The following is a 121,266-nucleotide window of genomic DNA, read 5'->3' as shown; positions in this document are numbered from 1 at the left end:
CGGAAACGCACAATCAGCGTGAATCTAACCCCAATCGAAAGAAAACTCAAGATTCTAAGCCTAAATCATCGCGGACAACCAAATAACACCACGAACAGCTCATAAAGATAGAATCGAGAAATCAAACCGAAGAACAGCCTTAGAACAGGCTGAATCACAACCACGGGGGACGAATCTCAAGCTTCGATGGCCATTCTCGCCGGAAAGACCAAGCACAGATCAATCGCGATGCATCGGGATGTTAGGGCTTCAGAGAGTATCGTGAGGTGACGGATGAGAGAATGAATCACGCTATCAACCGAACCGGGGAAACAATCATTTATATGAAGACTCCAAACCGATTCGGGGCAGTCCAGGGCGGTTCAAGCCAAATGAACCCATCATCCAATTCATCACTCAATCGGGTTGAACCGCGGACATAGGATCCGGGTTTCGATAGGTTGGGTCGGGTCGAAGTGTAATATGCACAAAACATCACAAATATAATATTTTTATTTATAAGTTAATGTCTAATTTTATTTTAAAAAAGAAGTTTGAATAATTATAGTTTGATATTTCAGTAACTATAAACACTAATTATTAAATTACATTATTTTTTTCTTATTTATTAATTGATAATAAAAAATTAAGATGAATGATTATATATTAATTTTTTTTTAAAAAAAATTAAAAATTAGTTTTTAAAACAAATTATCAATTTTACTTTAGTAGTTGTGCTAATTTGTATAAAATAATTTAATTATGTCATATATTTTTTATGTAATAATTATACTAAAAATTGTTACATAATTATTGTACAATATATACTAACTTTATAATTAATTTTTTCAACTTATAATTTTATTTATTTTTTATTTTTATATGAATATTAAGTTTTTTCGTATTATTGGATGAATCGACCATATTGATGTTCAAAATATGCGAAGTGAAACTAATTTTACAAAGATTGTTTGTTTATGTAACTCTAAATACATCGTAATTTTAGTTATATTTTATATACAATCTTTAGTGTAGATATAAGACTAATTAGACAATAAAATACGATACCGTAAGTATGAATTAAAAATTATCACACAAACAAATTTATCTTTCGATGTCAACTATTTTATTAAAAAATTTACAAAATAAGACATATTTTACACGTATAAATATATATATATTATTTCATTGTTAATTATTTTAGCATACTAATATACTTTTAAAATATATAACAGGAAATGATATATAATTAGTACCAGAGTTTATTAACATATTTATAGATTGTGTTTATATATGTATACTACTAATTATATCTTGAATTCGTCACATGGTAAATTTAGTATGAATTGTTGAAGGCTTAAAAATATTTGTATCATTTTATAAAATATTTGCCAATATAATTAATTATTTGTTTAATATTATTTTAACAATTTCTATGAACCGTGCATAGCACGGATTTACACGCTAGTATATTATAAACTAAAATAATATTTTTATTAATAAAAAATTATTTTATTTATTATACTATAATTATTATCTATCAAATTACTATCCATCAAAACCACTCAAACTCCAACAAAACCTACTAAATCAAAGAAACACAATTTTCTAAAACTACAAAAAAATTCAAATTAAAACAAAATCCAAACCAAATCTTCCCACACTAACTCCACCCGTAATCTCTATTATGATGCCATCTCTGTTACGTTCTTCCACGTCACATCAATAAACCCTCGCCTTCCCAAGTGGCCAATTCTGTGAGAAAACTGGTCTCTTTTTTTTTTTGTTCTTTCTCTCATTCTTCTCCCTAGGCCAATTCGGTGAGAGACCATGTTCTCTTTCTCTTGTTTATCTTCTTCTCCCAATGTGGCTAATTAGATCAAAGCCCTATTCTCTCAAAATCGTTTTGTATCTATCCCTCTCCTCGACCGCAATTGATAACAAACTAAAAAATGAGAAACAAACACTTCTATTATGAGGAATAAGGAACACCTATACTCCAAATCTCAAATCTCATTTATAGAGTAAAAGTCTGGTGAACAAAAAAGGCGTTCCATAGAAAATGTACGCCACGATCTCAAAGGATCAAAGTCATAACAATCAACACATGAATCAACAGTTGAAGAAAGCACCGTGTTCACACCGGAACACTTACAAACCTTAACAGTTGAATAAGAGAGAAGAACAAACTGAAGGTTTAACAATACAACCAATATATGTAGCAATCCAGTAGTATCGATTTCCTCTTTGGTGCTTTTCTTTTATTCTCGTTCACCAGAATCACACAGCCTTAAGCCATTCCAAATTGAACCAACAACCTGCGGAGAGAGAAGAAGTGATAGAAAACTAGCAAAACAATGTGAGAGTAGTCAAGCAAGACGAATGAAGAGCAAATCGATACGGAGATCGATTCTAGTGCGAATGAGATGAGGCGGAGTGAAGCGATTCAAATAACCGCGTGTAAAAGTGCACAAGTGAACGAATAGTGTATGGAAGAGTGAGTTATGAAGATGAAGTAGTTCTTTGTGCACTGTGTGTGGATGCGAGTGAATGAATGAAGTCGAAGATGATGGTGAATAGTGCACTGTGTGTGAGAGGCGAAAGTGTATGGCAGAGAAGTGAATATGGATTCGTACTAGGGCACAGCGAGGAAGATGTGAAGTGAGAGTGAAAGTGTGTGTATGTATTAAAGATATAGATATAGATATACATATATATATATGGATCAGATCCAGAAATTTGGGCCAAGCCCATCACCTGTGCGGCCCAAGAGGAGTAGCTTGTTAACACCCCCCTTCACTCGTAGGGCCGTCATTAACAACCTGAAAAAGATCAAACATGTTATTAAGATTACAGAGATAAGAAAGTGACTTACTGTCGAGACTCTTTGTGAGCAAATCAGCACGCTGTTCATTGGCAGGAACAAAGTGAGTCGAGATGATCCCCTTGGTTATATAGTCCCTTACCATGTGACAGTCAACCTCGATGTGTTTAGTTCTCTCATGGAACACCGGGTTAGCGGCAATTTGCAAGGCAGCTGTGTTATCACAGAATAACTCAACAGTTGTTTTATGAGAAACATGTAAATCACGAAGTATACCAAGAATCCACGTTAAAAGACAGTGTTTATCTTCAAACAGTTCTGGATACCCCTCTGGGGGTGTCATGTAAACTGTTTCTAAGAGATCCCCAGGCAAGAAAGCATTATTCACATCCAGTTGAAATATTTCCCAACCTCGATTGACAGCAATAGATAAAACACAACGAACAGTGGGCATCTTGACTTCCGGAGAAAAGGTTTCATGAAAATCTAGTCCCTCTTTTTGACTGAACCCTTTTGCAACCAACCTAGCTTTGTATCTCTCAATCGTACCATCAGAATTGTACTTAACTTTAAATACCCACTTACATCCCACTGGTTTTCTATCCTTGGGTAACTCAGACAAAACCCATGTTTTATTATCAATAAGCGCTTTCATTTCAAGATCCATAGCCTCTTTCCACTTTGGATCAAGGATTGCTTCCTTGACATTTTGGGGTTCGACAACTTTATCTAAATTTGCCAGCAAACAAAGACTTTCTCTAGACAAATCATCTGGGAGATGACAGACATCACTTAAAGGATACTTGACAGTGGCACTTCCTATGGAAAGTTGATAATCATGAAGATAAGATGGTAAATGATGCTTTCTGCTCGACTGGCGTGTATTGGGATAGGCCTCAGAAGTTAAATCACAATTTTATGTCACAACATTTGGTTCAGGAGGGTGATTTATGTTGCCATCAAGAGTAACAACTGGTTGTTGATCCAGAAATATATCTTGGATCTCATCCAAAGGTGTGTCCTGAAGATTGCCTTCACAAACCTCAAGGAAATCATCACAGGCACCAATGGGATGCACAACTTTATGAGCAGAAGTGTGAGACTTACTTGTTTTCTTAACAGCAGCTTGAAAGGGAAACATTGATTCATGAAAGACAATATCACATGAGACTGATATTGTATAAGTTTCAAGATCAAGAACTTTATACCCTTTTTTATTCTCAGCATAACCAATGAAGCAACACCGAGATGCCCTTGGTTGGAATTTATCTGAAGGATTCAGATTTGTAATATAGCACAGACACCCGAACACCTTCATGATGTTCAGATCTGGCTTTCTTCCATGGATTACTTGGTAAGGACCTTTCCTACCAAGGAGAGGAGTGAGAAGCCTATTTATTATATGCACAGCAGCAAGCACGTTGTCCCCCCAGAAGTTGGGAGGACAATTGCTTTGAAACATGAGGGCCCTAGCAACGTTAAGAATATGCATATGTTTACGCTCAACAACTCCATTTTGTTGAGGACTATAAACACAAGATGTTTGATGAACTATCCCAGATCTTTTAAAGATGTCAGTAACATAGGAATTCACAAATTCAGTTCCATTATCAGATCTAAAGATTTTTACTGTTTTATCAAACTGATTTTTTATTAACACAAAGAATTCCTTCAAGCAAGTAAACACTTCAGATTTACTTTTTAACATGAAAACCCAAGTAGCACGCGATAAATCATCAACAAGGGTAAGGAAGTATTTGAAACCATTTCTGGTTTCAACATGATAGGGTCCCCATACATCACCATGGATAAGCTCAAACACAGCTTTTGATTTGTGAGTACTAAGAGGAAATGGAGTTTTGGTCTGTTTTGCTCTATGACAAACATCACAAATGAAGCCAGGAACACTTGACAGACCAAGTTCAAATCTAAGAAGATTTGACACTTCAACTGAAGGATGTCCTAGACGGGAATGCCACAAGACATGATTATCACTTGCTCCAACATTAAAGCAGAACAATTCAGAATGAAAGTGAGGACTGTCAAACCTATACAACCCCCCAGACATCTTAGCATAACCTAGAACACTACCATCCACAGTATTTTGGATTACACAAGCATGTTTTAAAAAATTCACAGTCATATCTCTCATGGAGGTAAGTCTGCTGACAGAAAGAAGGTTTAAAGTAAACTCAGGAACAACCAACACATTCTCTAGAGTAATCCTTTCACTCAAGTGCACCTTACCTGACTCAGCTACAAAAGCAGTCTTACCAGTAGGTAAGACGACATGTATAGGTCCATTTTTAACAAGTTCAACATAAAAAAGAAGACCTCTATTTGCTACCATATGATCTGTTGCACCAGAGTCAACAATCCAACCACTAGACATAACTTAATTGCACAGTTGAATAGAGGACATACCTGCCATGTTGAACCGAGGAGAATCAGTCCCCTTTTTTTCTTCCAAAAGCCTGATTAATTCATCACAAACATCAGAAGTTAGAGACAATTTTGTAGAGGTTAAGCAAGTATCACCATCCACATTTTCAACAGATGAACTGTTGACAAATGCAGTGGCAGATTTGTTAATCTTAAAGCCTTGTTTCTTATCTGGATAGCCAATGAGCTGATAGCATCTTTCAATCAAGTGACCAGTTCTTCCACAATGTGAGCATTTGAGGTTTGGATTCTTTGCATTAGATTTTATAGATCTTTTTGCAATGAATGTACCAGTGTTTTTAGACAAAGTAGTATCACCACAGATTTTTTTGTGAGACTCCTCTTGACTTACTATATTAAAAGCTTCTTTGACTGATGGAGGTGGACTCATAGCAAGTATTGTACTTCTAACGACATAGAATCTATCACTTAGTCCCATGAGAAACTGTACTAAATGTTGAGTTTGCTCATACCTATCAAAAGAAGCTTTAGCACTACACACACAACGATCTACAGCTTTAATAGATGTTGCATGATCCCACAACTGTTTCAGATTGGTGTAATATGTGTTTACATTGTCATTTCCTTGTTTGCAATTAGCAATTTCTTTCAAAACTGCATATATAGTAGCTCCACTACTACTTTCATAGGTATTCTTGATGTCATTCCACATTTAAGAAGTTGTCTCGTAAAAAACAAGAGTTCTATAGATTGATTTATCAACAGAATTCAATAACCAGGACATGATTAGAGCATTGCACATACTCCATTTTTCAGCTATTCGGGATATGAAGGCATAGGAACCTTGCCTTCAACAAACTTAAGTTTATTCTTACTTTTTAGAGCAATTGTCATAGCTTTGTTCCAAATCACAAAATTTTCACAACCAATAACCACACATGAGATTAAAGAGGCATTTGCATAGTCTAAAGGATGAACATACATTGGATCATAGTGATTAGTAAGAACCAGCGGAAGGTTATTAGACATACCAGATGTAACTCTGTTGTGTTCACCCATCGAGAACAAACAAAGAAGAGCAACTTACTGATTCTTCTTCTAACTTCAAGTAGTAACACAGTAATTCCTGCAAACACAGAGAGATATAATAGGAGTTAACCTTTCTCTGATACCATGATAACAAACTAAAAAATGAGAAACAAACACTTCTATTATGAGGAGTAAGGAACACCTATACTCCAAATCTCAAATCTCATTTATAGAGTAAAAGTCTGGTGAACAAAAAAGGCGTTCCATAGAAAATGTACGCCACGATCTCAAAGGATCAAAGTCATAACAATCAACACATGAATCAACAGTTGAAGAAAGCACCATGTTCACACCGGAACACTTACAAACCTCAACAGTTGAATAAGAGAGAAGAAAAAACTGAAGGTTTAACAATACAACCAATATATGTAGCAATCTAGTAGTATCGATTGCCTCTTTGGTGCTTTTCTTTTATTCTCGTTCACCAGAATCACACAGCCTTAAGCCATTCCAAATTGAACCAACAACCTGCAGAGAGAGAAGAAGTGATAGAAAACTAGCAAAACAATGTGAGAGTAGTCAAGCAAGACGAATGAAGAGCAAATCGATACGGAGATCGATTCTAGTGCGAATGAGATGAGGCGGAGTGAAGCGTTTCAAATAACCGCGTGTAAAAGTGCACAAGTGAACGAACAGTGTATGGAAGAGTGAGTTATGAAGATAAAGTAGTTCGCTGTGCACTGTGTGTGGATGCAAGTGAATGAATGAAGTCGAAGATGATGGTGAATAGTGCACTGTGTGTGAGAGACGAAAGTGTATGATAGAGAAGTGAATATGGATTCGTACTAGGGCACAACGAGGAAGATGTGAAGTGAGAGTGAAAGTGTGTGTATATATTAAAGATATAGATATAGATATATATATATATGGATGAGATCCAAAAATTTGGGCCAAGCCCATCACCTGTGCGGCCCAAGAGGGGTAGCTTGTTAACAGCAATCGGTGGGATTTTGATCTCATCTACAACATTTCTGTTTGTTTCTCTTTCCTCTCCAATGACCTATTCGGACAACCCCTTCTCTCCTTTACTCTCCTGCTCGCCGCTACGGCTGAATTGCTCTGCCCAACATAATCTCTGCAAAATCTTCAAAAGAGAAATTCGTGATTTGCAGTTCCAATAGTGTGTGTATGATTTGAGCTTTCTCTTCCATTTGAAGGAGAGGAAGGAAGAAACTGGGAACAAAAGTATTTGTGCTGCGTTGTCCTCCAAAAATGATGGCTTCTTGCGATGATCAGGTTATTATTCGTTGAAATTTTATCCTGGGGCTTTTCTTTTCCGGTTGAACTTATGAGGTATAGGTACATTGATCATGAACCTCTTTTCTCAATTTCTGATTTTTATTAGATGTAATTTCTTTTTTGAAGAATTAGTAACTGCGCTCGTTGGTTTGATGGTATTTTCGTCGCTTTTTTCATTTGTGCAATATAGAAACTTTTAGGGTTTTTTATTTCAGAAAGCCAATAATGTGTGGTATATTTTTATTAATTTATTTTTGGCAAGGCTCTACATGGCTACACAAGTGCAGTGCATTTATATAAATATAGTGAAAGGTTTATAGTTTACTCTTAATCATGTTTACAGTAGGCTTACTGTGTGATTTGATATCTAAGACAAGACTTGTTCATTGATGACAAATGCAAGTTCCCTCGAATCTCATTCGACCTTGTTGCAGCAAGTGTTGAACCTGACCCCACCCCGAAGCAACTGAATTCCCTGCTGTCAGAGTCAGACCAACAACACTAAGTGATTCAACTTCAGCAGATGCTTGCCCGATCAAAACAAAAATCTTTCTCTTTTTCTTTTTCTTTATCCCAGTATAGTCAATTCTGACAAAACTTCAAAAATTTGTTTCAAAAATTCATTCTTTTTTTTTTGCTTTACTTTATCTCTCTCGATATAATCAATTCGGTCACAACTGCAAAAATTTATTTTCAAATATATTTATATTTATATCCATATAATTTAATTTAAAAAATAAATCACAAATAAAAAAATATATCAATATGTAGATATCATTTTGTATAGAATAAATTCTTTTATAATTTCAAAAAACTAAAAATAAAAAAATTTTAAATAGTTACTTGCACAGCAACAAAAAAAAAAAAAAATTTATTCAATTTTTGCCGCTTCCTTCACAAAAAAATTTATTTTCATATATATTTCTATTGTCCGATTTTTGCCCTTTTTTATTATTTGATTTTTGCTCCTTCCTCCCCACAAAATTTATTTTCATATATATATATATATATTTATATTTATATTTACTTTCATATAATTTTATTCCAAAAATAAATTACAAATAAAAAAAATCTATCAATATGTATATCATATTTTAGATATTAATTTTTTTATTGTACAAAAACTTAGAAACTAAAAAAAAAATTATAATTAAAAAGATATTTTAAACAAATCAAAAAATAAAATTTTGGATTGATTGTTTGCACAGCAATCTAAAAAACTTTTGTCCGATTTTTTTGCTCTTTCCTTCATGACGAGTTAATTTGTTGACACGGCTCCGGATCACCCGAATCCGAACTTAGACGGACCGATTGTAACCCGAACCCGGTCAAAGCTACTTGTTTGCTTAGAGGTTGTAATCGTTTGATCTTAATCAAAATGTGTGGTTTAGATTTGCTTGCCACTTAAGATGTGTGACTTAGATTAATTTTGTCATTTATTATATATACCCTTGTTTATTTTCTTGATGGACACACAACTTAGATGAGAACATTTTTGTGAGAGGGTTTACCTAGCTTTGGAGTGATTCCATCCGCCGAGAGGGCAAATCGATTCTTTGAGCTTCGAATGCAATTGCATGAGAGACAGAAGATGCATCGGTAGCCTCGGACAGTCCGTGGATTCTCGAAAGTGCTTGCTCGAGAGGAGTGATTACTTTTTTGGAATTCGACTTATCCTATTTATATTTCGATTTTGATTCGTCATTTGTAAGTTCCCGTATATATTAGATACTTGTCTTTCAAGTTTGATTCATGGAGACGATGCTAATCCATGTCATAAATTGGTATCAGAGCGGTTGTTGATTTGACCATAAGATTTCGTAGCTATCTTGTTCACAACATGTTCGATAATATGTCTCTATGTCCTGTTTGATCAAATTTGTGTTAGAACATAGGTTTAGTTAATGTTATTTGGAGATAGTTCATAGTTTCTGGAAATAGCCATTTCGTTATTGCAAAAATTTCCTCTCTAGTGGAAATGATAACTAGTTCCAATCCATTGTTAGTTGTCAAACATAAGTTGTGTTGTTGAATTTGTCTCTTAAGAAACACAAGTTGTAGTGATTTTTGGCCGGCACTAACAAGCTTTATTCGTAGTTTTCTAAGTGTTCTTAGACCTTGATTGAGTAATATGGTTGGTTTTGAGCTTAAACACATCAAATGATCATGGAATTAAGTGAATTGAGGGCTTAGAAGTGTTTTTTTGTGAGTTTTGTCGGTAAATCGTATTTTGGCCGTAACTTTTGCATACGAACTCCGATTTACTGTTGTGAGGTGGTTTCGAAATCGGCATCGAGTCCTCTATACAGTGAGCACCGCCTTGCTGTGTTGTGATCTCAAAATCTTCAAAAAAATCTTGGGTCCAACATTCTATTTTCTGTTTTGAGCAGTCGAATTGTTCGATTTACTGCTCTCAATTGGCTGGGAATTATTGAGTGATTCTTTTCTTTCATGTTAGATAAATCCTTGAAGTTGATTTTAATTTTTGGAATCGTGAGATTTGGTTTCGAATAGCTCTCCAAAATAGCGTTTGAATTTGGTTATAGTGCATTGCGTACTGTTTTTGAGGAGTGTGGCAAAAGTGCAATAAAAGAGCCAAGATGGTATTATAAATTAGAAAAAAGGCGCACTCTAAATATTAAGTAAAAACCTAGAGTATTAAAAAAAAAAAAAGAAAACAAAAAAACAAAAGAAAACAAAAAAAAAAAAAAAATTAGCAGCACATTATCTCTTCTTGTTATAGTGAATTGTCGATCATTTGGATAATCATACTTGAGAGTCACTAAACCAGTTTTGATGAAGTAGTTCTCTCCTTCTGTGGGGGTTCTTTTGAGTTAGGAGAGATTGTCATGATCAAATGATGTGCTAGGGATTTCGATTTTAGCTTGTTGCTTAATTGTGGAATAAGAACTTGTGTCAAATTTTCTTTACATTCTGCGATTATAGTTTAGTGTCGAATCCTCTAGTTTGTTTCCTAGTTGATGCGTCTTGTTTTTGTTCAAAATTACTTCTCCTTGAGTATTGCATTTGAAGGAAACTGTTTGAGGTATTTGCAAAACACTTCTTCTGTTTTGATTGTGGTTGTTTCTGATTTTCCTTTATGAGAGTTGTGAGAGAGAGTGAGAGCACTTACCTTTCGATATACATATATATAGTTTGTCATTGTTTGCAGGATGACCACTTTCGAACAATTGAAGGAGCTGTTGGAAGTGAGTATGCAACAATTGGAGGCCAAAATGGAAAAAACTTTATCCATGCAACAAAGGGCAACTTGGAATCATGTAGAGTACGCCGTGAATAAGAAAATAGAGGACCTCAATCACAGGTTGACATCTTTGGAGACGGCACAAACTGAGGTTCCTTCTGGAGTAGCTGATATTCGGAGTAGATATGATGCAGTTGAGGCTTCTCGTCATCGTGATGTGAGTCCTTCAATGTGGTCAGATGCACACAATAGTCGTAACTCAGAGCACTCATTCTATGAATGAGACCGAACTTATCATCGACGTGGTGAAGTGGATGACAATCTTTGTACCATTAGGATTACCCTTCCCACCTTAGGAGGATTAAGAGGAATTTTTGGATTGGACGATGAAGTGCGATATGGCATTTGACTACCATAATTACTCGGATGGCAAGAAATTCCGAATGGCGATTTGTGAATTCAGGGATTATGCATTGACTTGGTGGGAGAATGAGAGACGTATAGAGAACGGCATCAACGAAATCCGATTGATACTTGGCCCCGGTTGAAGGAAATCATGAGGAAGCGTTTTGTGCCACAAAGTTATGAACGAGATATGAATATCAAGTTGCAGTCATTGGTGCAAGGTTCGAAATCGGTGGAGGAATATTTTAAAGAATTAGAGATTTTGATGATGCAATTGGATATTGATGAGAGCGAGTCATTGACAGAAGCTCGGTTCATTAAGGGTTGAGGCGTGAAATAGCTGATACGGTTGAGCTGCACCGTTTTCGTTCTCTTCGGGAAGCTGTGGATTTGGCTATCAAACGCGATGAGCAGTTCAAGAGACCAACCTCAACCAGATTGTCATCTCAAAGAAGTTCCCAACCATTTATGTAGCTCTGGTTGTATCTTCTATCGGATCTAAAGGAATTGTTTTCGCTAAGCCTTTCGATTAAAATTTGGATAAAGACAAGTATAAAATAATTAATAAGAAGGATGAGGCTACGAAGTTCAAAGGAAAGGATTTTGGACATCAAAAACAAAAGATTGTAACGTGCTATAAGTGTCATGGACAAGGGCACTATGCAGGTCAATCCCCCAATAAACGAACCGTTATGATTTTGGAGAATGGCGAATGGGGATATGTCGATGATGGTGACAGCGATGAGGTAGTAGAGGCTGAAGCAGAGGCTGGAAGTGATGATGATGTTGAAGAAGTGTGCGATGAGGATCCATTAAGTTTAGTAGTCATGCGTGCCTTGACCTCTTTACCGCACGAAAATAAGGATGCGGAACAACGAGAAAATCTATTCCATTGTCATTGCAAGGTAGTGGGACATACTATATCCATGATAGTGGATTTTGGTAGTTGCACCAATGTTATTAGTTCCTATGTGGTCGAGAAGCTGAGTTTGAATACCACCCCTCACCCGAAACCATATAACCTGCATTGGATAGGCGATGAAGGAGCTGTCCGTGCCGATAGATGAACGATTGTTACCTTTTCGATTTGTGGTTTCAGTGATGATGTCCTTTGTGATGTGTGTCTCATGTGTCCCGTGAATGCATGCCACCTCCTTTTGGGACGATTATGGCAATTTGATAAATTTGTTCTGTACGACATATATAAGAATCAAATATCAAAAAATGAGATGAATAGTAAAAGTTAAATTCAATCCCCCGAACAAATACACCCTTAAGCGATATAGTAACAATACAAACTTAGATTAATATCCATTATTGGGTTTCAGAGAATTCATTACTACAGTACAACTCGGCCAATCATTTCTTTTTGACATCTTCATTATAAAATTATTTTCAAATTAATCATTAAAATACTTGCATAACATCAATCAATATCAAAATTTTTACATTTGAAATTGCTGGGGGTGACTTTACATTTGAGTCGTATTTTCTGGTAGCCAAAGCGGATTATCACGTCATTTTTTTTAAAAAAACCTTGAGTGAGTCGAAGTCATGTAATATTGACGACCTTTTACCGCCCCCACCCACAGTCAATCCAAAACAAAGTTCCCAAAACCATAGCCACGCTCGCAGCAGCTGACGGATCTCTCCATCTGCTACCCAACAATGGCGATTTCGAGGCCATCCGCAGCTCTGCTCTTTGCGATCTTAACCGCAACTGCGTTGGTGGAATCCAGCAGCGACAATAACCACGTGTTCTCGCCGTGCGGCGACGCCTCAGTGCAGAGATCCGATGGTTTCACTTTCGGGATCGCGTTCGCTGGGAGAGGATTCTTCTTCGCCAACAACTCAGTTCAGTTGTCTCCTTGCGATCGCCGCCTCTCGCTCTCCTCCAACAACGCTCAGGTCGCCGTTTTCCGCCCTAAGGTCGACGAGATCTCCCTGCTCACCATCAATACCTCCAATTTCTTCCCGGTAATGTTCAATCTACGATATTATGTAGTTGGGTTGTTAATTGGTGGAATGATGATTCGGAGCTTATCTGAAATTTCCTTTGGATTTTCGCCAATGGTAAATCAATTGGATTTTATTCATTTATTATTATTATTATTGTTGTTGTTGTTGTTTTTGTTTTTTCCCAACTTTCGGTTGCTTTACCGTTTAGGAGAGGAGGTTGTTAAGTGAGTTGTCATATGTAGAAAATTGGTGAATGAACTTACAACTGGTTATACTTTTGAATTTAGTTTAGTTACCAAATAGAACTTGGATGATAATGGAATCTTTTCGCATTCAATGTTGATTCTCCAGTTTAAAATAGAATTCAAGTGGTAGGAACTATGAACTAGAGTTTCATTGCGGAATCCTCTTACGTTCTTTATCAAAACCCTCGTATGAGACCGGCCAGGCTATATATGTTTTCAAATTGAATTCCTGCTTAACATTTTCCCCCTATGGGTCCTGTCCAGTTTTTCCTTTCTAAGCTTTCGGTCATGGTATGGAGGTTGGTGCTGCTAGCATTTAGCATTTGATAAGTTGTTGGCACCATGACACAGTCATGGTGATGTATGCTGGCTGGCTATATTGTCACTTTGTTCGTGTTCAGTCTGACCTATGCATAATTTGTATGCTTCTTTCCTGCTTAATTTTAGCCTGAAATATCAGATTCTGAGGTTAAATTGCTTGTAGAATGGAAAAGAAAATGTTCAACCAGGGTAAGATAATCGTTTATGTCCATTTTAATCATAGTAGAACCTCTTCAAATTGATACTTGTAAATTCATGACTTCTTTAAGATAATACTCATCTCCAGTTCTGACTTCAGCTAGTTGAAACATTAACAAATTTTGTTACGATAATAAGATTATATATTTTCATAAAAATGGAGTCCCATAATATAATTACTAATAAACGTAAACAAGCACAACTAAGAGAATTTAGTGCAATATGTCTCAATCTAGTTGGAGCTCATTTCGAACTTTTCTTTGCTCATTTGATCCGCCATTGTTTAATTGTCTATCACCATCATACATTGAATAGTTTTAGTAAAAGTACAATGAATAATCTTAATTATTAATTAGGAACACTGACATTATTCAATAGCTTTCATTAATATGATGTATAAAGAACATAAATTTTATATTAATTCAATTGATATGATGCGTGAATTTTTCCAAGAAAAAAGTACAATGCTTTTAATTTTTTTTATATATAATCAAACTTTAACCTTATTTACTTACATAAGGTGGGAAAGTTATGCTGTTGATATAGACCAAGATTAGCAGTCTTCAACTTCATTATTTGCATCTACACGTGGTAAAGAAGAGTAAGATCTTTCGCTATTAACATCTTAGTGTTGCAGGCAATTATTGATGGATTTATTTTATCTGGAACTTATAAATAGACCACTGTAGGATGAACTAGTTAATATTGTCGATCAATCAAGTGAATTCCAAGATCTAGGTGAGTCCACATTTTTCTTGACCAGCTCAACTGGCCAAGATTAATTTGGCTCAGTTGATATATATGGCAACAAGCTATCTATTAATTCTTGTGGAACCCTTCAAGCATGTCTTTTGAACATTAGCAATTAAAAATATTAGAGGTTGATGTGATGTTTTGAATGTAATATAAATTTGTAGTATGATATAAAAAAAGAAAAGTAATTTTTTGATGTGATATGTTTGGAGGGAAAAATGAATCTTAATAGTAAAAACCTATAGTAAAATCCACAAAAGAACACAACTTAGATGGTAATGCGACGGCCCAATTTTTCTGACCTGACTGTTTTGTTTTGTGCATGTGAGATTGTTTGAGGGTTCATATCCTTGCAAGCTTGCCCCTTGACTGATTTAAACGAGAAGCTGTGCATTGGGTATAAGGGTTGTGTTCATCATAATTATCTAAACGCTCTTGTTGGACCTGTCTTCGAGGTCCATTTCATTCGAGAAGCTTACATTTAATTTAGAGTTAACTTCAACACAAACAGGCTACCACAGGAAATTTAAACTTGCATTTTGATGGGTTGTGAGATTGATTGTTTGTATGATAATTAATGAGAAGCTCTTTGGTGATTTTAAGGGAACTGCACTAGTAGTACGATTGTAGATTCCGTGCTTACATATATGTTCACATGTTAAATAAACTTATTAACGAAACAAACTTGGTGCTGATAAATTGAATGTTGAATTTACTTCCAAGACTGTTGTTAGGATGAACGTGTACTGCTAATCGACTATAAATATTATGAAGACACTGACGGAACAACATTGCTGTTGTATAACTTGCTACTTCATTATATATAAGAAATTAACACCACAGCAAATTGTTGTTGTGTTAAATCCATTCCAGATGTTTTGATCCCTGTAAATAATATATTATATTTGGTGTAATGTTTGCAGGACTCCTATGGAGGTTATATGGTTGCATTTGCTGGGCGAAAATATGCTGCAAGATCGATCCCTGCTTTTGTTGCCAACAGTACTTACATTGTAACAAGTTTTACTCTGGTAAGGGTTTGTTTAGTCGACCCTTTAATTATTGTATTTACACAGTAATCAATATATATATATATGTATTTCCAGGTTCACGAGTTCAAGAAAGGAAGGCTTCAAAACTTGTACTGGAAAAGAGATGGGTGTGCCTCATGCTCGGGAAAATCAAACTTTGTGTGTCTTAACAAGCAAGATTGCGCAATTAGGACAAACAACTGCAAAAACCGAGGGGGGTCTGTGGATTGCAGCCTCGGAATCCAGCTGGCATTTTCGGGCACGGACAAGCATGAGTCGGTGTTCAATTCATGGTATGAGGTGCAGAACCTCCGGCAGTATTCTCTCTACGGCCTTTATGCCAGCCTCCGGGACTCCCTTACCTCTCAGTATAGCAGATTCCTCTAATATTCTCGGATATCCGTTTCTTCTTCTCCTGCACACCGGTAAGTATTTTGTGTTGCTCTCTTTCTCTCATTCTGTGCTCCATTGTGCATTAAATATAAGTTCTCGCGCTGAGTGTGTTTTCCAAAGTTCTTATTTGTTTATGTGTATTTAAACTTCTTCAGCTGATTGAGTTAGTGTGGTGTGGCATTTTTCCTCTGAAGTCATTTTTTTAATATTTATTTGGCAAGTTTTTACTTAATTTTTTTTTATTTTTCTTTGCATAAGATATTTGTGACCTTATTTGACTAAATGAAACACCAGCCGACTTAAAGAGTAACATTTTTTTTTTCTTTTAAAAGATCATTATAGATTGATGAACACGATTCAAGAGACAAGAAACCTCCATGAGGAAATTACCTAATGTTTTTATTCCAACTCTTTGATGGCAAGTTAAGAAGGCAGGCTACGTGTATGAAAGGCCAAATCCCCGTAACGGTAGAGCTGACAATTGATCGATTCGTGTTGGATTCGTGTAGGGTTGAATACTTTAAATCGGTTATAAAATTCAACTTTAATCCAATTCGTTTATTATTATAGCGGGTTTGTGATGATTCCTATACATAATTAGATCAAAATTCTTAATTCAAATTCAATTATTTTTTGTCTTGTTTTCGTATTATGTTAGTTTTTTGCTAGTTTAGTGTTATGTGCACAATAAATTAGGTTGAATTATTCAAAGTTGAACTTAGTTTAAATTAATATGTTGGTTAATTATTAAATTATAATTATTTTACATATATAATAAATGTATTAATTAATATTAATATATTATAATTGGATTGTCGTGACAAATTCGAGTTGAGAATCTCAATCATAACTGAGTTCGTGTCAACCGTATACATAATCGGGTTGAAACATTTGATCCAAATTCAATTATTTTATGTGGGGATCGTGTCATATTGTTGTGTCATGTCAGGTTTTGCCAGCTTTATATAGAGGTAGGGGCGAGCATTCGGTAGGTTCGATTCAAAGAGAACCAAACTTTCAATTTTTATTGGTTTTTGGTTTGTAAAAATTGAAATCGAAATTAAACCAAAGTTTTTGAAAATTGAATTGAAATGAACAGAATTAGTTCAGTTCAGTTCAGTTTAAAACCGAACAAACCGATTTTTTTTTTTTTTTTTTTTTTTTTTTTTTTTATAGATTGAACTCATTCAATTCCTTCACTATATCTATGTGTATTCTAGTCCCTAGAGACATTTGGCCATCTGAATAATTCACGAGTTTAAAAATGATAACAATTCATAATAAGCCAAGAAAATTAAAAATAACCACAACTCAAGCCTAATACAAAACAAAGAACAAATTAAACTGCATTCCGATAAAAAAAAAGTCAATAACATCAAATGCAATTTTCTACAATTCACTCATTCATCCCTGCATAAAAAGACAACATTAATAGGAGGTTATTTTACCTTAATATTAACTTTGAGAAGATTATATTATACTACTAAATAATAAAATAAAAAAGGTGATTCAATTTTTTTTAAAAAAAAAAACTAAAAATAAATATAATTTACCAGACCGGTTAGTTTTCTTAAAAGAAATGATCTTCACTTCTTTACATAATCATAAACTAGAAATGGTAGAAGCTAAAAAGAATGAATATACAATTTATGAAAATTAATTATATTTAAATGAGAATTAAAAGAAACGCTGATATCATATCATATTGATATTAATAATGAAACAACAATATAAATGAGAGGATTACCTTCTTCAATAGTTGCTACCACGTTGAGTATTTTAATATTTCTCAACCAATCTTCACTACAAACAAGGGCTTTAACTGTTTTAGGAGTTAATGAATTCCAAAAAAGGTCAATAACACCCCACACAAATTAAATATAGATTTGGAAACCACTGTAGAGATGGGGATAACTAAAATATCACGAGCTATTGAACTAAGAATATAAAATCTTTGAAAGTTCAACTTCCACCAACTTAACCCATCAAAATCAAGAAAAACAGCTTCCCTTGGCTCACTCAAATATTTTTTCTAGTTTAGATTTATTCTCAACACTTCCAACTACAAGTTCAAACTTTTTCAACCTTACCTCTGTGACAAGTATCGTTTCTTCCTTTACTCTTTCAAATCATGAGTTTCCATTGATATCAAACTTGATTCTCAAGATTGAGATTTGGGTTGAATAATTTTGTTATACTCATCAAACAAGTCATAAAAGATATCTCTGACTTTTTTCTTGAGTTGTAATCCACTGACTTCTTTATACATGTCTCATATGCGAATTTGATGACTCCAAATATGAGCATATTCTTAACTTGACAAAATTGTGTATTACTCAAATTTCTGTATAAAAACCATCATAATAACCCATTAATGGCATACATTATTGATCTATATCGCTTGGCATGATCCAAATTTCGTTGTTGAGATTATTAACGACTTTTGCCCTTTTTAAGCGGTAGTCTGGTGCCAGAAAAGCTAAGGCATACGCCACAAACGACAACCACCTCCGCTCACAAGCACCCATAATACCTCCTGGAAAAGACTAAGGCATGAGAGGCAAGCGGTAGCTTTCACCGCCCGCAAGCGACAGCCTCTCCCGCTTGTAAGCGACAGTCCAGACACCCACCGCTGCAGATTATCACTAGATTCCAACTAAGTGTTCCAACTGCAGCGGTACAGCCATTTCATTTCCAGCCAGCACAAGCGAGCCTAGCTGCGTTGATGCCCTCTAGCTTTCCGGCAAACGAGGAAGATTTAAGCCCTTGAAATTCAATGCAATCAAAGCGAGCGCCCTGAGAGTTATGGCCAGCAACTGCTTCAACAGAATAACTACTAGTAACCGCCTAACTGCCCAGCGGTTGGAACCGCCCATCAACTTATTGCAACTGTCCCGTTTCACCTGCTATAAATAGGGCCAGATATCTTTATGTATAGAGGATCGATACTTCAATTTTAGAGTACTTCTAGGAATTACTGCATTCCAGTTGTCTTCCTGTCTCCGAGAGCTCCAACCTTGTAAAGGAGTTCTCCACAGGAATGGCCAAGGGAGTAGGGATTCTCCCTTCTCCCTTGGCCAAGTCTTTACCGTTTTCTTAGATTAGATTACTGTTTTCTTTTACAGCTTTGTAGTTCTAGTCTTTCCAGCTTTAGTAGTAATTAATGAAATATCATTCATTTTTTAATACTCATTTCCTCCACACTTTATCCACACTTATATAAAGTTTGAATTTAAAGAATTTCATTTCACTGGTTTAGAGCATGAGAAGAATTGATTAATCTAAGTCTTGCTATGCGCCAGAAGCGGTTTCAAGGTAGTTCAATGTAGTTAAGTACGGGGGAGCCTTGTCAACCTGCTTAACTACTGTTCTGAATTCAATTTTGATTAAGAAAAGGAGGTAACAGAAGGGTAAAGCCATTAATGAGGCAAAAATTGGGGAAATTAATGGGGCATGGGTGGTGGTCTATTAGGTCACAGAGATTCCTAGTGACAGTAGAGTTTCTTTCTTATAATGTCTCGATTCTGGGTGTCATTGAAGTCTTGTTGTAAATCCCTTAAGGTCAAAATTTCAGTGTTATGAAGTCTTTATATTTCAATTTATATAATTACATCATCCCCTTCTAACCGTTTCCGTAATATACATATATTTTCGATAACACACTTGCATCGCTCGCTCATTACATCCAAGGAAATCTATCCATTTAGTAACGTACAAGTCAAACATAACACCTCTCTTTCACTCTATGTCGCTCATCTACATATATAATGTGACATCCGCTCATGTCACGTTCATTCGGTAACCGTTATTCATCTATGTCCCGTTCACTCGATTTCCGCTTCGCTCACGTCCCGATCCTCTGGTTACCGCTGGCACTTCATACTTCACCCTCATTTCGCTCGCTTCCGCTCATTCACTTTTACCGCTTTATTCACTGCTTTCAATATATTAGAAATTTTGGATCCGCTGCAAACGGATCCATTCCTGCATTTTTTGCCGTTTTTTCAAAATCTTCACCTGTGAAATTTATGACTTAAAATCCTTGTGTTCGACCTAAAAACTCACTAGTAAAAAGAGTATAAATAATTGTGATAACTACTCAGGGTCTACAACCACATGATTTACTATATTTGATCACTTTTCTATAAACATCACTCACTGATTTTCGAATATAAATTCCCTGTGGATTTGTAACAAACTACGAAATAACAAATTTTAGTTATCAAAATTCAAGATAAGCTAACTTGTATTGTGGATCAAGAACGACTACAATGATAAATCAGAACATTGATTTTATCTGGATTGCCCCAATATTTATTATATTTGGCCTTCATTTTTATAGGCATAGCAACAAAATTATGATTTTAATGTGATTTCCATTGTTGCAACATTCCTTCAACCTTACATATCTCAAGGAAAAGCTTGTTGGAAGTCACATAAAGAGATTCAGACACCCTACAAGTAAGCTTATAAAAGTACTCAAGAAATTCTACCAATGGTCTCACATTATTAGATTTAAGCTCAACCAAATAAACTCGATCTTGCCTAACAAATCGCTCAAATGCATTTTGGAACTTTTGGGCAGTTTGTAACATCAAATATGTGGAGTTCCATCTAGTACAAACATCAAGGCATAACAATGTCTTGCTTTCAATCCGTTCAACTTCAACACATCTTTTAAACTTCTCCAATCTTGTTGGTGATTGGCGATGAACCTCACTGCATCTCGAACACAAACCATACATTGATTGAACTCTTTCAAACCATCATTAACAATCAATGTTAGCAACACATCGCATGTGAAGAAACTTACCTTTAACTATTCCACCCTTCTAATTCAAAATTTGTCTTTTCAAGTACTTAACAACAACATCATTGGATACATTATCCACGGTGTTATAAATTGTTTTTATACAATTCCCAATCGCTTAAACAAGTTTCTATAAGCATCTTAATATCATCACCCTTCTGACTTGTAATAGAACAAAAAATTAAAATAAAAAAAATTCTCAGGATCCAATTTTCATCAACATAGTGTTTTGTTACAACTATATAATTACATTGTTGAATAAAATTCCACGTATCCGTTGTTAGAGCAACCCTTATACATGTCCTTTTAAACAAGTTTTTCAACTTAGATTTTTCAACATAAAAAAAAAGAAAACAATCTCTATTTACTGTAAAGCGGGTAAGGATACGAAATCTAGGACATACAATATACATGAAATGTTTAAACCTTTCATTCTCTATGAATTCAAAAGGCAATTCATCCACAATCACCATAAAAGTCAATGTTTTTCTTTTCACTTATTCATCAAATTTCCAAGAACTAAGTTTGTCCTCTTCATCAGTATTTCCTACAAGAAGAGATTGGTTTGATTTTATCCTAGGATTTTTCTTATCATATTTTCGGATATAAGCTTTCGATGAGCTTATCCCATTGCCTTTTGAATTTGAAGCATATTGTTTACCACAATATTTGCACCTGCATCTTTCCTCCCTATTATTTGTCTTGAATTTAATGAAATGGTTCCACATATCAGACAGTGAAGCAATTGTTTTCCTTTTTAATGATTGCATTTCATTTGATGATTGTAGTGGAACACGCTTCGAAGAAGAACTAATAGACCTACCAATGTTTGTTCTTGGGCAAGTTGAGGTATTGTTGACCATTAGATTTGGGGATCCAACATTCTCGCATAGTTCTTCTGAAGTTCCATTTTAGATGAACTCATAATATGAAAATAGAAATAAAATAATAAATAATAGTTTGTTTAGTTAAAAATTATAAAAATAAAATAAAATTAAAATAATAAAAACATGAATGAATTCAAGATTAAAGAACATGGCTATCGGCAAAAAAAAATAAAGTAGTAATTGTGCATTTGTGTTGTTAATTAAATTAAATAACTTAAAAGATGCCTCTTTTCGGTTTCGAAACAATATTGGCAACTAGAAGTCTGGAACCAACTCTAGACGTCGTCTTGCTTTCCTTCAGAGGAAAGAGAAGTAGATAACACCGCCGATTCGTGAAGAATTCCACCGACCCGTCGATCTCCTCTGCCTCCACTTTGTGCAGAAGTTTTCTCTTCCTCCACTTTGTGCGGAAGTTTGAGAATTAGAGAAGAGCTGCTAGAAAAAGGGATAATTCAATGAATTTAGGGCGAGGTTCCGAGGGAAGTAGTCGATGAATCAAATGTGAGAAGCGAGATTAAGAATAGCGGGTGCGAGCAGAGAGGCTGAAAAAAAGTTGTTTGTTGTTGATGATTGAGAAAATTAGGGTTCCAATTTCCAAATTGGTGAGGACGTGAGGTTCAAATACAATTATACAAATAATCAAAATTCAAACATTATAATTATAATATATATAATATTTAAATTTTATTTTATTTAAAGTTCTGTTTTTCCGGTTTGTTCGGTTTGAAAATTGAAAATCATAACAAAACCGAAACCAAAATTTATAAATTCAATTTTGGACCGAACCAAATCAATTAATCAAACAGACCAAACCGAACAGTCTAAACCGAAAAAAAAAATTCGGTTTTTTCGGTTTGGACCGGCCAATGCTCACCCCTGCATAGAGGCACTGGCCAAAGCATTAAAAAAATTATTAACACAATTTTTTACAGATGAGAGAATATTGTACACTTTATGTTTGCTTATTTTACTCAATTTGCTTGGGAAGTGATTGTAAAGTGTTAACAATCTCGATTGATCTTGGAACGAACGTAATAGGGTCGGTTGCCATGCGAATCCCATGTAACAAGGTTGGAAAAACACCTTTGAACCATTTAAGTATGAATATCATCTACTTACCCAACTCGCAAATATTTAAATCAAGATCCAATGATGAACTTAAAGATTTGCATCTCTCTTTTTAATGAAAGTTCTAGTCTTGATGTATGTCTAGATTATGAGAGAATGAAGGAGTTGATTCAAAGATCATTTCACATACAAGGAGTAGTGGAAAAATGCTGCAATGTAGTTCCTAGATTATGCTTTAATTGATGGAAACAACTATGCATGAAATGAAGCTGAGAAGATATACGTGGATCAGGACTTGGGATGATCTCAAAAGGTTATATAAAACAACACAAGCTTGAGGACCGAACAATACAAGTGATCCACACAAAAGGGTATAGAAAACAACGCAAGCTCGAGGGCCGAACAACACAAGTGATCACAATGTGGATCACTTGGCACACTCTTATGACTCACCTACCATCCAGAATTTCATATTATTCCTAGTACCAAAGTTGAAAATATTCAAAAACTTGACAATAGAAAAGATGTTGTGCAAGTTAATACTATCAAAAGCCCGTAAAAGCAATATGTGCTACGAAAGAATCGTCGAAATAGGGAAACTAACAACTTTTTTTTGTGTCAAGGTAAATGATACTATGCCTTCGAGTGTCCAAATAATAGAGCCATGATTTTGACTAATCCGGGGAAGTTGTCACCAATGATGAAAGAGGCAAGGAAGGTGAACAAATGACTGAATTGGAAAAAAGCTTGACATTGAGGAGTAAGGATAGTGAACCTTACAAGATCATAGTGGTAACTTTGCGATCACTCAGCATATTTTTAGAAGGAAGAACCAACCCATATGCAAAGATGAAATATTTTCCAAAGTTGTTGATTAAACGACAATATTTACAACATGTTAATTAACAGTGGGAGTTTCACGAATGTGGTTAGATATTATTGGTGAAAAAGTTGAATTATGACAACTGTGACTTTTCCGATATTAGTGGCTGACCAATAATGAAATATTACATATGAATAAGCAAATGGGCCTTTCAAATTTATCGTTGTTTTGAGTAGATAGTATATGATGTGGCGTCAATGTTGACCTATCACATATTCTTATAAGGCCTTGAAATTTCAATCATGAGGTCATATACTTTTGGAGGGAAAATATCTTTATCTTTGTACATGTTAGGCAGAAAGGTCACTTTGACTTATCTTATTCCACAAGTCCTAAGGAATCAAAAATTGACACAAATGAGTATGCTAAATAAATGATGACTAGGAAAAATCTTACAAATTTAGCGATAATTTAATCACTATTGATTGACAAATGTTTTGTGGCAACATCATCTACAACTACATTGGTGCAACACCAATGAGCGACGCTCTTTAAAAAAATAAATAAATAAAAGAGAAGGGTAAGTACCTACTGGATATACTCTTTTATGATTAGACTTATTGGGGGTGATAGAGTTTATATATTGTTATATAAGTTTCATTCTACACATTTTGATTTACAATCTAACTTGCCTCTAGAACTTTATATTTTTTCTTTGAATCACCAAGTAAGTTATCCCTATTTCATGGTGTTGAACCTCACATGGATTGTATATCCGACATTCAATTACCTATTGGCGAACATATAAGCCAATCCTAATCAAATAAATGAAAGACAAAAACAAGTTCAAGACCTATAAGATAAAGATTTGGTGCGCGATACCTAGTCTCTATTTTATGCCCATACTTAAGTGGGGCATGTTTGTAGATTGTAGGGAAATAAATAGAATTACCATTAAGTGGAATATACATCATCTTCCTAGAATAAGTGATATGCTTGACAAACTTTATGAAACTACAATAGTTTATCATAAAAGTACCATCTCATAAGATTGTGTGAGGTAATTAATGAAAATTTACTTTCAAAATCCAGTTAAATTGGGATGGGTGGACCATTATACCTTTTTATTTAACTAATGCTCTTGGTACAAGAATGGTGAGCCATTTTCTTAGATCTAAACAAGTTAATATGACTTACTTCGTCAACATCTTGAACAATAGAAAGAATTAAAACACAAATATTGAGCGACCTAAGGAATTATTGATTATAATAATAATAATAATAATAATAATAATAATAATAATAATAATAATAATAAAAATAATAATACACTAACGTTGATTGATAGTCATGTCATGCAGTGCAATTATAGTTGGAAAAATTGGACTATCCTAGTATTTTGTGTAGGGCCAGACTGATACAATTTTGAAAATGGGCTAGGTTGGTTAGAATGGTTCAAACTAGAGACCGAATCCTAGACTAATCATGGCAAAGTTCAAAACCGGGTTGGACCTAGTTCGGCTGATATTTTTTTTACTCTTTTTAAAGGATATTTTGAGCTTTTAATTTTTTTAAACACATGAAAAGATGACAACAAGACTGGGACAATGGAGTGAATGAATGTTGAATAATGGGCAAAATTACAGTTACGAAAGCATTTTCACATGGCCATCTGATCACAGAGTTGTGTCATGTAGCGGGAATGGAGATCCCGACGGAGCAACCTCTAATAGAACTTGCGCCTCAGTCGCCACTTCCATCTCACTGACGATGGCTGGCATCAATGAAATTCCCGCCTATGCCAAAAAAAAAAAAAAAAACATCAGCCACCGGTCAAGTTGGGCAGCCAAGGAAGACGAAGGCTAGAAAAGCTGAATCCCCCGCTTGATTTTCCTTTCTCTTGGCAACGGAGTCCGATGAAGTAGCCATGATATCACAACCATCTACAGCCTCCGTGAAGGGAAAAAAAAATAAAAAAAAAAACATCAGAAAAGGACAACGCGAGCAAAATTGTAGAGCTAGCCACCCGCGAGACAAAATGAATTGTTTTGACGGAATCATCACCCCAGTCATCTCCTCCATCTCTATCACTTCAACCACCACCGCAGCCAAACCCTTAGTTTGAGCAAATGGGATTTGGAGAAAAGGATCTCCAATCGCCACCGCAGAAAGAAGGATCCCAATAACTAACCAACGAACTTTACCTAGCACTACTGCAAGCCAGCCTGAAAAAGAGATTTAATCCAGCATCCGAGGAAAACATTCAGTCATCAATAACGCAAGACGATTCATCCGATAATCCAGAGGTTGAATCTAGAAGACTGGAGGCAAAGTCCAAATGCCGGAAGAAGAGTAGAAGGTAACGAACCTAGCAGAAATCAAGAGGAAACCTGAATTGGAGGCAAAGGAGAAATTGATAATGCAAAGAAAGCTAGAGGCAAAGGAGAAAAGAAAATGCAATGAGAAAGAAATGAAGAAGGCATAAAAAAAGGAGAAAAAGGGAAATTGAGGAGAGACGTCAACAGGTTGAAGTTGAGTTAGCATCCAACCTGGCGAGGCTCGAAGAGGTTAGTGTCTTGTTGGCCAAAGAATAGAGATTGGCCGAGGCTTATGACAAAGTCATCCAACAGCAACAAGAAGAAGATGAAGCTACCACATTTATCTCATGCCCATCACAACCTCTACAACTTATGGAACACAACAGACTCCAACCACCATTGCCACCTCATCGCAACCCACTCAAGAGACTAATATCAACGTATATATCACTAGCTTCTATGAAACCTACAAAATGACACCGATTCTACGATGTTCCAACATATGTCAAAAATATTAATACATATATACTCCCCCGACAACCATGTCAAGTACACACCAAACAACTACATAAAATATCCAACAACAAAACTAAACATGTAATACACAAAAGTATAAATCCAATACCATGGAATTCGCTTATCAATCCAGGTACAAATAGATCCATGGACAAACATGCTCATTCTTCCAAGAAACTACGGGGAGGCACTCATGGGCTGCAAATAAACTGCAATGAGATACGAAGTTATATAAGAATTCAGTTTCCAAATGAATTATCACTACAAGAAAATAATATTTTTGTAATGAAAAATGTTCATCTCTAAAATCACTTTGTCAGTTACTAATGACAATAGGGATGAGATTTATTAAATTTCATCCATAAATTTCTCGTAGCTAATGTCACCCGTCCCTAATTTTCGTTATAAATATGTTATTTTTTTGTAGTGTATATTAGAGATCCCAAAAAGATATAACATAAAGGAAACTTATGTACTTTCTTGTACGTCCACTTGATGGGATCAACGTGGATTACTTTAGGGAAAGTCCATGATCCAACATTTTTCAGTAGAATAAGTGGAGTATTCGGGTCTATAACAGCAGTGGTAAATACCTTTCATATGATGAGCTTGCAACCTATATACATATCATAAAATTTGTACTTTTGAAGAAAATAATCAACAATATCACAGAATAATTAACGAATAAAAATGCAAAATTAGTGGAGTAGTCATAGCCTCAATCATTGGTAACAGATAACCAGTGGCGGATGTAGCGAGCCAACGAACAAAACCCTATGAGCAGACATCATACTTCAAATTTTAGCGTTTAGCCCCCCCGAATTCTGGGGCTTTTTTTTAAAAAAAAAGGCCTAAGTCAAACTCACATTTAAAATTCTAGCCCCCAAAGAAGTTTTCAAAATTACTATATTTATATATTGTACTCCCTCCGTCCCAAACACCCTGCAATATTTTCTTTTTGGTATGTTCCAAACACCCTACAACATTTCTAAAATAGAAAATAATTAATTATACTTAATCTCTACCCCATACTTTATCCCCTCACATCATCCAAATAAAAAAATAAAATATATTTCTCTCTCAATCACATCACCTAATTTCTAAATTATCATACTTAATACTACCCACCTAAAAATCCGTGCCAAAAGCAAATATTGCACCTTATTTAGGACGGAGGGAGTAGTAGTTTTCAAAACTCTTAAACTTTTAAGTTTAGAAGTTTTTAAAACTTTTAAATTATTAAATATAGTATTTTTAAAAACTACTACAAATATTTTTATTAAAAATAAAAACAAATATCATTCAAGCCCTAAATCTCCCTCGACGGTTTCTTCTACAATTCTTTAGGGTTTTCTTCTGCGATTTTCTTTCTGCGATTCTCTACCACTGCCGTTGGTGCCGCTCCTCAATGGTAATTGATTTTCAAAATTTTCTTCCCTTCGTTCTATTTTGTTTGATTGTTGGTTTGGAAAATACATTGGTGAGTTTGGTTGGCGGAGATATTAACGTAGAAATTAATAAAATTATTATTGTAATTTTTGTGTTTTGTTCCCTTCATCATATGCAATGGCCCATTTGCTCTTGTCAATTCTGTTAAGCCAATCATAAGCTGCTTGATTTAGAAGTTGAATGGCCGCCATTGTTTCATTAAACTCCAATGGATCAATGGATGCCCCTGCCCTCCAACATATATCCTTCAGTCTTACATCTTTAACGTATTGGTTGAAGTTAGAACATACATATTTTAGGCAAAATCGATGTCGGCCACGAATTTCTCTTTGTCACAATATATTCCCTACCAACCACACGAATTGAATAATCCTTAACGGTCATTTGCATATGTTTTTTATCTTTGAATACCATCTCAGAAATAAGAGCACCGTTAATTTTTGTGTAAACATCTCATCTACGATTAAGAGTGCCATATGTATCTTATTGAAACTCCTCATCGGGAAACTTCTAAAAATATTCGATCGATTGATATTCATTTTGACTACCTGAATGTAGAATTGTACCTGTCTTAGGAGATCCCGATGGCCCTGACTCTTTCCATAATGCAATAGCATCCACAACCCCTTTTTTCACAGTTTCCATATATCTCCATTTCATCATTTGAGCATGAAATTGATTCTGATTCACTAGATTTATCTTCTCCAACTCCTTGACAATCTGCATCTAATACATGTATATCATCGTCTGTTTGCTCAAGCTTTGTGTTGGGATTCACATATGTTGTCTCTACAACCGCACTTGTTTCATTCAGTTGAAATTCAACAAACAACTCCAAACATTGATAACTATTTTCTGGATTTAAGAAATGCTGCATATTGAAGCCATTCATAGTAATAAGCCTCATTCCCTGATTATGTTGTCCATTCGTCTAATTATAAGACATTTTCAAAATCAGAGAATATTGCATCCGACTTTTTCCAGTCAAATTGTTAATCAAACTTTCTAAATCTTCAAATGTACTATCTCGCCGAACAACGGTCATACACTGTGGATCACAATCATATTCTATTGTATCCGACTTTCGTATAATGTTACCATCCCGATATAGCAGAATATCAATATTGCTCTGGCCACTACTCGTCATCTGTTTTTGTAAAAAAATATATATTAAATAAATACTAATAAGAATAAAATTAATATATTATAAAAATAAGCCATATATTTCATCCGCCTCATTGAAATGTTGCCATTTTCCATTTTTGTCCGTCCCAAAACAAGGTTACCATTTCCTAATTTAGTAATTGTACTACCTACCTAATATAATAAATACCCTTCCAACTTACACTATATTACACAAATATCATTACTTTTAGATTACACAATACTAATAGGGGTATTTTCATCCTTTTTCACTAGAATTCATTATAATACTAATATTCAAAAATCTACGTGCAAAAAACAAACGCCACCCTTGTTTCGGGACGGAGGGAGTATAAAAATATTAAGATAAGAAATAGACATAAATACATTATGCATTTAAATAATATATATAAACCTTACAAATAATACAAATAAACACCTAAGATGTTATAAAATTACAAACAAAAACATAATCACTAAACAATTAAGTTATTAAAAATAATGCAAAAATAAATATCATATAAAAATAAATTTGTAATCCAACAATAAATACAATGCAAGACAGAATATTGCCTACGAACAATATAAAACAAAATATTATATGAAAACTATAAAATAATTTAGTCAAACAAATAATACCTGAAATAGACCTTTTTAGCAAAATTTTTGCTTCAGGAATTAACATGAACGAACTTAGCATACAGAAAGTTTGGAATGCAAAAAAATCGTGGGAGGGGGAGAAAATTGAGATTAAAAGTATAGAAGTTCTTAAAACTCCTATAATAAAAATATATAAGAGTTTTTATACTACTTTTTCATAAAAAAAATAAAATAAAATAAAATTTCAAACCTCTTACATTACCAATTAGTTTTGAGAACTCCTATAATTTCCTTATACTAATTGCGGCTCCAGAGACGGTACAAGGTAGTTGACAGACAAAATAAGAATTCTTGAGATATATCATTTTAGATATAAAAAGTTTTGAAAACTATTATAATATATAAATATAATAGTTTTGAAAACTATTTTGGGGTTTAAAATTTTAAATACCACTTTGACTTAGTCCATTTTTTTTAAAAAGTCCCGATTCTGCCTCGCAGAACCCCGAACCGACATTGATAATTGCAGAGTTTTAATCACAGAGAAAGAACCGGTTTGCGGACGAATTGCGGATTGAAGAAGGTAAAATGGGCCAAGAGTGAATAAATTAGGATTTATTAATATATTGTGGGTTTAAATTTTTTTGGGCCTGTAATAATATTTTAATTTGGCCCAATTGATAATTGAATTGAATAAAACTTATAATAAAAGGTAAAATTAAGGCAAAGGATGGCGATTCTTCTCTCGACTCCGGGTTAGTATCTGTGTCTGTCTTGCCTGCTCCTCGCTGCCGTTTTTCGCCCGCCTTCGCTGCCGGCACTGAGCTCGTCATCGCCACTCGCCCGTCGCCGGCCATTGCTGCGCAGCCTGCTCTTGTTTTCATTGGAGTGGATTTGGGGCCGATTGACTGACTGCGATTGGGTATGTATATATCAGTATATTCAAGTTTTCATTTTTTTTTTATTTTTAATTTTTAATTGCTATTATATTTATCTTGTTCCGTCGTACATGGATTTTTGTTTTTATTTTAGAATTTATAAATGTATTTTAAATTAATTTAATCAGGTATTTATTTGTTCTGTAGTGATTGAAATAGTTTGTTTTTATAAGTATACTAAAGTTTTCTCTTGTATTTTGTTTGTATATAAAAAAATTTGTTTGTCATTTGTTTTTTTGGTAAATTTCTATATTTTCTAATATATATTCAGCTTTTTTTAAAAAATCTATTTTAATTATTCTATTTTTTAATTTTTAGATTAAAATTTTTATACTAACCATTTTTTTTTTTTTTTAGTCTTCTGCCCTTCCGATCTAATAGTTTTGGCATCGTGACTGCAGAAAACCGATGGTAACAAGTTTCTCGACCAGATAATTCAAAAAAATTAGTTAATGGCTTAATGCTTATAAAGGAATAAAAATCACAATCTTTTAGGTAACATTATGCTTTTATAAACTATCTAATTTAAAAAACTATACAAAGAGTTATCAATATGTAGATTCCCTTTATTCAATCATACAAAGCCTACTTAGATCACTTGTCACACATGGTTAGCCTAGTGTGACTATATTTTGATTCATAAACAAAGGGTGCGGTCCTGAATATTTGGTTTGATTTTGATTTGAATTTGATTTTTTTTTTTTTTTGTAAAAATTTATATTTGATTTTATTTAAATTTAAAGAGTTTTGATATATAATGATTTGATAGGTAATGATTGACTTGATATGAATTTATAATTTAATAAAAAATAATTTAAATTAAATAAAAAATAAAAATATTGATGTATTAAATAATAATAATATAATTACAAAAAATAAATATGAATAAAAAAGTAGTACTATAATATTATTATTTAGTACTCCCTCCGTTCGTCCTATGTAATATGGGTATATTACCGTTTACACGGAAATTTAGGTAAAGTATAATTAGTAAATAATTAAAAAGTGTATTAGTAAAAATAATTATTATTTTGTAAAAATAATTATAGACTAAGATAACTAAATAGTTTAATTAAAATTAAGAAAATTATAAAATTTAAAATTTAAAATGCGAAAGTATATAATTATATTTTCAAAATAGAAAAGACAAAGTGGAACGGACGAAAATAGGAAATATGGCAAATTATGTGGGACGGAGGGAGTATATTATTAGTAATTATTTATTAATATTAGTATTATTAATTTTCATAAATATATGATATTTTTAATTATATATTATTATAAAATATTTATTTTACTTCCAATTTGTGCCCTACAACATGCACGATTACAACGCCGGCGTAAGTTCTTCCCTCTTCCTCTCGCTATCTCTCTCTTTTGCTCTGTTTTTTTGTTTTTTTTGTTTTTTTTCCTCCTTTTTCTTCTTCTTCTGCGTCTCCATCCAATTTCCTGCGCCACCGCCCGGTGAAGTATGCCGTTCAATAACGACATCTTGCCGCCGACCTTTGGTTCCCAGTCGACGAGCAAGATTCCCCTGCTCTATCGGTAAGCTTGAGAAAGGAGGTTTTGTGTTGGTGTAGAGGCGAAAATTGTGGAATTGGAATGGAACGAGATTAACTAAGGAATGAAAGCAAGAGTCAAATGCCACTTACCCTCCGCCCTGTGACGTTGGTGAGTAGATTTCGGGAGGTTTTGTTTGGTAAGTGAAATAGGAAAGGGAAAAAGGGGAAAAAAAAAAGAAAAGAAGCCTACAAATTAGGTGTCAGACGTTGTCCCTATGGGAGTGGCTTCGCGCCCAAAGGACCGTCTACAGTAAATTTACAGGGAAGTTTGGAAAACATAAGCCAAAGGAACACAAGATGTTTTGAGAATTTTAAATTGCTTAGACTGTGATATATGATTTATGTTTTTGCATGTGGCCATTTAAAGTTGTTTCTATACTCAAAGAGAATTTTTTGATTTAGGTTTTAGTAGCTATTGAGACAAATAATCATGGGGAGAAAGGGAGGAAAGTACAAGAAGACGGAAGGAAATAATAGTCTTGTGAAGAACAAGTCTACCCAATTTGGCGCGGATGGTGACATGATGAATGACGAAATTGATGCCTGTATGTGTATATTTACTTTGAAGTATACATCCTTTATGAAATTATAAAGTTCTAATCTCGTTTTCTGCATTCCCTGTCCATTTCTAATCCATTATCATGTCCAATTCTGAGTCAATTTCCTTATAGTTCACAAGAATAGAGATGTTGTTCCCCTGAACATGAATGAAGGCATGGAAGACTCTGATGATGATAATGAACAGCCAGTGCTTGACTTCGAGGTTGTATTACCTTCTATATTCTTTGCCCCATTTTCTCTGTTGAGTGTAGACATAGATTATTTCTCTAAATCATTTGACGGCAGCAATTCATTCATTTGAGTTGTTGTACCCTATAGTTTAATTATCTCTGGAAACTGAGGTTTTTTTTTTCCCCCTCAGTGTATCTGTTTTGGGAACTATATTAGAGAAGAAAATGCCAAATAAAGAGAAATTCCTATTTAATCTTAAAATTCATTTTTAAGTGGGAACCCTGGTTATGAACAAGCATGGATTAGTTTTATTCTTCTTATCATTTTTATCTGATGAAATACTAGTTGATGTTTTGTTTCTTTCCATTCTTGGGTTTCCTGTTGCCTAGGATGATAAAGATGAAGATGACGATGTGGATGATGAAGATGAGGGCATTGACGATGATGAGCCACCAAAGGGCCTGGCTGCCAAAAGTATGAGAAACGTATGTTACTTTTTGAATATTCTCTGATACTTTCTATTGTTAAGAGTTTAGGAAATGTTAATTTAACATTGTATATTGCTTTATCAAGTTTCATTTCTTTGTCATTCCATTTTTCTTGTTATCATGTTCTTGTAGGAGGAAGATAGATTTATGGCTGAAAAGTAAGCGGATTGAATTTTCTAGTTTGGATTGGATAGTAAAATGATATTGCTCCTTATCTTTACATTAACTTGGACTGCAATGCATAAGAGGTGCACTATATGGGGCTACAACAATGTAGAGGTGTTAAGTTTATAAGTTTTAGTTCATTTTCATGATGATAATAGGTTTAAATGACTCTTTAACAGCTGGGTGGGGATGCTTATCATTTAATGTAATGTATTTTCATATGTGATTCTACTTATTAAAGGCCTTGTAGCAGGAATATCCTTAGACTTACAGCGCACTTTCTTGGTTTCTCATCCAACTGAACTATGTTTGATGTAGTTACAAGGACACAAAAGTATCTGCAAGCCAAATTTGGTGGGCCCGAGGATGAAATGCTTGACGATGCTGAAGAAGAGGAGCAAGAAAGGGTTGTTTGGGGCAGAAAAAAAGATATGTATGGTGCTGATGTCGATTATGAGGTAAGGTTTTGGAGAATAATGCATTTTCAAGGCCAAGTGGCCTTTTTGTATAAGGCACGACCTAAATTGCATATACTTTAATCTCGGTGGAGTATATTTATTTGATGAAATAGTACTGTCATTTCCTATAAGCACTTAAGTGAATTTGGAAGGTGTTCAATGCTTCAATATGTGCAACACCCTACCAATTATTGAAGGCCATGGGTTACTCGTATGAGGTAAAGGGAATATTGTTAAGTATTGAGCTCACAGAAACTATTCAATTACCATTAGACCAAGGTTTATTTTGCATAATCTTCAAACCATAGGTACCTGAAGCTAGGCTTGTAGCTTTGGTCAAGAACAAAATAGCTTATGATTTTAATACCTAGCTTTTTGTTGCATGGAGACCAAATAGATTACTCTGTAAAATTGCTCATTCATTTTCAGTATCAGTTATTGCATCATCTTGCTATTTTTGTACCTTCTTATATATATGTATATATGACAGAACTTTTCTCAAGCATTTTCATACTTTTACACAGTTAATTCTGATTTTATATATATATATATATAAATTGTTGGAGAACTGAACATAATGGCAATACCGTTCTATTGGATTTACTATATAATTGATGGTACTGATGTTGCCCTTAACAAACTTATCTAACCACTTAGCCGAGGCTTCAAATGCATTTTGATTTTTTTTTGTTTGGATTTCAAATTTATTATTGGACTTGCTTTAAAATATATTATTTATTCTGATGTAAGCCACAATCTAGCGATGATGAGGACGCAGCTGAGGAGGAGGCAGAGGTGTTGAAATTGCAAAGTGAAAAAGCAAAAGTTTTATCCATGGAAGACTTTGGTCTTGACGATAACAGTCAAGACGAGGCTGATCAGGAACCCACAATTGAGGTTAAATATATATTCTATAAAGTGACTCATCTTATCAAAAATAGTGCTTTCATAATGGAGATTCTTGGAATTTGAAAAGACATGTCTCTAATTGCTCTTCTTAACATTTCTTATGGCATAATACAGGAACTTTTGGATCGTGGAAAGCTCACATCAAAAGTATCATTTGAAAAGGGAAATAAAGACGAAGATGCAATGGCATATGAGAGGGTTGAGAAAGATTTAAATGCTTTAACTAAAGAAGAGCAAATGGATGTGGTTTACAGGTCAGTTTCCCTTTTATTATCTTGATATTCATTTCATTGTTTGTTGCATCATTTATGTGAATTAAGAGAGATCTAACTTATATTTGTGTGAGGCATGTGCTGCAATGCTGGACCTTTTTTAGTGCACTTTTGGCATACTCCTTGATCCAAGCACACATCATGACACTGCCCACCTTTTATTTTATTTTATTTTTTGATACTGATAATTTTTCATCTAATAATCATCGTTTTTTAATAGTGTAGCAAAGTATAGAAATCTTGACTGTAAACCATCTTTTTTTTTTTTTTTTTTTAATCTTTGTAAAGTTTATTTGTTTTCTTCCTAAGGTTTCCTTATATTCCCCATTCTTGTTTTCATTGCTAGGCAAGTATCTATTTTTTCTTCCCTTTCTATTTTTTTCTTGCCTTATAAGAAATTCATTGTCCATTTTTTTTTCCTATATTAGATAAATATCTTTAGGATAATAATGAAAATTATACCACTAGCTAGTATGCATTTACTGTATTTGATACAGAGTCGTGTTGTGCCATGCCATGCAACAGGGGGAACATTAGCACCCATATATCTGACTTAAGTTGCTATTTGAAACTGTATATTTCGATGAGCTTTTGTGTGAGTTATTATCATTTTGTTCACTTGTTTTTTTACTAAGAATTGTGAAAAGAGATGTGATTTTTATAATGTAAATAATGATGTGGATTCATATGAACTTCTGACAAATATGTTGAGTAAGAAGACATTTCCAAACCCAAACTTGTATTTCTCATAAATGTATGGGTTCTATTATGCACTGGATTTGGACTGGTATAATTTGGTTGCACAAATAATTTTACACTCAATTATGAACAGGTATAACATTGAGACACCATTGTTTGAAAATTTTCTGTGCAGGTATTATTTTGTTGAGTTAACACTTCTTTTCTGTCTAACTTGATATTTACTACCTTTTACTTTTTATTGTTTGTTATATTAAACTGAAAATGGCATAAATGTGGTTAGTATCTGATAATTGGCGTGTGGCTGTGTGATGGCATCTTGTTTTAGTTTGCGATGATTATTATTTTTCTTTTGATTTATACATCTTCCTGCCTCCATCAATTTTCTTTACTGCTTCTCAACAGTTGTATCGTGGTTTTATGTACAGTTCTGCTCCGGAATTAATTGGCCTTTTGTGGGAGCTGAGTGATGCACTTGAGCAACTTGAAAACAAGGTTAACCCATTTGTGGATAAGGTAGTTTTCCATAAGTTTATATAATGCGTTCTTTGCTTCTTGCTTTTGTAATGTAACAGATTAAGTAACAACTATTTCATTAATAACATCTACTTCAAGATAATTTAGAATTATTAATATTGTGTTTTGTTTTCTAAGTTTATTTGATCATTATCTGTCTGTTTCTAAAATTGATGTATCTGCCTTTCTTCAAGTTTGTTGTTGCACAGTGCGATTGATATTATTGGCCCTTTCTACTTTATCGATTACAAATGGTGATGATTCCTTATTGGGCATATTTTTTCAAGATTTTTAATTGAATAAACAAGTCAGCCATATTAAATGTTTGTCACCAACTCACCATGCAACTAAGTTAGAATTTTGTTGTGTAGTTCCCCACCTCTGGGTAAAGTACTAATAGCTGTCATAGTTGATCTTTTTTACTTTTTGTTGTGCCTTGAAGTTGAATTGTATACTAAGAAGCAATTTCTTCAGGGGGTACTTTTATTTGACAGATATTGTGACCTAACACACATTTGAAACAAGCTCAAGTATTTGGATATCTTATTTTGCAAACAGAAAAAGAAAATCCAATTGCTGCATAGGTGTATGTTTGGTTGGGTTGGGTTGCCATCTCTTTTATAAAGTGAAAGTGTTGCATTAACTTTCATTTACATTGCCAGTTAAACAATATTTGCTGAAACCTCAGTTACCCCAATTGACTGTGATTAAGAATTAGCAGTATGTTAGTTATAACCTCAATGTTCCGTATCCATTTGACTTATGGATTGAGAAAATTATATGCTTATTAGTTCATTGAATCTTGTTTTGTTAACCATCCTTGTGGAATACATTCTAATAATAGCTATCACTTTCTCTAAAGGTTAGGGAAAAAAAAGATGCGAAGGGAGGGATGCACTATATGGAGGTAAAGCAACTTCTGTTGGAATCCTTGTGCCAGGCCATAACCTTCTATCTTCTTCTTAAGTCTGAAGGGCAGCCAGTACGTGATCATCCAGTTGTTTCACGACTAGTGGAGATAAAGAGCCTACTGGATAAGGTTATTGTTTTAATTTCATTGTGTTGTGTTGTTTTACAACTGCAATATTACAGAACATAGCAATCAAACCTTTTGTCTTCTCACTGTCTTTTCATTCTTCTTCTATGATTCTTTTATTCAGACTTATATGCCCTCATGATGAAGATTTTCCCAAAATGTTATTTTAGACATTAGTAGGATATGCAACTTATTGTTTCATCATGGGATTTGTTGTTTGCTTGTAGTTAGATACCATGAATTTCAATTGCCAATGACTTGTTAGTTGCCAGGGTTTGCTGGAAATAGCAGTTAATGTCTGGGATGTGGAAAAGTTGAAACTGGACAGCTTAGGTCTTTCTATATCAGTCTTTTCATTAACAACATTCATTCTTGAAGATCTGATCTTTTGCCATTGACAGTAAGATTCCATCAAAAATCTTTGACAACTGTTTCCTGTTCTTTTGTGGTGTAGGTGAAAGAAATGGACAAGAATCTTCCTATCCACCTGGAAGATATTTTGAAACAGGATGTGGATAATGTTGCTGATAGTAACTTAGTTGAAGAGACTGCTAGAATTGGGCCCATGTCCTTGACCAATGATCATTTATTCTTCACAGCCTCTTCTGAAAAACAGCCCGCTCTTGAGGTACTAGCACATTGCTTTTGTTTTTTGTGTTATTATAACCTCATCTTAAAATATTGTATGCATATTCATTAGTCCTCCAAAGCGGCTGAGCTGAATACGATAAAGGATTCAAGTATCGAATTGAAGCACAAGAATGAAGTACGTTTGAATTCCCACCTTTTCCCCCCTATGTGTGCCCCTGTTCCTGTTGTTTCCTTTCCTCTAGCAGTGTCATGTTTAAAGACTTACTTTGATTGGTTACATTATTTTATGGCAGGATAAACAAATAGGATCACAGAGCAAGGAAATGTTAAAAATAAGAGAATCCCTAGAGGAGAAACTGCAGCTGAAGGGTGTTTTTAGTTCATTTGTAAGAAAGACTGCTAAATCTAGAGACCAACAAATTGCAAACAGGTGTCTATTACCTATACAATTGTCATATTCTCAGATATTTTGTGTACATGTCATCATCAAATGCTTCTCTTAAATCTAAATTGCATTCCCAGACAACATGAGACATTCGATGATTTTGTTGATGAGCCCATGGAAATAGATACAAAATCGTCACATTCAAGCAAAATTTCCCAGCAACGGGCTCTTCAAACAAAGAAACGCAAGGTATTGTGCTTCAAAAGAACTTTACTTTGTAAGATATGGTTTTGTTTAATTTGATCTTCAAAGCAACTCAATAATCATATATGGTAAGGCCATATTCAATTTATTTTCTGTTTGTGATATGCTTTTCATCTCAACTTGATATATGCTACGCCTGTCGGTGTATTAAAAATATTGGATGATTGTGGTCATTTTAGCAAATAAAAGCCGAACAACAGAATATGGATGATGTTGAACTTATGAAACTAACAGCAATTTACATGTAATGATGCACCTTCCCAGTATCTCTGATTCCCTTATGTTTAAGTAATTGTTTGCACGCCTAAAGTTTTTGGGTCATCTAGTTCTAGGAAGTGAATCTTACCAGCTGTCTTATATAATATTTGCTGTCTTACATAATATGTGAAGGTTATATCGGGTGATGATGATATACCGAAACGAGATGATATTTGAGAAAGGCGGAGAAAGCATGAGCTGCGAGTTTTGGCAAGAGCTGGGATTGGATCTGCTGGGGATGAGGGAAATGATGAGAGTGCTGACCTCTCCAGCGATGGGGCTGGTGACGTCAATGATGGAAATGAGGATGATGATGATTCTGATCTGGAATTCTACAAACAAGTGGAGCAACAGCATGCCGCAAAGCTCACTGCAAAATCTAACAAGTATTCAAGGTATATACAAATGGAATGTTAAACACTTGGCTTGCTAAACACTGACCGCACATTCATGTTGTGTAGTGTGTATGAAAGTTGTTCACTTATAATTATTTTTTGCATCAACTATTCTTTACTTGCCCTTAGTAGTCCTTTCTATTTGAAGTATAAATCATGCGCTCACCCATATGTTTGTTAATTTGAACAGAACTCCGGAAGTTCCATCATTGCCAGAAACAGTTGATGGGAAGCGGCTGATCACACATCAGGTATGGTCATGTTTGGAAGAGGATATATATATATATATGTATGTATATATTACCTGTGCGATCTACTTATCCTTGTCTTCGGTTGTAAATTTGTCCAGATTGAGAAGAATAGGGGCTTAACTCGCGCCCGCAAGAAGCTGACCAAGAATCCTAGGAAGAAATACAAGGTACCATCTCCCTGCCCCTGTATAGATGCATTTGTGTGCATGTATGTACGTATGTATGTATGCATGTATCTAGGATATGGTTCAGAACCTCATTGCTGCCAAATTCCTATATAACATGAACTGAACTCTCTCTCTCTCACACACTCAGTTGAAGCACAAGAAAGCAGAAGTGCGCAGGAAAGGACAGGATCGCGAGGTACGGAAGCCCGCAGGTCCTTACGGGGGAGAAACAACGGGCATCAACACAAGAATAAGCCGCAGCATCAGATTCAACAGCTAGCCCAGGTGGCTGCCTGGTTTGTTTCCATGACACCACACCACACCACCTATCTATCGACCTATTTATATTTAACCAGTTCATGCGAAGCAGGCTTATTTCGAGTGATGTGCTTTGGTCGTTGGTTTCTAGAGTGTATTTTGAGGGGGGAGGCATACAACTGAATATTATTATTAATTACAACCATTTTGATTTGTAGTGTCTAATTATAGGCAATTTTGGGACACATTGGAAGAGGAGTTTGTTGTTTAATCAACTTTGGATTATACAAGTACACTATTATTTAGGAAAAAAAAGATTATTTCATTCATCTCGTCTGCTTGATTTCTAAATGCTTTTGATCGTCATTTTCTAGCATCACTCAATTGTTGTTTAATGGCTTCGTTCACTTCACTTCACTCTTGGAAAAGCAATTCAAAATTGTCGGTGAGTCATACTGAAAATTGTAGTATATCGTCAATGAATACTATGGAATGGAGATAATTGCAGTGATATGGCTTATTTATTAAATGTAATATTTTGCGAAAAAAATAAATAAATGAAATATTGAAAATAAAATAAAATTTAGTAGAAAAATACATGTCGTTTTGTTCCTTTGACTATATTTTTAAACTTTTCTATTCTTCCTCATATCTTTATAAAAATAAGCTTTATATATATAATTATTATACTAAATCATAATTTAAATAAATAAAATTTTAAAAATTAAAAAAATCCCTGTATAAACATATCGAAATTTCACTTATTAAGTTGAAGTCTGCTTGCTCACCCTCACAAGTGGTAAGAGGGATTTTAAGAAAATAATTTCAACTCCGTGGGTCGGGTCATGAGTTGATGGGTTAGCCCAGCTTAACTTTTAAATCTAGCCCCAAATCCAATTTCATTCACTCCTAATCCTAATTGTTCGTTTTGTTTTCACAAGCTCTCTCTTTCTCGCCGCTCCATCGGCTTCTCTCCTTTCTCTCTCTCGTTGTCTTCTTCGTCGGATAGCTTTTGTAAGTTCAATCCTTTTTGTTATCAGTTTCAACGTTAGTGCTGCTATGTACCTCATGTTATCTATTTTTTCATTATATGGATATATAATATTAGTTAACGTTTCTTAGTATGTTTTTTTATGTTATTTTAACATTAAATTCATCGGCAATTTCCAAGTGTTTTCTGTTGTGTCTATTCATTTGGTTTTGGAAGCTATAACCGAACTGGTTACTTGATTGCCAACAGCTGCTTACTTAGAGTAGGAACTATTATTTTACTGAAGCTTCAAGCCTTTTGATTTGCTATTCAGCTTACCTTCGTCATGGATGTATTTATTTTTGAGTGCTGGCTGTTTTTTCATTTCAGTTTCAATTAAAGTTTTTGTCTTGCTAAGTGATTATACTTCAATTTCGTGTGCAATGTGGAATATATCTTGTTGCTTCTTTGCCTAAACAAATCTTTGAAGTGTTTATAATTATTTCAATTTCAATTACAATTACAATCAAAACCTGAAAGAGACCTTGTTGCTGTTTTCAGTGCGTTTTGCTGCTTTATCCAAACTTTTTGTATTGTTTATATATATATATATATTTTTTATGTGCTTGTTGTACTTGAATTAGGTTGTATTCTAACCTTTAATTGCTTGTTATCTTGACTTCTGATTAACATCCAATTGTTATCTTGTTGAGTATTGTATTTATATAAGCATTTTCTGTTTTATGTGCAGGTTGGAAAAGAATATATATATATATATGGCATATAGTGATTGAAATCAAAATATTAGTATAGACATGTCATATATTATTAGTATATAGTTGAAAATTTTTCTTTTATAAAAGATGGGGTTTGCATATGTAGGTTGGCTCAGGACCAATAGCTTGTCACAATAGTCATATATATTTATTGTTGACTTATTATCTAATAATCATATATATTTATTGTTGACTTATTATCTAATAGTCATATATATATAACTATGTAAGTAATTAAATAGATTGCTACAATATAAAAATAATTAAAATAATAATTTAGTAAATAATTAAATAACATTTTAAATTTAAAAATAAATTATAGAAATATTGATGTATTAAATAATAAGATAATTTAAATTAAATAGGATTAATAAATTTAGTAAATAATTAAATAATATTTTAAATTTAAAAATAAATTATAAAAATATTGATGTATTAAATAATAAGATAATTTAAATTAAATATGATTATATAATAAAAAATTGTAAAATTTAAAATATAATTAAAAAATAATATAGCATTGTTCATTTTCAATATAATTGTTCATTAATAATTCTTCATTTATATTACTATTATTGTTATTTTTATAAAAATTTGATAATATATATAAAAAATTAATTAGAAATATATAATTCTTTATTTATATTAATTATTAATAATTCTTTGTCTAAATATCGTATGGTTTAGTATTTTTATTATTTGATTTAATTTAATAAAGGGATTGAGTTTAAAAATCAGCATTAGTTGAGAGATCAATACAAATATATGATTTGATTTGATTTGATTATGTCGGTTAGAAATAAGGGCATGTTTGGCTTGGTTTGATTTGGTTTGTGTGTATTTATTTGTTAAATATGAGTGTTATTCGGAATGTAAAGATCGATTCTGCCTTGGACGCGTGAGAAACACGTACAAGTTAGCTCCAGAGGGGGTTTTTTTAAAACGGATCAGCTCTCAACTAACTTTTCTCTATCATTTTCTATACAGAGAGAAGAGAAGAGATTCCATACAAAGATGAAAAAAAAAATATATGCACACACATAATTTGGGGGAGAGAGACTGATATAAAAATATACCCACATTAATAGAAGTTTTTCGTAATTTCTTTTTATAGATAATTGACAACAAGAATTTTGAGCAAAGATTGATATCAAATGTCGGTTTGGAAAATTTGAAGGAGAGAATTTTTATTTCTTTCAATACTTTATAATGTAGTTTTTTTTTTATTATATTAGAAAAAATAAATTGTGTTATGCTTTATGAATAAATTAATCAAATTTTATTTAATATTTTGTTTTTATTTGTTTATATAGTATAAGGATTTTTCCCTTGTCTAATCAAATATAAAAATATTATTTTTCTTCTTCACTCTTCGTCCCTTTTTTTATATAGAGCAAACATAATATTACAATTTTAATATTTTCTTTCTTTCCTCTAGCTTTTTTTTTTTTTTTTTTTTTTTTTTTTTTTTTTTTTTTCCCTCCCATCCCTTTATTTAAACCAAACATGCCACAAACATCCCTTGGAATAAAATTGGAATCCAAATTGACTTTTCTGGAACAATGTTAAAAAAATTAAGAAATTGATATATATATATATATATATTAAAAAATGAATAAATGTAATTCGACTTCATTTTAGAAGGCTTCGGCGGACCTTTTGAAGAAAAAAGTGATCCGCAAAAGCGGTGTTTTCGAGCGCGGAATCTGACAACCACTTCGTGCCCGTCGACTTCGAGGTATCTTCTTTCTGCTTTCTTCTTTTACTTCCCTCTTCTCTTCTTCTCTCCATTTTGTTTTTTCTTTCTCTTCCTTATATGTGAAATCACGTTACTTCGTCTTCCAGGAAAGAATCCCTACTATCGAGGAACGAATTGCTTGCATTGAAGGGTCTATCTGATCTGTGTTCAGGTAAGAAGTTGGGGAGAAATTGCAATTAATCTATCTGTGTGTGGTAGAAAAGATTTCATATATGCGGTTTGTTGTTCAACAGCGGTTCTGCAATTGGAATTGGGAAGTGGTTTGCATTCCTGGTGTGGTTAGGGTTATTGATTTTGTGGGTAAAAGTTAGTTAGGGAGGGACATTCAGAACTAGTACGAATTCGCATGAAAACAAGGGAAGGGAAGAAATGAAAAAATAAAATAAAATAAAAATAAAAAATCGAGTGGGAGAGAATGGTTGGTTGGTTATTCAGAGTCAAGAGGACAGGTCGTTTGAGGGAAATTTGAGTGTTGTGTGACAATTCTCTCTTTAAAAGTGGGCCGTGGCCCAAGTTTGAGGGCTTTTTTTGATAGGTTAGTTTGGCCCACTCACCAACCACTTTTTTAGCCTAAGCCCAAATTTATATAACCAAAGCCTAATCCAATTACTTAAGGGTTTTGTTATATAGATAAATTTGAGGTTGAGCAGAACCGATTGGACGATAGCAGAGAGTGTGAGAAGAGAAGAGAAGAGAAGAGAAGAGAAGAGAGGGAGTGAACCGGGTGCTCCAGCCGACCTCCGACCTGCTTGCGCCGAATTATTATCTATTTTTTTAAATATATTTTTAAGACCCTAGTACCATTATTAGGCCATTGAACTATATATTAATCAAATTTATAAACTCTATATTATTATTATTATTATTATTATTATTATTTACTCAAACACCCTGCTCTATCGGTAAGCTTGAGAAAGGAGGTTTTGTGTTGGTGTAGAGGCGAAAATTGTGGAATTAGAATAGAACGAGATTAACTAAGGAAAAAAAAAGCAAGAGTCAAATGCCAGTTACCCTCCGCCCCGTGAAAAGAAGCCTACAAATTAGGTGTCAGACGTTGTCCCTATGGGAGTGGCTTCGCGCCCAAATGGCCGTCTACAATAAATCTACAGGGAAGTTTGGGAAACATAAGCCAAAGGAATACACAAATGTTTTGGGATTGGATTTTAAATTCACTATTTATTTTATTTTTTTATTTAAAAAAATCAAATTAAAAATATATTTTTTATTTTTTATATTATACTAAAAATTAATTTTACATTCAAAATATCACATTAACATATTTTTATATCACATTATACAACTATTCAAATTCAAAATTTTTACTATTCAAATTCCAACTCAAAATCCAAATCCCCAAACAAACACATTGGCAGCAAATATCTAAGACCCGGTAAAACAAACTATTTAGGTCCATTCACAATGTTCAGCAAAACACTAAGTCAAACATTATATCCAATTACATAATCAAGATTCAGATGCAGAAAAATTATATACATTGCAATTTGTGTTTCTGAAATTAAATAACACCTAAAACTCATCATTCAATTGACGCTAAAAAACAAGGACAAAAAAAAAAAAAAAAAAAAAAAAACATGAAAATTTGTAGCCATACATAACACCAAGGTCTTTTGTTTGTTTTAACAAACAACTCAAAAAGGATTTTCAATTTCTATTTTCATAAATAAATAAAATAATAATTAATAAATATATATATTAAAATTTTATTATTTTATATTTAACATTATTTTCAATAAAAAAAAATATTAATATATTTTTAATAAAAATATAGTACTCCCTCTATCCCAAATCAAATTGCCCTTTGGAGTTTTATATTAGATTAAAAAGTAATAGTATTTTTTTATTTAGTGGATGTGTGTATGAGTTTTTGACATTTTTGTCATTTGATTTTATGTACAAAACAATTGTATGTGTAATGATATATTTGTAATTTAAGTAAAAATTAAAGGTATTTTAGTTATTTAAGTAAAAATTAAGAGTATTTTAGTATTAGTGTAGAATTATTTTTTCTAAAATAAAAAATGAATACTTTGAATTGAGACAGATAAAATATTATTTTTCTTAAATCTAAAAATAATCAAAATAAATATTTTATAATATTTTCACAATTTCAATTAACTAATAACAAAATATTTTTAATTTTTAAATCTAAAAGAACACAATTGAATATTTTAAAAAATAAAATATAAATATCTTCGATTGTCATTTTACGTAAAAACTGTTAGACCGTTGTTTTACCAAATAATATAATATAAATAATTGATTGAATAAAAAATGAAACTAACTGATTGAATAGGTTAACAACTAATAAATAAGATAACTAACTAAAAACTATTATCTAATTTACTAACATACCATTAGTCTAATCTTACAATACAATTTCAAACCAGAAAAATGAATGTTCTAAATGTTAAGTTCATACTTTTCTTGTGGGACATTTTTTACCAATCTAAAGCTTCAATAGAAAATTCAAAAAACTAAGAATTTGTTATATAATAATAATATAATAATAAGTGTAATATATATATATATATGTACGGGTGTAGTTATATAAATATATATATAATGCTAAGTGTGTATAGGTGTATATATATTTATGTATATATGTATAATTATAGAGAGAGATGGAATTATTATAATTATATTATATTTTATATTAGAATGTATGTATATGAAGTATGGAGTTGTGCAGACAGAGAGCAGCTAATGCAGAGAGGGGAAAGGATTTGTGTGATTTCTTGTATATGATCATTCCAGCATTCAACGTCTATTTATAGGTGTTGAGACCTTGATAGGAAGGAAAAGAAAAAGCATACAAAAGTGTCACGCAGTCACTTCGTCTGTACTACGTACATATTACATAACACTCCCCATTGGATGCTTTTATACAAATAATGTGCCTCGTTAAAACTTTATTATGAAAAAACTCTGTGGGAAAAAATCATAGTGAAGGAAAAAGAGTACATCATTCTTGTATTAATGCGCTCCCCTTGTTTTGGACTTTATTTGATATCTTTCATCCTACGCATTCCAATTTCTTGCACCAGTTTGTTGAATGTTGCAGTAAGTAGCGCCTTCGTAAATAAATCTGCAAAATTTTCAGACGATCGAATTTGTTGCACATTAATTTAACCACTTTTTTGAAGATCATGAGTGAAAAAGAACTTCGGAGATATGTGCTTTGTCTGATCGCCTTTAATATACTCTCATTTTAATTGAGCTATACAAGCTGCATTATCTTCAAATAATATTGTAGGAGGTAATTTATCATCGGTAATCAAGCCACAATTTTTCTGAATATGGTGAGTCATGGACCTCAACCAAACGCATTCACGACTAGCTTCGTGAATCGCTAAAACCTCAGCATGGTTTGAAGAAGTAGCTATTATCGTCTGTTTAGCAGATCTCCAAGAGATCGCAGTTCCACCACATGTAAATAAATAGCCAGTTTGAGATTTTGCTTTGTGCGGATCAGACAAATAACCAACATCAGCATAACCAGTTAATTCATTTCGAGATTCACTTGAATTAAATAAACAGAGGTCATGAGTTCCCTGAAGATAACGAAAAATGTGCTTGATACCATTTCAATAGCGCTTTGTGGGGGATGCGCTAAATCTGGCCAGTAGATTTACTGAAAAAGATATATCTGGCCTGGTACAATTTGCAAGGTACATTAATGCGCCACTAGCGCTGAGATATGGTACCTCGGGGCCAAGTATTTCTTCATTTTCTTCTCTTGGCCTAAATGGATCTTTACTGGGATCAAGTGATCTAACCACCATTGGTGTACTCAGAGAGTGAGATTTATCCATATAAAATTGCTTTAATACCTTATGGGTATATGTGGATTGATGGATAAATATTCCATTGTTCGCATGATCCACTTGTAAACCCAGACAATATTTTGTCTTTCCAAAATCTTTGATCTCAAATTCTTTTTTTAAATATTCAACTGCAATTTGGATTTCTTCTGGAGTTTCAATTAAATTGAGATCATCAACATATATCGCAATTGATCCATTTTTCTTGATAAAGACGCATGGGCATATTGGATCATTAGTATAACCTTCTTTTATTAAGCAGTCACTGAGACGGTTATACCACATTCACCCTGATTGTTTAAGTCCATACAATGACTTTTTCAATTTGATGGAATATGATTCCATTGGGTTTAATTTGTATGCTTCGGGCATATTGAATCCCTCAGAAACTTTCATATAAATATCAGTATCCAATGAGCCATAAAGATATGCAGTAACTACGTCTAGAAGACAAATGTCGAGCTTTTTTCGCACTGCTAGGCTCACAAGGTATCTAAATGTTATTCCATCGACAACTGGAGAGTATGTTTCATCAAAATCTACTCCAGGTCTTTGTGAGAATCCCTGAGCTACAAGACGGGCTTTATATCTCACAATTTCATTATGCTCATTTCTTTTTCGTACAAACACCCATTTGTACCCAACTGGTTTTATACCATCTGGTGTTTGAACAATTGGTTCGAAGACCTCTCTTTTGTTTAATTAATCAAGCTCTGATTGAATCGCATGCTCCCATTTTGGCCAGTCATTTCTTTGCCGACATTCATGAACCGATTTTGACTCTGGATCCTCATTATCTTCCATTATATCAAGTGCTAAACTGTATGCGAAGACATTATCAATAATTGCCTCTTTACGGTTCCAACATTTTCTTGAAGTAACATAGTTAATTGAGTTTTCAATAATCTTATCATGTTCTTCAAGATCGTGCTCTTCTGGAGCAATTATTTCAGGGTTGACTTCCTCGTTAGATTGAAGTTTATCAATGTCATTCCTGATATTTTCATAATTATCATCATTAATTCCTCTTTTCTTTCGAGGATGTTTATCTTTGGAACCAAGTGGTCTACTACGCTTTAAGCGTGTCGCTGATTCATTAGCACTTGCAATTTGTCCATCAGGGACAATTATTTTAGCCGGAGCATTAGCAGCTTGGATATATGATCGAGTGACTTTGCTCGAGTCATTGAATGCATCCGGTAACTGATTTGAAATATTTTGCAAATGTATAATGCGCTGAACTTCTAGTTCATATTGCTTTGTACGAGGATCACAAAAATTCAAAGGGATTTTCCAATTAATATCCCTTTTCGGTTCGTTTTTGTCTCCCCCTAATGTCGGAAAATATGATTCGTCAAAATGACAATATGCAAATCTTGCAGTGAATAAATCACTCGTCATAGGCTCAAGATATTTTACAATTGATGGCGATTCATATCCGAAATAAATGTCCAATCTACGTTGAGGACCCATTTTTGTACGTTTAGGGGGTGGAATAGGAACATAAACAGCACACCCAAAAATACATAGATGAGATATATTTGGTTCGTGACCAAATACTAACTGCATTGGAGAATAGCTATGATAGCTTGTCGGTCTCATTCTTATAAGTGTTCATGCATGTAAGATTGCATGCCCCCAAGCTGAAACTGGCAACATAGACCTCATCAGTAATGGTCTAGAAATCAATTGCAATCTTTTAATAAGCGATTCTGCCAGGCCATTTTGTGTATGAACATGAGCAACTGGGTGCTCTACATTAATTCCAATCGACATGCAGTAACCATCAAATGCATTCGATGTATATTCACCAGCATTATCCAGACGTATAGTCTTAATTGGATTATCGGGGAATTGTGCCCGTAATTTAATAATTTGGGCAAGCAATCTCGCGAATGTCATATTGCGAGTAGATAATAAACAGACATGTGACCATCTGGTAGATGCATTAATAAGCACCATAAAATATTTAAATGGCCCACACGGTGGGTCTATTGGTCCACATATATCCCCGTGTATTCTTTCCAAAAATGTAGGTGGTTCAATACCTACTTTAGCTGGCGATGGCCTTGTTATCAATTTTCCCTGAGTGCAGACAACACATGTTAACTCATTTGAGTTTAAAACTTTTTGATCTTTTAATGAATGACCATGCGAATTCTCAATTATTCGCCTCATCATTATACTGCCAGGATGCTCAAGGCGATCATGCCATATTTGAAAATCGGTAGTCTTTTGATCTACCGTGAGGTGTGTTTTAGCAACACCTAATCTGGTATAATATAAGCCAGTAGAGAGTGAGGGTAATCTCTCAATGATGCATTTCCTTTTATCAATGGTATTGGTGATCAATAAAAATTCACCATCGGTATCACTCATAGTTTCAATGTGATAACCATTTTTCCGAATGTCATGAAAGCTCAGTAGATTTCTTCGAGCTTTAGTGGCAACCAATGCATACTGTATCACAATTTTCGTCCCCGCGGGGAGAAATATGATGGCTTCTTCAAAGCCTTCAATTAATTTCGCACTGCCACTTATTGTATTGACATTCATTCTTTCCCTTTTCAAATGGGAGAAATATTTTTCGTGTTTCAATATAATATATGTCGTTGCACTGTAAATGAAACACATATTTGCATCATTTTGTTCGGCATCCATTTAACCTTCAAATATAAATAAACACAATATTAATAAAGGCATATATAAGTATTACAAAAAGGTAGTATGCGATAATTTAAATATTACAAAACATAATGTAAAATGACATAATATGTCTATCACTGGGGGTTTGCTGGATCTATGACAAAATCTGTTATATCAAGATGCGTTGTGTCGTAATCCAAAAGATCATCATCGGGGTCGTCATCATTATCAACGTGATTAGTCTCGACCTCCTTCCCCAATGGCCTTCAATGTCACACCGATTACAACTGCCGATTTGTCTCTTTTCCTGTTTAGCCTTTTCGGCTATATCCCCATGTTGGGGTTTACTCTGCATCCTGTTAATGTCAAAACTACGGCAATTGTAAGGGGTATATCGACCGCGTTGACTTTCACGACCGCGACCACGTCCACGGCCTCTACCACGTCCTCGGCCTCGTTCAGAAAATGTCACGTTCGCTTCAAGGAACAGACTGGAACCAGTGGGCCGGGACTGATGATTTTTCATCAATAACTCATTATTTTGCTCAGCTAATAAAAGACATGCAATGAGCTGTGAGTACTTTTGAAAGTTTTTCTCACGATACTGCTGTTGCAGCACAACATTCGAAGCATGAAAGGTAGAGAGAGTCTTCTCCAATTTATTATTTTCAGTAACATTTTCTCCGCAGAGTTTCAACTGAGATGTAATATGATGGATAGCAGAGTTGTACTCTGTAACAGTTTTAAAATCCTGCAATCGCAGGTTAAGCCAATCATGTCGGGCTTTGGGGAGAGTGATATATTTCAAGTGCCCAAATCTCTCCCTCAATTCATTCCACAAATCAAGTGGATCTTTCACCGTCAAATATTCAGACTATAGAGGAATGTCCAAATGATGACGGATGAAAATAATAGCCTTAGCCCGATCTTGGCTTGTAGCCTTATTTTCACTGGCAATTGTATGAATAAGGCCCATTGAAACCAGATGCATTTCTACATCCATGGACCAAGTCAGAAAATTGTTGCCGGTGAGAGATAGAGGTTTAAAAGAAAATTTTGCAAGATTTTCCATAGTGTAGAAAATAGATAATATAAATAGTATAAAAATAAAACTTACCAAAAATAAAATAGGCAAAAGCCCTCGTGCTGATAACGTGTTATATAATAATAATAATATAATAGTAAGTGTAATATATATGTATATGTGTACGGGTGTACTTTTATATATATATAATGGTAAGTGTGTGTATAGGTGTATATATATTTATGTATATATGTATAATTATAGAGAGAGATGAAATTATTATAATTATATTATATTCTATATTATAATGTATGTATATGAAGTATGGAGTTAATGTAGAGAGAGAGAGAGCAGCTAATGCAAAGAGGAGAGAAAGGGGAAAGGATTTGTGTGATTTCTTGTATATGATCATTCCAGCATTCAACGTCTATTTATAGGTGTTGAGACCTTGATAGGAAGGAAAAGAAAAAGCATACAAAAGTGTCACGTAGTCACTTCGTCTGTACTACGTACATATTACATAACATAATTGAAAAAAAAAATCTATATTTTAGGGGTGTTCGTCTCATATTTTTGGATGATGTATATTTTACGTTGAATATGAAAAATCATGTGTGAATAATATAAAAAATAACATTATATGTTAAATTGTTAATTTTTTGTACATGCATAAAATATATTCCATGTACTACCTCCGGCCCATAAGAAGATTATCATTTGCGTTTTGCATTATTGTATTTAATATTAAAAATATTCTTATATTTGTACAATTTACTCCACAAATGTTATTGTATTTATATTATAAGAGACTAATAAAGATATTTTTTTTTCTTAATTTATACTACATATTAATATAATAATCAATATTCGAAGATCAACCTGCAAAAACTCATAGTACTCTTCTTATGAAACGAGGTAGTATTATACTACCTTCGTCCCAGCTTATTTGTCCACTTTAGTTGCAGCAGAGTTTTAGATATTATGTAATTAGTAAGTAATTATAAAGTGTATAATAACAAAATTATAATATAATAAAAATAATTATACATTAAGATTACTTTAAAAAATTATAAATTATGAATTTTAAAATGCGATTAAAGTGTATAATTATATTTCAAAAAAGAAAGAGAAAGTTATAAAGTATGTGAGACAGACCGAAATAGAAATAATAGACAAATTATATGAGACGAATGAAGTATATAATATTAAGGTGTGTATATATTACTCATTCATTCCCACATAATTTGTTCTTATTTTCTATTTTTGTTTGTCCACATCATTTGTCATTCTTTTTTTGTTTTTAATATGATTATATACTTTAATCATATTTTTAATTTTAAATTTATAATTTTTTTAATCTTAATTAAACTATTTAATTGTTGAGATATGTTAGAGATATTTTAAATATTCGGTTTTAGATTTAGTAGATTTATATTTAGATTTGGTCTTATCCATATATTAGATTACTTAGATTTGAGTTTATCGAGTCTGTTTTGTCTTGCATATATATACAGGCCCCTTATTTTGATAACTAATAAGACAATTTTCATTATTTTTCCCCCAAAATTATAACATGGTATCAGAGCCTATTTTTCTCATGTCATAGATATAGCTTACCGAACTGCGTTTCTCCGGGTACATTTAACCTGGGATGTACCGGGAGGTCTCTAAATTATGAAATTCTTTTCTATAGTTTCTAGCCCTTTTTTTTTTCTAATTTTGATTTTGTCTTGAGTCCTGATTTTGTCTACGATTGAAGTCATGTCTGCGTATCTGTCTATGATTCTGTGATCCGTCTGCTGCGTTTCTCCAGAGCCATATTTCTGATTGCAATGAGAGTCCCGTTATTTTTTACTTTGTGGAGAGTATTCCCGTCGTTTTTCGGCTCCAGTAGAGAGTAATGTCGTTTTCGATTCCAGTAGAGAGTCATGTCGTTTTCGACTCTAATACAGTTGAGAGCATTGTTTCTGGATTTGACACGGTAGAGCGGCAGAGACAACGGCAAACAAGAAACTATTATATTTTATTTGCATTTTTTTTGTGCGTTTATATTCAACTTTCCAAAACCAAAACCCTAGCCGCCGCCGCTGCCGCTATTCGCCGTCCATCACCGCTCTCTGGTCGATAACGTCCATACCGTTGGAACCACCGTCGTTTGGCGACCTTGCCACCGAAAAATCAAATCACAGAGGAAAACAGTTTCGCCGCCGCCGTCGTTTTTCGGCCGTCGCCTCCTGCTTTGGTTCCCTACGTTATGGTGTGGTTGGTTTTGTCATCAGAGTTGATTTTGTTTTGCAATTGTTACCGGTTAGATTGTTCGATTTGATTCCTTGATTTATACCGGCGTGATTGGTTTTGTCATCAGAGTTGATTTGTCATGGCTTCCTCAGTTCAAAATCTTGTGACTCTCTTGCATCAAGTTCTTGCTTCTAATTCCTCTTATGTTATGAAAAATCTGTGGTATTGATTCTGGTTGTTGCCATCATATGACACCTACATGTGGCATCTTGACTGATGTGCATCATGTTTCTCTTTCATTGCCTATACATACTGCTAATGGAAGTCGCATGGATATCACTCATTGAGGATCTGTATCTCTACCATTTATATCTCTTCCTGATACTTATTGTATTCCTCAATTGACTTTAAATCTTATATCAGTTGGTCAACTAGTTGAACAATAACTTACTGTTACCTTTTCTTCTTCTGGTGTGCAGGTCCAAGATCCATGTACAGGTCAAATTCTTAGGACAAGTCGAAAAGTGGGGTACAATCTTTGAAAATTCCTCAAAGTAATTTCTTTGCTGCTACTATTCATACCCCTCTTAATACATTTTCTTCCCCTAGTCTTCAATGACACCTTCGTCTTGGTCATGCGTCTTCATCTAAAATTCAGTCTCTCGTTAGTAAGGATCATTTAGGTCCTATTCATTTTTGAGTCATTTGATTGCTTACATTGTCATTTGAGAAAACAACTAGCCTTATCTTTTTAAGAAAATATGTCGGTCGCAAGTAAATCATTTTCCTTAGTTCTTGGGGTCCTTCCCCTGTTCTCTTTGTGGGTGGGTATCGTTATTATGTCATTTTCATAGATGATTACTTCCGTTTTACATGGATATATTTTTTGAAACACCGTTTAGAATTACCTCAAACATACATTCAATTTGCTCAAATGGTTCGAACTCAATTTTCTTGTTCTATACAAACTCTCCGTACTGATAACGCCCTTGAGTATAGAGATTTTACCTTATTAAGTTTTCTCTCTACTCAACGTACATTGATTCAGTGTTCTTGTTCGTACACCTCTCAACAAAATGGTCGCGTTGAGCGCAAACATCGTCACATTCTAAATACTGTTTGTGCATCCCTTTTGTTTATTTCTTATCCTGATAGTTCTGGGGAGAAGCCGCCCTCACTGCTTTCTATACCAAAAATTGTATTCCATCATCTGTCCTCCATAATCGCACCCATTTTGAGCGTCTATATGGTCAGCCACCCAATTATAGTACCCTTCGTCCTTTTGATTGTGTCGGTTTTGTCGCTATTTCTCTGCATGAACGTTCCAAACTGGAACCCCGTGCGCATGTATGTTGTCTTCTTGGTTATGGGTTAGAGTATAAAGGTTATAGACTTTGAGATTCAGTTTCTAAACGGTTCCATATATCTCATCATGTGTTACCTTTTGGGAAAGTGTCATGTTTTTCACCATGTCTAAATTTCATGTCCCATCTATTCCTGGTTCACCTTCCTTCCTGTCGGCACGTCCTCCCTTGTTTCATGATCCTGATCCTACGGCTCCATCACCGCCTCCGGATTCTGTTCCAGTTGAGGCTTCTGATCCACCTCCAGTTGAAGCTTCAGATCCACCTCCGACCTTGTCTCTAGATGATGATCCGTCTGTGGTCCCTACACCTGTCATACCTCGTCGATCACATAGAGTTAGTCACCCTCCTCCTCATTTGCATGATTATCATTGTTATTCTGACATATTATCTCATCATGAGCCTAGGTCATTTCGTGAGGCGAGTGCTAATCCATTTTGGCAGCAAGCGATGACTGAGGAATAGGAGCTCTGGAAAAAATTCACACATGGGTTTTAGTAGATTTGCCTTCAGGCAAGACACCTATTGGGTGCAAGTGGGTTTTCAAAATCAAGACTAATTCTGATGGTTCCATTGAGCACTACAAGACTCATCTGGTGGCCAAAGGTTATTCCCAGGAGTATGAAGTTGACTATGAGGAGACTTTTGCTCCCGTTGCTCATCTCACTACTGTTCGTTGTTTTCTTGCCGTTGTTGCTGCTCGTCAGTGGTCTCTTCTTCAGTTAGATGTCAAGAATGCATTCTTACATGGCTTATTTTCTGAAGAAGTTTATATGACTCTCCCTCTAGGTTTCTCGTCCTTTGGAAAGGTTTGTCTCTTACGTCACTGATAACTCTTGATTTTGCCATATTTTATAGCTTATATTTATTTATTTAATTGTTTATTTATTTATGTCGAATTTTGGTATTATTTATGTTAATTTATTCTAATAATTGTATTCATTTCATCTTATTTGTATAATATTAATTTATTAGTTTTTAGGTGTAATTTATAATTATTTTGGTGTATAAATTAAATTAATTGGTGTATTTCTTAAATTATATTTTTAGACATTATTTATGTGCTATTTAAGTATTTAATTTTGGCTGAATTAATTTTATTTATTATTTATTTAAATAAATATTTACAAGGTGTTTATTATTTATACAGGTGAAATAATGTTTGAAAACTGGTTTTAAAAAGCGAAAAAATGGTTTCATGAGCGAAAAAACAGTCACCGTCGCGAAAGTCAACAAAAGTCAACGGTCAACACGGAAAAGTCAATGCGTGAAAGTCAAAGTCAAGCGCTGCGTGGAATTCAAGCGGCGGCCGCGCGGAAAGCAATTGAGCGTAGAATCTAAGCGGCGGCTAACGCGAAAAGTGAGCGGCGGTTGCACAAAAGCGAGCGAACAGGGAAAGCGATAACGTCCGCGCGGAAAACGATGACGATCGTACGGAAAAAGATGGAGACTGCACGGAAAGCAATAACGGCTGCACGGAAAGCGATGGTGGCTGCACGGAAATTTGAGCGACGGCGGCTGCACGGAAATGTGAGCTGAGCGGAAGACTATGCATGGAAGTGAGCGAAGCAATGGCTGGCGCATCGAAATTGAAGCGGCGGCCGCGCGGAAAGCGATGACGGCTGTGCATAATCTATGAGCGGCAGTTGCATTTATGAGCACGGAAAACGACGGAGGCTGCGCGAAAAACAAGCGACGGCTGCGCGGAAACTTTGACGTTTAAGTGAGCGAAGTGACGCCGACGGCGCGGAAAGCGAGCGGCGGCTGCGCGGAATCCGTGAGTGGCGGCTGCATTAATTCTTGTTGCAGTTATTGCCGCTGGGTCAGTGGTTGCATTTAATGCCCAGGCTCCCTCAGCTCTGCAGTTATTGTACTCTCTTAGCTCTGCATTTATTTTTGTATTCTTACAGCTCTTATATTAAATTCATGAACTACTTTTTAGCTAATTTTTGTCTATTTTTGTGTAATTTTTATTCTAGAATCTTCTATAAAATAAGTAGTTATTAGTAGTTATATTAGTAGCTATTTTTAGAGTTAATTATTTATGGTTCTTTTTAGTGGTAGTTAGTAACTATTTTTTAAAGTAGTTATTTATTGGCGGTTGTAACCGCCAAGCTTTCCCCCTATAAATATCCCTTCTAATTGTACCATATATACACCTATATACACCATATATACACAATAATATACATTCCAAACAATCCATTTTCTCAATTTCTTTTCTCTCATATTTTTATCTAGTTTAATAATACGATATATTCGGTTTTGTGTCGCGAGCAAACTGATTTTCTCCTCCATTTCTTTTAATTACTGCATATTATTTTAGCTAGTAAAATTCCTATCATATTTCTCCACCTCACCTTCACCCAAAAATTCCATTTCGATTTTAATTGTTCAAGTTGGATTTCGACAAGGTTGCGGAAGGGCGATAGAAGAATCGACTATTTCAACCCTGTTTCGTGTCACAAACAGATTTCCGGATAGTTCATCGTAGCTAAGTACATGGGAGTCTTGTCGACCTGCTTAGTTGCTGTTCTGAATTCGATTCCGATTAAAGAGAGATATCAAAGGGGTAGAGCCACTAGCGGAATGGTTGGAAGAATAATTCATGGGGGCATAGGCGGTGGTCTATTGGATCACAGAAATTTCTAGTAACAGTAGAGTTTCTTGCTTATAATGGTCTTCGTCGGGTGTCGCTGAAGCCTCGTTGTAAATCCCCTATGGTCGAGTACCAACCGAGTCGAGAATCGGCTTAAGCGAGCAAATGCGGTCACGTTCATTCCTCTGAGCCGCCCAACAATTATACATATATTTTTCGCTCTCACGCCATCGTCATCCCGCTCATTTCATCCATGGAAATCTAGCCATTAAAGAACGCAAAAATCAGACACAAACGTCTCGCTTCATTCTTTTCGAGATACGTATATTTTATCATCTTTTAGTTAGATTTAATTTCTGCAATTTATCTTTTCAGTTTCTTCGATTGCATTAACTCATTGCACTTTTTCTAATTAAATATAGGATATTTGCATATTCTCTGAGTTCAACCCGGATACTCACCGGTTAAAGAGATTTTTTATTTTTGACGAACTTTTTGGAGTTACTACACGAACACGCACGACACTATTTTCATATTATATATATATATCATATTTTTGTATATTAAAAGATATTTTTAAATCTCTCCAAAAATATTCGATCAGTCACACTTTATATGAGTTGAAGCAGGCCCCTCGGACTTGGTATGCCATATTTAGTGTTGCGCTAACGACTCTGGCCTATTCCTTCGTCGTTTTTCATCTGGGATAATTATACTCTTGTTTTATGTTGTGATATGATTATCACGGGAGATGATGTATCTGGTATTTATGATCTACAGACATATCTTAGCTAGCAGTTTGAGATGAAGAGCTTGGGTCCCCTTCGTTACTTCTTGGGGCTTGAAGTCTCTGATTTTTCCGATGGTCTCTTTCTCTCTCAGGCTAAGTATGTCTCCGATCTCCTTGCTCGAGCTGGTCTCACAGACTATCAGGTAGCTTCTACACCAATTGCCTACAACGTTCGACTTACTGCGCATGATGGCTCTTTTCTTGATGACCTATCCTCTATTGTCAACTTGTTGGAAGCTTGATCTACTGGACTGCCACTCAACCAGATATCGCTCATGTTGTTCATATTGTGAGTCAGTTCATGGTTGCTCTGAGAACCTCTCACCACTCTGCCGTCTTTCATATTCTTCGTTATGTGAAAGGTACTCTCCTGCATGGTTTACACTTTTCCTCTCACTCATCTTTGACTCTCAGCGGTTACTCTGATGCTTATTGGGCTGGTGATCCTACTGATCGTCGTTCAACTACTGGTTTTTGTTTCTTTCTGGGTGATTTTGTTGTCTCTTGGCGCAACAAGAAGCAGACTTTAGTTTCTCAATCGAATGCCGAGTCGGAGTATCGTGCCCTTGCTGACTCTACGTCAGAACTTTTATGGCTTCGTCAATTAGTCAATGATCTTGGTGTTCCTTAGTCATCTTCTACAGCTCTTCACTACAACAATCAAGAGTGCTATAAAGATGGCCCACAATGGTACCTTTCACGAGCGCACCAAGCATATTGAGTTTGACTATCACTTCATTCGACAACATGTCGTCGTCGGTGGTGCTGTCCATCTCATTTCAGTCTCCTCCGCAGATCAGATAGAAGATATTTTCACCAAGTCTCTTCTTCCTAGCCGCTTCTGATTACTTTTGGACAAACTGAAGTTGGTTTCTACGGCCAGGTCCGTTCCTGACATATTGAAGGCTTGGGGCAAAACTTAAAACGGAGGCCCCTACCAAATAATTTTTTTTAAAAAATAAAAAATTATTATTATTAAAAAATTAAAAATAGCAATATTTTAGTTTTATAAAATATGCTTAATGCAAAACAAATTAAATATTAAACAATACAACACAAAAGGGTTTAAACCAACTATTAATATTTTGGATTATTTCACCAACTTCATACATGTTGCCGCCGCCATGTTATCATATTTTATTTGCTATTTTGTGGGAGCTATTTTAACTGTATGTCTACAGAATATAAATAAAAATACATAAGTATTACATAAAATTACTTCTCCTAGCATTTTTTGATGCAAAATCATTAATAATATTATCAACATCAATGGTTTCTAGCATTTCTTTTTCAATAGATAACATAGCTAAACCATTCAATCTTTCTTGCGACATAAATGATCTCAAATAAGTTTTCAATAACTTTAATTTAGAAAAATTTCTTTTAGCAGATGCTACTGTTACAGGAACTGTTAATAAAATTCGATAAACAATTGAAACATTTAGATAACAATCAGTAGCTCTATATATTCAAGAATTTCAATAGGCGAATTTAAGTTATCCGGTATAGTAACTTGTAAAACTTTTAATTCAGTAATAAGATTTTCTAAATCAATATCACATAAATCATTATGAGATAAACTATTTAAAAAAACAACACTCCATTTTCTAAGTTCATCATCATTCAAAGATTTAAGCTTTTTAGAATTAAACAAAAACCCAAAAATACTATTAAATCTACTTAATTATTCAAATCATTCATTTAAGGATGTAATAGCCATATCAACAATAACCCGAAAATAATTAATCTTAAATTGTTCTTCATCAGATTGTATTCCATCTTCATTTTCATTTTCATCAAACTGTTTTTTTCTATAAATATGTTGTTTTTTTTTTGAAAATTTATATTCAACATCCATATTAAAAGCAACTTCTTTAACTTTCTCTAAACTAGAGTCAAATCCAACATTTCTATCATTTTTAAAATATTTTATAACATCTTCTATTTGTTTGACAGCAGTATCAACACAAACTGATTTAGATTGCAATGTTTTATTTAAAATATTAATTACAGATAAAATATCATAGCAAATTACCATACCAAGTAAAAATTCATAGGACTCGAGAGCATTTAATAAACTTTCAACTTCGCTTTTTGACTTGACATCACTACATGAATTATATAAATCCATTAATGCTAATCGAATTTGAGGAGTTTGAAATTTAATAGCTCTAACACTTTTAATTCTACTTTCCCATCGAGTATTTGACAAGGATTTTACCGTTAAACCAGATATATTGTTAAGCAAAAAATTTCATCTTTTTGTAGAACTTGAAAATAGTATATATATGCGTTGTACAACTCCAAAAAATGATATAGCTTTCACACAAAAGTTTGTCGTATCACAAAGAGTAAGATTTAGACTATGACAAACACATGACATATAAAAAGCCCTATGATTGATATCAAGTAATTGTTTTTGAACACCTTGGTGCTTACCTTTCATATTAGAACTATTATCATAACTTTGTTTGCCTCTAATATTAGCAATATCAAGATCAAGAGATTTAAGCGTATTTACTAATTCATTAAAAAGCTCTAACCCACTTGTATCATCTACTTTTAAGAACTCTAAAATATGTTCTTCAATTTTTATCATACTATTTGACATATTTACACAACATATAATCAAAGTCATTTGCTACTGATGACTCGCATCTGGGGTACAATCAAGAATAATAGAAAAATATTTTGATTCTTTAATAGTTTTTATAATTGAATTTTTAATACCAATAGCCAACAATAAAATTAACTCATTTTGAATTTTAAGACCGAGATAATGATAATAAACGTCTTGATCTTAAATTCGTCTAACGTGATCTTGCATTACTAAATCAAATTCAGAAATCATTTCAATCAATCCTAAAAAATTGTCATTGCTATTTTGATAAAGTTTTGTATTTGATCCTCAAAAAAGCTAAATTATATTTAGCTAGACAACATAAATAACTATTATCAAAACATGTCTCTAACGTTCTTTTTCTTTCCCAATTTTTTGTTGCAAATCTTTATCAATTGTTTGATTATTGACAAATCTTATTTTTACTTCATTCTAAGTTTTCATATTAGTAATATGTTCAAAACTATTCTCATATGTTCTAAATCTATCTCCAAGATGTTTCGGTCATTTAATCCATCACCTGCTAAATAACATTTATTATTATTGGATTTAAATAACTTGCAACAAAAACAATATACTTCATCTTCATATTTAAAATAAACTAACCAGGTCTAAAATCTCACCATTTTTTAATTTTCTAGTGTAATGAATATTTGAAAAATATCGAGAAGTACTATCGAAGGGAAAAGTAAGATTTAAGTCTCTTCTCGGTCTATTTTCAATTAAAATATCTTTTTTTATTATCAAGATTATTCCAATACCTAGGGTCATAAATAAATAAACTGTCATCTAAACTATCATCATCAACTATATTTACATCATTATCATATTCATCCAAATTATTATCATTAAATTCGTCAATATTATTTTTATTTTCAGTATTTAATTCATCGTTGGATTCCAACTGATCAATATCATCTATATTCAAATTAGCACCGGAAGAACCTATATTTCTAAAAAAAAAATTTATCAAAAGATCTTTTTTGCGATTCTACCAATTGCTCAATCTGTTTTCTTTTTTTTTTTTTTTAAATATTTTATTGACAACATTGCTATAGAAATATATTAAATAATAACAAAATATATTTAACAAATTTTATTCACAATTCTTTCCTTGTCCTTGTTCAGTTATTTGTATTATCTGCAAAATATATATATATATATATAAAACCTTAACCTATAACACTAAAAAAAAAATCAATTAAAAAAATTAATTGCAAATATTTTTCAAATAAAAATTGCATCTATTATCTATATCATTGTAATATTATATATAAACTTAAAAAAAAATCTAAAATTGAACAAATCAATTCAATTAAAATATTGTAAAATTAAGCAAATAAATTCAAATAAGTGAAAAGTATTGCATAACCATCAACCACCAAAATTAAAAAAATAAAATAAAAAAAAAAGAAACTATACAAAACATAAAATGAAGTATAATTTTATTTGAAGAGCAAGTAAAAATGGAACGCCGAGAGCATACTAAATATGGCAGAGAGTACGGAGAGATTCATGGCGGCCATGTATGGTATGGTATAAGCATAGGGGTAAGTTGGAGCATCTGAGGACCCGTGTTTGTCCTCGTCCTCGTCCTCCTCCTAGCTACATCTCCACGACGCCCTCTCTGCGCACGCAGTTTGGCCGTGGATGATGATCGCCCCACCGCTTGCCTGAAGAGGCATGCGCGCAGGTGTTGATCAATTGAATTTAATTAATTTGAATTGATCCGCGCTCCACGTTGACCCCCTTCTCCCGTCAAAATTCCCTCAATTTTTTCACCACTTGCGTTGTTTGTTGTCCTCTGATTGTCGGAACTTCTAATTCCTTCTTTTACGTGTATGATGGTGCTGTGCTATATTCGAATTGTTTATTTATGTTTAATGGCGGATTTTGATAATTAATGTCCTGCTGCATTCTAATATTATAATTGTTGTTATTTCCTTCCGGCTGGCTGGCTTCATTACTGCATTCCATTCCCTCGGGTTTGGCTTTTGCAATTGCCGTTTATACTTGATCCATAAATTAATAAGTGTTGTGGAGTCTGAAGCTTGCTGCAATAAATTGTTGTTTGAGGAGGGGGAGGAAGTTAGGTTGCAATACAGGTGAGTGACTGAGGCAGTCAGTCACATGGGGAACAACTGCTCGGGCTCTAAGTCGGAGAACAACAATGGATTCTGTCATTCTGTGACGGTTGCAATATGGAAACATCGATCATCATCACCAGCAGCAGCAGATTCAAGCAAAGAGAAAGGGGCCAGCAGCAATGGCATCGAGAATAACAACAATAACATTAGCGGCAAGTCGTTTGATGTGCAAAACACTCCGCCTACACCGATCAAAATTTCAAGTAATGAGCTCACCAAATCAACAGTAAAGGCTGAAGAAAACAACAACAATGGCAATAGTCAAAAGGAGGCGGCAGCAGCAGTAGCAGCAGAGCCAAAGCACAAAAAGTCGATCAAATTTAAGAGAGTAGCCAGTGCAGGGCTGCAAGTGGAATCAGTTTTGAAGCGGAGGACCGAAAATTTGAAGGATAAATATCACGTGGGGAAGAAATTAGGGCAGGGGCAGTTTGGCACTACCTATTTATGTTTGGAGAAGGGCACCAACCGAGAGTTTGCCTGCAAAACAATTGCAAAGAGGAAGTTGACGACATCGGCGGATGTGGAGGATGTCAGGAAAGAAATTCAGATAATGCATCACCTGGCGGGACACACGAATATCATAAACATTGTGGGAGCTTATGAGGATGCGGTCGCAGTTCATCTTGTGATGGAACTCTGTGCAGGAGGAGAACTTTTCGACAGAATCATACAAAGGGGGCATTACTCGGAGAGAAAGGCTGCTGAGCTGGGCAGGGTAATAGTTGGTGTCATAGAGGCCTGTCATTCCATGGGAGTTATGCATAGAGACTTGAAACCAGAGAACTTCCTGTTTGTCGACGAGCACGAGGATTCGCTGCTTAAGACCATCGATTTTGGGCTTTCTGTGTTCTTTAAGCCAGGTAGGTCAGGTGAATAATAATCATAATAATAGTTAGCTTTTGAACGCACGCAGTCACCGTTGTTTTGTACGTTTGTTCAGGTGAAACATTCAGTGATGTTGTGGGTAGCCCGTATTATGTAGCCCCGGAGGTGCTGAAGAAACATTATGGTCCTGAATGTGATATATGGAGCGCTGGGGTTATCATTTATATTCTGTTGTGTGGAGTTCCGCCATTTTGGGACGGTAATTAGCACAAACAAGCTAAACATACTCATATATTCATTCATTCCATAATATTTTTGTTTCTTTTCTTGGTTTGTTACATCTGATCTGATTTGACATTTGCACATATGCTTGCTTGATGATTTTGATCAGAAACGGAGCAGGGCATTTTTGAGCAAGTTTTAAAAGGGGAACTTGACTTCGCTTCTGAACCTTGGCCCAGCGTCTCGGAGGGTGCAAAAGATTTAGTCAGAAGAATGCTTGAATGCGACCCCAGAAAACGGCTCACAGCCCATGAAGTTCTATGTGAGGATGACGACATTACATATCTCGGTGGCTAATTGCTCTGCTCTCTACAATTAATTCTTAACTAATTAACCGTGGTGCAGGCCATCCATGGATACAAGTTGATGGATTAGCACCTGATAAGCCTCTTGATCCTGCGGTCCTCTCTCGTCTCAAGCAATTTTCTGCCATGAACAAACTCAAAAAGATTGCCATCAGAGTAAGTGTTCCTGTTCCTGTTCCTGAACTTAACCTCAAATTTGTACAAGTGATGGAGGCAGAGGCACAATTCATAATGTATGAATGATGGATCATCTGGGTTGTCCGGCACAACAAACATAAACATGCAGGTCATCGCTGAAAGACTCTCGGAAGAAGAAATCGCAGGGCTGAAGGAAATGTTCAAAATGATAGATGTGGACGGCAGCGGACATATTACCCTGGAAGAACTCAAAACAGGTTTGGAAAGAGTTGGCGCCAATCTCAACCAGTCTGAAATAGTTGGCCTCATGCAAGCTGTAAGCATCCACTCTATACAATTTACTATACTATACTAGCTTAACACACACACAGACAGATCGATTTTGAGTAGTCGTTGTTCTTAATTCCTTACTTCATTGTATGTATACATTCCAGGCGGATGTTGACAACAGTGGCACATTGGACTACGGGGAGTTCTTGGCAGCAATGGTACATATGAACAAAATCCAGAGAGAGGACCATATGATGGCAGCTTTCTCATACTTGGACAAAGACGGCAGCGGCTACATCACACGGGATGAGCTCCAGCAGGCTTGCCAGCAATTCGGCCTCCAAGACCACCACATCGATGAAATCCTCCGCGAAGTTGACAAGGATAATGTACACAAATCCACTATCCCATCCTCTATCCGATCCGATCCTATAACATGACATAGTATTACAAATGTAATGACTACTTACCACTTGTTGGTTTTATTGCAGGACGGCCGGATTGATTACAGTGAGTTCACTGCCATGATGCAAGACAATGGTTTGAGCATTAATTCAAGAATAGAGGGATCATCATCGTCGTCGTCGTCATCATCACCCAACAACAGCCCAGGTTCTCCTTGACTCTGATTTTACTATAATATATTGATTAAGTGTATATTAATATATTCTACGAGTAGCTGGAGTCCATTTTGTTGTAAAGAGAGCAAGGAGCCCTTCTTCATATCTACATTTCCTCTAGATATAAATCCATCCATCCATATCCCTTTTAGTTTTGTCATCATTCAAAATTGTTCTCCATCATTGTTTGGCTGTTGTTATCTATATATCGCTCCTCCTCCGCTCCCTAATATTTTTTATGTTATAATTCGGAAAAGATTGGATATTTGGTACTGTGCTCGCTCGCTCGCTCGTTCTTTATTCTTTTAGAATTCTGAATTTACTTGGGGTGTGTTAGATTGTAGGATTTTGATTTTGATAAAATTCTACTATTCATCCAAAATTTTCCTTTCAAAAATATCAAATCAAACACCTATTTTTTATTTTTTATATTATACTAAAAATTAATTTTACATTCAAAACATCACATCAATACCTATTTATATCACATTGTGCAACTATTAAAATTCAAAATTTTTACTATTCAAATCCCAACTCAAAATCCAAATCTCCAAACAAACACACATTTTAATAGGAGTTGCTAGATTAAAAGTTAAAATGATATTTTGTTTGTGATCCAAAATTAAAGTATTATATCGATCTGGTCTGTCGATCCCCTAAACTTAAAATTGTTTGATTTTTACTGTCTCAGTGAATGCTAATTCAAAATATTATTTTTATCATTTTCATCTAGTTCATTTCAAATATCTCATTTTTATTTTAGAAAATATAATTATATACTCATACTAAAATATCTTTTTAACTTTTACTTAAATTTGAAATATATTATTACACATAAAAATATCAAAATGTTTTACACTAAATCCCTTTAAAATGGACATGAGAGAGTATAATTTATTTATAGCAAAACATTTTGGGTTTCTTTCTTTAACAAAATCTTTTAAACATATTTTTCAAAAAAAAATTAATATAATACACACTCGTTATTTTTATTTCATAACTAGATATCCATTTGCATTTTGCAACTTAATTTTAGAAATATTAGTATTATATTGGGATGTAGTAGAAATAAAGTATAAATGACTAAAATAACCTTATTAATATGTATGATATAAAAGTAATGACATTTGTGTAAGATATTGTAAGTTGTAAGGGTATTTGTAATGATAAGTAGATAGTACTTTGTTATGGGACGAACTAAAATAGAAAAAATTGATACTTTATTATGGGACGGAGAAAGTATATTATTTACATAATTTTTTATATCTCACGTCAAAATACAAAACAAACCCCACCCTTCATTCATTTATAGTTTTATTACTGCTAAGGTGTATTTACTTTGGTTTACTAATCCGATCTAATTATATATTTAAGGTATTATGAATATTAAAGAGACAATTTTATTTTTTTATTAATATTTAATTTATTATTACTTTTATTATATAATTACGATATTTTAGACGAATATTGTATCATTTGATTATAAAAATCTATTAAAATAATAATATATATTATAATTATATTCCATCAAATAAATACATCTTTAATTAATAATTAATAATAATAATTTCACCAGTCCACCTAATGATGTGTAACTTTTCAAGCCGGAGGAAGTAATATAATAAAAAAAATATTATTTTGTTCTCCCGACACCAATTTTCCAAATGCAATTCTAAAATAATAATAATAATATTAAATAAAAAGTATTTTATACAAAAATCATTCTCTCACATAACCTAAAATATTTGAGGTTTTACCTTTACAAATTTTTTTTTCAAATACTCTAAAATCTTTAAAAATCATATATTAATAGAGTATAATTTTATTATATTTTTGTTTCTCAAAAAATGTGTTTGACAAATAATTTTTTCAAAAACTTTCAACTTATTAAATAATTTTTAGTTATTTTTAGTAGTTTGGTAAACTAATTTTTAAAATTAAGTTATTGGATAAAAAAATTAATTTATAAAATACTATATAACTCAACATTTGAAAGTTTTTTTTTCATTTTAATTTTTTTATTCTTTGTTTGTCCTTAAAATTATTATTTATTTCACGCACATACAAATTTATATGGATGTATAGGTATTTGCAGCAATTATTAATTATTTTAATATATTCTATTTATTAATTTATAATTTTATTTTTATATATAAATTAATATATATAATTTATTTTATTTATAAAAATTATAAATTTATTAAAATAAAAATAAAATAGAAAACATAAATATTATCAATAAAGGTCTGTTTCTTCGGACCCGTCTGAGATTTGTTACTACTACATAGCAGTCGACACGAGCTGCAGAGCTTTATAGCTGTTTGCTTGTGTTTATTTAAAAAAATTTAACATAATTTATTTAATATTTATAATAATTATTTGTTAAAAAATATATAATATATATATATCATTAGGTAAAGAGTACATTTTTCTATAATACAAATAAATAAAAAGTTAAAAATATTTATGTTGAATTAATATAAATTTATAATCAAATCATACAATTACTAATTTATCAATTAAATTTAATATATATATTTATATTTGTTGATGTAATTTTTCAACAAAAATAAAGTAAAATTCAAAGATATAGAAAATATCCTTAAACTTGATTAATTAGTGCCTGAGATTAGGAATCTCTAAACACTGTATGGTACAGAAAATAAACTGGAAAATAAAAGACTGAAATTTAAAGTGGTGATCCCCAAATCTGACTTTGCTTTGTTGAAGTTGATTGAAGATGCCTTGCCAAATGATTATCCAAGCCTTTAAATATTCTCTGGGAAACCGTACCGAAAACCGTCACCCGAACGGTTACAATGTCTCCTTCCCAACTGTCTTCCAACCCTTCTCATGCTGACACGCGTCCCCAGCAGACCAAAATTATCCCTATATTTCACTCTTTGAGCCGACCACAGACCTTCCGCTCTTTTGGCCCGACTGCCAATCTACAATAGTATGGGTCCGACTGCCAATCCTCCCGACTTGCGAACCATCTGGCTTGAGGTCTTTCCGCCTTGAGGACTTCCCGACCTGAAAACCTTCCAACTTGAGGTCTTTCCGTCTTGAGGAACTCCCGACCTGAAAACCTTCCGACTTGAGGTCTTTCCGCCTTGAGGACTTCCCGACCTGAAAACCTTCCGACTTGAGGTCTTTCCGTCTTGAGGACCTCCCGACCTGAAAACCTTCCGACTTGAGGTCTTTCCGCCTTGAGGACTTCCCGACCTGAAAACCTTCCGACTTGAGGTCTTTCCGTCTTGAGGACCTCCCGACCTGAAAACCTTCCGACTTGAGGTCTTTCCGCCTTGAGGACTTCCCGACCTGAAAACCTTCCGACTTGAGGTCTTTCCGTCTTGAGGACTTCCCGACCTGAAAACCTTCCGACTTGAGGTCTTTCCGTCTTGAGGACCTACCGACCTGAGGTCCTTCCGTCCTGATGACTTTCCGTCTTGAGGATCTCCCGACCTGAAGACCTTCCGACCTGAGGTCCTTCCGTCTTGAGGACCTACCGACCTGAGGTCCTTCCGTCCTAATGACTTTCCGTTTTGAGGACCTACCGACCTGAAGACCTTCCGACCTGAGGACTTTCCTTAGTAATAAACCTATTTTCCTTGATTTCCTCATGGTGCCCTTCAGTCAGTTCAATCAACTCTATTGCCAGGCCCATTCTTCTTTTTACCTTGGGCTTTTAACCTAATTCTAAATTTCGTACATAACAACTTGCCCGCCGCCAAGGGACTTTCAAACGCCATTTAACAATCAATGTTTGGAAGTTCATAAATCACCACCATCTTGAAAAACTCCCTTAGCAACTGCACCAGTTACTGCAACACAAGCTCTTGTGAATCACAATCTCAAAACACTCTAACCATGGCGAATCAATACATTCCTGCCCTTCCCTTCGACGGAACCTTCCCGGAGGGCACATTTTCAGCCTCGAAAGTACTAACTCCGACGATCCGTCCATATTGCACTACTCTTGAAGATTCAAATCGGATGAGGGAAGTCTTGGAATCCCGAAATTCCTTGGCTATCAACAGCCCTAACTACCAAGCAGTTCGCATTCGAGACAGCATCAAAACCCATCTCACAGACCCAAAAGATCCTTACCGCGCTTGGTATCGACGGGTAGCAGAACACTTCCAGACCCAATGGCGTTCCCAAAAGATCAACCAAGCAATACTACTGTCCACCATGCCTATCAACCTGCATGAGAAGGTGCTGTTGGCCATGTCTGCCTTCTGGAATGCGGAAAATGGGACTTTCCTCTTCCCATCGGGCCCCTTTGGCCCAACTCTTATGGACGTTGCAATGATCGCGCATCTCCCAGTCGTGGGTGAAGACCCTGTAATGGGAGCCCTAGATGGGCAGGAGCCATCAGAAGACCATCCAGGGTGGTCTTTACAAGGTGTGAAGGAATGGGGTTGGACAAAGTTCGCAACCGACCAGCAAGGGGCTCCAGGGACCCCTGTAACCGACCGGGAGCATACTGCCTTTATCCTTTTTTGGCTTTGTAGGTACGTCATTGTTTCCCCTTCCAAATGTGTTCTTCCTTCTCATCTCGACCTAGCCATTCATATCGCGTCAGGTCGTTTTTTCTCTCTTGGCACCCTGTTTTTAGCCAATCTGTTTGAAGGACTCACTAGAGTTAGCCTTCGTTTAACAGATAATGATAATAGGAAATTAGACACTGCCGCGTCGGGTCCTTTTTGGTTTTTAGAACTTTGGTTCCGGCTCTACTTCCCCAACGCGTTTAACTTAGGATCTCCGCCCACTATGCCAACAGCTGAAAAACATTTGGGATTAGCCCTTAACCGACTCTGCTCAGGACGCAATAACCTCCAATCTTCCGATCCAATAATAATCGCAGTTTTAACAGATACCCGCAGTAACTCTCGATTTTCTATGTATAAAAAATATGCGGGCTATGCTCCCGACCATTTTTGGCCTTTTCCAGTACCAAATCCGCTTCCGACTCCTGAGCCTTGTCCTCATTCCACTTATCCTTTTGCCTGGGACGTTGCCCTCAAACCCAGGTCTCTTTTTAGTAGCAAAAAACTTGATAAAAAGGGGCAGAAAAACTTTTACACTTTTAATTATGAACCTCAATTCATGGCGCGCCAGTTCGGCTGTTGCCAAGGTATCCCTGGACCCGTCGCGTGTCCGCATATAATTTTTCAAAGCCCTGACCGACGAGTCCTACCGAATTCAATCCCTTCTTATATCTCCCAGCTCACCACGTATATAATTTCCAATTCTTATATTCCTTTCCGCTCCAACCCTGAGACTGTAGAATCATTCAATGAATGGTGGTCGGTTGTATGGCCCCTGATCTCCCCTGATGAGGGTCGGTTGCTGAACATACTCCTTCCCCCCCAAGGATTGGTTCTAGGGGCGGCTAGACACACTAGCACTCAACAACAAACAGCCGCCCCGGGGACCGGGTCTAGTGTTCCAACGCGAAAAAGGAAGGCGTCCCGGCTGCCAACACCCCCGACCTCTGGGGCCGACCAGCAAGCACCAGCGGACCTTGGAACTACGAGGACGTCCGCAAGGACCCGATCCCGAATAGGTAATTTTGTCCTTACAACCGTGAACCAATTCACTATATCTTAACTGTGATGTCACTCATTTCATTTCTCAGAACCGACTTTGGTAATACCGACCATACAAGCAACACCAGTCCCAGCCGACCATTCAATCGGGCCTTTGGTCCAGACCAATTTGCCAATGATCAGTCGGGCGGAGGACCCGACGAGGAGGCAAACTCTTCCTCCCGTACCGAGGAGTGGTCGGGCTAGGCACCCGACCAGGAGGCAATCTTTACCAATTGTGCCTATAGAACCAGTAAGTTCTCTCATCAGCAATACTTAGGATTCTAATGATCAACCCTGATATATTTAACAACCAACATTTCCATGATTTTTTCACAGACACCTTCACCCATCGGATCAGCAGCAGGGGTCTCTTCTGACAGCGAGGGAACTACTTCCCAGATGGGTCGACCGCCATACATAGCATCATACTCATCCATGTCAAAGGAAGAACCAGCCGCCCTCGCCGAAGCTGACCCTCAAAACGACATCCCTGATGCTGCTGATCCCAAAATCGAAGGTGCCCCAGAGATCCCGGCTGCAGCGGCACTAGACGCAGCCGCCCAACCAGCAGCGGCGCTACCTCCAGCAATCGAATGGCAGGCAGAAGAACCACCTGTGGCAGCCCAACATCCAAAAATGGAAGAAGTTTCTTCATCCGATTCGGAGACTTCTGTAAATTTGGTAAGATTACACCAATCCATGCCACAATGTTTCCCTCAGAAAACACTAACTGTTTTATATACCACGTTCCATAGGTACCCAGGTCGGCACCTCAGCGACCATTCGCAGCAGCCGACGAGTCGGCTGCTATTATACCAGCTGTCTGCCCTACTCGACCGACCTCATTGCTGCCCCCCTCACTGACAGCAGTCCGCCCAGAGGTAACACATATCTTATCTGAATAAATTTGCACCTCCCTTGGAATACTTATTGACATTGTAGGACTTGCAGGGGCCTTCGGACTTAGCTGTCCTATCGACTGTTCCGGTTCCGGCGGAGGCCCGAACCATATTCACTGAGGCCATTAACCATCCCCTGTCAGAATTGAGATCCGACTTATTGGACAAACTCATTCAGACGGTTGGTGGCCTTCTTTTTTACACTCCAACGGAATCGCCAGCCGTCCCCATTCTGCATCGGCTGATGGAAAGACTTACAGAGCTCAAGACTGAAGTGTTAGTCATTGGACTCCTGTCAACCGAAACCCCCCAGCCCGACTTCGATCAAACAACGCTGGAGAATTCTTTGGCTAAGACCCGAGAATCCCTTCAGCAGACTACTGGAAGGCTGGGTGGTCTCCTTAGCACGAAAGCTCAAATCGATGAAGCTATTCAGAAAAAGGAGGCAGAATTGCGGGAACTAAAGAAAGAACAGTCTACCCTGGATAAGCAAATTATCAATGAACAGCGTCTGCTTGAGAAATATACCAAGAATGAGGCTGAATTAGATCAGGAGTTGAAAACCCAAGCCCGATCCCAATTCATCATAAGATATCAGACGGCTGCCAATACCAGAAGACTATCCAGGGACGAAATCAAATGGACCCATATAAAAACTGCCCTAGGGGCACTGTTGTAATACTTCCCCTTCTGTAACAACATGTGACTTAGTAATATATTTTTCTTTCTTCTCTCAAAACAAGGATCACCTTTCAATTTCCGACTTTGTAGGAGTCGAGACAAACTCCTTCTTTAAAAGAACACTGTTTCTCACATTTTAAGAAACACATTCCAAGGCATATTTTGAAAATCACAACACTTGAAGTTTTAACAAACATGGCGAATGACCGACCTCATGTTCCATCAAGCAACTGGGAAGGTGTTCTTCAACCCTTCTTTGTAGGTAATCACCCTATTGGAGGCCATGCAGAAGACTTGTTACATATACTCAAGCAACTAGACTTCAAATTCCGATTCTCCCAACGAGGAAGAAGAACCATTCATCGCGTCATCCGCCTGATGGAAAAAGTCATTGAGGGGTATGAACCTCTTCGTGACATCCTTAGCCGCATTCCTGATCTCCATCATCACATGGAAATGATAGAAAATCACGCAGCAACTATACTTCCAGATCTTGGTTGGGATAACATCTTTTCCAATCAACGAAAAGTCTTCTCAAGATTACGGACCATTGTTGATCGTGAACATCAAGCCATAACAGACATGCAAGCACGTACCCATCAAGATTTAGATGAAATGCAAAGCCAATGGGAAAGGTACCGACCAGATTTGGAAGATCTTATTGAAGAAGAACCAGAGTTAATATCCACTCACTGGGATGAAAAGTCTGACTCAGAGGCAGAAAATTTCTCACAACTACATGATGACTAACCGAAATGAACCTTTAAATAGGTTCGAACCCCACAAATGGGTTCTGAGAATAATATTTTGCTTCAGGTAGTTTTGTTATCTGAAAAGGCAGGATAATACCTCTTCAGATATTTAGCGTTAATACAATCATGTACTCTCTTACCTTCATGATTTACAATAATGAAAGCACCATTCCCAATATCTTTTTGAACAATGTATGGTCCTTCCCAATTCGGTGACCACTTTCCCAATTGGTCAGTTTTCTTATATGTAGGAAGAATGGTCTTCCAGACTAGGTCTCCTTTTTGGAATGTCCTGTGAAGAACTTTCTTTCCATAACTCCTTGCTCTGATTTCACTCTGTTTCACACTTCGACCTATTGCATGGAGACGGTTAACATCCAAATCTTCTAACTGTTGCATCATAAGTTGCTGGTATTCTTTTGTAAGATCACCATCAGTAAACTCTGTTCGGCCAGATGATACTCGGATTTCGGCTGGTAAAACAGCATCTTGGCCAAACGTGAGTTGGTAAGGTGAGAACCCAGTGGCCGTATTTCTGGTATTTCTATGTGCCCATAAAGCCTGAGACAATAACAAATGCCACTTTCTTGGGTTCCCTTCAACCATCTTCTTTATAATCCCAATAATAATCTTATTTGCTGCTTCCGCTTGCCCATTGGCTTGGGGATAATAAGGTGACGAATGATGTAACCGAACACCGAATTCTGCCAAGAAATTAGAGAACTTTTCCCCTGTAAAAACCAGGCCTTGGTCGGTTGTTATAGACTGAGGAATACCATATCTATAAATAATTTGGTGCAAAACGAAGTCTATCACTTCTTTCTGATCCACGTTTTTCAAAGCAACTGCTTCTACCCATTTGGTAAAGTAGTCAGTCGCGACCAATATGAAACAATGATGTTTCGATGAAGCAGGATGTATTTTACCAATAATATCCATAGCCCATGATTTAAAAGGCCATGGTTTTGCCAAGAATTGCAATTCGGTTACTGGCAAATGGTTTAAATTTCCATGTCTCTGACATTCCTGACACCCTTTGGCAAATTGTATGCAATCTTCGAAAATCTTTGGCCAGAAAAAACCCAAACGATGAATGGCCCATCTCATATTCAGACCTGCCCGATGAGCTCCACATATCCCACCATGTACTTCTGTCATTACCTCTAGAGCTTCTTTAGACCCCAAACACTTCAAAAGTAAACCTTCAAATGATCTTTTATACAAAATTCCATTTATCAATTGAAAACGCAAAGCCTTCAAACGTGTCGCAACTGAAACATTTGCGCCTGGATTCTGTAAATACGTGATAAGCTCTGTTCTCCAATCGGGCACTGTTTCGCTTGTATCTTTGTGTCCGACTATAACCACGCCGTCGGGCTCCTGCCCGACAGTAACTATGCAGTCGGGCTCCTGTCCGACAATAACTTCGCAGTCGGGTTCCTGTCCGACAGTCTCCTGCCCGACCATAACTTTGCAATCAGGCTCCTGTCCGACAATAACTTCGCAGTCGGGCTCCTGTCCGACAGTCTCCTGCCCGACCATAACTTTGCAATCAGGCTCCTGCCCGACAATAACTTCGCAGTCGGGCTCCTGTCCGACAGTCTCCTGCCCGACCATAACTTTGCCATCAGGCTCCTGTCCGACAATAACTTCGCAGTCGGGCTCCTGTCCGACAGTCTCCTGCCCGACCGTTCGGTCACATATTGGGTCTGTCTTTTCTTCTATGCCCGACTTGACCTCCGACCACATATCCTCCAGAATTCCTTTACAGGCCCTTTGAGCCAACTCATCAGCACGTTGGTTTTCTTTTCTCGGAATGAACTCAATTATTACTTCTGAGATTTTCGTCAGTAACCGACCGACAATGTCCCTGTATCTGCGAAGATGAGGGTAATTGCAAACATATTGATTGTTTACCTGGTTGATTACTAATTGAGAATCCCCTCTTATGATTACAGACTGGACCTTCCTGGCTATTAAAGCCTCCAAACCCAAAATTAAAGCTTCATACTCTGCCGAATTATGGGTCATGGCTTCCAATCGTAGTTGTAAGTTGATCTTTTGACCGTCAGGACCTTGCAAAAAGACCCCTGCCCCTGATTTGTTTCCAGAGGTAGAACCATCAAAGAACATCAACCATGTTCTGGTACTTATATAAGGTACACATCCGACCTGTAGATTATCCAAATATGATGAACGACCAAGTGGTCGGACGCTATCACAAAGAGAATACCCGACTTGTGAAAATTCTGCTAAGAAGTCGGCTACTGCTTGTCCCTTGATTGCCCTCAAAGGGGAATGTTGAAGATCAAAAGGAGCCAATTTGATGGCCCACTTCATGAGTCTGCCCTTCATAGTAGGTCTCTGTAAAATCAATTTGATGAGATCCACCTTAGATATGACCTCAATTCTTCTGGGCAGCAAATAATGCTCGAGTTTAGTGCAAGCGAAGACCAATGAATAACACATTTTTTCTGGCATAGTGTAATTCAGTTCTGGTCCTGTAAGGGTTTTACTGAGATAGTAGATTGCCCTTTCCTTCCCGTCATCACCATCCTGTGCCAATAAACAGCTAACCACTTCATATGTATTTGCCAAATAAAGTTTGAGTGGCCGACCTTGTTTAGGAGGCATCAAGACTGGAGGGTGAACCAATGCCTGCTTGATAGCATCTAAAGCCATCTGTTGATCGGGACCCCATTCAAAAGCATTTTTTCCAGCTTTCAACAATTTAGTGATGGGTCTGACCTTGCCAGCAGCATTAGAAATGAAACGCCTCAAATAGTTCACCTTACCCAAAAGACTTTGGATTTCTTTAATCGTCTTGGGTGGCCGACTATCAAGAATGGCTTTAGCCTTGTTGGCATCGATTTCAATTCCTCTCTCATGAACTAAAAATCCTAAAAAGCTCCCGGCTGATATTCCAAAAGCACATTTGGTTGGATTCATCTTCAACTTGTACTTCTTCATTCTTTCGAATGCCTCTTCAAGATTTCTCAAATGTTCGTCAAAACTGGCAGATTTAACAATAACATCATCAATATAAACTTCCATAGATCTGCCAATTAAATCATGAAAGATTGAATTCATGGCTCTTTGGTAAGTTGCCCCTGCATTCTTTAACCCGAATGGCATGACTGTCCATTCATAAATACCTAAAGCCCCTGGGCATCTGAATGCTGTCTTAGGAATGTCTTCTTCTGCAAGAATATTTGGTTATAACCTGCATAACCATCCATCAGACTAAGGATTTTATGCCCTGCTGCTGCATCTATCAACATGTCGGCCATAGGCATCACATATTCGTCCTTAGGGGTAGCTAGATTCAAATCCCTGAAGTCGATGCATATCCTTATCTTACCATTTTTCTTGACCACTGGCACAATGTTAGCCAGCCACTCCGCATAACGGCAAGGCTGAATGAAACCCACTTTGAGAAGTTTTTGGATTTCTTCCTTGATTTGAGGCATTAGATCCGGGCTCATTCGCCTTGGAGGTTGTTTGTAAGGTTTACAACCTTCTTTGATAGGCAATCGATGCTCTATTAGACTTCTTGTCAAACCAGGCATCTCTGAATAATCCCATGCTAAACAATCAATGTTGTTTCTAATAACTTCGAGCATCATTGTCTGTTGCTCTTTAGACAAATAACCACTTAGCCTGATCACTTTTGGAACCAATTCGGTTCCTAAATTAAACTCCAATAATGGGTCTTGTGATGAAGCTGTTGGTTCTGTTTTTTCTAATAAGTCAGGCCAACGAAATTGTTCATCTTCTTGGAGGTGAACATCCAGAATCTCTTTACTATTTTCTGCTTTATGTAATAACTGCTTTAAATAGAACTTATTAATAAGAGAACTACATACTTCTAAGCTTGTATCATCCATAACAAACAAATTATATGGGAATGGGTGTGGCTTTATCATGAGCCATACAATAAAGGTGTTCTTTTAATAGAACATCGAGTTCTGGCCAGTGACTTTATAACCCTTGTATGGGTACTCCCTGGCCATATACAACTGAGACATCGGAGCCAAATGACTGGAATAAAACACTGACTCTTCAACTTGCTCTGATATATCGAATGGGTTGTCATTCGCTTCCATTTTGAGAACCTGATTTCCTTCCCAGAACATTAATTGTTGGTGCAGGGTTGATGGCACACATTGGGAGGCATGAATCCAATCTCTTCCCAGCAAGAGAGAATATGTAGTATCTGCGTCCACAATAAAGAAAACAGTGGAAATCTTCTTTGGTCCGACTTCAATGGTGGCAACCATCATCCCTTCAGGCTTAGTCGGCTGCCCTGTAAAACTTGTCATTTCGAATTCCACAGGAGACAGATCATGAATTCCTTTCCCTAGCTTCTTGAGAGTCTTCAATGGCATAACATTAAAGACTGCTCCATTATCCACGAAAACCTTTGTGATTGGTTTCCCACAAATGTGAGCATTAACATACAGAGGTTTCAAATGGGAGATCGCACCCTCTGGAATAGGAGGAAACACTATCGAAGGTGTTTCTGACTGAGGCTCGGAATCTGAGGACTTTGCCCACTCTGTTTCCTCTAATTCACCATCTGCCAAGAATGCCCATAAAGGTTCGTCCATAGTATCATCTACCAGACTCGCCCACATCGGTTCGTCCCCCATCTGATTAATCTCTGTCATTCGACAAGGGATTCGTGGTCCCAGACGAGATTTAACAGATCTTGAACTTTCCTCTGTAGTTACAACTTCTTCTTTTGTCTTATCCCGAGATTGAATCGCCAAAGATTCTATACGGAATTCTTCAGGAAATGGATTGATGTTAATCCGTTCACAATGTTGGCATCTAAAACCTCTAATTATTTCATCTGCCATTCCTTTACCTTTCCCCTGTCCCGACGAACTCCCTTTGGTATAGTCGGAAGCGCCTAATCCGTCGTTCGGTTGCTTCCCTGAACAGACCCGACTGGACCGACTTTTCAGAGATTGAATGGCTGCTCCCTGTTCGTTGGTCGGTTGTTCTGTGGAGACTCTAACGGACCGATCTCCTGCCAAGTGGTCGGCTGCTTTTTGTTCGTCGGTTAGTTGTTTTGCTGAAGGAACTCGTTTCCCATACTTTGCAGCATACCTTCGTTTGGCATTGCGAATCTGTGTACGATTCATACCTGGGAAACGAGGATCTATATCAACTGGCAAAGGCTTTTTATTTCGAGCCCAATTGTTCCCGACTGACCCTGTTTTTCTGGTCGGGTGGTCACGCACTAACGCCCTTTCTTTCACCTCCACATTAAAAGAACCGTCTGGACGGTCCCATTTTTCAGCGACTGGCCTTTCAACAACTTTGAGTCGTTCTTCAGGTCGGCCCCTGTTTGGCTGATTTCCTCTCTTTGTTCCGGGACTTGCTTGAGTTCGTTCCCCTGTCTGTCCACTATTAGCCGAACTTTTCCCTGTTTCCGAACTTGGTTGGATGTCAACCATTGCCGTTGTTACTTTCGGAAACGGTTGCTGGTCTACACCTAGAGTGATGTATTTGAGCCGACCTGTCCTGATGGCCTTTTGAATTTCCTTCCTGAAATGAGTACACTGACTTGTATTATGTGTGAAAGAATTATGCCACTTACAATATGGTCTCCCTTTGATCTCTTCTTTAGTGGCCAATCTTTGCCCCTTTGGAATACGGATCTGCCCATCCGTCAGTAGGATATCAAAGATTTCATCAGCTTTCGAACTATCAAACGTCGGTTGCTCCTTTCCTTCAGATCCTGGAACTGGCTTCAATTTAGGGCATACATAAGGTTTTCCAGAAAGGATTTCGGCTGCCATCTCTTCTGACTGATTAAAATCAAAGTCACATGTTTCTGTTCCCATACTCGCCATATGTTGGCCTCTATTACGCCTGTTATGCTGATCTTCCTCTCTAAACAAAGATTCTAAACGTCCTGCCTTGGATGCAAGACTTGCCAAATCCTCAACATCCAGGGCAGTGAGCGCCTTTCTTAAGCGAGTATGCATATTCCGGACCACTAAATTGGTCATCTCCTTCTCACTGATTACCGTAGGACATTGTCCCTTCATCAATCGCACCCTTTCTATAAATTGTGAAGCAGATTCTTCTGGATACTGCCTCAATTCCAGTAAATCTGTTAAAGAAACAGTTGGTAAAGGATTGAAGAATCTAGCATGAAATGCCGTCTCCAGTCCTTCCCACGTCTGAATTTGTCCAGGGGGCGACTTGCAAACCACGAAAACGCGGTTCTAGTAAGAGATAAACCAAACAGTTGCAACTTATAAAAAGGGTTATTACCAACTTCTCCCAATTGTGCTGTGAACCGACCAACATGTTCTATGGTGGAAGATCCGTCCTCCCCTGAGAATGCATGAAAATCGGGTGGTCGATAATTCCTTGGGAGAGGGTGTTCATTAATGACCCTTTCTGGGAAAGGTTTCTGATATGCAGGGCGGTTAGCCATCTGAGGAGTTAATCCATACTGATCCCTTAATATATGTGCAAGCTCATCAGGATCTACATGAAAGCGTTGATGATCAGGAACATGGAACGGATCCTGCACAGGAATATGAATAGGATCATGTATATATCCTTCAGGCCTGTCCTCCCTTGTATTGTTCGTCTGCGGATTGGTAACCCTTGGTCCCAGTGGAACAGTGTTGGGAAAAGTCAGAGGAGACTTTCCCCTATCCATTCGGTTGGGATTTGTGGCACTTGGAAATGTACTATCCACGAATGATGGCCCTGCGAAATTTGTCTGTAGTCTGGACGGTGATACTCCTGGTGGCGTTTGAGTGGGTTGAAGACTAACCCTTGACAATGCTTGATCTATCATGTTCTGCATCATGCTCTGTTGCTCACGCAACATGTTCGTTTGTTGCTCACGCAACATTTGTTGAACATAAGACCACCAATCTGTTGGTGGTTGTGGGATTTCCCCGGCATTTGGCACATTAGGTGGTGGAACGGATTCTCCCACCGGTGCCGACGATGATTGAGGTTGTGAACCTGCCATATGGACCCTTCCGATGATACGGCCGGATCTTAGACGTATGTAATTATCGCCGGAATTGGAATGAGCAATTTTGTCTTGCTCCCACTGTGGTCGCCAATTTGTTGATGTAATTTTTCAACAAAAATAAAGTAAAATTCAAAGATATAGAAAATATCCTTAAACTTGATTAATTAGTGCCTGAGATTAGGAATCTCTAAACACTGTATGGTACAGAAAATAAACTGGAAAATAAAAGACTGAAATTTAAAGTGGTGATCCCCAAATCTGACTTTGCTTTGTTGAAGTTGATTGAAGATGCCTTGCCAAATGATTATTCAAGCCTTTAAATATTCTTTGGGAAACCGTACCGAAAACCGTCACCCGAACGGTTACAATGTCTCCTTCCCAACTGTCTTCCAACCCTTCTCATGCTGACACGCGTCCCCAGCAGACCAAAATTATCCCTATATTTCACTTTTTGAGCCGACCACAGACCTTCCGCTCTTTTGGCCCGACTGCCAATCTACAATAGTATGGGTCCGACTGCCAATCCTCCCGACTTGCGAACCATCTGGCTTGAGGTCTTTCCGCCTTGAGGACTTCCCGACCTGAAAACCTTCCAACTTGAGGTCTTTCCGTCTTGAGGAACTCCCGACCTGAAAACCTTCCGACTTGAGGGCTTTCCGCCTTGAGGACTTCCCGACCTGAAAACCTTCCGACTTGAGGTCTTTCCGTCTTGAGGACCTCCCGACCTGAAAACCTTCCGACTTGAGGTCTTTCCACCTTGAGGACTTCCCGACCTGAAAACCTTCCGACTTGAGGTCTTTCCGTCTTGAGGACCTCCCGACCTGAAAACCTTCCGACTTGAGGTCTTTCCGCCTTGAGGACTTCCCGACCTGAAAACCTTCCGACTTGAGGTCTTTCCGTCTTGAGGACTTCCCGACCTGAAAACCTTCCGACTTGAGGTCTTTCCGTCTTGAGGACCTACCGACCTGAGGTCCTTCCGTCCTGATGACTTTCCGTCTTGAGGATCTCCCGACCTGAAGACCTTCCGACCTGAGGTCCTTCCGTCTTGAGGACCTACCGACCTGAGGTCCTTCCGTCCTAATGACTTTCCGTTTTGAGGACCTACCGACCTGAAGACCTTCCGACCTGAGGACTTTCCTTAGTAATAAACCTATTTTCCTTGATTTCCTCATGGTGCCCTTCAGTCAGTTCAATCAACTCTATTGCCAGGCCCATTCTTCTTTTTACCTTGGGCTTTTAACCTAATTCTAAATTTCGTACATAACAATATTATTATATTAATTAGCCTTCAAATCAATATATATCAAAACTCCCAAAACTCAAATCAAACATACACACAAAAGAAGCACAAAAACTCAAAATTTCTTAATATTTAAATAAAAACCAAATAAAACCCAAATTTCCTCAAACTGGCCTAAAGAAACAGACTCTTAGTTTTTATGTACAATTTTATATTTAAAATAAATATAATATAATAAATGTATTGAAAAATTATAAATATAATGAAATAATAAATTAACCAATAGTTAGCAAAATAAATATATATACAAAAGTTTTATATTCTCAATAAAAATATATTAATATTTTTCAATAAAAATGGAAAAGACTCGAACTCAAAAAGTAACTGCATCTCAAACCATCGGTAAAGAATTTTTAAGAAAAGGGCTTAGCACGCAAACGCAGCATATGGATTATCACCCTATATTATTTTTTTTAAAATTTAAAAATAATAAAAAAAAATTTATAATACTTTTAAAATTTAAATAACTAATAACAAAAATTCTAGAAATTACTACATAAAAAGAACATGATTGCATATTTTAAAAAATATATATATAAATGTCTTCCGATTGTCATTTTACATATAAACAACTAAATATCAAATAATTATTTTACCAAATACTTTAATACAGATAATTCACTATATCAACAGGTCAAACCAGCTAATAGCTAATTGAATCACTTAACAACTAAAAATTATCACCTAATTGTCAAACACACCCAACATCATTATTTAATGTGTGTTAGTTTTGATTATCCATATATTTAGTAAAAAAATGTATTTAAAGATGATTAGAATCGTTTCGTTTGATTTTGAGGAGTTCCGAGTTTAATTGATAAATTAAGTCTGACTTATTGTGTTTGCTAATGTTTAGATAGATTTATGCTATGCGCAATTTGTTGGAAAATCGTTTTTCGATAATATGAGATATGGCGAAATTCGAAAACAAAAGATCAAATAGATGCGAAATCAAATCCGAGCCTAGTGTGAAATGCGAATTTCTTGAAGCGAATTCGGCCCTCCACCGATCGCCCCAGGATAGAATGAATTATGAACGGAATAACAGATTCCGCAAATCGAATTATAAAACTTTTAAAAGAAAATTTGCAGAGAATTTTCTAATATTTATAAGGAAGAAGTTTTTCCATAACTCAAAAAATGGAGGAAAATATAATATATATATATATATATTCCCTCCGTCCCATTGAAATGTTGTCATTTTTCATTTTCGTCCGTCCTAAAACAAAGTTATCATTTCCTAATTTAGTAATTGTACTACCTACCTAACATAATAAATATCGTTTCAATTTACTCTATATTACACAAATGTCATTACTTTTATATTTCACAATACTAATAGGGATATTTTCGTCTTTTTCACTACAACCCATTATAATACTAATATTAAAAAATCTACGTACAAAAAAAAACGACAACCTTGCACTGGGACGGAGGGAGTATTTTTTTAGATTATTTTGTATTTAATCACGTGTAGAGGAAAAAAACTGTCCATTTCTGCACGTTGCATTCAGTTGCAACAAACTATTTTATTTGATTATTTATTTATTTATTTATTTTCAAATCAAAATAAAATAATCAAATAAAATAGGTAACAAATAATTTTTCTTCTTTCACCTACTTAATTAAATACCCAACAATCCCCCAAAGAGGAAAACGATGACTCAATGAAGAAATAAAGATGAATTCTACATAGGATAAGTAGTTCATTTGAACTTTCTCTTGAACAATATTTACCAATTGTTTAGTGGACACGTTGTCCTGGAACTGTTCAATTTCCTAATAAGTGGGCTACATACCAACACAGAATTCATGTGTCTAATTTAGTTTTCATTGTTTGATCCGTTTTGGCCATTGAACCCATCCTTGTTTTGCGAGAGTTTCTAAGGAACTGAGCCTGAAGAGTTCTCATTTGAAGCGGCCTCTCTTCTCTCTCATAAAGGTGATCTTTCTAAGTTTTCGATTGATACAATACTTACTTAGTGATCATTAAAGCAATTATTTGCTATCCTTCCTACTTTGTCACTGTTCGTTAACAGGAATAGGTTGAGGCTATTAGCCCTCATAGTGACGCACATAAGTCTTGAACCTAGTTTGGGATCTCCAATCTTTCTGGGTTGAGTTTTCACAGGCTTGAGCCTCATTTCTAAGTCTTGAAGTCAATATCCTTAGTTTTGATCAATTCTCTTATGGAATTGTGTCGACTGTATTGGCTTTGCTGTTGTGCTCTTCAGTTTGGAGACGATTGATAAGTCTCGCCATGTCCATTTTCCTTTTGTTTGTATTTCAAGTAAATCTTGAAATCACCTCAATTAGATGACATTTTTTTTTCAGCATTTGTTGCCACGTTTTAAAATTTTGTCTATTTGTTTTTGGCTTCTCGGTTGCCTTGCAGCAACAGACTGCGTTACATGGTCCGCAACAACAACATACTACAGACCCTCCAAATCATTTCATATGATTTTTTATTTTTTTTCCAGCAACAGACTGGTTGAAAGTCGCAACAACAGGCTAAATTCCCTCCAACGGTGCCTATGCAGCCTTTTCGGCAGTAGCCCTCTTGGCTGCCTCACCATTTGGGAAGAGTGGCTGACATCATGAGATATGAAACAGAGAACGAGAATGTGAGACTTGCTCCTCGTTCTTCTTCCATCTGCACCAATCTGAATATAATCATTTAAATTTATGTCGTTTCACAAAAAACGTGTAAGAGAGACAAACATCACAAGACATGTTGTGAAACCGCTGGAACCGGATTGCTGTCAAGAATGAATCTAACGACACATTATATTCTCCATGTTTCTCCCCCACATTTACATATTTTCCACAACTATAAATTTCAGCATCTCTCAAGGATAGATTACAAAAGGTATAATAATTCTAGATAATTGAAACCAATTGCCAGCCTACCTTATCGAAATCAACGCCACATTCAATGGCTGATTTCCTCAAACCTGACCCAAAGATAATCAATCTATCGATCGAATCCATCGGTATTCTCCACCCATTTCTGCTGCATCATGACGGCGAAGGCGCTGCTCGTCCGGCCAAACATGGCGGCTCTGTGTTTCATCGGCAGCCGTTTCCCTGTTCGTTCATTTCTACCAGGGGCGTGTTGAAGGCGAAAACACACTGCAACCTCTCGATTGCTGCTCCGTCATTGCCAACAGAGAACCTTCGTTTCACGAGTTTTTCATGGCCTATTAGTCGGAGTTTCTGCATCTGAGCATCGACTGAACCTTACAATTTGGCCTCCTCCGCTGTCTCTGCGTTCACTGAATCAATGAAGAAGAAGATTCGCCCATACATTATTCAACAATCTGCCGATGAATCATCCGCAACCGCAAGAATCAAATCACCACCAGAATCAACAAATTCTGGTAATGATGCCACGTTGATGGAACCGCCAAACAGATCGATTTTCGGGGCAAAGAGAACAACGGCATAGTACAAATACTGTTCTTATCTCTGCAAGGCGAGCTTGAGAGCTTGAAATCGAGGTCAAATCCTCTGGACTCCAATGATTTGAAGAAAATAGAATGCGAGCAGTACCAAAACCCGTCGATCTGAGGGGTTTACTTCCGAGAACAACGCGCGGAAATTCACAAACAGCGCAGAACAAATCAACAGTAGAGCGCCCAAGTACCTCGACATGGAGTCCGACCTCGCAGGTGAGGGTTTGGCAATGGCGGAGGGTTTGCTCTGGCGGAACAACTGCAGGAGATTAGAATGGTGCAGGTTTTCCCGACTACTACTGAAGTCGATGTTCCAAAACGCGATAATGTGATTACGTGTAGGAAGCGTTCGAAATCGACATCGCGAAACCGCTGCTCCAAGTAACAGAGCTAACAGCGCAGGATCTAACGTCACAGCCTTGCCGGCGAGCATTTTCTAGAGACTAAATAAGATTCAAACATATGGATCGTTCCACGAATTCGGGAATTAACTCCAATAAAACTTCTGCAACGTGCAGTCCAGACCAGATTTATCAACCAATTGATAATGGAAACCAAAAGGCATTGATTCACTAGCCGATTGCAACAGACCAGACAAAAGCTACCATTTACGAAAGGAATCGGTGTTGGGACTGGTCAACTATGATATTGTCCGCTTTGGGCTGAGCCTGCACGGATTTATTTTTCGATATTCTTCAAAAACACCTAGTACTAGTGGAGTTAGACTTGGAATTTATAAGGTGTAGAATTTTGTTTACAACTTCTGATGTAGAACTTGGGTTTGCACCCAACAATTATATGAGTATGATCGCGATACTATAAACCTTAGAGCAGGCAGCGATTGATGGAATCATAAAGTTGCGGTCGGATCTGTGTCTTTTTTTTTTTTTTTTTCAAGAATTCGCTCAAAAGATTGTTGGAAAATCATTTTTGGATAAATCTGAGATATAGAGAAATACGAAAATAAAAAAATCAAATAGATGCGAAATCAAATCCGACCCTCAAATGTGGAACGTTTTGAAAGAAAAGTCGCTGAGAATTTTCTAAGATTTAGAAGAAAAAAGTTTTTTCTATATAAAAAATAAAGAAAAATATAATATATCTATATATTTTTTAGATTATTTTGTAAAAAACTGTGATTAAATACCCAACACAATTTAAAAAAGATAAATTCATTTTATTTAAACACAAATTTTAATATGATATGTAAAAAAATCATACTATATGAAGATTTTTATTCAACTAAATTTGCATCAATTGATGAGCTTTTTGGCTATCCTCAAATGATCTTGTTACAAGTGTGTGATCCCGCAAATTTGAAGTAATCAAACTATGATGAATTTACGACTCACCAATGAACAAATTTATAAATAGGCTTTTGGCTTATGCTTTTTTTTTTAAAAAAAAATACACACATTTGATATGTCAGTTTACATTGACTTCTGTCTAAAATTAGAATTCGTTTTTAAAATTAAAAAGTATTATTTTCATGAGCACCTTAGGGCATGTTTGGATTAATTTTAAAAGTAAACAGAAACCAAAGATAGAGAAGTTTGATTTTATATTTATAGAAAAATAAAATAGATGTAATAGAATTAAAGGTATTTTTTTAACTATTAAAAAGTATTCAAAAAGAACATACCTTAATATAATTGAATTTTTCTAAACATATTTTATAATTTATTTTTAAATTTTATTAATTATATTTAAAGATTTTAAATTATAGAATAAAAATATATATATATTTTAAAAAAAGGTTATTTATATTTTAAAATTATAATTTAAGGATGATATATAAATTAAAAATAAAATTATAATCCAATGTTAAATTATTTGTTTTTTAAATTTTATAAATTATATTTAATAATTTTAGTATAATTAAAAATATAAATTTTTATTTGGTATCTCAATTGTAATTATAAATTTTAATTCAAGTATAATACTCCCTCTGTCCAATTTGAAAGGGGTCATTTAGGTTTTGTAGTAAATTAAAAAATAATAATTTTTTATTAGTTAGCAGAAGTTGTAAGATATTTTAATATTTTTATCATTTGACTTTTTGTATAAAGTAATTATATGTGTAATTGTATGTTTGTAATTTAAGTAAAAGTACAGAAAATGAAATTACAAGAAAGAAATGAGAGTAATAATAGAATTGGAGATAAATAAAATTGAGTAGGGAATGAGAATGATAATTAATTTTCTTGTCTAGTAAAATAGAAAATTCAGTTAAAAAATTTTAAAAAATTGCAGCTACATGAATAGATCAAACAAAAATAAATTATTAATCGGATAAAAACAAAAAAGTTTTAACTAATGAGAATTCATGAAAAATAGTTTTTGTAATTTTTTTTTAAAAAATATAAATTATATACTATGTTCATAAGATTATATTTTAGTACAATTTCTTAAAAAATCTTAAAAATTAAATACTTTAACAATAAATTAAATTTGATTTTTGTAAAATTGAACTAATATAATCTTTAAAAATTATAAAAATTAAATAGTAAAAAAAAATAAGAAAAAAAAATATATATATATATACTGCAAGATCATTTCTATCAATTTCTCTGCATATGAGACAGAAATAAAAATAAAGAAAAGGAAATGATTTATTTATCAAATTCCACTTCTCTGACTCAAATAAACAAGAGAAATAGAGAAATGAGACTATTTCTATTTCTCTACCTCATTTCTCTGTACCAAACACAACCTAAGGGGTATTTTGATATTAATGTAGGATTATTTTTTCTAAATAGGAATAAAATACTTTGAAATGAGACAAATATAGATGGTAAAGATGGTACTTTGAATTGAGACGAATAAACTATATAAATTAAAAATAATAATACAATTATATTTTTAAATTTTCATAAAATATAATATATAAATTATTATTTTAATACTCCCTCCGTCCGCCAAATTTATTCACTTTCCTTTTTAGTCCGTCCATTAAATTTATCACATTACTAATTTTGACAAAGTCAACAAATAACATTTAATCATTATTCTTCATTCAACATTTATTTACAACAAATACACTAACTTTATTACATTTTCTCATAATTTACTTTACTTTTTAACTAAATTTCCAAAAATACTAAGTACCTATCACTTTTTTAATAAAATATTTATTTTTCTTAATTTCTGTGCCGAGCCCAAATGGACTAATGTTAATTGATGGAGGGAGTATTATATTATAGTATTATACTCCCTCCGTCAAATGAAATTGGTTCAATTTCTTTTGACATGGAGTTTTAAAACAAAAAATTATATTAGATAGTTAATTAATTTAATTAATTTATGTAATATTTATAATATATTTTTATTTTAATTATTTTTATTAGTAAATTAATATTAAAATAAAAATTGAAATTGAAATATTAGTTTAATATTTTAAACTCTTTTAGAAGAAATTGTCTTAATTTTTGTAAAAGGGCAAAAGATTGATGCTAACCTCATGTGGAATCACAAATTCGCGACAATTTTTAGTCTAAAACTTGAGTTGTCTAAAGAGAGCACGTGAGATAGCCTTATGATGATTCTGTTGATAATCTTCAAAATGTTTTCTCCCACGCACTAATCATCAACAATAAGGGCATTTTTAACCCAGCTTAATATCCTGCACCATTTTTTTGGGTGTTTGCCTTCTTTTTTATTTTCTTTTTTCTTTTTAATTTTTAATTTTTACTTTTAAATTTATTTTTCTAAATTTTAAAAAATATTATTTTAAATTATAAAATAAAGAGTTGTTTAAAATAATAGGAAAAATTGAATATTTAAAAAATAATAATTAAATATAGAGTTACGGTTGAAATATAAATACTGTAGCAATTGTATAAATAAAGTTATGGTTTGGAGATGGCCTAAGAGACTAGCTTGGAAATATATTAAAGAGGTTTACAGAACTTGATAAAATGGATCGCATATAAATTTACTATATTTCTCACTTGGCGGAGATTATAGTGCAATACCTTTATACAGTTGCAGAAATCTTAAGGAACACCCAACTTAACCTCTTAGAGATTGATTCGAAATTTAAACTGTATAAATAACCCTAAACCCTAAACCCCACTAGCGCTTACTATTCAAAGTCTAACTAATCTTGTGCGCGAAAGGTTCACCAACATCAGTGCAGGCTTCAATGTGAGGATACATGCCCTAGAGGAGAATCTGAAAAATCAAATCAATATCCTCGAGTAAAGAGTATACCGCATCGCCAAACACTTTAGAAGAATTTGACTAAAAGTGTTGTATTTCACTAATGGGTATTTATGTGGATGTGTGAGCTTATGTGTTTATGTGTAAATTATATGGTTCAATAGCTTAATAGCTCCCTTATTTATCTGGCGATATCTATCTTTCTCTTGTCAAGTCTGTTTAAAAATACCTAATATTATTTTGATGATTGTTTGGTGAACATGCAATCCTTCTACTTAGAAAATCTTTTAATGCCGACTAAGTTATTTGAATTTAGCCTTAGCCAATAACTAGGATGATTCATAACTCAAGTAATGGCTCGAGTGGTGAGGCAAGTGTCCGTATCGTTTCATTTGTTCCATATTCTCTGAGTCTCACGAATATTTTTATTTGCTGAATTAGTTTGTGACAGTGAATAATTGATGTTCTCTAAGAATGAGTCTGATGAATAAAGAAAGCAAAATACCACTCGCAAGCTCCATTTGATAATAAGAGATAGACAATAAGAAAATCGACGATGAATTATTCAAGTAGCAAAGCAAAATTTACATTTGAAAGTGTTGAGTTGTATTGAATTGTAATTGCAATATCTATAAGGTGAAGTCTGAAGATGTAGAAAGTAGGAGTTGTAATAGATGGCAAAGTTCAAAAACAAAGTCAAAAGTAAAAAAAATTTGCCAAGGAAAAAAAAAAAAAAACACTGGATCAAATGTACTCTCCTTAAAACCTAATGATTTGTATTTTGCCGTTTGATTAGTTTAGAAAATTTAGATGTGTCTAGTCAAATTTCATTAACTTTCTTCTTGAGAGCCATTACGATACTTTTTGAAGAAAATATTTATTGACATGAACTTTTTGTTAGTTATACATTTTATTGAATGTGTTCGAAAAATAAAAAATAAAAAATTAATGTGGGGAGGTTTGATAATATTTATTTTGAGCATGTTCTCGTAGTTATTTTTTCGAAAATATAGAGCAATTTTAAATGACTTTTTGTCTGAATCTGCTAATATGCCTAGGCATTAGCTGTTATTACTCAAATGTTATATTGATATACTTTGATATCTTTTAATAATTTCAGTCACAATTTAGAGTCAAAATGCCATATTTTGGAAACGGGGTAGAAAAGGTAAAATTTTATTCGAGAGTTGGGAGTCTAGTTCTCAAGGAAGCCATGTCCGCAATTCGCCAATCAGTCAAAATCGGCTACTACTGCAAAGAAATCAATTTAGTTATGGTTTGACTTACCCTTTGAAGCCCATGGAACCTCAATCCAACATTGGAAGAAGATTGACCCTTCGTTTTTACATCTTTTCGATTGGACTGCTACAATTTAACTTCCAATTAGTTCTTAGTTGTCAATAACCGTCCAACTTCTATTGGTGCCTATAAGTAGGGGTTCATGCTAGCCATTTGTAACACTTGACAACACTCCACACACATCAAACACTATCAATTTAGATTTCATTTCTACAGTTGGGAGTTGAAGTGTCACTTCAAGTTCTATTTTTCGGACGGCTAGCATTACTCTTGACAGGAGTTGCATGCCCAACGACCCATCGCTTTATATTATGCACTTAGATAAGTTTATTGTTTTCTTAGTAATTAATAAAATATCATTATTGATCATTTTACCAATACTTTACAATGATATTTATATAATATGACTGCTTCACAAAGTACTTTATGAGAATCTTGAAAGAGAAAATATAAGTCATCTAATCAAATATGGTTTGAAAAGCTCCAAAAGGATTCTATGGTGCTATGTGGACCCAGGACTGCAAAATTATTAATTTGATATAAAACTAGTCTACTTTTTTTAATATAATAATTAAAATTAAAACTTTAAATTACATTTAATTAAATTATTGATATTTCTAATTTTATTGTATGTTTGATTGTAAATTTAAAAGTTGAATTATAATTTTGAATAATAAGAATTAAAATAAATATTTAACATAATATTATAAATAGATATTTTTGTAATGTTTAAAATTTTAAATTAGTTTTTTTAATGTAATATAAAATATTTTAATGTTTGATCTGGTATTATATGATTAAAAAATGAGTTACTAGTGAAATTTGATTTCAAATTTATTTTATCCATAAATTTGAATTATTGATATGGTATCGGGATGATAAAATATCAAACACGAACAATTCCTATCAATAACCAATTTCGAAAAAATAATATTAGAATATTTAATTTATTATTTTGTAAATATTTTGTAAGAGAAAATAATATATTACTCCATCCGTCGGGTAAATTTAGCTCAATTCCTTTGTATATTTACAAAAAAAAAAAATTAAATTTGACAGACAAAGAAAATATTATTAGAAACTATGATTAGTATTTTAAAAAGGAGAACAAATGTATAAACCGTTTAATAACATTATCACTGTAAATAACTAAATTCAATTTATGGTTTATCCTTCATATTTATTTTTGGATGAATTTTATTTAAAATATTATTCAAATTACAAATTTTATAGTTACATCATGTTTTTATCGTTTAATTATGTTTAGACTATTAAAAGTAGTTTAATATATTTTTCTTTTATATATATAACTATTGTTCTACAATTGATACAATAATTTTTTTTTTTAAACTTAATTTCAAAATATAAAATATTCATCACTAAAAGAATATAAAATAAATTATTTCAATTTTTTATTTTAATATTTCACTAATAAAAATTATTAAAATAATAATATATTATGAATATTACATAAATTAATAAAATGAATTAACTATCTCATACTACTTTTCCTGGCCAAGATAAAATTTATGAAGAGAGTATTATCATAATATTTATCAATAATAATAATAATAATAATAATAATAATAATATATTTTTAAGAATTCATCCGAATCTCTGTTTATCATGAGATATTTTATATTATACAAAATTTTCATAATTTTTTATTAAAATTTAATAATATTCATAAACTTTTAAAGCTTATAAATTATTGAATACAATGAAATTTTAAAATTTGAATTGAATGTCTTCTTTTTTTTGAAAAAAAAGTAAAATTAATATCTAAATTGAATACATCAAATTTTAAAAATCCAACTTAATCTTTAAGAAATGATAATAATTAAATATACCCTAAAGGTGCAATAAATTTTTAATTAAAAATATTTTTAATACTCCTTCTTTCAGTTCCATTACAAAGTATTATTTTTTTTATTTACAAAATATTTATTTTTTTTAACTGTACTATCTATCTAATATTACAAATACCCTTACAACTTACAATATATTACACAAATGTCATTACCTTTATATCATAAATTATTTTAATCAATATTAATATTTCTAAAATTACGTGATAGATATTTAATTATGGGAAGGAGAGAGTATATTCTTTGCAAATTTACCTTTTCCCTTTTTTTTTTTTTTTTTTTTTTGTTTTTTTTCCTTTGGGCTTAGAAATAAATAAATAAATATTTTAGAATTACCTTTCCCTTTTTGTCCTCCTTCAATCAAACAGACCCTAAACGAAGAGGCTTCTAATGGAGTATTTATTTATTCCTCCCTAGCTTTCTGCCGCCCTCCCACCCCAGATCTGAAATTTCGGATCTCCTTTCCTTTTGTGTACCGAACCACTCGCTGTTTCTGCTGTGCGTATTGAATTTTCTCCATTTACAATTTACGTTTCCGTTCATTCTGTTGGATCAATGGCTCTGAGACTCGTCTACGGCCTCCTCTTCGTCTCCGTTTCCACCTCCTGTTTCCTCTGCCTCCATCTCCTTCTCCAGCCGCTCTTCTTCTTCACATCTCTCTAAGTACTCCAGTTCTTCTCTGTCTCTATGCCATCGTCTTCCTATATTCTTAGTTATGTATCAGAATATTCCAGCTTTCATTGCCGTCGGTTCTCAATCCGGGTGAGTAATTGAATCATTTTCCATGGGTTGGAGTTGGAGGATGGCTCTGATCTGCCGCTTGCTTTTGTAAAAATTGTAATACCAACTCAATACTAATATTTGTATTACGATTTTTATATATAGATAGATAAATGGGGACAATTTTAATATTACGTTTTTATTTATTTATTTAGTTCTCTTTTTTCAGTTAGTTTTTTTTAGCGTTTCTCAATTGTAGTTAATTCGTTTGCTAGGGGAATTTCCCCCACGCTATACTAGTGATTCAATTTTTTTTCTTCTAAAACATCAAATTAAAAGTTTATTTTTTATTTTATATATTATATTAAAAATTTAATTTTATATTCAAAACATTACATAATATCTGTTTATATCAAATTATACAACTATTCACGTTCAAAATTTTTACTATTCAAATTTCAATAAAAAAATCCAAACACCTGAACAAATTTGGCTGCATGCGATCATATGTTTTTTATTCACTTTAATTTCTTCAAATTTCTTTTTTATAAACCAGCCGATGAAGCAATGGAACCACACGACAATATACATAAATTTTTAACTCGAAGGCTAATGTAATAGGACACAATTTCTGAATTTCACTTACAAATTTGAACCTAGAAATTTAAGATAAAACAAAAAGCACCGAACTTCCCGACAGAGACCGGAGGCGTGACAGCTCTGCTCTTTAATCCGAGGCGAAATTCAAATTATGGGCTCCAATGAAAAAATATATCATAATATTTTTTTGTATTATAGAAATGTAAATAATTAAATAAAATAATTTCTTTTAATATTTTTAGATGCAAATTCATCGATAATAGTATCAATATTAATTTTTTTAACATTTTTTTTCAATACACAATATAGTCAATCAATTTAATCGTTTTTGAGACATACACGATCTTAAATAAATTTTTAATAATTTTAATTTTGAAAATTTTTTTTTAGCTGATGCTACTGTTATTTACTGGTACTGGTAATAAAATATGATAGACTATAGAAACATTAGGATAACAGTCAGCCGCATTAATAAATTCAAGAATTTCAATCAGTGACAATAAGTTATAAGTAAAATCATTTATAGAACTTTTAGTTTAGTAATCATTTCTTTTAGGTCAATATCAGAAATATTATTATGAAAAAAAATAGTTGATAAAACAGTACAATATTCTCTTAACTCTTTATTATCTAACCTTACAACATTTCTTTAACTCTTTATTGTCTAAAGATTTTAATTTTTGTAAATTAAATAAAAAATCAAATATTCTATTAAACATTTTCAATTGCATAAATCCATCATTTAACGAAGTAATTGTCATATCTACTACAAGTAAAAAAATAATTAATTTTAAAATTTTCTTCTTCTGATTGTATTTTTCATTTTGATCACTATCATCAAATTTTTGTTTTCAAAAACTACGACGTTTAGTTAAAAATACGCATTCGATATCCATAATTAAAGCAATTTCTTTTGCAATATGCATAATATTAAAAAATCATTCATTTCTATATTTTTCAAAAAATAATAAAGTATATTCTATTTGTTTCATAGCCATAGTATCAATACTTACAAATTCAGTTTGTAATTTTTTACTCACACTATTAATAACAAATAAAATATCATACCAAGTAAAAATTCATAGGATTCAAGGGTAATCAAACTTTCAGCTTCACTTTTTGATTTAGCATCATCACATGAATTGATTAAATCTAACAAGATTAATCTAATTTGGGGAGTTTAAAATCTAATAGCTTTAACAATTTTAATTCTACTTTCCGAACGAGTGTTTGACAAAAATTTTAAAGTAAAATTTAAAATATTATCGAGCAAAAATTTCCATCTTTTTGTCGAGCTTGAAAATAATGTATATATACGTTGCACAATTCCAAAAAATGATACTACTTTTGTACAATAATGTGTCATATCACAAAGTGTAAGATTAAAATTATGACAAACATATTCCGATAAAAAAAAAAAAAAAAGATTATGACAAACACATCACATATATAACGCTCTAGATTTATATCAAGTAATTTTTTTTGAACTGTTTGTTGTTTACCTTTCATATTAGATCCATTATCATAACATTGACTCATTATATTATTAATATTAAGATCATTGTAAAAAATAATTTTCGATTTTAATTTTACTACTTGACATATCTATATAACGCACAATTAAAGTCATTTGTTCTTGGTGACTAATATCCGCGATACAATTTAGAATTATTGAAAAATATTTTGACTCTTTAATAATTTTTATAATTGAACTTCTAACACTATGAGCCAATAAATAAATTAATTCATTTTAAATTTTGTGACCAAGATAATGATAATGAATTTTATTATTTTGAATACGTCTAATATGATCTTGCATAACTATATTAAATTCGACAATCATTTCAATTATTCCTAAGAAATTACCATTACTGTCTAGATAAAAAATTTTATTCGAACCTCGAAAAGCTAAATTATATTTAGAAAAATATTTTACAACGGAAATTATTCTAATTAAAATTTGTCTTCAACATTCTTTTTCTTTTGTAATTTCTTTTGAATATCTTTATCAATTGTTTGATTTTTATTTAATCTTATTTTTAATTCATTCCAAGTATTCATATATGTTATATGTTGAATACTATTTTCATATTATTTAAGTCTTTCGGCTAAATGTTTCCAATATTTAAATCCATCGTTTGCCAATAAACATTTACTGTTATTTTTTTTAAACATTTTACAACAAAAATAATATATTTTATCTACATGTTTAAAATAACTAACTATTTTTTATCATTAATTTTTTCATTATTTAATTTTCTAGAGTAATGGATATAAGAAAAATGTCGGGAAGTCTTATGTAATAGAAAAGTAAGACCTAATTCTCTTCTCTGTCCATTTTCAATTAAAATATTTTTGTATATTATCAAGATTATCTCATAAATATCTAGATAAGAAATATCACTATCATCAATTTCTAATCTTGTTTAATTATTATTATTATTATTATTATTATTATTATTATTGATAATATTACTATTGACAATATTTTCGCTATTTAAATTTTTAATAGATTTAGAATGTTCAATACAATTATCACTTAATTCGTCAAAACTCTTAATGACCTATATTCTTACTAAAAAATTTATCTAAAGCTCATTTTTATGATTTTATTAATTGTACCTTTTCTTTTTCACTTCCTGAAAAATATTTTTTAGATAGTATTTTAAAAAATTTATAAATATAAATAAAATAATAAAAGAACAATATCACTTCACAATAACTGAATTTTCCTCCTTTTTGCTTTACTGCCAATTTTTTTTTTTTTTTTTTTTTTTTTTTGTGTCTGTACCTTGCTACATGTATTGAACCTTGTTAATTGAATTTGAATTTTTTTCTTCTTTTTTCCTTTTTTTTTTTTTTATTTGTACTTGCAATAGAAAAAATAGCATATAATAATATTAAAAAATCAAATAATAAACATTAACAAAGATATACACTTTTACAAATTTAAGGCTAAATTGCACAAAAGAAAACCTACACGTGGTTTTATGAAATTGCGTCAAATCTCTAATATTCTAAAACTGCGTCAAACTTTTTTGTAGTTTCATAAACTTTGCGTCTAATCCCCTCGGCGGTCTTTATTCAACGGTATTTGACCTAAATAAGCCCAAACTGCAAATAAATTTTAGAATCTCAATTTCTAAATCCCTAAAATTACAAATATATTCATTTTTCTTATATTTTTTAATTTTAATTATATATATCTTTTATATTTTTATTTTTATTTTTATTTTGATATATTTTATATATTTGATTTTATTATTTTATTATTTTTTATTATAAAAATAAAAATTATCCACATGACCGACACGTGTCACATGTGGCGCTAATCTGGACTATACGTGTCCGCCAGCCTGCCACGCAGGTGCCACATAGACATTGAAAACTAAATTGATAAAATTTTTCAATTACGAGACTATTGTAAAACACTCTCCAGTTAGGAGACTAAAACGATAAAGTGGTCCAATTAGGGACTAAAAAACAGTTTATCCTATTGCTAAATATTTAATATTTTAGTTAATTTTAATTTATATCATTAATGAATACCATTAATATAAATATATATAATTAATTATAGTTATTCATTCAAATATTTTATTACCAATATATACAAAAGTTAAAAAAAAGTTGGAAAGTAGTCAACTTACCGTACAAATGTAACATTACAATATTTAAATTTAAACAATTTAATTATTATTGTTATTATGGTCTTATCATTATATTGTATATTAAGGTATTATTATTACCATTGTATTATATTCTATTCATAATCTTACCATAATCTTGTAGTATAATGTTATTTAGGTGTATAATGTATATAATAGGTTCAATAGATAATCCTTATCCCAATCCCCTTTATATAGCTTACTATATATGCATTATTATTTTTATTTTTATCTCCTATATATATATATACATACATACACATATTTATATCAATCAATTCCTAATAGAAGAAGAAATAACAAAAATAAAATTCTTTCGATGGCAATTGCAATGGAAAAATGTGTGTCGAAGTGGTCTGATGTTGAATACGTGCCAGAAAGTCACATTTGCCCAATTGAAGCCAGACCAGGAAATGATCCAATCCCAACATGTAACAAAATCCCAATTATCGATCTCCAAAGCCCTCAGGCACTTCACCAAATCATCCAGGCCAGCCAAGAATATGGAATTTTTCTGGTAATTGAATAATTAATTAATTTTTTTCTTTCTTTCTTTCTTCATTTTTTTTTTTTTTTTTTCGATATGATGCATAAATTCCATAATTAGGTGACCAATCACGGCGTGTCCGAGGATGTAATAGAAGAGACAGTGAAGGTGTTGGAGGAGCTCTTCAGCCTCCCGCCGGAGGACTTAACGAAGGACGCGAAAGCCAACAGTTGGGTCTACGTCGACAGCAACAAATTTGTAGCTGCCGGGACTCATCTATGGCGCGACAACATTAAACATTTGTGCTATCCTTTAGAGGATTCCATGCCACATTGGCCTCAACAACCCATTCGCTACAGGTTCTTACAATATCTATATATATATATATATATATATATATGCATCAATTGGTCATCGTTATTAATTAATTTAATACGCACTGAAATTCTTGTTTGGATATGATTCAGAGAAGTTATGGCGAAATATATAATGGGAATAGAGAGGGTGAGTTTGAGGATACTAGAGATTATCTCTGAAGGATTGGGGTTAGAAAAGGACCACCTAGTAAGTATGAGCGAAACAAAATTCTTGTCAGCGAATAACTGCCCGCCGTGCCCCAACCCGAGCATAGCCTTGGGAGTGCCCAAGCATCTTGATCACAACCTCATAACAATTTTGTACCAAGGGAATGTCGAAGGGCTTCAGATCTTGAAAGATGGCGAGTGGTTTGGCGTTGAAGCTCCACAGAATACCTTTGCCGTCAATATCGGCACCCAACTCCAGGTATGTCATATGCGCCTAAACAAGCTCGCGCGCTACCGCAATATGATTTAAAAATTACGTCAAACTTATATCTATATATATTTTTAAAACTCTACATATAGAATTTTCAATGAGAAAAAAATTGATGTCACTCAATTTTAACCGATGAAAAAGTATTATTATAAAGTCTAACAAAAACATTGCTAATTGTTATTTTTTAGGTTCACTTGGATTGGTTTTTGCCAAAAACTTTGAACTTTTGCTTCTGAAAGAAATACTTTATACGTGTTTGTATTGGGTTTTGTTCAAAAGTAATTTGAGTTTCTTTAACTGTGGTTTGATATAATATTTTATAAAATAAAATTATATATAAAAATTTTCATCAAGAATAATAAAAATTTTAAATCAAATATAATTTGTGTATAGATTATCAGCAATGGGAAGCTAAAAAGTCCGGAGCATAGGGTAGTGCCAAATTTGAATCAAAAAAGGATTTCTATTGCAACCTTCGTTAATCCAAAGCCAGAAAGTGTGATCGAACCGGCAAAAATATTAGTGAATGAAGACAGTCCTGCTCAATATTCTGCGACAACCTTCAAGGACTTTGTCGAGAAAACCAATGCTTACGGCCCTTTCACTAATGCGCTTCAAACTGTCGGGAAAGATTGATGGATTTAGAGATTTGTTTCCCATCTTTGAAATAATTATATGATTCGAAGTTATTTGGATCAACTTATGTTTTTAATCTATCTAGTATGATTTGTAGTTGTTATGATATTATATGCTATCTTCGTTTCAAATATTTCACTATTATTTTTAATTTAGTAAATCCAAAATATTTGCAACAAACAAAAATAAAAAATGAATATTAATTATTAAATAAGAAAATGACAATATTGTTTTGTAACATACAAAAATAAAAAATAACAACCTTTTTAGAGATGGAAGAAGTATAAAAATTAATTTTAATTACTTTACATGTATAAAAGTAAATTCATAAGTTATTAGAACAAATTATATTAAAATAATTAATAAATACTTAATAAAAATATATTAATATGTGTAAAATAAATGTTTAATGGTTAAAGATAAAAATAAATAAAAACTAATAAATTGAAAAAGTTGTTCCCATTATATATCCGCAAACGGATAGGAGTCCCAACACACTCCTCAGGTGCAAATGGAGGTATGCGAAATGCATATACGTGCAAATGGGGACCGTAGGACTTGAACTCACCTAGTCGGACTCTTACACCATTTTTTAAGTTTGAATTTTAGTTTTGATGTAAAAAATAAAATTGATAAATAAATTATCAGGATATAAATAAATAGATAAAAAATAATATTATCTAAAATTGCAGATTGCAGAAACAAAAAGATCACGGTGTGTGGACGAAGACGAAGAACAAAGAAAGAAGAAAGAAATTTACGTAAAATAAGAATGAAGAAAATTAAGATAAAAGAAATTTATAAAATAAAAGAGATTAAAAACAATTTGAAAAAATAAAAAATAAACACCTTCAATGCAGAGCATTTTGCAACTTCATTGTAAAGTTCCCATGAAAAATTACAATATATATCTACAAGTTATGACCCTTCTCACTTTGAGCCCTGGGCGAGGGCCCCCTTCGCCCTGGCCCAGGCCTGGCCACCGGGTGTCAAGATGGCGATATTGTTCCCATTGAGCAAAATCTGATCAAGCTTTGTAATCCGGCATCCTTCGGAAGTTATCTCCTATTCGTTACATCCTCCAACATCATCTTCACATACACAACAAATCCATGGAGTGTGTGGATGAGCTCATTGTCTCCCTTCATTGTAACTCATATTTTGGACCAAATGCAACGATCAGGACTGGTCTGGTCCTGATAAGAGAAACGCCTGCCAATACTCAATATAAATAGGGGCTATTATATATATATACTAGTGGAAAATCTGTGCTCGATACACGACTTTTTTTATATCTTATTTTTTTATTCATAAAATATTTTATATATTTTTTTTATGTTTCCGTTAAATTTTTATTAAAAGAATACATCTATAATTTTTTTCATAAAAGTTAAAAATTAGAATTTATATAATCATTAGTTTTGTAATTAATATATATGTATAATAGAGAATTTATTTTAAAATTTTTAATTTAAATGAATTATTTAATTTTAAAATGAATAATAAGTTTTGTATATATACATTATACTATCATATTCTTAATAATTTTATCAACTTTTATATATAAAAATCATTTATTAATTGTGTTAATTATAGTTTTATTAAGTATGTTAATTATGGTATATTAATTATGAATATTAATATAAATTTATTGTAATAAAAATATCAAAATAAAGAAAAAAATAAAATAGTATAGATTTATTGAAAACTTAAAATAAATACAAATATTTTTAATAAAATTATAAAAATTCCATTAAATCATCAATATTTATATTTTTATTAAAATAAATCAAAAATTTAATTTAAATATAAAAATATGAATAACATAATACATATATTATAAATAAAAATAAATTAATTTTATTTTAATGTTATTATTAAATATAAATTAATATAGAAATTATTTGGAAAAAAATAACAGAAAAATATCTGTAATATACAATAAAAAGGTTATATTAAAGTATTTATGCAAAGTACAAAATAATAACAAAATAAAATATTATAAGTAAAATGAAGGAGAAAAAAACTGGGTGGGTAAGGAAGATAGAAACGTTGCTAAAAGATTAACCAAAACTTACCGGAAAAATATTCCTGAAAAATAAGAGAAATAGAGAAGAAATAAGATTGAAGTGTGTTTGAAATAAGGTGAGGAAATAATCTTGCGCGTCGGGAAAATTAATACCTGAGGCAAAATAATCGGTAACCGACCATTATTAAATATAATTAATATTATAAATAAAAATAAATAAAATTTTAATTTTATTATTAAATATAAATCAATATATGAATTACCTAAATATAAATAACACAAAAATATCTATAAATGCAAAAATATATAAAATTATTTATATACTGTACAAAATAAAAACAAAATAAAATAGTATAAGTAAATTATAAATTAAAACGACGCATCATCTTCGGATTAGGTGACACCTCAATATTTTAGAATTCTGAAGATTAAAATGTGAGGAAAAAAAAAACTATATTGGGTAACTAAGGAAAGTAAACGTTACAGAAATATTAATCGGAAAGTCGCCAAAAAAATACTATCGAAAAAATTGAGGAACATTAAGAGGATAAGAGAATATTGTGTCATTGAAATGGGGTGAAGAAATGGTCTTTTATAGGGATTCAAATAGAAGTTATCATCAAATTTGTAATTAATCCCGACATTATTTGATCGTAATCGTTTTTAATATTTGGTAACTTCCAATCATAAAAGTCAAAATCAAGTTTATTCATAATGTTCATTTATATTTAATAAAATTTTATTATTTAATTGTAATATATTAGATATTAAATATAGAAGTATAATAATAATAATAATAATAATAATAATATATTATTTAATAATAATTAATTTGTAATGAATTAATTATAAATATTTAGAATAAATTTTTTATTAAAAAAATGAGAAAAAATATGTGTTTATTACGAATATAATTATAATGAATTATAATGTTTAAAAATGAGTTAGTTTTTTAATAAAAATTAGTTATAAAATTATTAAAAATATAAAATTTTAAAAATTATTAATTATAAATATAATTAATATTAATTATATATTTGAATTATAATTAAAAAATATTAAATTAGTTTTAAAATTATTAAAAATTTCCAAAATTTTAGAAATAATAGTAATTTATTTTTAATATCATTAATTATTTCGGGCATGGCCAGCTCCCAGAGTGTGACGGGCGGAGTCATCGACTTCTGGAAAATGGTAGAAGAATGGAACCTAAATAATTGTCAATAAAGGTGTATTTAAATGAAAATTACAAATATGAAATCAAATTTTAAAATATTAAAAAATTAAAAATTAAGAAAAAATTGAAACGGTGTATAATAATAGTAATAATTTTATTAAGTATATTATTATGGTATATTAATCATGAATATTTAATTTAATATTATAAATTTATTTTATTAAAAAATCAATAATGAGAAAACAAAATGATATGAGTTAGATTTTTTTTTATAAAGATAAAAAAATTAAAATATAATACACTTAAAATAACTATAAAATAAAATAAATGATTTAATTTTGAAATGAAAGAAGTATTATATATATAATTTTTAATTATAATTTTTTAAGTATATTATAATAGTATATATATTAAAAATATTTAATATAAATTTATTTTTACTAAAAATAAAAAATAAAAAGTACAAATAAATTGATATTAGTTTTATTTTTCATATATATATAATTAAAATATATTTCAAGTTATAATAATTAAATATATATAATATTAAATAATTACATTGAAAATTTAGTAAAATTTCATTATTAATTAACGGATATAAATAAAAACTAAAAAATTATTAAATTAATTTTAAAATTATTTATGAGAAAAAAAATATTATAAAACTATAAGACTTACTGATTTTTATAGATATATATATTAGGATTAGAAAATATAATGATTTATTTTTAATTTATTTATTATTAATCTAATTAGCATTAATTATAAAAATGATGAAAATTACATTCCAAATTTATTAAATTTGTATTACTCTTAAATAAGGATATAAATGGAAACAAAATTATATTATTTACTTTAATTGTGAAATTATATAAATTTTCTTATTATCTATAAAGATGTGTTAACTATAATTTTCTTAATTACGATATTGTTACGTACGAAATTTAGAATTAGGTTAAAAGCCCAAGGTAAAACGAGGAATGGGCCTGGCAATAGGGTTGATTGAACTGGCTGAAGGACACCGTGAGGAAATCAAGGAAAATAAATTTATTTAGTTATTTCTAAGAAAAATTCAGGACGGAAGGTCTTCAGGTCGAGAGGTCCGCAAGACGGAAAGACTTCAAGTCGGAAGGTCTTCAGGTCGGGAGGCTCTCAAGATGAAAGACCTCAAGTCGGACGGTCTTCAGGTCGGGAGATCCGCAAGACGGAAAGACCTCAAGTCGGAAGGTCTTCCGGTCGGGAGGTCCGCAAGACGGAAAGACCTCAAGTCGGAAGGTTTTCAGGTCGGGAGGTCCGCAAGACGGAAAGACGATGAGTCGGAAGGTTTTCAAGTCGGGAGGTCCTCGAGACGGAAAGTCGTTGAGATGGGATATCCGCAGGTCGGGTAAACTGTAGGTCGGATAGAAGGAGGAGTCGGACAAACACGGAGGCCTTTGATCAAAGACAGGGGGCGGTTGATATGGAGGTCGGCCCAAGTGGGGTCGGGCGAAGAAGTAGGTCGGACGAAGGACGAAGTCGGGCCAAAAGAGCGGAAGGTCTGTGGTCGGCTCAAGGAGTGAAATATAGGGAATTTTGGTCTGCTGGGGACACGTGTCAGCATAAGAAAGGTTGGAAGACGGTTGAGAAGGAGACGTTGTAACCGTTCGGGTGACGGTTTTCAGTACGGTTTCCCAGGGAATATTTAAGGATTTGGATCATCATTTGGCAAGGTATCTTCAATCAACTTCAACAAAGCAAAGTCAGATTTGGGGATCACCACTTTAAATTTCAGTCTTTTATTTTCCAGTTTATTTTCTGTACGTTACAGTGTTTAGAGATTCCTAATCTCAGGCACTAATTAATCAAGTTTAAGGATATTTTCTATATCTTTGAATTTTACTTTATTTTTGTTGAAAAATTACATCAACAAATTGGCGACCACAGTGGGAGCAAGACAAAATTGCTCATTCCAATTCCGGCGATAATTTCATACGTCTTAGATCCGGCCGAATCATCGGAAGGGTCCATATGGCAGGGTCACAACCGCAAGCATCTTCGACACCGGTGGGAGAATCCGTTCCACCACCCATTGTGCCAAATGCCGGGGAAATCCCACAACCACCAACTGATTGGTGGTCTTATGTTCAACAAATGAACAACCAGCATACCTTGGTTATGCAGAATATGTTGCGTGAGCAACAAACGAACATGTTGCGTGAGCAACAGAGTCAGTTGCAGAACATGATAGATCAAGCATTGTCAAGGGTTAGTCTTCAACCCACTCAAACGCCACCAGGAGTGTCACCGTCCAGACCACAGGCAAATTTCGCAGGGCCATCATTCGTGGATAGTACATTCCCAAGTGCCACAAATCCCAACCGAATGGATCGGGGAAAAACTCCTTTGACTTTTCCCAACAATGTTCCACTGGGACCAAGGGTTACCAGTTCGCAGCCGAACAGTACAAGGGAGGACAGGCCTGAAGGATATATACATGATCCGATTCATATTCCTGTGCAGGATCCGTTCCAGGTTCCTGATCATCAACGCTTTCATGTAGATCCTGATGAGATTGCACATATATTAAGGGATCAGTATGGATTAACTCCTCAGATGGCTAACCGCCCTGCATATCAAAGACCTTTCCCAGAAAGGATCATTCATGAACACCCTCTCCCAAGGAATTTTCGACCACCCGACTTTCATGCATTCTCAGGGGAGGACGGATCTTCCACCATAGAACATGTTGGTCGGTTCACAGCACAATTAGGAGAGGTTGGCAATAACCCTTTTTATAAGTTACAGCTGTTTGGTTTGTCTCTTACCAGAACGGCGTTTTCATGGTTTGTAAGTCTACCTCCTGGACAAATTCAGACATGGGAAGGATTGGAGATGGCATTTCACGCTAGATTCTTTAATCCTTTACCAGTTGTTTCTTTAACTGATTTACTTGAATTGAGACAGTATCCAGAAGAAACTGCTTCACAGTTTATAGAAAGGGTGCGATTGATGAAGGGACGATGTCCTACGGTAATCAGTGAGAAAGAGATGACCAATTTAGTGGTCCGGAATATGCATAATCGTTTAAGAAAGGCACTCACTGCCCTGGATGTTGAGGATTTGGCAAATCTTGCATCCAAGGCAGGACGTCTAGAGTCTTTGTTCAGAGAGGAAGATCAGCATAACAGGCGTAATAGAGGCCAACATATGGCGAGTATGGGAACAGAAACATGCGACTTTGATTTTAATCAGTCAGAAGAGATGGCAGCCGAAATCCTTTCTGGCAAACCGTATGTATGTCCTAAATTGAAGCCAGTACCAGGATCTGAAGGAAAGGAGCAACCGACCTTTGATAGTTCGAAAGCTGATGAAATCTTTGATATCCTACTGACTGATGGGCAGATCCGTATTCCAAAGGGCCAAAGACTTGCCACTAAAGAAGAAATCAAAGGGAGACCATATTGTAAGTGGCATAATTCTTTCACACACACTACAAGTCAGTGTACTCATTTTAGGAAGGAAATTCAAAAAGCCATCAAGACAGGTCGGCTCAAATACATCACTTTAGGTGTAGACCAGCAACCATTTCCGAAAGTAACAACTGCGATGGTTGACATCCAACCAAGTTCGGAAACAAGGAAAAGTTCGGTCAATAGTGGACAAACAGGGGAGCAAACTCAGGCAAGTCCCGGAAAAAAGAAAGGGAATCAGCCAAATAGCAGCCGACCGGAAGAACGACTCAAGGTTGTTGAAAGGCCAGTCGCTGAAAAATGGGACCGTCCAGACGGTTCTTTTAATGTGGAAGTGAAGGAAAAGGTTTTAGTGAGAGACCACCCGACCAGAAAAACGGGTTCAGTCGGGAACGATTGGGCTCGAAATAAAAAGCCTTTACCCGTTGATATAGATCCTCGTTTCCCAGGTATGAATCGTACACAGATTCGCAATGCCAAACGCAGGTATGCTGCAAAGTATGGGAAACGAGTTCCTGCAGTGCAACAAAGAACCGACGAACAAAATGCGGCCGACCACTTGACAGGAGATCAGTCCATTAGAGTCTTTACAGAACAAACGACCGACGAGCAGGGAGCGGCCATTCAGTCTCCAATAAGTCGGTCCAGTCGGGTCTGGTCAGGAAAGCAACCGAAGGACGGATTAGGAGCTTCCGACTATACCAAAAGAAGTTCGTCGGGACAGGGGAAAGGTAAAGGAATGGCAGATGAAATAATTAAAGGTTTTAGATGCCAACATTGTGAACGGATCAACATCAATCCATCTCTGGAAGAATTTCGTATTGAATCCTTGACGGTTCAATCTCGAAATGAGACGAAGGAAGAAGTGGTGCCTACAGAGGAAAATTCAAGATCTGTTAAATCTCGTCTGGGACCACGAATCCCTTGTCGAATGACAGAGGTTAACCAGATGAGTGATGAACCGACGTGGGCGAGTCTGGTAGATGATACTATGGACGAACCTTTATGGGCATTCTTGGCAGATGGCGAATTAGAGGAAACAGAGTGGGCAAAGATTACAGATTCTGAGCCTCAGTCGGAAGCACCTTCAATTGTGTTTCCTCCTATTCCAGAGGGTGCGAACTCCCATTTGAAACCCCTGTATGTTAATGCTCACATTTGTGGGAAACCAATCACAAAGGTTTTCGTGGATAATGGAGCAGTCTTTAATGTTATGCCATTGAAGACTCTCAAGAAGCTAGGGAAAGGAATTCATGATCTGTCCCCTGTGGAATTCGAAATGACAAGTTTTACAGGGCAGCCGACCAAGCCTGAAGGTATGATGGTTGCCACAATTGAGGTCGGACCAAAGAAAATTTCCACTGTTTTCTTTATTGTGGACGCAGATACTACATATTCTCTTTTGCTGGGACGAGATTGGATTCATGCCTCTCAATGTGTGCCATCAACCTTGCACCAACAGTTAATGTTCTGGGAAGGAAATCAGGTCTTTAAAATGGAAGCGAATGACAACCCATTCGACGTAACAGAACAAGTGGAAGAGTCAGTGTTTTATTCTAGTCATTTGGCTCCGATGTCTCAGTTGTATATGGCCAGGGAATACCCAAACAAGGGTTATAAAGTCACTGGCCAGAACTCGATGTTCTATTAAAAGAACACCTTTATTGTATGGCTCATGATAAAGCCACACCCATTTCTGTATAAGTTGTTTGTTATGGAAGATACAACTTTAGAAGTATGTAGTTCTCTTATTAATAAGTTCTATTTAAAACAGTTATTACATAAAGTAGAAAATAATAAAGAGATTCTGGATGTTCACCTCCAAGAAGATGAACAATTTCGTTGGCCCGACTTATTAGAAAAAACAGAACCAACAGCTTCATCACAAGACCCGTTATTGGAGTTTAATTTAGGAACCGAATTGGTTCCAAAAGTGATCAGGTTAAGTGGTTATTTGTCTAAAGAGCAACAAACAATGATGCTTGAAGTTATTAGAAACAACATTGATTGTTTAGCGTGGGATTATTCAGAGATGCCTGGTTTGACAAGAAGTCTAATAGAGCATCGATTGCCCATCAAAGAAGGTTGTAAACCTTACAAACAACCTCCAAGGCGAATGAGTCCAGATCTGATGCCTCAAATCAAGGAAGAAATCCAAAAACTTCTCAAAGTGGGTTTCATTCAACCTTGCCGTTATGCGGAGTGGCTGGCTAATATTGTGCCAGTGGTCAAGAAAAATGGTAAGATAAGGATATGCATCGACTTCAGGGATTTGAATCTAGCTACCCCTAAGGACGAATACGTGATGCCTATGGCCGACATGCTGATAGATGCAGCAGCAGGGCATAAAATCCTTAGTCTGATGGATGGCTATGCAGGTTATAACCAAATATTCTTGGCAGAAGAAGACATTCCTAAGACAGCATTCAGATGCCCAGGGGCTTTGGGTATTTATGAATGGACAGTCATGCCATTCGGGTTAAAGAATGCAGGGGCAACTTACCAAAGAGCCATGAATTCAATCTTTCATGATTTAATTGGCAGATCTATGGAAGTGTATATTGATGATGTTATAGTTAAATCTGCCAGTTTTGACGAACATTTGAGAGATCTTGAAGAGGCATTTGAAAGAATGAAGAAGTACAAGTTGAAGATGAATCCAACCAAATGTGCTTTTGGAATATCAGCCGGGAGCTTTCTAGGATTCTTAGTTCATGAGAGAGGAATTGAAATTGATGCCAACAAGGCTAAAGCCATTCTTGATAGTCGGCCACCCAAGACGGTTGCAGAAATCCAAAGTCTGTTGGGTAAGGTGAATTATTTGAGGCGTTTCATTTCTAATGCTGCTGGCAAGGTCAGACCCATTACTAAATTGTTGAAAGCTGGAAAAATTGCCTTTGAATGGGGTCCCGACCAACAAACGGCTTTAGATGCTATCAAGCAGGCGTTGGTTCACCCTCCAGTCTTGATGCCTCCCAAACAAGGTCGGCCACTCAAACTTTATTTGGCAAATACATATGAAGTGGTTAGTTGTTTATTGGCGCAGGATGGTGATGACGGGAAGGAAAGGGCAATTTACTATCTCAGTAAAACCCTTACAGGACCAGAACTGAATTACACTATCCCAGAAAAAATGTGTTATTCATTGGTCTTCGCTTGCACTAAACTCGAGCATTATTTGCTGCCCAGAAGAGTTGAGGTCATATCAAAGGTGGATCTCATCAAATTGATTTTACAGAGACCTACTATGAAGGGCAGACTCATGAAATGGGCCATCAAATTGGCTCCTTTCGATCTTCACCATTCCCCACTGAGGGCAATTAAGGGACAAGCAGTAGCCGACTTCTTGGCAGAATTCTCACAAGTCGGGTATTCTCTTTGTGATAGTGTCCGACCATTTAGTTGTGCATCATATCTGGATAATCTACAGGTCGGATGTGTGCCTTATATAAGTACCAGAACATGGTTGATGTTCTTTGATGGTTCTACCTCTGGAAACAAATCGGGGGCAGGGGTCTTTTTGCAAGGACCTGATGGTCAAAAGATCAACTTACAACTACGATTGGAATCCATGACCCATAATTCGGCAGAATATGAAGCTTTAATTTTGGGTTTGGAGGCTTTAATTGCCAGGAAGGTCCAGTCTGTAATCATAAGGGGGGATTCTCAATTAGTAGTCAACCAGGTAAACAATCAATATGTGTGCAATTACCCTCATCTTCGCAGATATAGGGACATTGTGAGTCGGTTACTGACAAAAATCTCAGAAGTAATAATTGAGTTCATTCCGAGGGAAGAAAACCAACGTGCTGATGAATTGGCTCAAAGGGCATGTAAAGGAATTCTGGAGGATATGTGGTCGGAGGTCAAGTCGGGCATAGAAGGAAAGACAGACCCGATCTGCGAAGTTACGGTCGGGCAAGAGGATATCGGTCAGGAGTCCGACTGCGAGGTTACGGTCGGGCAAGAGGATATTGGACAGGAGCCCGACTGCGAAGTTACGAACGGGCAAGAGGATATTGGACAGGAGCCCGACTGTGAAGTTACGGTCGAGCAAGAGGCTGTCGGTCAGGAGCCCGATTGTGAAGCTATGATCGGGCAGGAGAGTGTCGGACAGGAGCCCGACTGCGAGCCTGTCGGGCAGGAGACGGTCGGTCAGGAGCCCGATTGCGAAGTTTTTATCGGACAGAAGTCCGATGGCGAAACAGTGTCCGATTGGAGAACGGAGCTTATCCTGTATTTACAGAATCCTGGTGCGAGTGTTTCAATTGCGATACGATTGAAGGCTTTACGTTTTCAATTGATAAATGGAATTTTGTACAAGAGATCATTTGAAGGTTTACTTTTGAAATGCTTGGGATCTAAAGAAGCTCTAGAAGTGATGACAGAAGTACATGGTGGGATATGTGGAGCTCATCGGGCAGGTCTCAATATGAGATGGGCCATTCATCGCTTGGGTTTTTTCTGGCCTAAGATTTTTGAGGATTGCATACAATTTGCAAAAGGCTGCCAGGAATGTCAGAGACATGGAAACTTAAATCATTTGCCAGTAACCGAATTACAATTCTTGGCAAAACCATGGCCTTTTAAATCGTGGGCTATGGATATTATTGGTAAGATACATCCTGCTTCATCGAAACATCACTGTTTCATATTGGTCGCGACTGATTACTTTACCAAATGGGTGGAAGCGGTTGCTTTGAAAAATGTGGATCAGAAAGAAGTGATAGACTTCGTTTTGCACCAAATTATTTACAGATATGGTATTCCTCAGTCTATAACAACCGACCAAGGCTTGGTCTTTACAGGGGAAAGGTTCTCTAATTTCTTGGCAGAATTCGGTGTTCGGTTACATCATTCTTCACCTTATTATCCCCAAGCCAATGGACAGGCGGAAGCAGCAAATAAGATTATCATTGGGATTATAAAGAAGATGATTGAAGGGAACCCAAGAAAGTGGCATTTGTTATTGTCTCAGGCTTTATGGGCACATAGAAATACCAGAAATACGGCCACAGGGTTCTCACCTTACCAACTTACGTTTGGCCAAGATGCTGTTTTACCAGCCGAAATTCGAGTATCATCCGGCCGAACGGAATTTACTGATAGTGATCTTACAAAGGAATACCAACAACTTATGTTGCAGCAGTTAGAAGATTTGGATGTTAACCGTCTCCATGCAATAGATCGAAGTGTGAAACAGAGTGAAATCAGAGCAAGGAGTTACGGAAAGAAAGTTCTTCACAGGACATTCCAAAAAGGAGACCTAGTCTGGAAGACCATTCTTCCTACATATAAGAAAACTGATCAATTGGGAAAGTGGTCACCGAATTGGGAAGGACCATACATTGTTCAAAAAGATATTGGAAATGGCGCGTTCATTATTGTAAATCATGAAGGTAGAAGAGTACATGATTGTATTAATGCTAAATATCTGAAGAGGTATTATCCTGCCTTTTCAGATAACAAAACTGCCTGAAACCACATATTATTCAGAACCCATTTATGGGGGTTCGAACCTACTGGAAGGTTCATTTCTGTTAGTCATCGTGTAGTTGTGAGAAATTTTCTGTCTCTGAATCAGACTTTTCATCCCAGTGAGTGGATATTAGCTCTGGTTCTTCTTCAATAAGATCTTCCAAGTCTGGTCGGTACCTTTCCCATTGGCATTGCATGTCATCTAGATCTTGGTGGGTACGTGCTTGCATGTCTGTTAGGGCTTGATGTTCACGATCAACAATGGTACGCAATCTTGAAAAGACTTTTCGTTGATTGGAAAATATGTTATCCCAACCAAGGTCTGGAAGTATGGTTGCTGCATGATTTTCAATCATTTCCATGTGATGATGGAGATCAGGGATGCGGCTGAGGATGTCACGAAGAGGTTCATACCCCTCAATGACTTTTTCCATCAGGCGGATGACGCGATGAATAGTTCTTCTACCTCGTTGGGAGAATCGGAATTTGAAGTCTAGTTGCTTGAGTATATATAACAAGTCTTCTGCATGGCCTCCAATAGGGTGATTACCTACAAAGAAGGGTTGAAGAACACCCTCCCAGTTGCTTGATGGAACATGAGGTCGGTCATTCGCCATGTTTGTTCACACTTTCAGTGTTTTGATTTTTAAAATATGCCTGGGAATATGTTTCTTAAAATGTGAGAAACAGTGTGCTTTTAAAGAAGGAGTTTGGTTCGTTTCCTATAAAGCTGGGAAGTTTTTCTTTTGCGCGTGGGACCCCCAGATCCGATTCCCGGGGCGGTTGTTTGTTTTTGGGTGCTAGTATGTATCGCCGCCCCTAGAACCAGTCCTTGGGGAGGGAGGAGTACGTTCAGCAACCGACCCTCATCAGGGGATATCAGGGACCATACGACCGACCACCATTCATTGAAAGTATCTACACTCTCAGGGTTGGAGCGGAAGGGAATATAAGAATTGGAAATTATATACGTGGTAAGCTGGGAGATATAAGAAGGGATTGAATTAGGAAGGACTCGTCGGTCGGGACTTTGAAAAATTATTTGGGGACCCGCGACGGGTCCGGGGATACCTTGGCAACAGCCGAACTGACGCGCCATGAATTGAGGTTCATAGTTAAAAGTGTAAAAAGTTTTCTGCCCTTTTTTATCAAGTTTCTTGCTACTAAAAAGAGACCTGGGTTTGAGGGCGACGTCCCAGGCGAAAGGATAGGTGGGATGAGGACAAGGCTCAGGAGTCGGAAGCGGGTTTGGTACTGGAAAGGGCCAAAAATGGTCGGGAGCATAACCCGCATACTTTTTATACATAGAAAATCGGGAGTTACTGCGGGTATCTGTTAAAATGGCAGTTATTATTGGATCGGATGATTGGAGTTTATTGCGTCCTGAGCAGAGTCGGTTGAGGACTAATCCTAAATGTTTTTCAGATGTTGGCATAGTGGGCGGAGATCCTAAGTTAAACGCGTTGGGAAAGTAAAGACGGAACCAAAGTTCTAAAAACCAAAAAGGACCCGACGCGGCAGTGTCTAATTTCCTATTATCGTTATCTGTTGAACGAAGGCTAACCCGGGTGAGTCCTTCAAACAGATTGGCTAAAAATAGGGTACCAAGGGAGAAGAACCGACCTGACGCAATATGAATGGCCAGGTCGAGGTGAGAAGGAAGAACACTTTTGGAAGGAGAAACAATGATGTACCTACAAAGCCAGAACAGAATAAAGGCAGTATGCTCCCGGTCGGTTACAGGAGTCCCTGGAGCCCCTTGCTGGTCGGTTGCGAACTTTGTCCAACCCCATTCCTTCACACCTTGTAAAGACCATCCCGGATGGTCTTCTGATGGCTCCTGCCCATCTAGGGCTCCCATGACAGGGTCTTCACCCACGACTGGGAGATGTGCGATCATGGCCACGTCCATAAGGGTTGGGCCAAAGGGGGCCGAGGGCAAAAGGAAAGTCCCATTTTCCGCATTCCAGAAGGCGGACATGGCCAACAACACCTTCTCATGCAGGTTGATAGGCATGGTAGACAGTAGTATTGCTTGGTCGATCTTTTGGGATCGCCATTGGGTCTGGAAGTGTTCTGCTACTCGTCGATACCAAGCACGATACAGATCTTTTGGGTCTGTGAGATGGGTCTTGATGCTGTCTCGGATGCGAACTGCTTGGTAGTTGGGATTGTTGATAGCCAAGGCGTTGCGAGATTCCAAAACTTCCCTCATCCGATTTGAATCTTCGGGAGTAGTGCAATATGGACGGATCGTCGGAGTTAGTACTTTCGAGGCTGAAAATGGACCTTCTGGAAGGGTTCCGTCGAAAGGAAGGGCAGGAATGTATTGATTCGCCATAGTTAGAATGTTTTGGGATTGTGATTCACACAGGCTTGTATTGCGAAGAAGGAATAAACCAGGAGTGTTGCAGTAACTGGTGTAGTTGCTAAGGGAGTTTCTCGAGAAGGTAGTGCTTTATGAACTTCCAAACATTTATTGGCGTTTGAAAGTCCCTTGGCGGCGGGCAAGTTGTTACGTACGAAATTTAGAATTAGGTTAAAAGCCCAAGGTAAAACGAGGAATGGGCCTGGCAATAGGGTTGATTGAACTGGCTGAAGGACACCGTGAGGAAATCAAGGAAAATAAATTTATTTAGTTATTTCTAAGAAAAATTCAGGACGGAAGGTCTTCAGGTCGAGAGGTCCGCAAGACGGAAAGACTTCAAGTCGGAAGGTCTTCAGGTCGGGAGGCTCTCAAGATGAAAGACCTCAAGTCGGACGGTCTTCAGGTCGGGAGATCCGCAAGACGGAAAGACCTCAAGTCGGAAGGTCTTCCGGTCGGGAGGTCCGCAAGACGGAAAGACCTCAAGTCGGAAGGTTTTCAGGTCGGGAGGTCCGCAAGACGGAAAGACGATGAGTCGGAAGGTTTTCAAGTCGGGAGGTCCTCGAGACGGAAAGTCGTTGAGATGGGATATCCGCAGGTCGGGTAAACTGTAGGTCGGATAGAAGGAGGAGTCGGACAAACACGGAGGCCTTTGATCAAAGACAGGGGGCGGTTGATATGGAGGTCGGCCCAAGTGGGGTCGGGCGAAGAAGTAGGTCGGACGAAGGACGAAGTCGGGCCAAAAGAGCGGAAGGTCTGTGGTCGGCTCAAGGAGTGAAATATAGGGAATTTTGGTCTGCTGGGGACACGTGTCAGCATAAGAAAGGTTGGAAGACGGTTGAGAAGGAGACGTTGTAACCGTTCGGGTGACGGTTTTCAGTACGGTTTCCCAGGGAATATTTAAGGATTTGGATCATCATTTGGCAAGGTATCTTCAATCAACTTCAACAAAGCAAAGTCAGATTTGGGGATCACCACTTTAAATTTCAGTCTTTTATTTTCCAGTTTATTTTCTGTACGTTACAGTGTTTAGAGATTCCTAATCTCAGGCACTAATTAATCAAGTTTAAGGATATTTTCTATATCTTTGAATTTTACTTTATTTTTGTTGAAAAATTACATCAACAGATATACTTAATAAAATTTAATACATATTTTATTACAAAAATAATTTTTTTAAAAAAAAGACAATATATGATAGAGTGGTTTCTATTTTAATAATAACAAAAAAGATATGATCCAATAGATTCCACACCGATCTCTTATATAATACTTTCTCCATTTTAAACAAGATGCAACATTTGTTTTTGGTACGGATTTTTAGGTGGGTAGTATTAAGTAGGATGATTTAGAAATTAGGTGATGTGATGGGGAGAGAAATATATATTTTATTTTTTTTATTTGGATGATGTGAAGGATAAAAGGTGGAGTAGAGATTAAGTATAATTAATTATTTCATATTTTGGAAATGTTGCAGGGTTTTTGGGACATAAAAAAATGAAACGTTACAGGGTGTATAGGACGGAGGAAGTAATAATTAGCGTGTAAACTCGTGCGATGCACGATTTGTCTAAATTGTTGAAATAATATTAAACAAATAATTAATTATATTGACAAATATTTTGTAGAAATATACAAATATTTTTAAGACTAATCAACAATTAATATTAAAATTTACCATGTGACCATTTTTTTTTTGTCCACGAAGATATAATTATTACTATACATATATAAACACAATCTATAAAAGTGTTAATAAACTCTCATACTAATTATATATCATTCCTTGTTATATATTTAAAAAAGATATTAGTATGCTAAAATAATTAACAATCAAATAATATATATATGTATTATTTATACGTGTAAAATATGTTTGATTTTGTAGATTTTTGAAATAGAATAGTTGATATCGAAATATAAGTTGAAATTGTTTGTGTGACAATTTTAAATTCATACTTATAGTATCGTCTTTTATTATTTAATTAGCATCATATCTACATTAAACAAAAAAAATGTATAGAAAATATAAATAAAAATTTACGATGTATTTATACTTATATAAACATACAATCTTTGTAAAATTAGTTTCACTTCAGATATTTTTTGAATATCAATATGATCAATTCGCACAATAATACAGAAAAACTTAACATTCATATAAAAAACTAAACAAAAATTAAAATTATAAGTTGAAAAAATTAATTATAAAGTTAGTATATAGTGTAAAATAATTATGTAACAATTTTTAATATAATTATTATATAAAAAAATATATGACATAATTAAATTATTTATACAAATTAGAACAACTACTAAAGTAAAATAGAGATTTTATTTTAAAAACTAACTTTTAATTTTTTTTTAAAAAAAAATTTGTAGATAATTATTTATCTTAATTTTTTATTGCAAATTTAATAAATAAGCAAACAGTAATGTAATTTAAATAATTAGTATATAATCACTGAAGTATCACCTATAATTATTCAAACTTACTTTTTAAAATAAAATTAGACATTAACTTATAAATAAAAATATTATATTTTAAAAAAAATCATTTAAAATTTTGAAAATTGACTAATTTTTTTAAAAATTATTCAAATATATATTAATTGAATATCATATACACGATAGATACTAGTTAACAATAAATTTACATATTAAATATAAATCAATAAAATCATACTTCATTCGTCACCTCATATATGACCATTTTTCATTTTTTGTCTGTTATACATAATATGATATTTTTCTATTTTTTAATAATTTTAAATACATTTAACAAATATAAATCAATTTAATTAATTTTTTAATATTTTACACATATAACCCACTCAAAATCCTTTATTTATATTTGTCTCCCCAATTAACAAATATTTTATTTACCTTTAAAATTCTATATTTTTTACAAAACTAATTTATGATAATGATAAATAAATAATTTTTTTAATTTTTATTAATAAAATTTTATTCTCTAAAAAATAGTATTCATATTGTATATATATATTTTATTGATATATATAATATTTAAAATATTCAAACATATATTGTAAATTTTTTTAATAATTAAATAATAATAATACTCATTATTTAAATAACTAATTTATACTACATAAATTATTGTGCCCAAGCGAAATGTTGCATCTTTGTCGGGACGGAGACATTATATTTTAATACTTATCGAATTCAATATATTTTGAAAAGCGATAAGATAAAAAAATTCATGAATAAAAAAACTAATATAAGAATAAAAAATGAGATTTAAATAATATAAAAATTATCAATTATAAATATTATTAAGTTTTCGAAGAAAAAGATAACTGTAAAATAAATACAATTTTGCAAAATATAAATAAATATCATATTAAATTATTTATACACTATAAAAAGAAGTATAAAAATAAATTCCCTTGATTATATATCTTTCCCAAAATAGTAAAATAAAAAAAAAATTATATAAAAATAATGAAACAAATATGAAAAAAAATCATATAATAATGATACAATATGATATTGGAATGCGGAATTGACACTAAAATCTATACAGATCAAATAAAATAATTATAAAATATAATCTATCGAACTAATAATTTATTTTTTAACTTCAAATAATAAAAATTTTTCTTTGGTTATTACATTATAAAAACATTATAAGAAAATATTATTTTTGTAACGAGATTTTTTCGTCTCTAAATCTATTTTTTTCATTACTAATTGTAGCCATTAAAAATTAAATGTCTAAATTAATTAAATATCATTTATTTTGAAAGAAAATAAAATTCCAATAATATAAATATATGATATTTAATTATGCACAATATGTTAATTTTTTTACAATAAATATCAACCATTAATGCAAAAATCTGCTTAAAATGAAAGATATCGTACAAATATTACGTGCATAAATAAAGCCATAATAAATTTGACAGCAGAATAAATTAATCTTGTCTATAAAGGAAGTATATAATTTAATATCTTCCGAGAAAGACAATGATATAAATATCTTGGGAGAAAGGAAGGTGCACAATTAAATCCGTCAAGAATGAAAAACATCGTATGATGGAAAATGAAAGATTATAAAATCTTCATGTTGGCCAATCAGGATGTGCCATGTGACATCATTAAAAAAGGAAGCCGAGGTTACCCCTCCCCTATAAATAGGAGCCATGGCCAATTCATTTGACACACCGAAGTTACATCGAGGATTCAAGCAAAGAGGTAAATCTCTAGACTCTCTTTGTATTGTTCTTCTTATTCTTCGTGTCCTTCGAAACGTTCTTCGTCTCGTCGAAAGTCACTGATTTGGACAAATGATCCAATATTGGTTGACGAATCGATGGAGTTAACGTTCTTCGTTGTATCCCCGAGCCAGATGAAGGATCAAAGCTCCCAAAGATGTTGAAGTATCCGTCAAAGCCAATAAAGAGCCTCCCAAGTTCATCCCAAAACTCCAAAATGTTTGTCACGTTCTTCGTCAAAAGCATCAATCGGGCCCTCTTCGATCAAAAACTCAAAGGGACATGACACCAAAAGCGTTATGGAGCACCAAATCTACCTCCTCAAAGATCAAAGCCGTGGATCGTCCAAAGAAGACATCAAATCCAAAGCCGATGATTGAATCGCCCACATGGAGACGGAAGCTCTCCAAAAGACGGAAAAAGCAAACCAAAGATCAAAGCCGCGGATCATCGAAAGAAAACATCAAATCCAAAGTTGACGATTGAATCGTCCACATGGAGATCAAAGCCCTCCAAAAGGCGGAAAAGGCAAACCAAAGATCAAATCCACGGATCGTTCAAAGAAGACATCAAATCCAAAGCCGACGATCGAATCGCCCACACAGAGACCAAAGCCCTAAAAAAGGCGGAAAAGACAAACTAAATACCAAAGCCGCGGATCATCCAAAGAAGACATCAAATCCAAAGCCGATGATCGAATTGCTCACACGGAGACCGAAGCTCTCCAAAAGGCAGTAAAGGCAAACCCAAAGATCAAAGCTGCGGATCGTCCAAAGAAGACATCAAATTCAAAGCCGATGATTAAATCGCCCACACGGAGACCAAAGCTCTCCAAAAGGCGATAAAGCCAAACCGAAGATCAAAGCCGCGAATCGTCTAAAGAAGACATCAAATTCAAAACCGATGATCAAATCGCCCACACGGAGACCAAAGTCCTCCAAAAGGCGGCAAAGCGAAACCAAAGATCAAAGCCTCGGATCGTCTAAAGAAGACATCAAAGACAAAGCCGATGATCAAATCACCCACACAGAGACCAAAGTCCTCCAAAAGCGAAACCAAAGATCAAAGTTTCGCATCGTCTAAAGAAGATATCAAATCCAAAGCCGATGATCAAATCACCCACACAGAGACCATAGCTCTCCAAAAGACGGCAAAATCAAACCAAAGATCAAAGCCTCAGATCGTCCAAAGAGGACATCAAATCAAAAACCGACGATCAAATCGTCCGCACGGAGACCAAAGCCCTCCAAAGTCCGGCAAAGTCAAACCGAAGACCAAGTCTCTTCGGATCAAAGAAGCCATCGGAAGCTAAGTTGGAAAACAAATCGATCCGGAAGGAGAATCAAAGGACTCATTTAGAGAATATGACCCGCTTTAAACTCAAATTAAATATAATTTGTACAAATTTTTGTGTTTATTAAAAATAACACAATTTTTTGTCAACAGATTTTTGTAACGCCTAGTGGGACCTCTCTACCTTTCATCTCTTATTTCGACGAACTTTCAAAACCAATGACTTCCTTCAAGATCAAAACTTCCAATGTTGCATCGAAAGTTGCTGATCAAGCCGCCGTCGCTGCCAAAGGAGTTTGCGCACCCATCGCGTCAAAAACCTCAAACGCTTCGACAATAACTTGAATGACAACACGAAGTATGACCAAAAAAGCATTGTCGTTCTCCGAAGAAACTTCTCCAAAAATTATAGAGAAAAGTCCACTCTATGAAGAAGACGACAACTTCAAGAGTGCTACCACATCGTTCACCACTCAACAAACTGCAAGTTATTTAACCGCATCAAGCTCTGCTCCGGTGATGACTACCAATGCTTCAAATATTGAGGACCCAAAGACCAAGGATCAAAGTCTGCTCTGTAAGGAAGATCAAAGCTTCAAAGACACTTTCATGCCACCTACTCATCGGCCAATTTCAATTCATTCAACCTCATCAAGCTCTGCTCCGGTCACGACTATCAACGCTTCAAATATAGAAGATCAACTTGTAGCATTGACCAAAATCGTTGAAGGAATGTCTCAACACATGCAACAACAAGACGCCCTCATCGAAAAATTTCTCTTCAAGCTGGAAAAGCCTGAAGAATCTAGTCATACCATCGAAAAGCAATCATCTTCCCGGGTGGCCCAAAATAAAGCGGAAACATCTGCGGATCAACGCAATAGTAAAGAAAAGGTGGTAGAACCAAATCCATTTCAAGGATCATCAACTCCTTCATCCATATATCCAAAAGTGACAAATACATCAAGGGGCAATCAAAAGAAAAATCAAAGGGAGTTCAAGGCCAACGCACACTTACGCCAAGCCTTACACTGCAAGGATTGACGCCCCCAAAATGCCAACGGGCTATCAACCACCAAAGTTTCAACAATTTGACGGAAAAAGCAACCTAAAGCAACATATAGCACACTTTGTCGAGATATGCAACAATACTGGAACATATGGAGACCTCATAGTCAAACAATTTGTGCGGTCACTAAAAGGCAACGCCTTCGACTGGTACATCGACTGGTAATGAAAATTTTTATATAAAACCAAAATTGATTCGTATAGTTCTCAATGGTACTAATATTACTTTTTTAGCTATTATATTTGACATATTATAGATTGATTTGTGTATTATTTGGTTGGATTGGAAATTTGGGCTTCAAATATTCTATCTTGGACTGCCGGCATGTCAGACATTTTTTGTATCCAATTTTGATTTTTTTGGGTATATATGACAAACACTTACCCTCCAAATAGCCAACCAGCCAACATCCAACATCTGTTCTCCAACTTGGGGTGAAAATTAAGAAATAATTAGCTTGAAAGAGGGAGAGCCGTTGAATCCCTATTTGTTCGCTGGGTAGAATTAATTTAATTACTTCCTAGCTTACGAAAGGAGTCCTTCAAACATTTATTTGATTTGCCTTGCCTTGCCTTGTTTCCTTCATACCCATGCCACGTCCTTCGCGCTGCGCCTTGCCTTAGACTGTTCTCCAGGTAATCAATTATTACGTTGATGGATGATATCGTTTTTGATCCATTTCTAAAGCTTTTTCTGTTTCGTTTTGATTTCGGGTTAATTAATCGGATTTGTACGTTGCATGAATTTGGAAGTCTGTCGAGGCGCCAGCCGCGAAGGAACGAGCTAGGGAGGGTTTGATTTGAATCGATTTTTACCGGATCGATGATGAGAAACCAGATCATGTTGCGGGAGCCGTCGGCGGCGTCCGCCGTGTACCGCCGGCAGCTGCTGCTGGAGAAATCCTCCCCGAGGAGGCTGACAGTGGCGGAGTTCGCCGGCGGGACGACGGCGGAATGCGCAGCGGTGGCGTGCTGCTGCCCCTTCGGCCTGGCGAACTTTCTGGTGCTGATGGCCTACA

General features: G+C 34.6%; 4 protein-coding genes, 1 long non-coding RNA gene and 1 pseudogene across 5 annotated transcripts in view; all 6 read left to right on the top strand.

Moving 5' to 3' along the window:
* The first annotated feature begins 12,706 nt into the window (after positions 1 to 12,706).
* Positions 12,707 to 16,597, top strand: LOC127265002 (uncharacterized). The gene is made up of 4 exons (XM_051294636.1): positions 12,707 to 13,121; positions 15,544 to 15,651; positions 15,727 to 16,076; positions 16,377 to 16,597. Exons 1-3 carry the CDS (start codon positions 12,813 to 12,815, stop codon positions 16,036 to 16,038), a joined length of 729 nt encoding a protein of 242 aa, XP_051150593.1. The 5' UTR covers positions 12,707 to 12,812; the 3' UTR covers positions 16,039 to 16,076; positions 16,377 to 16,597.
* A 15,320-nt stretch (positions 16,598 to 31,917) lies between these two features.
* LOC127264957 (protein THALLO-like) lies at positions 31,918 to 40,330 on the top strand (annotated as a pseudogene).
* A 2,871-nt stretch (positions 40,331 to 43,201) lies between these two features.
* Positions 43,202 to 44,366, top strand: LOC127264666 (uncharacterized). The gene is made up of 3 exons (XR_007841838.1): positions 43,202 to 43,486; positions 43,594 to 43,658; positions 43,741 to 44,366. It is a non-coding gene; the product is annotated as an uncharacterized LOC127264666 (long non-coding RNA).
* Positions 44,367 to 62,090: 17,724 nt separating this feature from the next.
* Positions 62,091 to 65,436, top strand: LOC127265104 (calcium-dependent protein kinase 20-like). Its single transcript, XM_051294790.1, has 7 exons — positions 62,091 to 63,637; positions 63,718 to 63,861; positions 63,994 to 64,146; positions 64,230 to 64,345; positions 64,476 to 64,643; positions 64,762 to 64,986; positions 65,089 to 65,436. The coding sequence occupies exons 1-7, from the start codon at positions 62,761 to 62,763 to the stop codon at positions 65,218 to 65,220; spliced, it is 1,815 nt and encodes a 604-aa protein (XP_051150747.1). The 5' UTR covers positions 62,091 to 62,760; the 3' UTR covers positions 65,221 to 65,436.
* A 32,115-nt stretch (positions 65,437 to 97,551) lies between these two features.
* LOC127264803 (hyoscyamine 6-dioxygenase-like) lies at positions 97,552 to 99,150 on the top strand. The gene is made up of 4 exons (XM_051294348.1): positions 97,552 to 97,749; positions 97,840 to 98,078; positions 98,187 to 98,502; positions 98,908 to 99,150. The coding sequence occupies exons 1-4, from the start codon at positions 97,552 to 97,554 to the stop codon at positions 99,148 to 99,150; spliced, it is 996 nt and encodes a 331-aa protein (XP_051150305.1).
* Positions 99,151 to 121,070: 21,920 nt separating this feature from the next.
* LOC127264802 (uncharacterized) overlaps positions 121,071 to 121,266 on the top strand; it is a 459-nt gene continuing 263 nt past the window's right edge. The window contains exon 1 of the mRNA XM_051294347.1: positions 121,071 to 121,266. This exon is cut by the window's right edge and continues 263 nt beyond it. Coding sequence (XP_051150304.1) covers positions 121,071 to 121,266 — 196 coding nt within the window.

Source organism: Andrographis paniculata, unplaced genomic scaffold (genome assembly GCF_009805555.1).
Source record: "Andrographis paniculata isolate CXL003 unplaced genomic scaffold, ASM980555v1 Contig71END, whole genome shotgun sequence".
In the NCBI taxonomy this organism is placed as follows: Eukaryota; Viridiplantae; Streptophyta; class Magnoliopsida; order Lamiales; family Acanthaceae; genus Andrographis; species Andrographis paniculata.
This window is presented reverse-complemented; position numbering and strand designations above follow the sequence as displayed.

Coding starts and splice junctions, on each gene's coding strand:
- LOC127265002 (XM_051294636.1), top strand. CDS start 12,813: ATGGCGATTTCGAGGCCATCCGCAGCTCTGCTCTTTGCGATCTTAACC. Junction 13,122..15,543: donor ATACCTCCAATTTCTTCCCG/GTAATGTTCAAT, acceptor TAATGTTTGCAG/GACTCCTATGGAGGTTATAT. Junction 15,652..15,726: donor TTGTAACAAGTTTTACTCTG/GTAAGGGTTTGT, acceptor ATGTATTTCCAG/GTTCACGAGTTCAAGAAAGG.
- LOC127265104 (XM_051294790.1), top strand. CDS start 62,761: ATGGGGAACAACTGCTCGGGCTCTAAGTCGGAGAACAACAATGGATTC. Junction 63,862..63,993: donor AGTTCCGCCATTTTGGGACG/GTAATTAGCACA, acceptor GATTTTGATCAG/AAACGGAGCAGGGCATTTTT. Junction 64,644..64,761: donor TAGTTGGCCTCATGCAAGCT/GTAAGCATCCAC, acceptor TATACATTCCAG/GCGGATGTTGACAACAGTGG.
- LOC127264803 (XM_051294348.1), top strand. CDS start 97,552: ATGGCAATTGCAATGGAAAAATGTGTGTCGAAGTGGTCTGATGTTGAA. Junction 97,750..97,839: donor AAGAATATGGAATTTTTCTG/GTAATTGAATAA, acceptor TTCCATAATTAG/GTGACCAATCACGGCGTGTC. Junction 98,503..98,907: donor ATATCGGCACCCAACTCCAG/GTATGTCATATG, acceptor ATTTGTGTATAG/ATTATCAGCAATGGGAAGCT.